This window comes from Cryptomeria japonica, chromosome 11 (assembly GCF_030272615.1).
Source record: "Cryptomeria japonica chromosome 11, Sugi_1.0, whole genome shotgun sequence".
NCBI lineage: Eukaryota > Viridiplantae > Streptophyta > Pinopsida > Cupressales > Cupressaceae > Cryptomeria > Cryptomeria japonica.
This window is the reverse complement of record NC_081415.1, coordinates 661578798-661722976: the sequence shown is the minus strand read 5'-3', so window position 1 is coordinate 661722976 and position 144179 is coordinate 661578798. Positions and strand designations below refer to the sequence as shown.

Genomic DNA, 144179 nt, shown 5'->3' with positions numbered 1-144179 from the left:
ATCATGAGTTTACCATTAATACACCGAGCACCATGTGTAAGTGTCTTAAATGCATTGGGCGCAATTTAGGACACTACATTTTGCCCCCACTTTAGTGGACTGATCGACTTAAAGGATTAGGTGCACTAAAGTAGTTTTAGAAAGATACATTCATTAAGCTCATGCAGTGCAATAAATACTTAGCCCAAAAGGATACTGTAGAGGTCATAGAGGTTGAGTCGGCGATCACAAACGATGCCCCCAAGTCTTCACTAGAAACCACACTGTTAAGCATGATGAATTCCATAATACTGCAAAAGTCAAAAAATTATCAGCATGAAAAACAGAGGAAGCTACTTCGACGAGAAGAACGCTTAAGAGGCGTTAGTACGAATAGAAGAGAAAAATATGATATAGGTGAGTATATGCCCCCTCATGTTTTTCCCCTAGTGAGATGGGGGAAAACGGGAAGGAAAATGAGCCAAAGTTGTTCCAAAATGGTCAAGAAAAAGTTTGGGCAAAAGTTAGGCTATATACTCGATAGTGGGCCTCGTGAAGGGTCATTTTCACTATTCACTGTGGGTATTGGAGTTGAGATTTGAATAGAGTCCGATTGAAAATGCCACGTAGATGAGAGAAAAGGGCCAGTAGGATCAAGGAGTTGTGTACTGCAATAGAGCAGGGCGATGAGCCCGAGTAGGTACAACTCGAATAATATGCTAGTTGTTTGTTTTATGCATTTTTTTGATATTTTAATTTTTTGAGGTGCACAAGCGTCTAGGAGGTGTGTTGGTGTATGGACATCGCGCTGTTGTCCAAACTCCATGTTGAATTTGACTCTGGACGCTGGCGTCCATAAGGCACGTTGATGTCCTATGGACACACTATAGTCTTGGACATAAAATTGATGGGGACTGACTGAAAATTTATTTTGCGTGCAGACGTTGCCCAATATTGCGAGAGCATACATTGGGACATTTATTGTAGATGTTGTGTGATTGAACGAAGGAGCTATTGGTGGTAGACATGCAGTTACTTTGGAGAGTAGGCCTATGGTGGACATTATGTCTACTAGAGTTCCAGTTTCACGCTCTGATGTTGTGAGCGCTTATGGAGAGGTGGGATGCGAACCCTATGTCGTTTCATCTACCCACGAGGGAGATGACAGTGTAAAGCGGAAAATGATCGAACCCTAGTCGTTCTCCCCTCCCCAACTCCGAGGAGAGAGAAGGGAGAGTCACTAGGGTTGATGGTTTTCACTTGGGAGACTTTACATTCAAAAGAGGGGTTGAAACCCACAAGATCCAATCCCACACAATGCAAGATTGGATGCTAAATGAGTTTCAAGGGTTAAGAAAGCAAGGCTACCCTCTTTTGTAAAGAATGTTGATAGAAGAATTAAGCTAGGAATGGACAGAAAGTGAGAAAGATTCGCTTATAAACTGAGTTAGGGATATAGGATGAAGCTGCGGACCTGGAATTAGCTGTAAAATGTCGATACGGCGCTGTCCTGCAAATTTGAGCAAAAGTTGTCAGGACGATGGTGCCCGGCGCCACGGTCCTCCGAAAAATCCGCGAAACGAAGGGGGATCTGTTCGTCTCTGCACAAGGATTCCAGATCTTCAATTTCAGCCGCGTACCTGCAACCTACACACAGAAAAGCGAAGACGATTGGGGGGTTAGGGATTAGGGGTTTGCCTTTAGGTCAAACCCCGGTTTTGGAATTAACCAAGAAATGAGAAATGCTGTAAATGTATGTAATGTAAAACAAGTACTAATACCTTGTTGTAAGGATGTTTGTATCCTTATGTGCGAAGGTATAGATGTTGTTGTTTGTTGTATGTTGTATGCTGTAGCATGTAATGTGTTGTAAGTGATCTCCTCTTCAATGGTTGAATCCTTGTCTTGAATGCAACACTTAGCCTTGAATGGAGACTTAGAATGATCAATTGCTTGAAGGAATGCTTGAATGCTTGAATGCTTGAATGTTTGAATATCGTTTTCACCTTTTTTTCTATCCCCCTCAAATGAGAGAGGAAAAGTAGTTTATATACTTGCTAATTAGGGTTAAAAGACTGATTTTCCCGACCTTAGGCCGACCAGGAAAGATAATTTTCCAATTTGCAAACAAAAAGGCCCGAAGTCCCATAGGAGACCGGGCCCAAAATAGGGCCAGGGACCAGGGCGCTAGGCGCCATGGTCCTGGAAGGACCAGGGCGCTGGGCGCTCTGGTCCCACCTCCCGGGACAGCAGGGTGCAAAGGAGGTTCAGGCTAGGGTACAAGAAAATGCAGTTTTTGGTGTCGTGAGCAAGTTTCGGGGTCTCCATTCAGGTTGCGTGTTGTGTCGCCATCGTGAAGACCCAAATGCGGTCGAAATTGCAAGTGTCGCAATTTTAGGACGCTACATTTAGCCCCCACTTTAGCGGGAGTATAAGCGTACGCTCATACTTCCGGTAAAGTACAAGGAAACAACATTGAAAGACTTTCACCACGTCAAGGAGGCAAGATACACCAAGCCCCCAGTGGACTAACGATCTTACGACTTCGATTGACAAAGTAAAAGGGAAGATCACGAGGGAGAACCATGACTGTCAGTAGTAAGGTTCTCTCACTATGAGTCATGCAAGAAAGATATCAAAAATTTTCAAGGCAAGGCTAAATTTGCCAAGAAATTTTCAAGTATCTTGAAAAGATATGAACGGGATGTATGCCCCCCTACGTTAAAGCGATCGCACATGCCTCATCGGGGGTGATTGCTTTAAGGTAGTGATACATATAAGAAATGAGAAAGGAAAGGAGCACATTATCGCAAGGATTTAGCCCCCAAGTGTGAGATAAGCCCAAGGATAATAGATACAAAACACAAAGCACAAGGTGACTTCGCTTTCCTCGGGGTCAGTATGCTATATGATTATTCATGTATATCATATGTATGCATAATTGTTCTTCATTCCCTAATCAAGGAAGGTCACCTAGAAGAAGGGAACACATGTGTCTTTTGAGTCAACATGAGAGAGATCGAGAGATCTCAATGCTTTGCATCGTCCTCAAGTAGACAACACTAAGGACAACAAATAGAAGAATGAGAATAACATATAGAAGAAGTAACAAAAGAAATAGAGGAGGAGAGAATCTGCTATGCTAATGAAACTAGTCTAGCACGTCATCTACCCCCCGATCTTGCTGATCAATGTTTCGGGAAGGTAGGGAACACGCTAGAGGAGGAACATCCAACATAGCAGATGGAGCTATCACAAGATCCAAACAAGGGCTATGTTCATGTTCCAATCCACGTTGTTCTTGTCTAGGAGCTAGGGTAAGTGCTTTAGAAAATTCGTTAGATAAATGGTTATCAACATCAACATATTCATATTCACTATCAGAATGAACAGGAGTAACATTTTCATCATGAATAACATTTTCATCTATATCATCATCAAGATTTATAAAAATAGGATCTTTAACTCGCACAGGATCAAGACCATCATGCATCTTATGTTTAGGAGATTTCGGCTCAATCGTCGGCTGAGGAGAAAATGGAATAATGCTTGTTGAAGGTGTTTTTGGGGATTGCAAAGTTTGAGCTCTAAGACGACGCTTTCGCCGACGTTCACGTGCAGAACGATTTCGTCTAGTCTTAGTAGGAAGTTGAGAAGATTGAGGAGGAGGAATGTTCTCATCCTTATCACTTGGGTGTTTAGGTTGTGGTCCCTTAGGTTGAACAATAGAAGAAGAGGAAGGTCTCTTCTCTCCATAAGAGGAAGGAGGAGGAACTGCTCCATATAAGGGAGGAATATTTGGTTTAGGAAGGAGACCAAGTCCATCATGATGAGGAGGTATAGGTCTACTTTTAGGAAGTTTATTAGATATAGACATAGTCACATCCATAGGGATGGGTTGGGAATCTTCTTGAGGAAAGACATTAGTTTTATCTTTCAAAGGAAGAACTTCCTTCTCAAGAATGATAGGAATATCAAGTTTGGGTGTTCTAGGTTCACTTAGAGATAAGATCACATCTTTTTTCCACTTTTGATAAGATTTGAAAAGATGATCACTTCGCGGAGGAAGAGATTGGAATTGTTTAGGCCAAAAATAATCAATAGGAATGCTAGAAGTTCTTTCAGCTGGTTTAAAGAGACTATGATTGACAGTAACAACTTCACCATTATGGGGAAATTTCAAACACTTGTGAATAGGAGAAGCAATAGCTTTCATGGAAGATAGCCAAGGATAGCCAAGCTTCACACGAAATTGTTCGGAAGATGGAATAATAGCAAAGTTCACATCAAGGGATTTGTTACGGACCTCAATAGGTAATGTAATAGAACCAATTGCAGGAGAAGAAAATGCATCAAATAATTTCACAATCACATCTGTTTTGTCATAGATAACTTGATTCAATTGCAAAGTAAAAAGAAATTCTTCAGTAATGACATTAACCGTACAAGAAGGATCAATAAGCACTCCACGGCAAGGTGTGTTCTTGACTTTTGCAACTATATATAAAGGACCATCAGGTGCCCTGATAGTTTCACTAGAATCAAATGTGATGGAAGGTTCTTTAGGGATTTTCTGTTGCTCCACAAAGTTAATCACATTCGGAGTCATAGACATGAGATCATCAGGTGAGACAGAGGAATCAGTAGTATCAATCGCATTAGAGGTATGAGAAGGCAATGGATCAATAAAAATCTGAAGATTTTGGTTTGGAGGAGCTACAGATGTGTTGCCTTTATCATTCACACCAGAAACAAAGATAGTATTATTATCAATCAAATCTTGAATTTTCCCCTTTAAAGCAAAACATTTTTCAGTATCATGCCCAGGATGACGATGAAATTGACAAAAAGATTTGTTATCAAAATAGGGTGAATTAATCTTTGCAGGATCAATTTGCTTTATAGGAGGAAGAGTAAGCACATTTTGTTCCAATAACTTATTCATAATACTATGCAATGATTCATTCAAAGGAGTAAACTTTCTTTCTCTCTTGAAAAACTTAGAAATAGGAGACACACTTGATGCTGTATTCACATTGTTGTTGATGATGTTTTCATTGAATTTAATGGACTCTCTGTTCGGTTTAAACTTCCCAAATGGTTGTTGACTACTATCACCCTTATCACTCGGAGCCATAGGATGTGATTGTTCCATTTGACTCACAGTCAGTTGATAATTGTGAAGAGTTGCGCACAACTGTTGGAAAGAAGTAAACTCAGAAAACAGGAGTTTTTCTCTAATGTCTTTTTGTAAATTAGAAATGAAGATTCTTTGAATATCATTGTCAGGCACTGGAAAGGAAATTTGAGCATACAAATGCTTATATCTACCAATGAAATCAGTCACTTTTTCTTTAACACCTTGTTTACAATGCATTAAATCAATCAAAGTAACTTTAGGACTTATATTGTTTTGAAATTGTTGAATGAAAGCATTTGCAAGTTGTTCGAAAGAAGTAATAGAATAGGAAGGCAACGAGCAATACCATTGTAGGGCTTTGTCTCTTAATGTTCTAGTAAACAATTTTGCAAGCAATCTTTGGTCATAAGCAAAATCAGTACATATTGTTTGAAAGGTCTTAACATGTGTTAGAGGATCACCCTTACCATTATAAAGCTCCAAATGCGGAATTTCAACATGTTTAGGGGGAATAGCTTGGACAATGTCAAGAGAAAGTGGGCTCGCAACATCAAATGTGGGCACACTAAACTTAGATTGATTCATAGAGGCAATTTGTTGCTGTAAAGAAGAGACAGTTTGTGCAAGATTGTTAAGGGTCGCTTCAGTCGAAGAATTCATATTAAACGTGTTAGATTGTGATGGAGGTGTTATGTTATTGAAAGAAGGTAGAGAGTAAGGTGGCGGGACACTATGATAGTTAGTCATAGGAGATGATTGGACAGGAGGAACACTACAAGGAGGGATGGAATGGTTAAATGAATTGCCCCCTTGCATCATGTTCATTTGTGGAGATATAATAGGAACACTCATTGAAGGAATGAATGAAGAAGTTGGATTGAATGAAGGAAGAGGGTTAATTGAAGAAGAAGGATTGCCCCCATGATTAGTGATCGTAGGAGGAATGTCTTGTATTGAAGTAGTCATTATGTTTGATGTAAAAGTAGGTATACTAGCAATAGGAGTCGTCAAAGGAATAGAATGATTGTCTTGAGTAGGAGGTTGCGTATAACCTAAGGTTTCGGCACAACTCTTCATAGGCATCACATTTGAATCCACAATGTGTGCAATACCATGCAAAATATCAATTTCATTCTTATCACTTTGAAGCATACGTTTTAGACCCTCAATTAAAGGAAGAGCTTGACTATCAGGGTATTCTTGAGACATCCATTGTCGAAAATCATCAAATTGGTTATCCAATTTTGAAAGTTGTTCTACAGAAACCTCATGGAGAGCTTCTTCATCATTAAGAGGATTAGAGGAATTACCCATGTCCTTGTTAAAAAGACCATTCAAATTAAGTTCCATCTCCTCAGTAATCAAACCTTGGAAAGACTTAATTCTAAGGCTTCGTCTAACGGGAATAGTGTAAGTAGGGCTTATTGTTGTAAAACTCATGCACTAAAGAGAGAGAGAAGATTTTGAATTTTAGAGGTAGCAAATTTCTGTAAAACCAGCCAATCTTCTAGATTTAAGCTGTTAAATACAATCAGGACAATCTCCCGAAATTTCGGAAAAAATGTTCGGGACCGTGGCGCTCGGGGTGCACACGGTCCTCGCAAATTTTTTCGAAATTTGCAGGGATGAAAGTTATGATGATTTTACAGCTAACCTGAAAAAATTGAGTGACTTTACGATCTGTAGATAGGCCAAATTAAAGTTGCAATCTCAAAATTGAACCTTACCAAGATTGTCGAAAAATGCCAAAATTTGAATTTTGAAAAAGAGAGGGAAACTGAAATTTTGAATTTTATGATTTTAGAGGGAATACCAACAACAATGCAAGTTTTGAAATTTGAAAGTTGACTCAATTTCACGCAAAATTCAATTTTGAAAACGGAAATCAAAGTTGTTGTAATTAAGCACTTAATTTCAAAAGTCACAAATTGCAAAAATTTGGATAAATCACTGAAATTTCGAATGAATGATAACACACTTTTCAGATTTAGGACTGTAAGAAACACAATTTTGATACAGATTTCAATTTCAACAATTTTTGAATGATTAGAAGCCTCAATCAAAGCAATCGCTAGACCAACTTTGACTGTAATTTTGAAGGTGTTAAAATTGATAAAATCAGCCAAAATTCTGGATTTTAGCAGAAAAATACAGTAAGATCTAGCTCCCGAAATTTCGGAAAAAATGTCGGGGACGATGGCGCTCGGAGTGCACACGGTCCTCGCAACTTTTTTCCAAATTTTCAGGGATGAAAGATATTATGATTTTATTGCAGAATCCAAAGTTACAGCTGATTTGGAGATGTTTTGATCAGTGAAATTATCGGACAAAGGTTGAATCAAGAGGGTTTTAAAAATTAGGGTTTTGACACTTAACCACTTAATTTTCAAAATTAAAGCACAAATATGAATTGATAATTTGTAATAGAAGGGCAGATCTGAAACAAGCATTAACAATTAAACATTTCACAAGTTTAATTACTTAAAAAGAAAATTTAGGGTTTTTATGCAATTAACCTCTAAAATTTTGCAAAAGATCAAACATGGAAATGTAATCAAGGAATCAATTTTCAGATCTAACTATGAATAATCAGAAAGGATGTTCACGTCGGGTTCACCAAAATGTAAAGCGGAAAATGATCGAACCCTAGTCGTTCTCCCCTCCCCAACTCCGAGGAGAGAGAAGGGAGAGTCACTAGGGTTGATGGTTTTCACTTGGGAGACTTTACATTCAAAAGAGGGGTTGAAACCCACAAGATCCAATCCCACACAATGCAAGATTGGATTCTAAATGAGTTTCAAGGGTTAAGAAAGCAAGGCTACCCTTTTTTGTAAAGAATGTTGATAGAAGAATTAAGCTAGGAATGGACAGAAAGTGAGAAAGATTCGCTTATAAACTGAGTTAGGGATATAGGATGAAGCTGCGGACCTGGAATTAGCTGTAAAATGTCGATACGGCGCTGTCCTACAAATTTGAGCAAAATTTGTCGGGACGATGGCGCCCGGCACCACGGTCCTCCGAAAAATCCGCGAAACGAAGGGGGATCTGTTCGTCTCTGCACAAGGATTCCAGATCTTCAATTTCAGCCGCGTACCTGCAACCTACACACAGAAAAGTGAAGACGATTGGGGGGTTAGGGATTAGGGGTTTGCCTTTAGGTCAAACCCCGGTTTTGGAATTAACCAAGAAATGAGAAATGCTGTAAATGTATGTAATGTAAAACAAGTACTAATACCTTGTTGTAAGGATGTTTGTATCCTTATGTGCAAAGGTATAGATGTTGTTGTTTGTTGTATGTTGTATGTTGTAGCATGTAATGTGTTGTAAGTGATCTCCTCTTCAATGGTTGAATCCTTGTCTTGAATGCAACACTTAGCCTTGAATGGAGACTTAGAATGATCAATTGCTTGAAGGAATGCTTGAATGCTTGAATGCTTGAATGTTTGAATATCGTTTTCACCTTTTTTTCTATCCCCCTCAAATGAGAGAGGAAAAGTAGTTTATATACTTGCCAATTAGGGTTAAAAGACTGATTTTCCCAACCTTAGGCCGACCAGGAAAGATAATTTTCCAATTTGCAAACAAAAAGGCCCGAAGTCCCATAGGAGACCGGGCCCAAAATAGGGCCAGGGACCAGGGCACTGGGCGCCCTGGTCCTGAAGGACCAGGGCGCTGGGCGCTCTGGTCCCACCTCCCGGGACAGCAGGGTGCAAAGGAGGTTCAGGCCAGGGTGCAAGAAAATGCAGTTTTTGGTGTCGTGAGCAAGTTTTGGGGTCTCCATTCAGGTTGCGTGTTGCGTCGCCATCGTGAAGACCCAAATGCGGTCGAAATTGCAAGTGTCACAATTTTAGGACGCTACAAACAATGATATTGATCAACATCTACCGCATCCTCCGGCTACCCATTTGCGGGGAGAGAGTATCACCAGCCATATTGTTCGTCGTGGAGCTGGGCAGGCAGTAGGAGTGGGCCCTGGGGTGGAGGATCAATGTTACAGGGCATGTACACCTATGAGCGTTGGGCCAGGGACGAGTGTCGATTCTCCTAGTATGATGTATTATGATAGCAACCATCGCACGATTGGTGTTGACAGACAACCGAGGATTAGAGTTGACTGCAAAGTTTGTACCCCTGATTCGAGAGATGGAGGAGAGGTAGATGGTCTATGTGTGGGGACACAACATGCTTGCTCACCTTTACTACGAGTTGTCCTAGTACATCCATCATGAGTACTAGAGTTTGACAATATTCACATTACTACAAGTCTAGGCCTTTGAGCACATCACCTACATGCAACCAATCTGGTTCCCAGTGCCCATGGCCTTAGACATGCCACTAGCACATGGGTATCCGCTATGATGTGGTGAGTGGTGCATGGGGGACTTGATGTATTGGAGGGTCACCCTAGACTAGCTCAGGATCAGAGACATTGTCTGGCAGCAGTTTTGGGACATGGGGGTCTGGACCACTAACCACACACACCTTCCATCTATGCAGTGCAACTGATTTCTACTCGATCGATATGATCACATGGTCATGTCGTACTACTAGCGATGATGCATTCGACAGTTCAGACAGGTGTAGACCATTCCACCGGTTGTGCCTACCTACATGTGATCGATCAGGAGTGCAGTGAGGCCACAAGATTTGCCTCACTCCACCCTAGGAGACGTGCATGACAACTCTAAGGGTAGTGATGATGATAATATTGCCCCACAATTGGATATTGACAATGTCAGAGTCAGCCCAAACTTTGCAGGCCGGTGGGGTAGGTCCTACATCGATCTTCCCGCTAGATGTAGGAGGAGGAGATATCAGAGCTGTAAGGGGGGGTAGTGAGGACCATAACTCCTCAAGCAATGAGGGGGAGAGGCCAGAACAGAGACAACAGGTGGGGAGCTTGAGCCCAAAGAGACTTGTAGTTGCTATGAGGGGGCTCCCACCATCATCTATTGCACCACCATGTATGCCACCAACATGACTATTAGCACCAATGGCGGTTGCAAAGGGATCCACCAGCAAGGTGCCTCCGTGGGATCCAGATTGGTAGAGGGGCAATCTTGGTATGCGTTCTGATTTTAGTTAGTGTATTTCAGTTGTTCTCATATATGCATTTACATACTTGAATAGATGTAGATATTTTGATGCCATGGATACTAATATAGAATTGTTTTGTGTTTGCAGAGGGCATCGTCAAGTGGCTAAGATTCATTCATCAGGCACTCGTGAAGATAGTCCTTGTTGTACAGACTTGGGCTATGTTGGACACCTATCAACCCCTCTAGACTGCAAGGAGACACGTACAATTGTTCGAGCCTGTAGCATGGCTACAAACAAAATATGAGGGCAAAGTGGAGCTGGTACAGGGAGTAGCATAACTGGCCACTATGATGGGGGCAGCGAGACCAAGCCTTGTTGGAGGTTCGTGTTGTCCTCGGAGAGAGAGAGAGAGAGAGCAACTAGTGACGCGAGTTGAGAGTGTCAAACATGCACGTGATGCTTTGCAGAGCCAGGTCAATGACCTTCATCGACAGGTAAATGCCGCTTAGCAGGGTGTCGCGGGTCATCTTAACCACCCTCGAGTGCGTCAGCTGATGGCAGACTTGGAGGCGACAGTTCAGGAGGAGCTGATGACACAACGAGAGACCATGGAAGAGCTACAAGGGGAGCTAGGGGGGTGCGGTCATGGAGTGCCATTGCTACGAGATCGCATTCCACCTCAGTGAGGCAACCTTGTCACTAAGATTAGGATCCCCTAGCGCTTGCGACCTCAGGGACCCGCCCACCATAGGGGTCATGAGGCATTTTTGATCTACCACATGTATAGCATTACTTTGATGTATATACAGATGTATTCATGTATTTAAAAGACACATATGCCAACATCACATGTTTTTATAGTGATGCGATACATTGACATTGACATTATACACACACACACAGATGCATACACACACACACATGCGACTTGTCATTTTGATCTTCTTTTATGTTACCATGGATGGATGCTCTTGTTATTCTACATGCTTATTATGTATGCTCATGTGATGAATGGTTTAGATTAGACGTTCACCATGATTCAATTTATATATTTTTGTATATATGCATGATTAAAATTCTATGATGATCCTTATGTATATATGATGAGTTATAGATAGAACATGTGTACACGCGCGCACACACAGATATATAAATGCACAATCACTTCATAACACTGAAATGAATGTCGTGTTGATGAAGGTATACATATATATCATGATGCAACCACTATAGGGATTTAGGTGTCATATGTATGATATAAATATAGCCCATTTTCTATGCATAGTACCTACATAGGTGTGTTGCATTGATAGGTTCTTTAAGAGGAGTATCATCCATGTAGGATAAACCACAGGCTCCCTAACCATAAACAAAAGTGATGATGTACGAACCTAACCAATTTGGGCTAAAATTTCCTCTTTGATCAGGTGGCACGTTGACATTTCTATGATCCTCACAAAGAACTAGATCACCTATCTTAAAGGCTCGAGGTAGAACACTTTAGTTATATTGTCTGGATAAAGATTTTTGGTAAGCCTGAAGGTGTTGAAGGGCCTTCAAACGACGCTCATCTAACAACTCTAGCTAAGAAGAGTACGTTAATATTTTTCATCAATAACCCCTTTTAGGGAAACACACAATGATGGAATCTCCAACTCAAGGGGCATGATAGCATTAACACCATACACAAGGTTGTAGGGTGTTGTTTGAGTAGCTGTATGAACACTCGTGCGATGGGCCCATAACGTATATACTAACTGAACATGCTAATCTTTGTCGTGTTTTGTAACAGTCTTACATAAGATTTGCTCAAAAATCTTGTTAGATGTTTTTGTTTGACCGTTAGATTGAGGATAATAAGGTGTAGAGAAATGATGTTGAATATGGATCTTTTCAAGAAACTGCTTAACCTCTTTGTTTTTAAATGGAATTCCATTATTAGAAACAAGGGTAGTAGGTAGGCCAAAGTGAGAGATAATGTTATCCATAATAAAACCACAAATAATATCGATGGAGGTGGATCTTAGTGGTATGGCTTCGACCCACTTTGTGAAATAATCTGTAGCTATGGTGACGAAGACATGACCCTTAGATGAAGGGGGAGATATCTTACCAATGATATCCAACCCCCATGTCTGAAAAGGCCATGGAGAAACTTGAGTTTAGTGTTCCTGTGCAGGAGCTCGAATCAAGTTGTTGTGTTGTTGACATTAGTGGCACTTCTTGACAAAAGCAAAGGAATCCCGCTCCATTGTTTGCCAGTAATATCCCATGTGAATCAATTTATGGATTAAAGACTTTTCCCTAAAATGCCCACCTCCAGAGCCAAAATGGGTCTCCTAAAGGGCAATGGGTATTTCAGCTTTCATCAAACAATGCAAAAGAAGACCATTATACAATCTTCGATAAAGGACATTAGATAATAGGATATAGCGAGCGACTAGCTCCCGAATTTGCACACATGAACTTTTGTTGGCGTCATCGAGAAAACTTCTGATTTTTAGATAATCAAAGATGTGTGTGAACCATTCTCCTGAATCGATGTGAGCACACATGAAAATATCAAATCGAGTTTGATCAGACACAGCCGAAGAGCGGAGGACTTGCACCAAAAAGCGATATTCATCCTGACCAAAGTTAGGGCCTACAAGGGAAGCAGTGCTTGCCATTGCATCCTCATGATGATTTTCTCTCTATGAAATATTGTTGATCATGTAAGTAGTGAAATGCTTTAGTTTAGTTAATACTAAATCCTTGTACTGAGATAGTTTCAGCTGCTTGACACGATATGCACCTGTAACCTGATTTATGATAAGTTCTAAATCTCCATGGATGCAGACGTTTTCCACACCCATGGCAATTGCGACATGTAGCCCTACAATCAAGGCTTCGTACTCAACAATGTTATTTGTATAATGAAATTCTAAAAAGAATGAGAGAGGGATTGGCTTTCCCTCAAGTGAAACTAAGACCACATCTGCTCTTGAACTAGTTTAACATCTCGATTCGTCAAAATACATGTACCATACAGAATCATGATCAGAAATTAATACATCCTCATCAAGAAAAAGATCTAGGGTAGGAAAGGATTTTTTTGAAGGGGTTTCAGCCAACTAATTGACAATGACCTGCCCTTTAATCGACTTCTAAGTTACGAACTTCAGGTCAAACTCAGAGAGCAACATCACCCACTTGGCCAGCTATCCTGAAAGATCAGAATTTGAAAAGAGATGCTTAAGGATATCATTCGTAGCGATAACTCATGTTTCTGCATGAAGGGTGTAATGCCTTAGCTTCCGAGTCGCAAAGACAAGAGTTAGGCATTGATTTTACACAATATAATATTGGGTTTCATACTCTATCAAAGTGAAACTAATGTAATAGACTACTCTTTCTCGGCCTTCATCATCGCGCTGGGCTAACAAGGCTACTAGAGCATGAGATGAGGCAGAGATGTACAAGAAGAAAGTTCTATCAGACATATCTGACATCAGAATAGGAGGATTAGCCAAGTAATCCTTGATGGAATTGAAAGCCTCATAGAATTCCTCATTCCATTTGAAATGAGTATCTTTCTTCAACAGTCGCGTGAAAGGAAGAGTACAATTAGCCAGTTGTGCAACGAACCTGTGAATGGCTTGAATCTTCCCTTGCAAATTATGAAGCCAAGAGATATTATTAGGTGGAGACATGTTCAAAATTGTGTGATGTGGGGAAAAGTGAATGATGGAGAGATCAAGAGGAAAGCTTTTCTTCCCTCCGAGGAGAGATGAAAGTTTCACTACAGATTTCCCTTCAAACACTTTATCCACATTACATTAAAAGAGGGGGGGAATTCACTAGATCTAATCCCTTAGGAAAGAGATTGAATACTAAATGAATGAGATAGAAAATAGCAAGATAACCCCTCTTTTAGAATGAAAGGTTGTTGAATTATGTGTTGTGAGACTAAGTGCAAAAGTAGCAAAGAACTGATTATAACTTAAAATAGAAGCATGAGATGAAGCTGTGCACCTGGATCTGGCTATAATATGTCGAGACGAAGCTGCCCTATGAATTTGAGGAAAAGTTGTCGGGACCGTGCTGAAAGTGCACACCGTCCTCCAAAAAATACACGAAACGAAAAGGGTTTTTTTGCCTCTGCAAAAGGAGTTTGAATCTGCAAACACAATTGCGCACTTGCAACCTACACATAGAAAAGAGAGGAAAAGGGGTTGGGATTAGGGGTTTGCCTTTAGGTTAAACCTCAATTTTGGAATTAACCAAATGATGAAAGAAAGTACTTGCAAGTAAATGTAAATGAAATACTGAAACGTAATTCACCTCAAGGGAGGTTGTAAATAGAATGTAGGTAGATTTTCTTGTATGGAATTGAATGTTGAAAGGGGTCTCCTCTTCAACGGTTGAATCCTTGACTTGAATGCAACACCTAGCCTTGAAGGGAGACTTGAGAATTCTCAATGCTGGAAAGGAATGCTTGAATGCTTGAATGCTTGAACTCATGTAAAATTCCAACTTCTCAGTTATGCAAATGGTAAGGACAAATGTGACTTATATACTTGTCAATTAGGGTTAGCTGATTGATTTTTCGTCACAGGCTGACACATGGAAAGTTTTCCCGCTTTATGCAAAGTCCAATGCAAAGATAGGATAGAGGGGGCCCTGAAATAGGGCAGGGACAAGGGTGCCACACCCTATCCTAGGGGTCTCAGGACAGGAAGCAGGTTCAAGAAGTGTGGAGCGCAGAAAAGTGCAGTTTTCAGGGATGAGAAAGTCTCGGGTCTCCAATCAGGCTTGGGGATTCGAATCAGAAACATGAAGACCCTAATGTGGTCGCAAATTGCAGGGGTCACAATTTTATGACACTACAAATTGCATCAATTTTATCTCTGTATCTCGATTCCTCGACGAGAGACAATGAATCCCAGAAGTTTTCCAACATCAACATTGAATACACACTTGAGGGGATTTAGTCTCATCTTATACAATCAAATCCTTTCAAAGACCAAATGAAGGTTTGTAACATGCATTTGACAAGCTATAGATTTTACTAGGATATCATCAACATAATCCTCTAATATCTTATGGATGAAATCATGGAATATTAAGGTCATGGCTCGTTGATAGGTTGCTCCTGCATTTTTCAACCCAAACGACATGACAACATAGAAAAATTCCCCTAGGGAGCTGTAAAGGCAGTCTTATATTGATCTTTCAGATTAATATGAATTTGATTGTAACCCAAGAATCCGTCCATGAAGGAGAGCAAAGCATAAGTCGCGGTTGAATCCAAAATCATGTTAATGTTCGGGAGTGGAAAGTCATCCTTGAGGGAAGCTTTATTTACATCTTGAAAGTCAATGCATATGTGAATTCGACCATCAGGCTTACTTACTGGGACAATATTTGAGATCCAAGTGTTGGTAGTGGGCTAGCATCCCTCGCGGGGATTCACGATATGGTTTGATAGCCTCTTGTGGATTCTATAAGTCTAGTGGTTGTATCGGGCATTGGTAGGTCGATCTTTTGGTGCAATGACAACCCTAGCTTGTAACAAGTGGTGTCAGAGCTTGGTCACAACTTAAAATCACACAGGCCACGATGAGTGATGCTTGGAGGGGGATTGTTGGCAGTGGGCTAGCATCCCTCGCGGGGATTCACGACATGGTCTAACAGCCTCCTGTGGATTCTATAAGTCTAGTGGTTGTATTGGGCATTGACAGGTTGATCTTTTGGTGCAATGACAACCCTAGCTTGTAACACCAAGGTGAGTAGTCGATGGGATGGATAAAACCAGCTTTCAAGAGCTTTTCTATCTTAGTATTGACTAATAAGGCCACCTTAGGATTCATCTTTTGAATCTTTTGCTTCAATGGATTAACGTCAAGACTAAGCACTATGTTGTGCACAACAATTGACTCATCAATGCAAGACATCTCTTCATAACACCAAGCGAAGATGTCAGGGAATTGATGTAAGAGATCAAAATATTCTATAAATTCTTTAGAAGATAGGCATTTCCAGACCTTGATAGTTTTGTCAAGGTTCTTATCACTCATAATTACATCAATAGTTTCTCTGCTAAGGAGTGCACTACGGTCCTCTAAATGAGATGTAAGTATTTGTTCTTCATTGTGAGATAAAGGTGCCCCCTGCTCGACAAATTCCCCAAAATATGTCTGGGTATTCAAACAATAAGGGAATCAACGCTTATGATGATAAGAGGGCAACTCATCGTATGTGCCCAGTAATTCCTTCAAGGATTTCTTTGAGGGAAAAAGATCCAAGGGGATTTCATTAAGCGACACATTACTATTAATGAGTTTTAGATGAATAAGCTTGAGAGGAAGAGGGTCAACCGAAATCATATTAATGGTCAACCACGGTTTAGATTTTCAACCCATATGATGATATCCTAGTCCAGTGTTGTGGTGATGAGGTACGACTTCCAAAGGAATTCAAATACCTTGTTCGTTAGGTCCACAACCTCTCTCGTCATAGCCAAGTTGAGACACAAGCTTATACCCAGGATCATAAATATCTTGCAGTTCTTTGAATGATAGTGGTTTCATATAGAAAAGGTGGTCAACATGATAAGCATCACTGGCTTTATGGATGCATAATCATTTTTTGTAGCCAAGGTGAATGAAATCTTGGGAAAGTTTAGATGGATGGGGTGGACCTTATATTCACCAACATGAGAGTCAGTAAAATACAAAGAACCCTAATCATCACCCAAACACGCATTTGCCCCTGATGGAGAAGGTGCTTTAACTAGAGAAGATTTAATAGAAGTAGATTCCAATGTTTGTACCTCAGGGAGATCCACCTCTGGAGAGTCTTCTTTTGAGGAACTATGCTCCTTGAGTGATTTCTCCTTCACAACATCTTGTGTTCTAGTAACTTCTTCCTTCTTCCGTTCTTCCTTTCTAGGGGACGAGACAGAGGTAGTAGTCGCCACTGAAGAAGACAAGGTAGGTACATAATTTTTAAATGAAGGCGTAACCAAGGTTTGACCAACTGCTACTATTTGACACAAACGCATAGCCTCAGGGTCATCCTTGATTGTAACCACTTGATTGTTTGCAACAAACTTCACATACCCATGAAGCATAGATGACATGGCTCCCAAGGCATGAAGCCATGGTTTGCCGAAAAGGAGATTGTATGATAAAGGGCTTGGAATCACATGTACAAGGGTTGAAATAGTGATTGACCTGACCTTCAAGGATAATATGGCTGTTGTCGAATCCTCTAATGAACAAGGAAGAGGCTACCAAAGAGTTTGGGTCCATCTTGATTTTTGGTAATAAATCTAAGTCATAGACATTTAATGTAGAACCTATATCGACAAGCGTTTGTCTAATACCAACACCATTCACATGAACAATTATTTTAAAGGATCTGCTAAAATTCTTACCTCGGGAGGCAGAAGTTTGTGCGGATAGAAAGTAATGTTCAATGAATCCACAAGAATATGATCCATCAACGCATTTACGTCCAACAGTCTCGTCGAAGAGGGTAGCAAGATATTTTGCAAGTCTTCCTGCAACATACCTTGATACACCAGAGCAATTTGAAGCAAATCCCATAGTGAGATCTTAGCGGGAGTAACCTTAAGTTGCTTGATAAGATTGTAATCACTAGCTCGCTTATCGGCTGACAAAGGTGTCTTAGGAAGGCTAGGTTGAGAAGGTGGTAAAGAAATTTGTGGTTGTTCAAGAGTTTATTTATTCTTCTGAGTATCGTATGTATGAGCAATGGTATTATGAGATGATTGCTTGGATTTTATAAATCCAGCGTACAAGTCAGAGGTTTCTCCTTTAGAAGGCTTCCCATTAATGGTCTTAACTTTCTTAGGAGAAGGACTTGCCTTGGTCACATGAATGTAAGGTCTCTTAGGCCTTTGAGGTGTCGTGGAAACAACAATGGCATTCATGGACCTTTCATCTTCGAATGAGGATGTCGTAGAGGATGAATCCCTTTTTACATCTCTTTTGGAAAGAGGCGCTTCTAAGAAATCATTTAAAACTTCATCCAACACATCAAAGTCATCCTAAAAGAATGCTTTATCAAAAGCATTGAACTCTAAGAGGAAGAGATCCGAGATTAGGCATTCACACCGGGTTCACCAAAATGTAGAGGAGGAGATTTGTCACCCCCAAGATGATGAATTTCAAAGGAGAAAACAATTCGCCGCTACCTCACTCAAATTGGTGCTAAGATGAGCCAAGGGATAAAAAAACTAAAACTAGTACTTAAGTGGAAGTTATTGATGAATCAAAATACATAGATAGAAAAATACAAGAAAATCAATTAACAAAATAGTACAAAATTAAAAGCAAATTATACCACAGAGGTAAAGACCTCCCAGGTTTTGGACGCCAGCATGGGGCATGGACTACAACGTGGTGCCTTGTCGTCTGTACGACCTGAGAATACAAAAACTTCTAGAAAATCCATTGTAGCATCTTTCTAGAGCGTGAAAACCTATCGTCACCTACACACATGGGGATAAGAAAAATGTTGGGGGTTGTATAGGGGCATGCCTTAGTTAGACCCACACTTAGGTGTTTCCACCACCACAAACAAATAGATTGAAAATAAATGATAAATTGGTAAAATGGAAATAGAAACTATACTCCGCTTGATGGAAGTAAACCCCTATTGCAAATGAGATAAAATTCATAAATTGGTAAGATGAATGCACCTAGACAATAAATACACTCAAAATGTAATAAGATGTATTGCATGCAATGATAAAATAGAGATTCAAGATGAAGAGAAGACAAGGCATGTAGCCAAACCCCCCCTTTTTTGAGATGCAAGCGTGATGAAGCTCGAGATTCATACTTGTTGGTAAGATGATTGCAAGATAGTTGCAACTTGGTAGTGTTGGTAGAGCGCCCAAGAGAGCAAGAGAGAAAGAGAGAGCAATGAGAACCAAGAGAGTCCAAAAATGAGAGCCAAGAGCCTAGAACACAAAAAAGGGAACCCCTCCAAATGAGAAAGGAAAGGTTTTTAAACCCGAAAGAGGCACCAAGAACCGTTACAATCGAAGGCAAGCCAAAGGACATGCGTCGACCAACGTCCGACTCACCGCAAAATTCTACATTCTGTGAGTTTATCAGGACGTTCCTTTGTCCTTCCAAAGATAAGCCCAAAGAGGGTTTTAAGGCATACACAGACACTTTGTCTTGACAACTCATGATGCCAAAACAATAAAATTTTTGATCATGAGTTTACCATTAATACATCGGGCACCATGTGTAAGTATCATAAATGCACTAGGCACGATTTAGGACACTACACCTTGAAAAGTAAAAGTAAATAACAAAAGGGTAAGAAATATTCTTCATTTAATAAAATATAATAAAAACTCTAACTATACAAAAATGTAAAGGCTTTGCCCAATCAAGTAAAATGCCAATAAAATATAATATATATCAATAGCCACCAAACATTAAATAAATATTATATCGAGGATCTTGGTGATAAAAAGAAAAAATAGATTTGAAAGATACAAAATGTTAAATGAAATCTAAAAACCCTAATAATGTTGAGAGTTTTTTTGTGGAAACTAGTTCATGAAAGAGTGATTAGATTGACCAAAATGTATAGAAAAATAATCCTTTCACAAGCTTACTGATGTTCACTAATGAAATGAAATTCTTAGAACTTATCACAAATGAACTAAGACTAAATGTAGGTTGCTTTATATTCTAATGTTAATTTCAATAAAATGATAATTGAGAAAAGAATTGTGAAAGGTAGGAGTACATAGGACTCAATTAGGGTTTAATTATAGTTAAGGTTTAGTCAAACTTAGGTTTACAATGAGGGTTATATGAAAAAGAATTGGGTTTGGTTAGATTTACGATTAGGATTCTATTATAGTTAGGATTTAGTTAAACTTGAAGGATAGTTAAGGTTCAATAGGATTTGAAATAGGTTAAGATTGGGATTAAGGTCAAATTTTAGTTAATGTTCAATTCAAGTAAGGGTTCGATTAGAGTTACAGTCAAGTTAGGGTAAGGCTTAAGGTTCAAATTTTAGTTAATGTTCAATTCAAGTAAGGGTTTGATTAGAGTTATATTCAAGTTAGGGTAAGGCTTAAGGTTAAATTTGGGTCAGGGTTCAATTAAGGTTAGGATTTAATTATTATTTGGTTTATTTTATTGTTCAATTAGGGTTAGGTTTATGGTTAGGTTAGCGATTGGGTTCACTTAGGGTTATAGTTAGGTTTAGGGTTCAATTAGACTCAGTATTGGGTTTTAATATAATTTATTTAGGGTTTGGGTTAAGGTTAGGTTTAGGATTGACATACAATTATAACTAGGGTTGAGCTTACATTTCAAAAATGATTAGCTTCAGGGTATGCTTCAATTAGGCTTATGATTGATTTAGGATTAGGGTTAGGTTTACAATTCAATTTGGTTTTATTTGGGGTTAAGGTTCTATAATAAAGCTAATTATGAATATGAATAACTAACTATGAACCACTCTAGAAAGACTTATTATAGCCAAATTATTATAATATTTATAGCTAGATATTTCAATATATTATTATCATATTGACAATATTAAATTACATAACCATGTATCATAAAGATAAAAAAAATGATTAAATATAAATGATAAATATGAACTAAAAAGTCTCAAATGTTAATTTTCACTTTTTAAATCATAACCACAATCCTATCTTGAAGGTAACCATAACCCTATATAAATTGTAACCCGCACTTAACCCAAACCATGACCATAATTAAACTATAACACTAATTAAACTATAAATTATAACTAACAAATTTAAAATTAATTATAGACCAAATTATACTTATAACTATATTATAAAAAATTACTCCCTGGGGATGTGCTTCTTATGGTTGGGGACCGGCCATGGACTCAATCATTGGACTATGAGGGCCTTCCCTTTCCCTGTTGAAGGTGCTTCTCTATGGGTCACTTGGCTTTGGATTGTTCTCTCTCTCTCGACACAAAGGCTCTGCTACTTGGTGGAAGGACGCTATTGCTAATCACTTGACGAACAATGTTGCTAATACTGATGACTCCTCTCAGGTGGATGATGACTTCTCCTAGGTTGAGGTTGTGCCTCTTACTACTAATGAAGCTCTTGTTGAACCCCTCAATGCTACTGACTTGGCCTCCTCTGGCCCTATGACTGTTTCTCCTATTCTACATCATCGATCCACTCCTACCGAATTTGCTCCTAATGTTGTTCTATTACAACAACCTAGTGATGTTGTGCTGCAACAGCCTGCTGCCGATGTTGACTGTAACTCTACGGGGCCCTCCCCTCCCAATCCTTCTTTTGATGGTAATAATAGTATTGCCTGGACCGTGGTTCGTCGCAGGTGGAAGGTAAAATATTTCCCCCTCCCCCAAATTTTTCTTGGCTCGGATGATTCTCCCCATCCATGAGTTGGGTTTTGGGTTGTTGCAGGTTTGATAGGTTCTTTGAACTTGTCTAACCTTGGTTCCTTCGAGGTTCGTACCCCTGTTTTGTTGTTTCTTACTACCTTTGGGTTGTGTTTTTAAGGGTAGGGTTAACACCCTTGTGTGCTTATTTTGTAATGTTGATAGTCTCTAGCTATGTTAAGGGTCAATGCCCTAGTTAACACTACTTTACTAATAAAAAGCAATCAATTTTCCACTTCAAAATTTATTTTTTATGATTTATCATCAAAATAATATTGATCCATTTCTTTTACATGTTCCAACTCCCAATCCTACTAGCACATATATATATTTAATATTAAAATATAAAATATGTCAAGAGATATCCTTCTCGAGACACTTTTTTTCTATTGTTCCAATTAAATTAAAAAATATAATTTCTTAAAATATAAGATGATTATTCTCTTGATTATTTAATGTGGTTTATTGAATTCTACAATTTTCTTTATTGTGAATGGAAAGGGATCAATAAATAAAATAGAATAAATGCTTTTAATATCTACATGATCAAATAAGGCTTATGGGACGTCAAATTCTCTTATTTGTAAAGTGTGACAATGAACTTTTCCATTTTCTCTATCTTATTTTCATTAATCATGAAAAGATATTGTTGCTAAATTAATTGTGTACTTGATGTATATATCTTCATACCCATTGCACTCTGAAACAAAGGCTTTTTTATTTACATCGACCTTGTTATGCAAATACATAAACCCTCTCTTTGCAAACCTCTTTTGGTCTTTTCCACTTGCTTATTTCACACCAAAGACAATGCAATTTAATACTCAATTGGACCACTCTTTGACCTCTAGCGAATCACAAAACTCTAATCTAATCAAACCAACTCCTAAATGAAAATAAAATACATCAAATAAATTGAATATCAAATATAACATAACGAAAACCCCTCAATTGATCCAAATAGGCTTCCATTGCTCTTCTCCAAATTGTGTGATAGGTGGCTCTCAAGTGTTGCACTGGGATTCTTGCATATGATAGACACAATTATTTTCAAGATCGTGATTCTAGCTTGAAATTGAGAAATAAGCCTTGTTTTTATAGATTTTCGAGTGAGATGGGATGAGATTTAGAACTGAAGTGTTGATTGATAGTTCATTGATTTTGATTGATCAGTTAAGTGGATTGATTGATCTGTTAACAAAATTGATTGGATAGTTGACTCAATTGATTGACTAGTAGATTGAATTGATTAGGGAGATGACTGATTTGATTGATTAGTCAGAAAAGGTGATTGAAAGTGAAAAAGGGAGATTGGAGAGTTAACTGATTTGATCAATCAGTTAGGATTTTCAACATGTGCTATAGGAATTTGAATTGAAATTCATTTTCATTTCGATTTGAATTTGAATTTTGATTTTTGAATGTTGAAATGCACATGAGATTTATCTGAAATTGGATGAAATTGAAATTTGGGAAATTGGAATTAGATGGAATTAGGTGAAATTCAAATGTAGGGAATTGGAGTTAGACGAAGTTAGGTGAAATTCGAATTTGGGGAATTGGAGGAATAAGTTAATTAATTAAATAATTTAAATGAAATTATTTAATCATTATAAATGGGATTAATCAAATAATAAAGATTATTTAATTAAGAGAATTAACCATAATTAATTAAATAATTAATATTTAATTAATATTTGAGAAAGGGTTAAATGATGAATTGATTAAAGGATAGAAATTGAATGATTCGTAATGTGAAAGGTGATGATTAAATTATTTTAAAAGAGTAAGATTAATTAGATTAATTAAATAATTAAAGAATTACTTAATTAATAAGATGAATAATTAGTGTGCGATTAATGAGACATTTTTAGGTGTCTACACAAGTTAATACTCAATTGGACCACTCTCTTTATTACTAGGGAGAGCATTCAAGTGAATGTGTCATTTGTGTTGGAGTATGCCAAGAATTTGAAAGCATGAAGATAGCCTTCCCCCAGTGAAATGATAAATATGTAGGATAAGTTACCATATATAAACGAAGAGTGTATAATACATACATAGGATCCTTGTATATATAGGCAAGACAAATGAGGTAGGAAGGTATGAATGAAACTTTGACTACCCCTCCAAATGTGTAACACATGTGAGCTCACCTAACAAGTGTGTGAGCAAGTGGAAAGTATGCATGCAATAGGTGTCTCAATTGAATTTGAGAACACATGTATCAATTCTATGAAGTGAGACAAAAACATAAAATAGCCTAAACAAATTTAATCTAAATATGAATAGGTCACTCACTAGAAAGGTGATTGGCTACCTATGTTGGCATTTGACTGAACCGGTAAAGACTATTGGTGATTTGCAATCGGTAAATGATTGATTGATGGATGTGATGAAGAGATTGAGATTCATGTTTGATGAATAAGTCTTGTGTTGTCGTTGATGGAAACAATGTTTTTGTGGTCATCTAAGTCTTGGAAGCCAACCGGTAAGGTCTAATCGGTATAGAAGTCAGTTTAGTAGAGAATCGGTAATTAGGATCTCAACTGGTAAATAGAGACATAGTTGCATTCCGACAACTGGTACAGGCGATTCATGAAGAGTTGGATGATGTGGTTTTACAACGATGATGGAGACAGGTATTTGGAGCTATGTTCATAACCGCATTGGCAGATTCAACTGGACAAGCGAGATTTGATGTACAGAGTAGGTATTTTGATGAACACTTAACCGGTAGTGATATAGTCACTTAAATCGGTAAAACAACACAGGTTTTTTATTTCTTATGTCGGTGGCCGACATAAGTAAAGCATATATTGCATGAATGTCTACATTCATTGAACCTAGGAAATTGTTCCAAGGTTGTAGCCGCCTAAGTTGATGTCTATATAAAGTGTGATGAGTCATGAGATAGACATGAGTATGTGTGTGAGATCAAAGGCAAATTAGGCAAAGTTGATTGTGCGGTGTTTTGTGAAGCTCTATATTTATGTGTTATTGATGTTTTGAGGATTTGAAGAGGATCTTATCAGACATAGAGGTGTTATATGAAGATCATTTGAACTGTTATTTCCCTAACAGTTTGCAGCAGTAAAATCCCCTAACCAAGTAGGTCCTAACATGTCTTAACTTGTAAATCCCCTAGCAAGGTAGCTCTTTATCAGAGTAAAAAATCCTCTTGTGAGGTTGATCCTAACATGGCTTATCATTTAAATCCCTTAACCGGGTGACTCCTAATCGGGTTTGCTCCTAACAACACATATTTGTAAGACCTTAACCAGTCAAGATTTCTATTCTGCAGATAGTGAATCTTGTGGGTATTAACTCCCACCGTGGTTTTTCCCTTTTGGGTTTCCACATATAATCTCTTGTGTTATGTGGAATTTGTTTTATTGGGCATTAGATTATGTGGTGATATTCCTCTTATGCTTGTTAAGTTTTAAAGTGTTTAAGTTGGTGATCAGACTCATATTGTTTTTGCTTGCACTGATTCACCCTCCCTCTCAGTGCCTTATAAGTTTATCAACCTAGTTCGACAATGACTCTATTTACACAAACACCCCACGTTAAGTGCAACTTAGGGATTACTATAAAAAATGACGACGAGTCTTAGCTACTAGGCCATATTAGGTACTCATGTACTGATTTCTCATAAATTAAAGAAAAGGAGAAAACCTAGGGGGAATAAAAATCCTCTCCAAAAGAGGAATGATGCATGAAATGAAACGTGCAATTGTAAAGAAGATAATTCATAGGAGTCATGATGACTCTCCAAGGACTAGTACTATGCCAATATACAAGAATATCCCTCCCATAGGATATAAAAGAGAGAAACTATGGATCCTCCATAAGATTTTAGAACTTACAATATTGAGTGATGATAAAAAAGAATGCAAAATGTGATCCTTGAATTATGAATAATGTTGATCCCAATCAACTATAGTAAAATTGTAATTGTGAACTATTGCTCTGAATAATGAGAAACCAGGAACACTCAATACCGAATAAGAAGTAACTAAAGGAGACATGATATCAGTGAAAGGTGCAAGAACCAACAAGTAGGATAAAAATACAAGGTTAAAATAACCAAACTATATCTCATTCTGCATGCTAAACGTATCAATGTCATTTATACTCAAACCATCATCAAAGTTGGAAGAACCAAAAGAGAAAAGGATTGCAATCTGAAATCATGATCAACATGACCTATGACAATTATGTCTCTACTTTGCAAATATATGATGATCACAAAATGTGGTGTGAACTCAATTGTTTTTCATGTGCCACCATGTGTATTTTGATAATTGGAAAGGAGATTATTAGATAAGGAAGATACATAAAGTACACCGTTGAATGTTTCCTTTTTCAATAGCTAGCATATAAGTGTTATTTTCCATCAATATTGGTAGGAATGGATAAGGATCAAATGTAGAAAATAGTTCCCTAGATGCAACCATATGGTGCGATGCCCTAAAATCTAGAAGCCATTTATGTAACGTGTTATTTGTAGAAGCAAAGAGTGCCATGCCCTTATCCTTAACTTTGTTTGAATATGTGGATGATGAAGATGCAAAAGAAGAAGAACCACCTACCTTGGATGTAGGAAACTAAATGTGATGTTGTTGAAGAAGATGTTGCATTTCATCAATTTTCTTTTTAAAAAATAGGTGTTCGTCATGCCTTCATTTCTTACAATAAGTACACTTTGGTCTCTCCTTAATATTTTTCCCTTTTGATAAGGGAGATGAATTAGATGGAGACTTTGATTTTGGTCCCTTAGCTTGATCTTAGTTTGTTTCTCTCTCTTAGATTTGGAAGACTCTTATCAATTGTGACAAGAGCTTGCAACGACTTTAAGGCTTCATGGTACCCATTTGAATTAGCTTGTCTATCTCCTTAGTGAGATTAGTTGTAAATTCTAAAAGGGAAGGCATAGTGTAGTGTGCACCAAAAACATTCTTTGTTGAATGAAAAGTAGAAACAAACATATTGAGGAACTAACTTTGATAAGACACTTAGGATCGATTGTTCATCTTGTTTTTATATTCCACATTGCTTGAACTGGAAACTTAGCGAATATGATTTTGTGAAGAACTCTTCAATTGTATTAAAGTTTTGTGGATTAAGAGATATTAGTTCATTCTCTAGTTGATGTCCCCTCATTACATCTTGCATACCAAATAAATTCTCTAAATTTGTCCATACACCTTTAAGTGTTGTGGGAAAATTGACATGAAAGAGAAGTCAAGAGAAATAAACCTACACAATGTTTCATAGGATTCATCACAGTAATTATACCATTTATATTTTTAGGTGTTCCTATAGGTTTTGGTTTCAAACAGAGAGCTGATGTAATACTAGTGTCTTGAGATTTATCTCCATTAATATCTCTCATTCATAAAAGTTAAATGGATTGAGGACTAGGTCCATGTTGTAGAAAAAGAAACAAGATAACCCCCCCAATTTGTTAATTACTGATTTTAGATCCTCCTTAAAAGATATGCAATAAAATTTTACAAGATGTGAGATCGAATGCCAAAATCTTTAGTTTATAGCTCACAGATATTTTTACAATATTATGAAAATGGGAAATTTGTATCTTAATTTTACATTGAAAATCAAATTCCTTGTAAAATCCTGATATGAATTAAAAAATAAGTAATTTTTTGACAAATGGGTTGAAAGATATGCCTTGTCAAAATTTGCTTACATTTTTAGACACGAGAGGCCAAAAAAATAATTAAAATAGTATAATTTTCTAAACATCTTGTATATGGTGAAAATGGATAGAATGATAATACCAATATTGAAAGGCTAAATGAATTCAACCACAAAACCCTAGCCTAACAACAACAAAGATCCACCATAACATATGAAGATTACCTAAGACAATGCAAATCAAACAAAATCACAAAGATTATACCATCACATGTCCAATAGGGTTTTGATCTCCATTCTTCCTATCTCCATTGATCTTGCTTGATATATTTGCTCTCAGATTTTATGTGCACAAGAGCTCAACAAAGAACGAAATGTGGTTGCAAGTAGGATCGTAGTGTAGTCAAGTCCTTAAGATCCATGATTAGGGTTTGATAATGAAGGAAGCATCTCCTTATATAGAAGACACAATATGAAATGGAGGGATAAGATTGAGAGGTGTAAAAAGGAGGTCGGCTATGATTAGAGGGTAGGTAGAGGAAATAATAAAATAATGAAAGGGGTAGGTAGTGTATGAATTAAGAGATGAATGACATGTGTCATGGGTAGAAAAGGTTAATGAATTAATTAAATAAATAAAGATTTATTTAATTAATAGAAGAATGGGATAATTAAATAAATAAAATATTGATTTAATTAGGAAAAGGATAATTTAAATAAATAAATGTATTTATTTAAATGAGAAATAAGGCTAGAAGAGGATAAATGAATTAATTAAATAAATAAAGATTTATTTAATTAATAGAAGAATTAAGCTTAGATAATTAAATAAATAAAATATTTATTTAATTAGACATGACTATTTTAGGTGTCTACATTTTGCCCCTCTTTGAGACAATGCGGCTTGTCGCGTTGTTTCAAAGAAGATAATATGAACTGATATAGAGTTGCCCCAAGATGGGAATGATATGCCCCCTCGAGAGATTGGATGAAAATGTCTGAAAAGATTGCAGACAATCTCGCAATAAGAAAGAAAGGCTAGAAAGGACTGACCGAAGAAAGTGACAAAGGCACGGGATAATGAAGACTGACTCGAAAACGAGGGCTAGGGCGAGGGTAGGCTATAAGATAGACCACAGGGGAAAATACATCCTCATTGTCATCCACACATCCACGAGAGTAGAGTGCAGAGCGAAAATAGAGCAGTAGCAGTCAGCAGTGATGGCCTTTGTTCACAGATTCGACCGTGTTCGTCGATTTCAGAGGCCAGTAGAGGCAGGAGAGCCGGTAAGTACCATAAAACTGCCTCATACTTTGTTGCATTTATTGTTGTCATTAATGCATAGTAGATAGGGCAATAAATGCGCTTAGAATAGGGTCAAAAAATGTTAAAAAATGCTTAGGCGCATCTGCGTTGGTGCCAGGCGCGTCTATGTCCGCTAGGCGCGTCTGGGTTTGTGCCAGGCGCGTCTGTGTCGAAAAATGCCTCTGCGTCGAATGCGGCCGCATTTGTGATGTGTAGGGGCGTCTATGCCAAGAAGGCACGTCTGTATCGCCTAGGCGCGTCTGTGCAGAGCATAGGCACATCTGTGTCTTTCAAGCGCGTCTGTGTTTTTCAGGTGCGTCTGTGCAGTCTTTAAGCGCGTTTATGTCAGGAAAGCGTGTTTATGTCCAAAAAATGTGAATTTGTGTCTTCTAGGTCAAATCGATAGTTCTGTGATGAACATACGCTGTCGATTGGATAAGCTGCTGAGAGGATACACTCAAGAAGGTCCTCTAGGGAAGACTAGAATAGATCAAGGCATTTTGTGATGAACAGTGAGTACCAAGATATAGTACTTTGTGATGAACAGGGAGTATCAAAATGTGAGCAACACTTTGTGATGAACAGGGAGTGCAAAACATGTAGTACTTTGTGATGAATAGGGAGTACCACGAGGATAGAAGCAACACTTTGTGATGAACAGTGAGTGTCACTAGGATAGAATGTCATATGTACTTAGATAAAAAGTAGCATTTTGTGATGAACAGTGAATGCCACTATGACTGACATGATTGATTTGTTTGACTGCAAGACTATTTGCTTATGTTGGAGTCACGAGAGAGATTCCCGTCGACACAGAGATTGCGACCTGAGTTGACACTGGAGGACCGAGCTGCAATCGAGGCTATGGGATTGACACATGTTCTGTATGTGCTTGAGTTTCGGGTGAACATTGGACTGCTGACTGCACTGGCGGAGAGGTGGCACTCCGAGACATGTACTTTTCATTTGCTGAGGGGTGAGATGACAGTCACCCTCGAGGATGTATACAGGATTCTCAAGATTCTGATTGATGGGGAGTTGATTCCCTACGATTGAGATGGAGACAAAGAGGCCCTGAGACGAGTGTTCCGGGACCCAGGACTGGAGATGAGGGTTGGACATGTGGCTTGGGATACTATGATTGCTATAGGATTGGCGCTGCCAGCATTGATAGGAGGAGTGATCAGTGGGTTCTTGTGTCCTGATAGAGCGACACGAGGGTTGGCTGTGGGCTGGGGAGGACCACTGGAGACACTGGTGACACAACACACCAGATATGCCTGGGGACCGTGTGTGCTAGCACACCTGTACTATGAGTTACATCAGTTTGTGTACCACGGGTCAGTGGGATTGGGCTGCGGGGTGACATTGTTGCAGGTGTGGGCTTATGAGCATCTGCTAGTGACGAGACCGATACATTTCAGAGGTAGAGGTCACGAGCGCAGTTTTGTTCACTTATATGATATGATCACGTCGTAGCCACGGATTGGCAGGTTAGAGCACTGGCGGCGAGTGATAGATGATATTGATGTGGTCATTTGGAGGCCATACCTGGGATGCGAGGAGTGGGAGGATGATGCGGTAGAGCTTCCCTACACCTTTCAGAGTAGGTACCTAATTAGGTGGATGCCCTATGTACTAGAGAGACAGCTTGTGGACAGGGTTGGCAGGATCCAGAGGATGCCACGGGGCTCAGGTATGTATGCACGGACAGTCAGGGATCAGGCACAGTTTGGACCCTTGCTATCATATGATCAGCCTGTGACGCAGCTAGTAGAGATGGTGCCCCTACCCTGGGACATGTGGCCAGAGATTGAGGATGCCGACATGGATGCCGAGTACACAGCCTACTTGGCCGAGCATCCATTCCCACGCCTGACGGATCCAGGAGAGTTATTTGAGGGAGATGTGGGTGGGGATGATGATGATGATGGAGCCGATGGGGGCAGAGGCCGATGGAGGAGGAGGGGGGTAGTGGGAGAGAGGAGGGTTGCACCGCGGAGGGAGGGTGGAGAGGAGAGGAAGGCTCGGGTGGTGAGAGGTCGTGGTGGATTGTCGCTACAGGTGCCAGCAGCACAGGATCCTAGATAGGTGCAGGTACAGGGACGGGGACAGGGATAGGTACCAGTGCAGGCACCCGTACAGGGGGAGCCATAGGCAGAGTCATAGGGGGTCGAGGTAGAGGAGGATGAGTTGACAGAGCTGAGGGAGATCTGCTAGGGACAGGCAGATGAGATCCAGGACCTAGAGAGGGAGAGGGATAGGCTCAGGGATACTGAGCGAGAGCGAGACCAGGCCATTCAACGCTACACAGAGGCTGAGACAACACTAAGGGCTGGGAGATAGGCAACAGAAGATACAGGGGTCGAATATGCCTATGTCCTACGGGTAGGGGAGGAGATTGACTACTGGTGGGACCTCTATTATGGTGCTGTGCCAGCGGATCAGCGGGCGAGGAGCTTCCATAGACCATCGCGGACAGCCACAGCTATGGGAGGGAGCTGGAGGAGACATGCATCTAGTGGTGGGGTTATGGGTCCTCCACCACCACCAGAGAGAGGGGATGATCCTGGGGCAGGTCCGTGAGGGGCTCAGATTTCATCGAGGCCAGGCGGCTCCGAGGGAGGGAGTTCATCATAGCCGTAGAGGGCTCCCTATGTATCAGTATTGTACCATTTTTGTATGATGATGTAGACACCTTCGAGTGATTGTAGCCATATGATTTTTGACATCATTGTATCATGACACTTTTGATTATATATATATGAGATGATTCATTTTTGCGGCAGCTATATGCATGTGTACCTATGTGATGAGGTGTTCTTATGATGTATGTTTTATGTGATGCTTATGACATGGATGTAAATATGTATATGATGCAATGCCATATATTTTTGTTCTTTTATGTTTTATATGTGTATGCATGATGCAAATGTGAATGTATGTAATGCAGATGGATATGATAATGCAAATGTAAACTGTGCTAACAGGTATTGTGTGCAGGATTTGATGCAGTTGTGATATCTATATGTATGTATGAAATGCTTATATGTGGTAATGCAGGTGAAACTACATGAGATGCAAATATTTTTGGTGTGTCATTATACTCAGTCATGTGATAGCAGGCTACGCGGACTCGAGAAGGATGATGGAAGTCAAATCAAGAAAGGGGGATGAAATATAGAAGATATGAAAGTGAAAGAGCTTCTTGTGCGTTATCATCATTGAGCGTTATTATGGTAAGCAGGTTATGACAATCGAGGCATATGTTCGACCTAGAAAGTCATTGTACCTGTTTGCATGGAGATAAGACAGTCACAAACAGGGAATGCCCCAGTTCACACTAGACTTACAGTGTCCTCATATCCTTGGACAAGTCATAACATTACTAAGAGACAATCCACAGAGAGCAAATACATATAGGTGACGATATCCCATCCTCGCCTTTCTAGTCAAAGACATCTTGGAGATAGAATCTCTAGTCAAAGACATCCCGAAAAAGCTAAAAGACATGTCACCAAAAAGATAAAATCAAAAGAAAACCAAGACTTGACACCAACATCCACTGTAGTCTTCAAATTTAGTGTCTCTTGTCACTTGTATAAGTCTTATTTGATTGTGGTCACAATGTTTACTTTCACAAAAAGGATAGATAACACTGAACCATAATGTTGTCTGAGTCTGTTGAAAGATTTGATTTGTTGAAGCCCATTGTTGCTGCTGTGTCTCATCTGAAACTGACTGAATCCATGAAACTGATACTTTATTGCAGAGAAAATGAAACTTTATTTTGGATTGGCGATGCAAATGTTGCTTTATTGCGGATTGTGTGTGGATAGACGGAAGGAAGCTAAAAGAAACTGTACTCCTCAGAACATGTGATGTTCTCAGTTCCACACCTATCACTAGACGTAGGATTTGCCTTAGCCACAGATAGGATCTGATTTATTATGGATGGAAAGGGAGGTGAAAAGGGAGGTTTATTATGAATGGCTAACCAATCTTGGGTAGATCAATAACAAGCCATGATGGGAATGTGTAAGTTTATTATGGATGAATAGGTAGTGAGTGTGTGCAAAGTGAAAGGATGAAAGTGAATCCTGAAGGAGGGAGGAGCAATGTCTCTACACATGGCGCTGGTGACCCAGTTTTCACCATGGTACTTGCCCAAGGCGCCACCGAAGTGGTTTTCACCATTGGACGAAATTATTTCTCTTTACTTTTTTCAATTTTTCAATGTTTTTTGTGTCACAAGGCGCCTGTTTGCCAGGTTTTCACCAAGTAACGATTTTTTTGTTTTATGATTTTTTTGTATTTTTGAATTTTTTTGAATTTTTTTTGTATTTTCGAATTAGGATACTCTGAAGAGCTATGTGTAGAACCTGCGAAGGTGCATGCTATTGATAGGATCCTCCAAAGGTTCACCTTCTGTAGTTGAGAGCTGATATGCCCCAGATCCATATGCTACTCTAATGATGTAAGGACCAAACCAATTTGGTTCGAACTTGCCCTTCTTCTCTCTGTCTTGCTGATTTTTGGGGTTTTCTCTGAGGACCAAGTCACCTACCTCAAACGTGCGAGGCTTGACTTTGTGGTTGTAGCTGCGACTCATTCGTTGTTGATAAGCCTTGAGATGATTAAAAGCAGTTTGTCTTCGTTCATCCAGTAGTTCCAATTCTTGTAAGCGAGAGACCCTATAGTCTTCATCATTGATGATGTTTTGCAAAGAGACCCGTAAAGAGGGTAACTCGACCTCAATAGGCAAGATGGCTTCAGTACCATAGACGAGTGAATAAGGTGTAGCTCCTGTAGGTGTGCGGACACTTGTGCGGTAGGCCCAAAGTGCAGGATTAAGTTGGATATGCCAATTATGGCCAGCGTCGTCAACTATCTTCTTTAGGATTTTAAGGATTGTTTTATTAGATGCCTCAGCTTGGCCATTACCTTGGGGGTAATATGGCGTGGAGAAACGATGGGAAATATGGAAGCGGTCACAGAGTTCACGAACATCTTGATTTTTGAAAGGACGCTCGTTATCAGTGATAATAGAAACAAGAATACCATATCGGCAAATGATATAGTTGAGGATGAACGTAGCAATCTGTTTTCCAGTGACTTGTGTGAGAGGCACGACTTCAATCCATTTTGTGAAATACTCTATGGTGGTGATAATGAATTTATGACCATTGGAAGAAGGAGGGTGAATCTTGCCTATGAGATCGAGTCCCCACTGACAAAAGGGCCAAGGAGACGCAATTGTTTGAAGTTCTTGTGCTGGCGCATGTATGAGGTCTCCATGAATTTGACATTGCTTACATTTCTTGACAAACTGATATGAGTCCTTTTCCATATTGGGCCAGTAATATCCAGTCCTGATGAGTTTCTTGGCCAAGGTAGGACCACTAGCATGTGGACCACATATCCCTTCATGTACTTCACATAACGCAATCTGAGCTTCATTGCTTTCTAAACATCTAAGAAGAGTACCATCTAGACCTCGCTGGTATAGGATATCAGCTAAAATAACATAACAAGAGGATTGGCGAATGAAAGTGTGACTTTGGTTATTTGATAGATCAGGAGGTAAAATATTGTCACGAAGGTATGTGAAAATGGAACCATATAACTGGGACTCAGGACCGACAACACATATCGTCTTAGTAGGAATGATCTCATATGAAGGCACTAAAAGGTTATCCACCAAGAACTCATAGTGGGTCTCATTTGGAGGTAGATCGATCAGTGAAGCAATTGTAGCCATGGCATCTACGGCGCGATTCTGCTCTCTTGGTATCTGCTCAAAATCTATCTTTGTGAAATGTTGTTTCAGGTCATCCACCATTTGTTTGTAAGGCATTAATTTTTCATCTTTTGTTTGGTAATCATCAGTTGCTTGACGGATTACAAGTTGAGAGTCCCCAAAGACACGAAGTTCCTGGATCTTCCACTGAACTGCGAACCGTAATCCAGTTGTTAATGCCTCATATTCCGCTATATTGTTAGTGCAAGGAAATGATAAGCGGTATGACTTTGGTATAGAATCCCCTTGAGGAGTTATAAAGAGGATGCCAGCTCCTGCCCCATGTTGTGTGTATGAGCCGTCGAGGTACAATTGCCATGGCTTCGCATGTGACATTGTTAAAATGGATTCATCTGGAAATTATGAACTTAGAGGAACATCATCAATCATGGGGGCATCTGCTAATTGATCTGCGATGGCTTGTCTTTTTATTGCTTTCCTATCCACATACTCGATGTCGAATTCACTCAGGATCATTACCCATTTGGCTAGTCTCCCAGTAAGTGTTGCTTTATTGAGAAGGTATTTCAATGGATCTATCCTTGCAATCAACTTAGTCTTATGAGTGAGCATGTAATGTTGCAATTTCTGTGAAGCAAAGACCACAGCGAGACATGCACGCTCGATTGGTGTGTAGTTCAACTCATATCCCACCAATGTGCGACTGATATAGTATACTGCTTTTTCCTTGCCCTTAGCAATTTGTTGTGCTAAGAGTGCCCCCAGTGCTGTTGGAGTAGCTGATATGTATAGTAACAGAGGCTGATCTGGAACTGGTGGCATCAGAATTGGCGGATTCAGAAGATAATCTTTGAGCGTCTGGAAAGCCTGTTGACAGTTATCATCCCATTTGAATTTGATATTTTTATGTAGTAGGTGCTGAAAAGGATTACACTTATCTGCAAGTTGCACTATGAATCTTCATATGGACTGGAGTCTTCCTTGTAAGGATCAGAGTTGACTGATATTTCTTGGTGGTGGCATTTCCAAAATGGCCTTGACTTTTGCTGGATCAACTTCGATTCCTCTTTTGGATACAATGAATCCTAGGAGTTTTCTGGAGGTTACTCCAAAGACACATTTCTTGGGGTTTAATCTTACTTTGTATTTTTCCAACCGATCAAAGACGACTGAAAGTATGTCCAAATGTGTATTTATGTCTATTGATTTGCCCAAGAGGTCGTCGACATAATCTTCCACGGTTACGTGCATGAGATCATGAAAGATAGTAGTCATGGCTCTTTGATATGTAGCATCTGCATTTTTTAGCCCGAAGTGCATGACATTCCAGCAAAAAGTTCCCCAAGGACAAGTGAATGATGTTTTGTGTTGATCTTCGGGTGCGATCCTTATTTGATTATAACCAGAAAATCCATCCATCAAGGATAACATTTCATGACATGCTGTGAGATCAACAATCAAGTCAATATTTGGTAATGGGAAGTCGTCCTTTGGACAAGCTTTGTTGATGTCTCTGAAATCTATACATATTTTGATGCTACGATCTGGTTTACTGACAGGCACTAAATTAGAGATCCATTCAGGATAATCAATTGGGCGTATGAATCCGACATCCAGTAATTTCTCAAGTTCCGCTTTGACTAGTAATGCCACTTGTGGATGCATTTTTCTTAATTTTTGTTTCACTGGCTTTGCCCCCGGTTTGACTGTCAAATGATGCATTACCAAATCTAGATCTAATCTAGGCATATCAGCGTATGACCATGCAAAGTTGACTTGTCGTTCTTTGAAGAAACTTATGAATTTTGACCTTTCTGACTTTGTCAATGATTGAGCCAGGAATATGTTGTGTGGAACCTCTTCTGTACCAATATTTGTTTTTATAGTCTCCTCTACCAACATGGATGACTTTTCCTCATATGATGCTGGGAGAATGTCGAGCCTTCCATCTTCGGGTGCCTCAGAGAGGTTTTCGCCCTCAGACATGTCCTTTCTTTTTACTTTTTTGGGGTCAGATAGCGCCACAGTGTGGTTTTCGCCATAAGACCATTGGTTTGTTCTTATTTTCACATTTTTGCGACTGGAAGGTCCGACACCCTCACCAAAATATGCCATGTTGTTGAGTTCTATAGTGTATCCTGCTTTATGGTCCCCAGGGGGAAGATCATCTCGTATGCCAAGATAGTCAATAACAACTTCATCATTTTGGAATGTGTCAAACTGTGTAGGTCCTTCATGATCCCAGTCAATGAGTTGATGGTGAACAAGGGGAAGGCCTTTAATGTCTTCGAAGTTAGCAGGGCTAAGAGTGAAGATGCAGTTATACTCGGGTATGTCAATGTAATTGTCGAAGTCATCGATGGCACTCTCCTCATCAGTCTCGGTCACGAGAAAATCCAAATTACCATCACTAGTAGCGCATTCTGGGACAGGTGTTCTCATCCTATGTGATTTCAACCTAGAACCTTGAGACAAGGACTGTGTGGAATTTTCGTGGGTTGTTTCTTGACCAACTCTGAACTTTTTATAAAATTCCTCTTCTTCTGTGGGTTCATTTGGCTCTTTGAATGTCTCGGTGAGCTCGTAGTCATTGGAGGATTTATCTGAACCCCATTTCCATTCGTTGGAGTCCGTGGAATAGCGATCCTCTTGTTGTATTTTGGCAGCTTTGATTTGTAAGGCTCCTTCTGTCCTTTTAGTGTGGACCTTGGAAGTTAGGAAACCAAGTCCCTTCGTGCGTTCCTTTTTGAAAGTCAATTCAGGTTGTAAAGGTTCAATAATGCCTTCCTTTCATAACCCAAGAGGGCTTTTTCCATCATACCCGAATTTTTGTAGAATCTTGAAGCCTTTGCCATATTTCTCACATGGTAGACTAATGCGATCTTGTGTGTCATCTTCAATGTCTTTGTAGAGCATTTTGTATAAGTCTTCCTCTTCCAGTTCACCCCATCTTTGAAAGGTAGTAGGGTCCCATTTGAGTACCACGATGGATACTTGCTTGTTCGGATGTGGTCTTCCATATTGTTTTGGGGAACTCATGACTTGTCATAAGTACATGGTCTGATTTAAAGTGTATTCTCCCATGCCTTTGTCCTGAAATTTGCCTTTAAGCTCACCTTGCTTTGATGTCGAAGGTTTCAATGACTCAGGATCAATGTATGCTGAAGAAGGAACAACTTCACGATTACTGGGAATGATGGTCTCAGTTTTTGATCTCAGGTTATTTCAATATATGAACGGATTAGGGTCACCGTTAACTATTACCTCGACTCCATTGTGAGGAAACTTAATGCATTGGTGATATGTCGATGGAACTGCCCTCATTTCATGAATCCAAGGACGTCCTAGCAATATATTATAAGTGAGATCTAGATCCAGGACTTGACAAACCACATCCTTTGTAACTGGCCCAACTCTGAGAGGTAAGGTGACTGTGCCCTTGGACGAACGTTCTTCATCATCATATGCCTTGATGGTGATTTGATTTGTAGAATTCACAGCTTTATCAGAATATCCCAATTGTTTAATTGTGCTCAATGTACAAATGTTTAGACCAGCTCCTCCATCTATCAGGACTCACTTTATTCGATGTTTGTGTATGAAGGCTTCAACATGTAGTGGTGCATTATGTGGCTGACTTACGGAGGCGTCATCGGCTTCTGTGAAGGTAAGGGAATGTGGAATGGAAAGGTATCCCACCATGGCTTGAAACTGGTCCACGTTCAGATCAGTAGGAACGACGGTGTCTCTCTTTATGAGCGGGGGATATGCGTAAGAGCTCAAGGATGGAGATGAGCACGGGTGTCTTCCCTAACTGTTCCACAAGGTCATACTCAGGTTTGGTTGATGAAGAAGTGGTGTTTTTATTTGAAGCACCTGGCAAAGTGATTTTACCTCGATGACTTGTAACATGACATTCAGAGGTAGGTTCGGAAGAAGATCCAACACCTTTTAGGACAATCTTGGGTCTCTGAGTAGGATTCTCAGGGTTTTTGTCCTTGATGATAATAGTAGAGACATAATTGTCCATCGAGATGTGATTGATGGTTGAATCATAGTTGTAAGATGCTCTGGTATAGTTGGTTTGATCATCTGTGGCTTTAGCTTTTCCCTTATCATGTTTTGGGAATGGTTCCTTAAACATCTCATGTTCTTGGTTGGATGAGTGTCCCTCTATCTCAATGTCACCTCTATCAATGAGATCTTGTACGATGTTCTTTAGTCAATGACAATTTCCTGTCTTATGGTCCTTTCTCTTATGAAATTCACAATACTCATCATCATTCCACCAATTTGGTTTAACCTTTGGTTCATATGGAGGAAAATCTGGAACTGTGATTACCTTGCTAGCTTTTTGAAAACTGACTCAAGTGGTTCTCCCAAGGGAGTGTACTTCCTTCGTGATCTGGAAGTTGTTTGAGTATTCACTTGATTGTTTGTAGAACTTGATCCTGAAAAGATGAATTTGGGTCGCATTGTATTGGCATCAACAACACCATCATTGACTGTGTTCTTGTTTTTATTCCAAAATCTTGGCTTGTCTTTTCCTTTAAAGTCATTTTTGTTTTCCTTGAATATCTTAATGATTCCTTGTTCAATTAGGACCTTTTCTGTTGCTAAGCCTTTTTCAATGACGTCCTTGAAGGTAGACAAACAAGCTTTCCTTAGATCATAGCCAATATCTTTATTAACATTTTGGGTGAACATTTCTACCATTTGTTTTTGTGGAATTTCACAAGAGCATCTGCTAGCTAGATTTCTCCATCTTTGTAAAAATGATGCAAAAGATTCTCCATCCCTTTGCTTGGTGTTGCACAAAGTAGTGACTGATATGTCTGTCTCTATATTGTAGGAAAAATGTTGAATAAATGCCTCTGCTGAGTCACCCCATGACTTAATACCAAGTGGGAGTTGGGAGAACCATTCCATAGCTTGATCGCCTAAGCTTTGTGGGAATAATCTCATCAAATATGTCTCTTCTGCTGCTACTTCAATGCAAGCTGTGAAAAACTGTCTTATGTGTGCCTTAGGATCCCCTTTTCCTCTATACTTATCAAACTTAGGCGTCACAAAATGTGTAGGAAATGGAGGCATTGGAATGCTCTTGTCAAATGGATAAGGACATATGTCTCTCATTGTGTAAGTTGGCTTTGGTGTATTTATGTCCTCCATTTTCTTTTGTAAGTCCCTGATTTGTTGCTCCAAATTGCTCTTAGGTGGAGATCGACTTCTTGAAGCATACCCCATGTTTGAGGCACCAATTGGAGGAGGAGCATATTGCATATATGGATGATATTGATCATACACATGTTCATATGGAGGAGGTCTATAGTGATGCCATGTATATGGACCACTTGGTATAGATTCATGTTGAGGAACACCATATCTATTTTGTGCATGTATACCATACTCTACAGGCATGTCATGTTCTATTGTGTTGCCCCCAAATTTGACACGAGGTTTCCTTGTGTCCAAATTTTGAGCATGCCTTTGAATATCCAATTGCTTTGGTGGTTGATCCTTAGCATTGGTATGTGATTGAGCATATCTTTCTGCATAAGACTTCCATAATGGTCTGCGAAGGTGAGTATCATATGCTTGACCATGTGTATGTGGGACCTCTAGTTTTTGAAGCAAAGATGATGGCGATTCAGGTACCATATATGGTCCTCTATTTCCTCCACTATTGGGCCTCCTTTGATCCATGTTGGAGTGAGTTTGTTGCAAAGGTCGATTTTCCATTATTTGAGACATATCAAAATCATGAGGTATTTTGGCTCCACTTTGTGCCATCATTTGTAAGAAGTATTGTCTATCCCTCCTCATTATTTCCTCAACCAATCGATTGAAATGGGGATTCATAATGGATTCTTCTACATCTGCTGAATGTACTGAAAATTTGTCCATATTGTCATTGTGGGTATCATTGTTGTTTGTAGTGCCCATGTTCTCAACATTTGGAATGTTTCTATAGACATCCATGTCAGGTAATGTGTTATGATCAGTATTGAAAAAGACATCATTGTCATACTCATAAACACTCATGTTTGCGGACTCTTGAGCCTCTTTAGTTTCTCTCCTAGATTTTTGAAGACGGGTTTCAACCATGAACTAGGTATTAACTAAGATGTGTGAGACTAGATGAAAATGGAAAAAGTACGGAAGACCAAGAGTTGGATGGAATGTAAATGAATCTAAGGTGTACTTGCAATGTCCAAAGTGTAAGACCAAGTATGTATGTAGTAGAGTAGGTGTGACTTCCAAAGAGAGGATAGTTTCTCTTGATGAGGTAAGTTGACCTTGACTCTAAGTAAGACCAAATGAGACCCAAAGGTAAGAAACCTTGATGAGGGACCACTTAGCAAAGTATTGTTGTATGTAGTGTGTTGACAAAGTATAATGAGGACAAGCAAGTGACCTTTTGACTCAAGTTTAGACAATTGTGAATATAAAGTGAGATATGAAGCAATGATGGACTGTGTGAGACCCAAAGACAGGTTGAATGCTAGATGAAACCTGGAGAAATGACCTAGGAAGCTCAAGAATTCTGAAACTGACTATGTTTGCTTGCTGGACTATAACAATTTTTTTTTTCAATTCTGAACACAGAACACAGAAGCGCCTGTATACTTCACAGACGCGGTTTCCTGACACAGATGTGTCTCTGTTCAACACATACGCGCTTCTGAGTTTTTTGCAAAATGCATTGTTGATTCCAGGAACACAAACATGTTTTTTCTCTTCACAGACGCGGTTAGACAGCACGGACGCGATTATGACAGACACATACGCGTTTCTATAAAATTTGTGCAATTTTTTTCAATCTGTGAAGTCGTTTTGTTGTGACCAAATCTGACTGTTTGACTATTTTTCGTGACAAGAGGACACAGTGTTGATGAAGACCCAATGTTTGTAATTGTCTAGACTCCAAAATGACTCCAATAAAAAGTGTGTTGTTTGATGTAAAAATGTTTTGCATACACTTGAAGACACAAAAGACACAATGTTTTGCTGTTTGGTCTTGAATGTTTTGAATGTTTAATACAAGTCAAGCACAATTCTTATGGCTGGCCAAGACAATAGTTGTTGATCCCACATGGGGTTTTACCCCCGAGGCTACGCTATTCAGAGCGGATACTTAGATGCTTGACCTCACTAGCTCCACCCTCGGCACTCACTTCTTGGGTCAACCAAGCATCAGCCCCCACGAAAACTCCCCTGTGACGAACTTTGTATCTCTACTAAGAACCATATGTGTGTGGGCCGCTACCAGAGGTCCGACCTCCTGCCCCAACAACTAGAAAGATTTGGGCTTCTAAAACAAAAAGGTGCTAGTAAGGGCATCCGCTCGTGTGGCCATACATGCGGTACTTTCAGCTCTGTAAATACAGAAGGCTCCCAGCCGGTAGGGGTTACGCCCTACAACTGATCAAATAAATTTGATCAAACGGGTTTATGGGGAGACATAGTGTCGGTATGAACTAATCAACACACGTTATCCATAGTTTTCACCATGAATACATTTATTTATAGTGGTTCGAAAGAGGTGGGTTTTCCTCGCTACCACTTGGGTCATTCTCTTCTCACTAGTAGTCCTAATGATCACACGGGAAGACAGGCCCTCTAAAGATTAAACAAAAAGAGCCTATTGCTCAAGACACAAAAGACAATGATTCAATTTTAGTGCACCAATGGAAGTGTTTACTAATCTATGAAAACAAGACACACAATAAAAATCCAAAAAACCTTGCCAAGGACCTGCAACAAAGAGTTGTTAGTAGTTTGGATTGTTTCAAATAATCACCCCTTCCTGCAAGCACACAAGTTAGGTAAATTTTAAACCCAAAAGACTTTGTGAAAATAGGGGCCTTCAACAAAACAATTTTGCTTTCAAGACAAGTTGCACCAATTTCATTAGCTAGATCTGAAAATGTTAGCGCAAAATAAACTAGATCTGAAACCCTAAATGCAAAACTTGAAACTGAATCAATAAATTTCAAAATTGGTGAACACAGACGCGGTTACCCTCGACACAGACGCGGTTTTCTGACGCAAACGTGGTTCTGTGAGGCACAGACGCGACACGAAAACACAGATGTAGCTAGTTAACACAGACGCGGCTAAAACCACCACAGACGCGATTTTAGGACATAAACGCGATTTCCAAAACCTGCAAAATAAAATATTGTTTATAGCACAGACGTGATTTTAGGTGTCGCAGATTCGCCAGAAAAACAAAAACGCGATCCGAAGGTACGCGGACGCGAGAATATCAAAATGCTGTCGAAATCATCAGATCTGCAACTTCAAAAACACAAAATATAAAACAAGGAGGTTAAATGCAAAAAGGGACAAGAGTCCCACCGGGCATGCCAAAATGTATATGGTGAAAATGGATAGAATGATAATAACAATATTGAAAGGCTAAATGAATTCAACCACAAAACCCTAGCCTAACAACAACAAAGATCCACCATAACATATGAAGATTACCTAAGACAATGCAAATCAAACAAAATCAAAAAGATTATACCATCACATGTCCAATAGGGTTTTGATCTCCATTCTTCCTATCTCCATTGATCTTGCTTGATATATTTGCTCTCAGATTTTATGTGCACAAGAGCTCAACAAAGAACGGAATGTGGTTGCAAGTAGGATCGTAGTGTAGTCAAGTCCTTAAGATCCATGATTAGGGTTTGATAATGAAGGAAGCATCTCCTTATATAGAAGACACAATATGAAATGGAGTGATAAGATTGAGAGGTGTAAAAAGGAGGTCGACTATGATTAGAGGGTAGGTAGAGGAAATAATAAAATAATGAAAGGAGTAGGTAGTGTATGAATTAAGAGATGAATGACATGTGTCATGGGTAGAAAAGGTTAATGAATTAATTAAATAAATAAAGATTTCTTTAATTAATAGAAGAATGGGATAATTAAATAAATAAAATATTTATTTAATTAGGAAAAGGATAATTTAAATAAATAAATGTATTTATTTAAATGAGAAATAAGGCTAGAAGAGGATCAATGAATTAATTAAATAAATAAAGATTTATTTAATTAATAGAAGAATCAAGCTTAGATAATTAAATAAATAAAATATTTATTTAATTAGACATGACAATTTTAGGTGTCTACACATCTCAATGCTAGAATTTATGTCATGGAGAGGGATTTCCATCAACTATCTACACTTCAAATTTTGAATCCTCATTTGCAAGCTATGCAAAAAATTAAAATTGACTCCTTGTTTGCAAGCTATGCAAAAAAAAAAAAATCCCCCTATATAAGCTTTTTGAATAAATTTATAAGGAGAAAAAAAAAACACTAATGGTTTGAACAAAGGGTTAATATGAAATTACAATTATAAATAATGTGATGATAAACATCAACATGCAACACTAGATGATATGGTTGCAATAATTATTTTAAACAATGTTTAACCAAACATTTAATTTGAAAGGGGCTAGTGGGAGTTGTTGACTTGGTGACACTATCAAAGAAACCTCTTGAACACTTCTTCTACCATAGGAGGAGACTATGTGGTATTGAATGAATATTATATAGGACAAATGGGAGTGAAAAGCCACATGAAATGTTAGAAGGGTGTTGGGATACTTCTTTAAGCTGAGTTAAAGGCCACTTGTTAGAGTCACCAAAGAAGTCGATGGCTAGGTCTTTGGAGGTGATGTGTCAAGCATGTAGATGGTCATTGAATTTTTGTTGGAGTGGGAAACCACATAAAGGAGAATTTGTTATTTCAAAACATTGAAGGATTTGATGGGGTTGAATTGTAAATGTGTAGTTTGTGTTGATAAATGTTGGGCAAAATTTTGTTGCAGATAAAAACAAAACACACAAAATGTCATTGCTAAAGAGTTGATAAATCCTTCATAGAGAAAATAAACTAGCACTGGAGCCTTTGGCACATATGCATTATAATTCAATGTGAAAAAATAAAACTTATGGAACCTCCATTGATGCTAATTGTAGAAAGAGCCAAAGTGTTTGCACTCTAGTATGTGTAGGCTAAAAGCCCAAGGAAATGTTTCTAGTCCGTGTGTGGGGTGTAGCTTCACATAAAATATAAAAAACCAATGTCTATAGAAGCACAACAATAAGTAGAGCCCAAGAAAAGGTTGTGAGGAGTCAAAATGCCTCAATTCACCCTTTGTTTCTAAAAAAAGAGCAAATCCTTAGTGGGCATTATGTCTACGCAAGAAATGGTCTACAAAACATGCCAAAAAATTGAGACCAAAATTTTCAAATCTTTGAATGTTTACAACACCGATGTAAAGTGGAGGCTACAAATAGAACAAAACTATATGGATTCACTATGAAACCCTACAACAAAATGACCTCCAAAATACCTACAAAAAATAATGGAAACCCTCCAAACATGCTAGATAGGCAAAAAATTCCTTGTAAATACAATTGTCTACCAAAAGTTGTAGATGGGAAGAGGGCAATTCAACCCTCTTTTAATTTTTTTTAATTTTTACAACTTTTTTCATACAACAAAAAATTTGCAAAAATTGAAAATTATCAAAATTGACAAGCCTCCAAAACATAGTGGTAGTGTCCATTTGGCTCTATGAAAATTTGTTGATATAGCTATGTGTGGGGGACACTTTGATGTGGGATTGAATGCGAAGTCATTGCTTTAATACCATGTTGTAGTAAGACAAGACTTTGAAAGCATAAGAACAACCTTCCATTAATGAAACAATAAGCACAATATGCTAATCTATCATATAAATGAAGAGTGTATAAAATGTACATGGAAGCCTTGCATATATAGGAAAGGTAGATGAGGTAGGAATGTAGGGCTACAACTTTGACTACCCCTCTAAAGGTGCAACACTTATGAGTTCACTTGACAAGTGTGTGAGACAGTGGCAAGAATGCATGCAATAGGTGTCTCAAGTGATGAGGATACGTGTCTCAATGCTATGAAGTGAGACAAAAGAATAAAACACCTTAAGTAAGATTAAGCTAAGTGTGAATAGGTCACTCACTAGAAAGGTGATTAGCTAACTGATTGACAATTTATATCGCCATTTTTCCATCCACCTACAATTTTGCTTTATTTGACTTCTTCTTTCATTCATGACATATTTAAAGACAACATTAACCCAAGATTTATTTCCATCTCATTTTTTTCAAATATCTTAAAAGTCACACCATATAAAAGGCTTCAATATGATTTGTCCTTGTTTTAGCTAGAAGAATCTCGTAGGGGATTAACACTTTTAACTTGAATTTACCTGTGATCATACATTTTTGAATTCTCCGTCTCTACATATATTTGTTGTTGAAGGTATTGTTAGCCCAAATTTGACTTCTATAAAGCACCATTGGAATTAATAATAGCCCAAATAGTGTTTAAAAAGTTTTTCAATCCCATGACGTTGCCTCTCTGCATCTATTTATTTTGTTTGAACTAAGCTTGTTGTTGAAGTCAATCTCAAGGCATTTACACTATGTTATTTCCTATAGGATACTTTCTTCAAAATAAAAGTTGGGATGGATCTTTTTCTTTCTATTGGAGAAGATAATGATCTTGGTCTTGCTAGTATTAACTTGCATTCCCACCTCTTTACAAAAGTGCTCAGACCTAGTAATCAAAATAAGAATATCAATATATAAGAGGAAATTGACAACATTGTTGGAATTATGCCTCTAATTCACTTGACCATTGCTCATACTGATTGGATTAACTCTGGCTGATGAAACAATGTGAAGAAAATTTGTGAACTCTATAGGTATAACCTTTGCCGATGAACTCGACATATCGGAGCTCGGAGTAGCAGGTTTGAAGTCATCCTGATGACCCGACAAAGTCGTCTTCGGTCATCGAGGTAGCATCGGTTATGGGATGGATGAAAGCATAAAAGACTTATAGTTTAGATCCAGATCCAACGATCATTGCTTTACAGCTATGGAAAGATGCACGTATGTTATTTTCTGTGACTTGGCGACCATGGTGGGGACCTACATAAGTGAGTGGTCCAGGCAAGATAAGGGTCGTGCAGATCGAAGATGACTGAATGACGATCAAGGTTGATCCAACGATGGTCGTTATGTCGCGATGGGAAACTGCTCGTTAGTATATTCCTCGCGACATGGTGACCAAGTAGTGGGACCTGACAGGAGAGTGACTAAGGCGAATTTAAAGGCCGAATAGATCGAGATGATCAGACGATGACCACAGAAGATCCGACGGTGGTCACTAGGTTGTGATGGGAAATTGCTTGTGAGACTTTCCATCGTGACCCAGCGACAAAGAAGAATTTTGGGCGGATAGTGAGGTTGTGCTAAGATGTCAAAGCAAGGACCTCGAAACCAATCAGGGGGTGCCACGTGGTGGAGCGCAGAGAGAAAGATCGGGCATTCGAGATAGCTGATTGTTTGTTTTGCCGATACCCGATGGAATCGCCTTTGGCGATCGGGTCTGTCATTGGCCATCGGAGATGTATTTTTTGAAGCTACTCTGATACTTGATGGAGTCGACTTGTTTGAGCTGGTGTATTTGAATACGAACCGGTTCGATTCCTGGATGCATGTGGGATAGTTGTTTTCTCACGAATGCAGACCGACGCAAACAGTTAGATGTCTAACCGATTGGTGCAAACTAACAGTTGAACGGTCGACATGAAAATGTATATGAAGACAAGAGGAAACTCGAACAAGGCGGTTGTTTTGATGATAAGCCGTATACTGTGGTGTGTACCCCGAAGTAATTAGAGTGAACATCTGTGCTGTGATAATAAACTTTATTGTAAAGATTCTTTGCTGTGAATAAAGTGTTCTTGTTGTCGGTGGTGGGTTTTTTCCCGAAAGGGTTTTCACACGTAAACTCATGGTGTTTATCTATGTGTGTTTGATTTCTGATATTGTCTCTGTTTCGTATATGCTAATCTTAGTATTCTATAAAGTTTTAAAACACACTAGTCTTGTTTCCCTTGCAAATTGACATTAGGGAAGCGTTTTTCCGCATTGTGCTTTCCTTACAAGTGGTATCATAGCCCGACCAGTTGTGTTATCCTTGTGGATAGGGCTGGTTTTTTGTATTAATTTGTTTTAGTGGGAGTCTGTTAGTGTGTCTACTTGTTTACAAATTAAGATGGCAAGCACTTTTGGAAGAATGGATATTGAGAAGTTCAATGGCTCCAATTTTGAGTTATGGAAACTTAAAATTGAGGACCTGCTGGTTGACCGAGATTTTTGGATTGTAGTGAGTGGATAGAAACCTTCAGGCATGAGGCAAGAAGATTGGGATTTAGCAGACCAGAAAGCCAGAGGACTCATAAGACTAAGCCTTGCAGACTTAGTTCTGTTGAACGTACATGAGGAGAAGACTACAAGTGATTTGTGGAAGAAGTTAGGAGACATCTATCAGGGCAAAACCTTGGTGAATAAACTCTCCCTTAGGAAGAAGTTACATTATCTGAAAATGGATGCAGGAACACCCTTGGCAGATCATTTGAATGCATTTAACATGGTTCTCACTCAATTGACATCAATCGGTGTGGCTATTCAAGAAGAAGAACGTTGCATGTTGCTGCTATGCTCATTGCCAGATTCTTGGAAACATTTGGTGATGGCCATTGGTAGTACGACCCAGTTCAAGATGGATACTATGGTCAATACTCTTTTGTTAGAAGAAATGAGAAAGAAGTCTTCTGAGAGGATAAAAGAAGCACTCTTTGTTCGAGGCAGACCAAATGACAAAGACAAGAAGAAAGGGAAGAAGTCCAAGTCTAAGTCTCAAGAGAGGTCCAAGTCTCCTGGAAAGAAGTCTAAGGTGAAATGCTGGAACTGTGGACAAAAGGGTCATTCGAAAAGACTGCAAAGAGGAGAAGAAGAGAAAGAACTCTTCTGATAATGAATCTTCTCACAATGATGCAGACGCCTTTGTAGCAGCTCTGGCAGTGCCTGCTTCTGACAATGTGTGGTTGATTGACTCAGGGGCATCTTTCCATATGAAATCTCACAAGGAGTGGTTCTCAAAGTATGCATCGTATGCTAGTGGTAAGGTGTACTTAGCAAGTGACTCAACACTGGAGATTGTTGGCAGAGGAAGAATTAAAATCCAATTTCCTGATGGGAGAATAAAGGGAATCAATGGAGTTCTGCACATACCAGGTCTGGCAACAAACCTACTTTCTGTAAGCAAGCTAAATGATGCTAGAGTCTAGGTAACATTTGTGTCTTGTGGTTGTAAGATGACTAGAGGGTCTATTAGTTTGGCTAAGGGTGAATGCGTTGGTACATTGTACAAGTTAAATGCTGAACAAGTGTGCTGTAATATAGTCACTAAGAAATCTAATAGAACTATCGAGTTGACATATGATGTAAATTCTATGGAAGCTAAAGTTCCTGCAGAAAAGACAATGCTCTGGAATTATAGGCTTGGTCACATTGGTGAAAAAGGTTTGAAAACTTTAAAGAGTAAAAAATTGGTAGAAGGACTTATTGATTGTAACCTTGAGTTTGATTTCTGTGAACATTGCATATACAGAAAGCAAAACCGTTTTCAATTTTATTCAAGTCCTCAAAAATCTTCTGAGATTATGGACTATGTGCATTCTGATGTGTTTGGTCCAGTGGATGTACCCTCTTTGTCTAAATCAAAGTACTATGTATCCTTTGTTGATGATTATTCAAGGACATTTGTTTATTTTATGAATAGTAAGTCAGGAGTGTTCAGTCGGTTTAAGGAATTTAAAAACTTGGTTGAAAATCAGACTAGAAGGAGAATAAAATGTTTAAAAACTGATAGCGGTGGTGAGTATTGCAATACAGATTTTGACAAGTACTGTCTAGACCATGGAATCAAAAGACACAGAACAATGCCTTATACTCCACAACAAAATGGAGTTGCTGAAAGGTTGAATCGGTCTCTGATGAAGAAAGAAAGAAGCATGTTGAGTAGTGCTGGGCTGGAACAAAAGTTTTGGGCAGAAGCAATTGCTACAACATGTTACCTGTTGAACCGGTCACCTACATCAGCGTTAGTAGACAAGACACCTAGGGAAGCATGGTCTGGTAAGAAACCTTCTCTAAGACACATACATGTGTTTGGTTCAGAGGCATATGCACATGTGCCTGATGTTAAAAGATCTAAATTGGATAACAAAGCAGTCAAATGTATTTTCATTGGATATGGAGTTGGAGTTAAAGGCTACAAGCTTTGGAATCTTGAGACTGGAAAGGTTGTGTACAACAAAAGTGTCATCTTCCGAGAGCTGAAAGCTATGTCTATAGATAAACCAACAGAGAAGGAAAAAGAGAAGGATGTGGTTGAATTTCCACTATGAGAAGAAGTGACAACTCCAGCTGTACCTGAAGATGAGAATGAAGAGAGTTCAAGTAGCTCTGAAAGTTCAGAAGAAGAAGAAAATGAAGCCTCACCACAAGTGTTAAAAAGGTCCATACGAGAGAGGCGACAACCTGATAGGTTTACCCCAGATAGGTATAATTTTTCGATGTTGAATGTAAATAGTGTCTATGCTTTACTTGCTGATGTTGATGAGCCTAGGACTGTAAAAGAAGCCATGGATATGTCAGATTCAGATTCTTGGTTTGGAAGCCATGAATGATGAAATGAAATCATTGGACAAGAATGGAACACGAAATCTGATATCCTTGCCTAAAGGCAGAAAGCCGGTGAACTGTAAATGGATTTTCAAAAGGAAGTATGGTCTAGATGGCAGCATTGACAAGTACATGACTAGATTGGTTGCAAAGGGGTATTCTCAAAAGGAAGGTATTGACTATGGAGAAATCTTCTCTCCTGTAGCTAAGCTGACATCTATTAGATTTGTTTTGTCACTTTCAGTTGCATATGATTGGGGAATCGAGCAAATGGATGTGAAAACAACATTTCTTCATGGGGACCTTGGAGAAGAAATTTATATGTCCCAGCCTGAGCATTTTGCGAAAAAGGGTAAAGAACATTTGGTATATAAACTAAAGAAGTCTCTTTATGGTTTGAAACAGTCTCTTAGAATGTGGTATCAAAAATATGATACGTTTGTGTTGTCTTTGGGATTTGTGAGATCAAAAGCCGATCATTGTGTGTACTACAAGGTTGAAGATGATAAGATCCTTATTATTGCTTTGTATGTTGACGACATGTTGTTCCTTGGAAATAACAAAGGTATGATCTCAGACTTGAAGTCCCAATTATCCTTGAAGTTCAAAATGAAAGATTTGGGGTCAACAAACTACATTCTGGGAATGGAAATCAAGAGGGACAGGTCTAAGAGAAAACTCTGGCTCAGCCAGAGAAAGTACATCACTAGTGTTCTTGATAAGTTTAATATGTCTAACTGTAAACAACAAGTTGTTCCTATTTTGCAGGGAACCAAACTGTCTGTGCATGACAATTCGAAATATCCAGAGGAGATAGATGACATGAAGAGTATACCTTATGGAAGTGCTATTGGTAGCTTGATGTATGCAATGGTTTGTACAAGGCCAAACATTGCCCAACTAGTGGGAGTATTAAGCAGATTTATGTCAAACCCAGGAAGATCGCATTGGGATGTTGTAAAGAGAGTTTTTAGATATCTGAAGGGTACTTCAGACTTTGCATTATGTTATCATGGTAATCTGAATGATTCAAAGAGAACTCTTAGCATTTGTGGTTATGCAGATTCTGATTGGGCAGGGGACATTGACAGCAGAAGATCCAACAATGGATACGTTTTTGTTCTGAATGGTGGAGCAATAAGTGGGATGAGCAAGCAATAGTCTGTAGTCGCTTTGTCCACTATAGAGGCAGAATACATGGCAGCCACACATGCTTGTAAAGAAGTTGTTTGGCTGAAGCCCTTGAGTACAAATATTGGCTTTGATGCAAGGCAGGTTGAATTGCGAAGTGACAGTCAGAGTGCTATATGTTTAGCAAATAATCCTACATACCATGCTAGGTCTAAACACATAGACGTGCAATTCCATTTTATGCGTGACATGGTAGAAGATGGAAATGTTATTTTGAACAAGGTAGACACTCAGGAAAATGTTGTGGACGCATTAACAAAACCGGTGAGCACTCACAAGTTCAGGTGGTGTTCTAACTCGATGGGTCTCAATACCCATCCCTCTATAATGTTTGGAAAGTGCCCAAACAGTCCAATGAATTCCTCATCAAGTGGGAGTTTGTTGGAATTATGCCTCTAATTCACTTGACCTTTGCTCATACTGATCGGGTTAACTCTGGCCAATGAAACAGTGTGAAGAAAATCTGTGAACTCTATCAGTATAACCTTTGCCGATGAACTCGACATATTGAAGCTCGGAGTAGCAGGTTTGAAGTCATCCCGATGACTCGACGAAGTCGTCTTTAGTCATCGGGGTAGCATCGGTTATCAGATGGATGAAAGGATAAAAGACTTATAGTTTAGATCCAGATCCAACGGTCATCGCTTTACCGCTATGGAAAGATGCACGTATGTTATTTCCTGCGACTTGGCGACCATGGTGGGGCTTGACATAAGTGAGCGATCCAAGCTAGATAAGGGTCGTGTAGATCAAAGATGATCAAATGACGATCAAGGTTGATCCAACGGTGGTTGTTATGTCGTGATGGGAAACTGCTCGTTGGTATATTCCTCGCGACATGGCGACCAAGTGGTGGGACCTGACAGGAGAGCGACTAAGGAGAATTAAAGGCCAAACAGATCGAGATGATCAGACAGTGATCGCAGAAGATCCGATCGTGGTCGCTAGGTTGCGATGGGAAATTGCTCGTGAGACTTTCCATCGCGACCCAACGACAAAGAAGAATTTCGGGCAGATAGTGAGGTCGTGCTAAGATGTCAGAGTAGGGACCCCGAAACCAATCAGGGGGTGCCACATGGTGGAGCGTAGAGAGAAAGATCGGACGCTCAGGATAGCTGATTGTTTGTTTTGTCGATACCCAATGGAATCGCCTTCGGCGATCGGGTCTGTCATCAGCCATCGAAGATGTATTTTTTGAAGCTACTCCGATACTCGATGGAGTCGACTTGTCTGAGCCGATGTATTTGAATACGAACCGGTTCGATTCCTGGATGCATGTGGGATAGTTGTTTTCTCACGAATGCAGACCGACGTAGATAGTTAGATGTCTAATTGATTGGTGCAAACTGACAGTTGAACGATCGACATGAAAATGTATATGAAGCCAAGAGGAAACTCGAACAAGGCGGTTGTTCTGATGATAAGCCATATACTGTGGTGTGTACCCGAAGTAATCAGAGTGAACATATGTGCTGTGATAACAGACTTTATTGTAAAGATTCTTTGTTGTGAATAAAGTGTTCTTGTTGTTAGTGGTGGGTTTTTTCCCGAATGGGTTTTCCCACATAAATTCATGGTGTTTATCTATGTGTGTGTTTGATTTCTGATATTGTCTTTGTTTCGTATATGCTAATCTTAGTATTCTGTAAATTTTTAAAACACACTGGTCTTGTTTCCCCTGCAAATTGACATTAGGGAAGTGTTTTTCCGCACTGTGCTTTCCTTTAAAACATACTCTTCCAGGAGACTACCTTCCCAACCCTTCATATTCAACTATTCTTCACATAGAGAGTAAAGAGAGTAGGACCTAAAGGGAAAGCTTGCTTAACTCCAATGCCACTCTTTCTCATTTTATTTTAGAATTTCTTAATGATATGCTTCAAAGTGATATTATGATCAATTGCCGAGTGCTTTTTCCTAAAATATGATTGCCCTTTTGCTCTCTTTTCATTCTCTTCTACCCACTTATTGATTCCATGTTCAACCATACTACTAGATAACTTCGTAGACAAATGGTTGATCATGATAGTTTGATAATTGGAAGGATTATTAACAAAGCTCAAATTTTAAAGGGGTATTGCTAAGATAGTAACCCAATCTCTTGGAAACCCATGTTGGATGATGTTGTTCTATTAAATTTTAATATGACTCTTGTGGTAAGTGTTGAGAATGGGTGTCTCAAACTTACTGGTTGAAATCTCATAATATGACTAAGTCATGTAATTAGGCATTTGGTTTCGTTGCAGTTTTTTGTAGTGATCTGTTTAGTGTCGGAAGAAAGTGTTATCGACATAACTTGAGTTTTTGGAAAAGCTATTTTAATGCCAATTTCCAACTCTATGCCAATAAGCAATAGTCTTGGTGGGGACCACAACTAAGTCACTTTTCTCTCTGATGAGATCTTTGTGATAAGACTGTTCAGCGTCGGAAGAAAGTATTATCGGTAGAACTTCAGTTTTTGGAAAAGCTATTTTAATGCCGATTTTTGATTCTATGCCGATAAGTGATAGTCTTGGTGGGGATCACAGTCGACTCATGTTGTCATGCTAAGTTGGAAGCTGATGATTGGTCTGAATGGGAATGTTGGCCAATAGGTTTTAGGATTCAGTGGGGGCCCCGTCCGACTGGTTTTTCTTGCTGAATTGGATGCCGATAATTGGTCCAAGTTGGAGCCATGGGAAACTAAAACGAACCATTTTTCCTGAGAGAGATATAAAACATTTGAGGAAACAGTTGCAAGGTTGTTTTTTTTACATTAACGATTGGATCAATTAGTTGGTGAAGTTAGTTTGTTGGTTGGTTGATGTTTCTGTTGGGAGTCGAATTGTAGAATTCGTTGTGCTTGTAGTCTGTGTGATCTAATTTGATTTGATGTTGTATGTTACCTAAATAGAGACTAATTTAGAGTGATTAATCTGTAACTTGTATGCAAAGTTGATTTTTTGTAATACAAGAGATATTGCTTGGTGTGTGGGTTTTTCACCCATAAGGGTTTTCCCATGTGAAATCTGGTGTTCTTTGTGTTTGCAAATCTTTCGTGTTTGCTTTATTTTTTTGTTATGTGCATCTTAATGATTGTAATTGGAATTAAAAGACACCCCTGCTTCTCTCCCCTTTGAATTTAACATTTTGGAAGGCGTTTTCTACACTCTGCTTTCCTTACAGTAAGGCTATTGCTTTGAGTTTTGGTACTTAACTAGCAATTGTAATTATGATATATTTCCGTGGCACCAACAACCATTGTAAAAGACCATCCATCTTCTAATCAAATATTTCCCATGGCTCACTACACACTACAACCACAACTTGGAACCAAAATTTGGAAACAACGAAGATAAAGCACATTATATAATTGCATAAAGCTCCCACTGAAAGTGATACCGAGTTATACATAGCATCATGAAAAATATCATTACCAAAACTCCACTGAAAGTGAACAAATCTTCTCATTTACCATAAACCACTGCTAAGATTCAAATGAATAACTATATCACGTACTCCCCAAAAATCATTTTTTCATTGCAATCAACATACCAATGCAATGACGGTGACCAACAACAAGGCCTATCAAACCAAATCCTCATCATACAATTTACAAGATCAACACATATGCAACATCTCAAAGGATAAATACATAGATAACGCTCCAATCTCAAATAAATAGAAGATTCAAACCACATCAATACCATACAAAACAAAGATAATTGTGTGCAATATGTGGATTTCCAAGATTTAAACACCAGAATGAACGCTATATTTGACCTACTAATCAAACCCACATAGGAGTAACCATAGATCAATAAGAACCTTCCAAGCAGTCATGCAAACCTGTAACTATCTTCATCCATAATACCCTAAAAATAGTCTTATCACAGGTTTACGTACCACATATTTTAGTTAACACGTAAAACCTGCAAAACTATCTTTGTAAATCTGAAATCCACTTAAACATCCAAACATTCATATCAAACATGTCATCAACTTAAAAGAAGAATTCACTACAACCCAACAAGAAAATCAAGTTGTTCAGGAGCTTAAAACATATCAACTCCACGACTCACAAAGAGGTCACTGGCTTATCCTCTAGTGCTTTCATGTAACTATGGGCTAAAACCATGAACCCAACATAAGCACTCCAATTTGTAGACCAAATAGTTAGTGTTTCTCTATTTAACAAGGATGTTAATACCCACCTAACATGAAAACCTTCTCATTGCACATGATCACAAACTAAAGGAACACAACCACCAAGTAAGAGGATACATGCATATAATCAAACAAGAGATCCAAGTTATCAAACCATAACCAACTCCATAGAAATCCACAATCATGAGCTTCCAATGCCTAACATCTATCACATTGACAATATCCATGGTTTCCAATCTCACAAATCTTCAAAACAAAGTTAACTCACATAACATTCATCGCAACCCCAAAAGCCTTCCGACAACCTTTGATACCTTCTAACATATTCCCACAAGCTTGTCAAGCTGAGAAATAAAAATAGAGGAATATCCTGAACCAATTAACCATCAACTCTGATAATGTAATGCCTCCTACGTTTGCATTCGGCTATCATTTTTTTGACCCACTATTGATATTATATATGTTATATTAGATTGTGCGTATGATCATTCTTTTGGATTGACATCCACATAGTGCATATATCATTTTGATCGTGTGAATATTGCATGCTTATCATTACAGTGGTTTATACATGTTAGACTTAGTGATTGCATATGCTTATGATGGTATGATGATGTTATGATGTACTAACTATGTTTATGATGACCCCAATTGGGGAATATTTATATGTACTTTGACTGTGATGTATATGCAAAGGCACCCATGACATTTGTTGAGTGGTGTAGGTATTGAGTATCGACTCCACCTAGCTTCATAAGTATGAGTGTACCCTTCCCCGATGGTGGTTAAAAGAGATAGCCTTACCCATCGTACCTCGGTGAGAATAATTTCCTTGTATTTATGTGTATATGCCCCGACAACCACAATGGTAATGTGGAATAACCTATTGTCCTCTTGTGATCGACTAGTAAAGATTGTTTGTGCATATTTTCTTATTTGCAATTTATCTTCAATTTTAACTATGAAAATGAGTTTTAATGTCAATTTAATTACAATTTAATAAAATTAGTATTAAAAGAGTGTCTTATGTGTATTCAACGTGTTGGAAATTGTATAATTATCATAATGGGGTCATTCGTAAAATTAGAAATGTGATTTAAATATTATGATTTTATTTTATTTCAAAAAGGGAATGGTAGTGGGTTTTATATTGTGAAATTTAGTCATTTTCAACACAATTTATTTTGTAATTTCTTGCTCCAAATCCCTCCTATAATGGGAATTTGATTTGTGGATTGGAGGAGATTGAGAAGAATTTTGTGGGTACGAGCTCATTGGACTTGTCTTCGGGAATTTCTCTTGCTACTGAAAGGAATCATTCATCAAATTGGCGTGTGCAAAAAGACTCAAGTTTGAAGTTTTTATGAGATTTTTGGGTAGGAGATTGATTTCTCCTTTATTTCTCATTCTTATTGCTTCTAATGGTTACATTTGATTTATAGTATGATTTAGAACACTTTTTTAGTTGAAACCAAAACCTTTTATTAATTCAACAATTATATTTGAACAAAAATTGAAAACCATGTCTTAAGAAATGTTATGTTGTCCATTTTTTTATTGAATGACCCAAATGTGAATTTGATTGTGGAATTGTGTTGTTGGGCTCATGTGTTCCAAAAGGGTATTCTTGGATTTTTGATATTTGCACTTTGATATTTGGGTGTGCTTGAAGGTCCATTCATGATGGAAATACCTTATCCCTGGTTTTGGGAATTTTTATATTATGAATCAAAAGTGGAATTTGGCGATTTTGAGTTGATATTATGATAGGAGATAATGGAAAATACATATGAGTTTTCGTTCTTGGTTCGAATTGGATCCATTTTTCAGATGGATATGGTCAACTGAGCATTTGTGTATAAAATGTGAATAGTGGGATTACATTATATTGCATTGAGTTTCATTTTGATTCTTTGTTCATGTAGAAAGAGATGAACCATAGGTTTAGGTACTAGAGTAGGTCTAGGGAGTGACTCCCAATGTGTCTCCAACCCGAAGTGGCTTGTTGGCAATCACGGTGTGAGAAGTCCCTTAATCAAATGATAACTAAATAAAAAATTAGGGTAAAAAATTAATAAGATAATTGGTGCTCCTTGCATGCCTTGAGCACTCATATAGGCCAAGGATGTCTTGGGAAGACATGCCCACACATGGAGCGTCGATTCTTCTCCTGGAGAGAAATGCTTGCTCATGTAGCACCAGATTGTGTATGACTACACATTCTCGTCAATGTTAGAGGATGTTCGATTCCATGTGGTGCCATCCCTTTGAGCACACATAATGACACTCCCTATACTTAGCACTCTAGCATCTAAGGCCTATTGTAGATATGAGTAGATCCCCGATGTGGATAGATGGATATTGCACTCCCTTTATTGTTGATGAAATTGTATGATATTGCATGTTGTGTATGCTCCATGTATGGCATGCGTGTAATCCTAACTACCCACGTGTATTCATGTATGAGTGCTTGGGCCGTGTGACTATCTCAACGAGAATGGTAGGGTGGACCTAAGGGTTCCACATGGTCGAGTGACATTGCAAACCACCGTTGTTTACTAGTGGACTTGGATTTGAGGATCAACACCAAAGGCACTCTCTCTCTCTCTCTCTCATGCTTTCACATTCTTCTTTTCAAGAAAATGTAACTCATGTATATTGATTCAAAGCATTGCAACAACAATGTAATTATGTATTGGACACTCTTTATGGAGATTGAAGTAATCAAATGATATAGAAATGGATTAGAATAGTTTACATGTGCTGGTGTTGGTATCAGACACGACTTGGTATGCTTTCTTTCATTATGCTCAATGTGGCATTTTGGAAATGTGAATAAGAACACTTCAATTGGTGCTTAAAATGAACTTAGTGGTGTCTTGGAGGTTGTTGTTATCCCCTCACATTGTAGTGGATTTGAATCAATCTGGGCTTATTTGGTTTACTTCGAAAGTGTCTTGTAGAGTGTTGTAAAGCGTTCAAGTAGTCTAATTTGTGGTTCTTGTTGTGTTTTGGATTATGAAAGGAGTTTAGGGTGTTTTGGAGGTGATTGACTCTCTCTACACCCTCTCCTTATATGTGTCTTAGGTGCCTAGTGTCTAGGGGAGATTTGTCTATTATGTCCCCGTCTTTCTTGGTGTTTTTGCATTGTTGCATGTCAACAAGTTGTCGTAAGTTTGAGGTTTCGGCTAATGTTATTTTATGTATTGCATATGTTTAACTCAAATGTTTGAAAAAAAAATTCCATGTATTATTTTGTCTTTTAGCTCATATCCTCAAGGGTTCCTTGGTAGGGTTGGGAAATAAATAGGTTCAATAACAAAGATTGTGAATATCAATCTCTATTTAATAAACCGATCAAAGGATTAGATACAAGGCTTGGACATTTACAACATGAAAATTTGAAATTTATTTGCCTTAATGTAGAAAACCATGCTTAGATCCTAATCCATTTAATCCTATTGGAATTTTTGGGAGAAAAATCCTAATCCATTTAATCCATTTGCAAATGTTGGGAAATAAATAGGTTCAATAACAAAGATTGTGAATATCAATCTCTATCCAATAAACCAATCAAAGGATTAGATACAAGGCTTGGACATTTACAACGTGAAAATTTTAAATTTATTTGCAAATTTCAGAAATTTATTTGTCTTAATGTAGAAAGCCATGCTTAAGATCATATCATGCTTAATAACCCTATCCAATTAATAGTGGACCTAATCCTAAATCCAATCCATTTAATTATTATCAATGGAAACATAAAATGGAGATTCATCCCAAGAAATTAGGATTATATAGGATCACAAGGGGTTTAGAACTTGAACTTGCAATGGCTATAGAAAAGTGCAAATTGTATAATCACAATGATGAAGCCTATGGAACATTGTATATGTTTATTTCTCTAGATGTACTCTTCCACCTTGAATCCGTCATAACACCTAATGGTGTATAAATAGTATTAGACAATATGTTTAGCAAACAAGATGTAATGAGAGCATCAATTGGAAAATGAACTAATATATATAAATCCACAAGACTTCAACACAATACAAGATTTCTTCATCAAATTGTATTTGATCATGTTTTAACTCAAACAATGTGGAGTTTAAAAGGAAGATGAACAATTGTTTTTTAGTGTCTTATCCAAGTTAGGTCTTCACTATTTAGTTTTTGTTTCTACTTTTCATGCAACAAAAAGTGTTTTTGGTGCATGCTTCTATATGCATGCACTTGTAATTTTTTTTGCTTCTCTCACAAAGGAACAAGACAAACTAATTCAATTGGGTACTTTGAAGTCTTCAAAACCACAAGTTATGGTTGCAACATAACAAAAGGCTACAAGATCTAAGGTAAGGAAACAAAACAAGGATTAAGCTAAGGACAAAAAATTAGAGAATCCATTTGATTCATCCCCCTCATCAAAAAGGGGAAATTATATGGGCCCACTTGTAGTTATTGCAAGAAACATGGGCATGAAGAATTTCAATACTATAAATATGATATTGATGAGTAAAAGAATCTTTTTCAACAAAATAAAATTTAGTTTCCTACATCAAGGATAAACGGTTCTTCCTCTTCTCCATCCACATCATCTATAAATTTAGACAAACATAAGAAAACGGGTATAACACTCTTTACTTCTACAAACACCACATGACACAAGCCGCTTCTTGATTTCAAAGCATAACACCACATGGCTATATCCAAGGAACTATTTTCTACATTTAAGCTTTGTTCATTCCCATCAATTCTAATGGCAAATAACATCTATATATCAACAAATGAAAAAAGGATCTATTGTTGGTGAAGGAAGATTCAATAATGTACTTTATATTCCTTATCTAATAATCGTCTTTCCGATTATCAGCTCACACACAGTGGCATAAGGAAAAAAGTTGAGTACACACCTAATATAGTGATCACCTGATATTTGCATAGTAGAGACATTATTACTATAAGACATGTTGATCACGATTCCAAATTGTATTAATTTTCTTCCTTTGTTTATGTTGACTTCGATAATAGTTTGAGTAAATGACACTAATACTTTCATCATACAAAGGGAGATACAATTTGATTATTTAAACATTGGATTTCTATCATCCTCGTTAGTTTCTACACATTGTACTAATACTATACTCCACCTCCTTCGAGATCGTGTGTTCATACATCTTTGGTTTCTAGTGATTCAAGATAGCGAAATATTCATCTTTGTGTTTTTGGTACAATTGACTGGGACGATTACTTGAAAAGCATATCAAATTTGTTTAGTGAATCTCCTTCACAAAGTTGGCATGCACTATTGATGATAGCCACATCAATGTTGCTGTCACCACATCTACATCTTTGGATCATGTTTCACATCAACCTTCACATGAAGCATTTGAGTAGATTTCAAAGATTTCATCGTTATCTTTGGACTTTGTGCATCATTCAAAGTTTTATGTTCTACAATTCACTTTCTTCCATAAGAGAGGAATGATATTCAACATCCAAGGATCACATTCTGCATTCTTCTTCAAACATCACTTAACATTGCAAGATCTATCATCTTATGAGAGCTCCATAATCTGTCTTTATCTCTCCTATGGTGGTAATATTTCTTATGTGATTCAAAGACATTTATGATATGATTATTTTGTTTTATACATGATATGCAGAATATGAATACCAAATTTGATTATGTTGGATGCAATTGATATGATCTTTAAATGTGGATAATATATTACTATTACGATTTTTGTTTAATTGAATGTTTACATGATATTATGATTGACAAACTAACTATATTGTCAGCAAATAAGGGGGATGCGGAACAACTGATTCCCCCTCCCAAAAAAGGAGTATCTCCGGAAAAAGTACAACAGATCGCATAAATTTGGTAGAATATCATGTCCCAGGAATGCACACACGAACATCGCATGTAGGTAGGTAGTTATATGTATGTGTTGTTGAAAAATTTCTTTGGGTCGTAAGTCTCTAGATCCTCGTCTTAGGTCGTCACTTAGATGTCATCATAATTATCCTTCGATTTATCGTTACACTACCATTTGAGTGTATTGGTGTCCATCTCTTATCTTGCATTTTCATCGTTAATCTTGCTAATGAATTGGTAGAGTATCTTTTGTAAATTGTATGCATGGATAATACTTATATAATGAAAATTATGTATATATACATAACTATATAATTTACATTAGAGATTTTGAATTGATTGTTTTTCAAATTCAAAATATTGTGGAACTAAACTCCACAAAGTGGAGATATCTGCGTTTAAAACATGAGGCGAAGTTAAAACTCCATCACACTACACCGTAGTGTGTACTCACTTGGTTAGACATTAATTCTTAGTGGAGTGGAAATTAACTCCACAAGAATCCTTGGCATTCTAGGAGAAAATTTAGGGATTTCACCGCCCAAAAAAGAAGAAAAAAAAAATGAAGAGGGGGAATGGGAGAAGAGAGTGTGATGAGAAAGGAAGGGATCACAACTCTGCAACTCTACAAAGGGATCAAGCAAGATAATCAGTTCAAACTAGTTTTATGAACTTCCATTCAAACTCATTTTGTTTTGTACGTAAAATATTGTCTTACATGAAGGAACAAATTAGAATTAATTATAAAAGATGGCATATGCAATCAAAGGGAAAATTTGTCATTTTTTTACCCACAAATCTAAGAATCATAGAAGATATACAAATTTCACAATGCCTTAATGAAATGGTCGGTGTTCATATGCACATCAAAATCAATGGTTTGATTGATAATTAGACTGCAAGCATACTATTGTACAGAGGATTCAAACTATGTTATACTTGCATGCATATCAAGCTTGAGAAGATCAAAATCGTATGTCAGAAAAATTTGGTAGAAGAAAGGTTCACAAAATTTCTCACTAAAAATATTCTTAGCATTGGTTATGGATGATGATTTGAACAAATACTTTTCAACACAAAAAAAAAACTAAAAAGATTTATTTCCCTTCAATATGGTGTGCTTTTATACCCCTATCTATGCCATCAATTATGAAAGAGAATCACAAGTTTAAATTTTCTTAATCATTGACCTAATTATACACATCAAAATTAATTATTTTGAAATTTCAAATTTGAATACTCCTAGTACATCTTCAAGTCACGAGAACTGATTATGGGCCTTGCTCAGTCCAAAATGTTATTGAATAGTGTTTCCTGTTAGGGATTATGCTATCTCAAATAATAACATACTAAATTTTAAGAAGTTCTCCTATATAGGCATACATTAAAGAGGAACTTTTCCCTGTAAAAGAAAAAAATTATGGACATATATTCCATATTTGTTCAGTTTGACAATATTATCATTTTGCACACTAATATAATATCATAAGAACCATCATCCACACATCTTATCTTGTGCAATGAAAACAACTTGTGAGAAGGATCTTATGAAATTCTTATATTCTCATATAACGGTTGATCCTGTACCTAAATGAGGAGCAAAGAACCTAAAAACCTGCTCATAGACGGGTCTCTTGAAATCCACAGCCTGATCAAATATCTCAATGATGTTAGTATGTGTTTAGATGAAACAAAAATCTCACATATTATTCTTGGTAAGAATATATTAAAAATATGATTATAGCTTTACCTGTTCGATAACTTGCTGTGGTGGCATCCATGTCCACTCTGAAAATTCAGCTGCTTCAGTCCCGTCACCTGCTAGGTTAATCTCTTTTTCATCTCCAGTAAATTTTAGAAGAAACCTGAAAATATCTAAGAGTATTAGAAACCGGAAGACAAGAATTCTCCACCAAAATGAAACTAAGTAGCAATAAAATCCAATATCAAGACTGTTCTTTCTTTTTGAATAGCAGTTGCTACCACTAGTAATTTTATACTTCAAAGAGATTAGCACTAAAATAAATTAAACCGTTGGTACCTGTTGTGACGTTTTCACACATCGCCCCCATTGCAAATGGGGACCCCTACTTTTTTGCTTTTTAGGGTTTGTTCTTTAGGTTTTTTAGGGTTTTGTCAGTTGGCCTTTGCATTTTTGAGTGCTGTCGGGGAGATCAATAGGATAGCAGGTCCTGCTTGAGTGATGTCCTGATCCTGAAATTTGGCTAAGTCTGGAATGCCCTGATCCTGAAATTTGACTAAGTCTGAAAACTGAAAATCCTCCAAAAACTAGATTTTGCAATATAGCTCCTAGAGGTCTGAAACCACTCTCAAACATCTTGAAAGTATATATGGAATATAACTTAAAGTATAAGAAAGAAGAAAGATTTTCTTCTTTCTTATACTTAAATGTTATATTCCATAAAAATTATCCTGATAGAGAGTTCAAAAAGTCAAATTTCGCTCCTGTCCTTCACTGAGGATCCAGAGCGAATTTCGCTCCTGACCCTCTCAGGAGGTCCAAGGCGAATCGCTCCTATCCCTCACCAAGGGTCCAGGGCGAAAAAGCTTATTGGAGTCATTCTTGACCTTGTTTGGTCAAATTGAGACATCAAAGGCATGGTGGAAGACGAAATGAACGTGATAAATGCATCCAGACTTGATTAAAGACAATGAAATGATGGAGTTTTGCCTAGAAGGGTAATTTCGCTCCTATCCTTCACTGGAGGTCCAGGGCGAAATTCTTCATATACACATTTTTAGACCTTCTTTGGACTGGAACTCTTATTCATGGCGTGTAACAAGATGAAATCTTCCCTAGCCAAGACATTTCATGATGATAGGTGAAGCATTTTGACCTAGAGGGCAAAGTTCGCTCCTGTCCCTCACTGAAGGACCGGAGCTTGATTTTCAAATTTGCACTATTTTTGTAAGATCAAAGTGATTTTATGATTGGAAGAGATCAAGGAAAGCATGTTTTGTCCATTGAATATAATTTGAGTGGTCCACAAAGGAGGAAATCAACCCAAAAAACAAAAGGCACTCCTGTCCCTTGCTGAAGGTCCAGAGTGATTTTCTAAAAAGTGCAATTTTCTTGCAAGGACGAAGCAAGTTTTGTGATTGAAATGAATGGAAGAAGGCGTGTTTTGCCCGTTGAAGATAATTTGGAGGGCTAACAAAGGACAGATAAACTTGAATTTGCAAATTCGCTCCTATCCCTCTCTGAGGGACCAGGGCGAAAAACCTAATATCCAGCCTTTCTTTCCAAGTTTGGACAAATCTAAGCCATGACACAAGTTTGAAGCAATGTTTAAAATGCCTTGAGGTGGAATTGAGATGCAAGGATTACAAATTTTGATGACAATTTGCAAATTCGCTCCTGTCCCTCACCAAGGGTCCAGGGCGAAATTTCCAAGTATGCCCATTTACCTTACATTTCAAGATGATATTTTTGTTTCCAAGACTCAAAAGGGAGTGGAGAATGATGTTCTACACCTTAGAGTAATTTGAAGATTGAAGCGATCAAGAATTTGTACAAAGGACTCAAAAGCGCTCCTGTCCCTCACTGAAGGACCAGGGCGATTTTTACAAAAACAATAACTTCCCTCCAAGATTACGCTAAGGCAAGGTTGTGCAAGGATGGAAAAGGTCTTCTAAAGCATGGTGAACAAAGATTTGACTTCAAAACCTGGAGGTCCAGGGCGAAAATCTTTGGAGCAACCATTTTGCCTTGCAAAAGGCAAATTAAACGTGTATGGAACAAGTGAAAGAGATCATCGCTTATCCCACAAGGAGAGTTGACAAATAAAGGATGAAGGATTGAGAGCAAAAGTGAAAAATCGCTCCTGTCCCTCTCTGAGGGTCCAGGGCGAAAAAGGAATAAATACACTTTCCTCCTAAATATCAAGTGGAATTAAACTCAAAACTCCAATTAAAAATGCCATTTAAATGTCTAGATGAGGTTTTGGGCGGAAAAAAGGAGGTATGCAAGGTCTAGATTGAAAAATCGCTCCTGGCCTTCACCAAGGGTCCGGGGCGAAATTGGTAATATCCTTCATTTTTTGTATTAATTGAATGTTGACATTCCTTGAAATTCACCAAAATTTGCTAACTTTGGGGCATTTGAAAAAATTAAAATTAAATTGGCATTAAATAAAGACATTTTGACATTTAATAAATTGATTTTAGGCCTTTAAAAATCGAACTTTTATTGTGAAGGCATCTAAAATTAATTTTGGAATTAAAAAAATTAAAAGTTGAGCACACAAGGCATTATTTTGCCTTTATTTGACAAGTCGGCCTACTCCTTTTGAGGTTTTATTTATTATTTCACCTTTTATTTGCTAGGTCGGCCTCATGGGTAAGTGGAAGGTGAGCGCTCTATATATTGGAGGTGTTTTTTTTTTCACAATTCAAATCATTCAATCATCCTTTCAAGTGCGAATTTGGAGAGCTAATTGAAGGTGCGAAATCTAGCTGGAGTGGAGCAAATTTCTACTAAGTGTGGAGACTAAGGAGGGTGAAATTCATTTTGAAGGCTATTGGAGAGGCGAATTTCTTGCTAGATTGGAGGATTATTTCCAGATTTTTGAATAGGCTAGTGGAGTTTGTTCTTTTCCAAGCCAGAGGAGGCGCAATTTGTTCAAGAGAAGGCTTTGATCTACACTTTGCCTAGCGAAATCTATTTTTTTACATCATTTCTTAGAGTTTAAAACTCAAGAGGTATGGCGAAATCATCTTGACACCCTTGTTCAAGGTTTGATTTTTTAGACATTTTTTGGAAAAATCTAAGTATTACATGGTTAATTAGGAAATGATAACTCAAGATTTATCATGAAGTTTCCTAATTAAAATCTTGAATCTTCCTTTTAAGTTTAATTTTTAGACTTCAAGATATATTACTAATTTTGAAATGTTGTGTAGGTATCAAGATGGCGACTCCAAAGCCCGGAGGATCTACAAGTCGGCAGGTTCTCATCAAGGACGATCAAGCAAGGATAAGGACGACCTCCTCCAGTCAAGCATCGACAAGGACGGCCTTCTTCGGACTAACATCATCAAGGGCGACCTCTTCTAATCCAGCATTCCAAGGCGAGGTACATCAATCATCCTGCACATCAAAGACAAAAGGAGTTAGAGCAAGGGTTCGTTGAAGAAGCAGATAGTTTCAGAAGAGTTAATTAAAGCTAGCTTCTCAGCAAAATCAAATTAGCATCAACCAAGTGTCAGGCGAGGTGGCATCCTAGTCATCACTCATCCAGTCGGATTGTTCTACCTCCGCATGTCCAGATTCAATGTACCTAACTCATGGAAGGTGGCACAAACTTCGATGTACCTACCCCAGCTATCCATTGGTCGAATTTTCCAGAGAAGACATGTGTCCTTAAAATGTAATTTTATCATTGGTCAAACATTAAATGTTATGTAATGGTTGTAACAAACCCTAATTAGGGTTTTCATTGTTGAATCTTGGCCATTGATCTCAAATTGATCTCAGCCATTGAATTGTATTAAGGACACTATATAAGCCCCGACTCTTCATTTTGTAAAGGCAGTTGGAAGCAGTTAGAGAGTAGTTAGAGAGTGAGTAGTCAGTTGATAGAATAACAATTAGAGTAGAATAGGAGGACAAGGCAAGAAATTGTTGCCATTGATTGTAAACAAACTCCATTTTCATTGAAGTAATGGTGAAGTGTGTCGTTTCTTGCAATATGCATGGTTTCTTGTTGAATCTTCAATCCTAGATGGTAGATGATTAGATGAATGGAAGAAATGTGCTTGATTGATGGTGAAATTCGTATATCCATACTACTAGCAGTTTGTTGATTGCAGACTTGCCTTGCGTAGTCAACTGGAATCGTTCAGCTTAAGCCTAATTTCAATTATCGCTTCTTCATTGATATGCATCAGCCTGATGGTGTCTATGCCTGCAGTGATGATTTGAACATCATAAAGCTTTCCTTCGAAGATCGCACTAGCCTTGTGGAGATGGTCCTGCGATGTCAAAACAAGACTTAGTTAGAATTTCATCAAAGATCATTCATTGCTCCTACATTCTTAGTATTAAAATTAGATCCTTTCCTCACCCTCATCTTTTTTCCTTTTTTTTTCAAAGCTAGTAAGAGCCTGTGTTCCAGCAATATTCAAAGCAGATCAGACGTTCAATCATCAAATGTAAGTCCCCTTGTGATTCCAGCAAATCACATCATACCACTGGTGCTTGTCCACAAGTAGAGATCCTATAGTAAAGAACCTTGAAGTCATCCCGATTGATCCTTTTTGCGACATCTTCAGCATTCGGAGGCTTTACTCAAGAGAGGATAAGGTACCCTTTAGGTATTTTATTCCGTGTTTGGCTGTGTATAAAAAACACGTCAATAGTACCATAATTGAAAGGGTAAACCATTATTTGAATTAGGTTATGAATTTTGTGTAATAATTGAATTGTTTGAGATAATTTAAATATCTCCATAGTTTTTAATGACTAGTGAAGTGCTTCACAACATGTTTCCACTCACCAAACAACACAGCACTGGACAAACAGACATTGTCGTAGATGATTAGAGGCAATACATAGGCAAAAGGGATAAAGGATGAACCAGATGCCCTAAGGCCAACAGAGTATGAGCAAACCATTTATAATGACATCTTCAACATGTTAATTAAGGAATGTCTTGAAGATGCAGACATATTGGGCGTGTACAAAGAATATGGGTACATTTAGCATAGGGTACGTAGACAGATTCAGCACAAGTTGAAATTCCCTATACAAAACTTTGAATCCCATAATGGAAGCTGAAACGTTTCCTCTTTCGTCCTTTTTAAGGAAATTGTCGTTTCGAATCTTTATGCAACAGAATTGCTCGTTTCGTTAAGTATAAATATAGCCTCGAGGTCATGCATAGCAATCAAGAGCTAAATCTGTACCATTTCAATGTCACTGAATGATTTAACAACTAGGTGAATTAGTGCATCATGGTGTTTGAGAAATTTTTCCAAGCAAGGTAAGCTCGTGGAGCATTGTCGCAGTGCTACAAAAGTCTCATTGTGTACTTGGAGGGTTAACTGAGTAACTGGCTTGTAAATCTTGCATGATGATAGTGGAGAAAGGAAGCACAGCCCTTCTCCTCAAGTTTTCTCGGTGTCAATGCTGTCATTCTACATTTGTTTCAATTTTTTACTAGTTTAATGTCATTCCATAAGACTACTTTACAAAATTTAGCACTTAAGCAAGCATTAAAAATAGTTCTTTTTACGACTAGAAGAAGAAGCAATCACATGTAACTTTAGTGTACTTCTTTGTTGGACCATTAATTTTGTGGATTGAAATTCATATTTTGATAGCAGCAATATAGAAACATATTTAAGTATATACAAACTGCAAATTGAATTAAGGATGTAGATGGCAATCAAAAGCTGTAAGTTGTAACAAACATTAATTTTCCACTTGGAATTCATATTTGATAGTAGCAATATAGAAACATATTTAAGTATATACACATTGCAAATTGAATCAAGGATGTAGATGGCAATCAAAAGCTGTAAGTTGTAACAAACATTAATTTTCCACCTTATCCAAATCGGTTTCATTAGAGCATACTTCACTGAACCAACTAGTAACTAAATGCAAATATTTGTTGAGGAATTGCATTTTGATATATCCAAGTCTATTACAGATTACATGGTATACAAGCAAGATTCCTTCTCACCTGTTCAAGGGTGTTACTGCCACTGATATATACAAGTCTATTACAGCTTACATGGTATACAAGCAAGATTTCCTTGTCACTTCTTCAAGGGTGTTACTACAACTGTTTTTATCATATGTGTATTTGCTCCCACATTTGAGAATTGACAAGGAACTGTAGGCTATTTGGTTGAAGTCAAGACATGATCTGATTAAATGGTCATCCAATAATGCAACACCTCAAGCAATCATTATAATTAAGATATTGTCTTCATGACAGGAATCAATCCTAAATCTTTCAACTCAATAGTAACTTATGAAGCCAAGCCAAGCAGCACAATCTCAAAAGATCAAAGAATCAAACTGTAGAATAGCACTCGCTGTCACACCACCACTGAATACTATGATTCTCTTCCAATTTTATTATAATGGAACTTGTTGCTCATGAGGCAAAAGATTCATTTAGGCATAAAAGAATGGAATTACTTAAAGTTATGAAAAATATAATTTATTTTAAATAACTATAACAGCAAAGAGTATAATGACTTGACGAGGTATGAAGATAGTAACAATCCTTGAATCACCACTATAACATGCAAAGGAGTTTGAATGTATGATATTGTCTATTAATATTCGATATGGAATTCTCACGATCATTCAACAATGGCATACATCCACCCTTGTGAGTGGTGTTCCCTTTATTTCTCAGAGCAAACCATTCTGGCTCCTTATACATCATATTAGAGTCAAGGAACTTACCCAGTCTTCCTTGTATATTTATTTTAAAATTGCATCTATCTCAAAGTCAATTTTGATAAACAAGGCCTTCTATGAGGATGTGTGAGCCCATTTATGTTGCACAAGATAAACCATCTTCAAAGAAACCTTGTCAATTCAAGCCCCATAATCAAAGGTAGCAAGTACCTCAAGCAGGATGAGAGGCATTCAAAAGAGTTGTCGACCTCTAATTGGTAATAAGCCTCAGGTATCCAGACCTTGGAATGAATTTTATGTTGCCTAAATCAATAAGTTGACCTAAAGAATTGGTCTTCTTATCATCAAAGCAAAAATAAAAAATGTCTGCCAAAATTCACCATCAATACATGGGGCTTTGTCTCTACCTATGCTTCATTTTGGCTGCTCATTCTAGCTATGTTTTAGGTCCTTGGCTTGGATCCTAACTTTGTCAAGTCTATACATATGCTTTTTCAGTATGCCTCTGCTTGCATTTCTGTCACTGGGAATCAATTTAAAATGTTTGGCGTTTTAGGCCTATCAGACAAGGCTATCCTCTTGCACCTTCCCTTTATGTGTTTGCTTCTTAAGGTTTGGTTCTCTCCTTGCAAACTACACTTCTAGGGAACTTGTCAAATATACCACTCTACCTGGTAACCTGCCAAGGCAATCAGCTAAGAAAACTTTGCTGACAATTCTTGCTTAATATTTTTGGAAGAAGAGTCCTCACTATGTAAGGTGATCAAATGTTCAAATTATTTTTGTCTAGCTTCAGGTTCCAACATTTAGTGGCAAAATACTTGACGCTACAAAAAATTTGTGACTGGCTGGCCCAGTGTAATTGAAATTGAACTCATCATGGAAAAATGTTCCAACTTTTTGGGTATCCCTTTTGCTGGTGGTTAGGATGCCGTTAGGCATCACTATCAGAATACAAATTTCCTAAGTTGGTTATAGCCATTTTCCCCACCCACAAGGCAAAAGAAGAGAACCAAGAAGATTAAATTTGGTATGGATGGGAACAATTACATAATAAGGCCGATCCACAATTGGTGGCTAAGAATCTACCTGCAAATCTTGAAAGAGATAAGCTAAATTTCAGTTTATTTTGAGCCCAAGTGAATTTTGCCAAAATAGATACCCTTTGAATTTGGCTACAAGTATTCTACTCTAGATAGTGCGATGCCTCCCATACCATAGTCAAGAGGTGGAAGTATAGTAATTGGTACAAGGTGTCGCCATTCAAATTAGGTACTTGAGTAAATGAATATAGGTAGAATTATTGCATATGGAATATGGAAATGGAAATATGAATCACTAGAAAACACTAGATGTGGAGATGGGAACATTTTTCTCGTTTCTATGGCATAGTTTTTACATGATTATGTAGGCCCGTGCAATAAAAAGACCAATGTTTCTCTGATTATCCAAGGCAAAGGAACATGGGGACAATCAAAAAAAATTCATAGCTTTGGGAAGAAACGGAAGGGCTATTAAAATAATTTAAACAAAAAGAAGCTGTAATTTTAAAAAGTAAATACAATATGCTGAATTTGCAATAACATCCTCTTTCTTTTAACATTGTTTCCCTGCAAAAAAATATTTTTTATACACCAAACAGAGTAGGCTATCCAGTCTTAAAAAAGACGATGCCACCTCCAAGTCCTTGAGACATCCAAGACATCCGGGATGTCACTTGGAAGTCCAAGAATCTATCCAATGAAATATTGAAAAATGATAGTGTAAGATAAATATCACGACCCTTCCTTCAAGGACTATAAAAACTTTTAATTAATATTCTAAATAATTATTAAGTATTGATTAATTAATCAATTATATAATAAATAGATATTAAATAATGATAAATAATGATGATAATAATTAAATAAATAATGCCCGTTAATGGGCATTCATGGGCTCATCCATCTGGTGAAAAAGATAAAAAAACAGAATGGATCATACTGAGAGGGGTGGATTAAAGTCAATTTTGATGGGGCTTCTAAGGAAATCCAGGTCCATCGGGGGTGGGGGCTGTAGCTCGTGATTTGAAGGGTATTATTGTGGCAATAGGAGCTCAGAGATTAAAAAATGGGACCAACAACAAGACAGAGGCTCAAACAGCATTTCTACCAGTAAACTTAGCCAACAAGCTTTCAATATCAAATCTCCACCTTGAGGGAGACTCCCAAATCATCATAAATGCAATTATGAATGGTCAGTCTCAGGTGTGGAGGCTCAAATGGATTAAAATTAATAATGTCCAAAATCGAAAATTTTAAATTTTATGAAATTACTGTAATGTCCCGTTTTTGACAATTTGCTATTATGAGACAATTACTTCAAATCCTTGTACTTACTATAGATTATAATATCAGATTGAGATTATGAATTATATAATCAATAGCACAAATACAATTATATAGATATATTTACACTTTCAATATCACTTGCTCTTCCTAATTGATGCAATATGTAAATGCTAAGTGAATGAGATCTCTATAAATTTTTCCTTTCACCAATATTATTGAGGGATGCTGATTGGATAGGATGCTATTTCTGATCTGACTTTATGAAATATGCTGCTTTTGATTTTCTAATCTGCAACTAGATTCGATTGCTCCTTCAAATATGGTGATAGAATTGTGCAATGATCTTTGATATCTCTGCTGCTATGTCTGATATAATCAACAAGATATGCAGATGTTGATATTAGTATCACTCTGTGGTGATACATTGCTGTTCCTGATGTTTACTCATGTGCTTGCAACAATAGATGATAATGCTGTTTCAGATATGACTATGAATTCATGCAAAACTGGTGCCCTCTCTGATTGGCAATTTGTTCTTCATGCAACCAATATTATGCCTTCGGCAATTGCTCTAAAAGAGTCGATCCAAAACTAGATAGATAAGAGATAAAGTTTTTCCAAATTCCTGCCTGATTGAGAGAGTTTGACTGCCTTCTTATATCTTACTTGATGAGGGGTTTGCAACTTGTGGATACCGAAGAGACATATCCCTTCCAAACCACTCCTCTTCATAACACAAAAATCTTAACCTAATGGCACCCTTATGTGGTTAACGATTATGATGATTGCAATCAGTTTCTTTAAGCGCACCTTTTCCTTGTATGCTGTTCGTTGGCAATGAGATGGTTCACATCACTCTTTTCATAGGATATTGATCTTGTCTTCATCAATATTAAATAAGTCACTGACTACTGTTTGCATTCATAGTCGATATTCTTTCATATTACCTCTCCTTATCGACTCTAATTGCATTTCCTTCTCAACTGACACATTATTTTCTTCATAAAGGTAATTGCTGATGTGTCACATAGCCCGCTTCCCTTTGGCTGATTTCTGTGATTACAACTTGTGTATTCACTATGGTTAGCCATCGCATTTGGAGACATTGACCTCAAGTACATCCCGTAAAACATATATGATATATAGACTTCTTTATGAAGTATTAATAATTTATCCTCTTCCGTGACTATGGTGTTTATTTGTATCTGACAACTTCTTCAGACTTAGTCAATCTGTGGTTTTCACTATTATCGTATCAATATGTTGACACCATATGAGTAATTACTACATACTGTGTATTGCTTCCTTTTTGTATACATTGCATTTCTTGCTATTATGTTATACGGGTCACTAGTCTCTTGGAAGTGTTCTATTACAACTGCTTAGCTCAAGTCCCCTTTGTTGAAATATTCTTGTAGTCTCCTTGATAAGCTCCACATCATATAGATTTATGAATATTTGGAATTATCATCCGATATCAATTGTGCTCTTTGTGTCATAATAATGAATTATCGATCATTAGTGAATCACTGGCTCTGTTTCTATCGCTGCATGGTATCCATTGATCAATTGTACCTTTAAACTAAACTTGATTCGTTAGTCATTAGAGAATGTGCATCGATAGTATTTGGTCGATCGGATTCTATTTGTCGACCCTATGTGTTTAAGTTGCCTTTCAAAGAAGGATACTTGGAGTGCTACGTATGTCTAACTGCTTAATACAAATTGGTATCTGTAAGGCAATACTTATCAAGAGGCTTCCTTCTTTCATCGTATGTGCCTTAGTCAATTGGTTACTAACCAACGATCAGCATTGCTATTCAACAAATAATATTTTGGGCTTCCTCATGTATGATCTTTTGATACATTTTTACAATTTTGTCTCTCCTGGAGACTACACAAAATTGAAGATACTTGGTTGACAAGATGTGAAAAGGATGGGGACATTACAATTACCCACACTTTGCATGGAGGCAATGAAGTGGCAGATGCTATTTCAAAATGGGCGGTGACATTTAAGGATAGTAATCATGATTTTGCTTGGGAAGATTTTTGAGGGGTGACAGTGGAGGAGTTCAAGCATGATCATCATTGGCCAACGAAATAAAGTCCAAATCATTAATGTGAGTTAGAGTTTTGAGTGTGTTAAAGCATGTAGAATGTTTTATCTAGCGATAGTAAATAAATTGTCACCACCATTTTCAATCCCATGGAGTGTTGCCTACAAAGGGATAGCAAGGTGTAGAATGGAGGCAAATTTTAGCGTCAGGTCGAGGAAGTGTCAGATCTCCTTTATGGGAGAAATCTTGGATAATCATATGAAAAATGTCTTTAAGTATGACGACCACATGTTCTATCAAGTGGTGAGGATGCTGTTGGGGGAAGAATTCATGACAACGGAGTATAAATATTGCTCCAATGGTGTTTGGAGCTGGGTAGTAAGGACAATGCATGGTGGATTATGGAGGCCTGCGTGAAGAGTGAATGGTGCCTTGGCCTCAGTGCATTTATCACTATCATAAAGCCGGGAGAGGGATTCATTGCTAATGGAGGGGAATGGGTTCATGTGGCCAAGTTCTCTCCTCCACCGAGACCATTCTGTATCTGGATCATGAAGCCAGACACAGAAGATCGATGAGCAAAAGATCAAATTGGATTTCGATTCCTAAAGGAATACATTCAAGGTAGGGAAGCGGACAAATGAGCGGAGGATGAATGAGGACAACAGCCAAAAAGTAAACATTTGAAATTTAGCAAGGGGGATTTCTGGGTCTCAACTGCAAATAAGGAAAACAATGATTAATTGTCTGGTTTGAGAAGCTCTGTAAATTTTTGTTAAAACTCTTGATATGTTGATATGTAGATAGTCGATGCTTGTATACAGTCAATATGGTATGCATTTTTTGGAGGGTTGATGGTTTTTTGATTGCCTGTTGAGTAGTCATTTTGTTGTGGTAGGTGAAAGGCAAATAAGGCAAATAGAAATTCTGATATGAACTATGGAAAAGCCACTTTATATTTGTATATTTTTTGAGTGCTACTATAATATAATCAAACTTTATCATAAAAAAAAAAAAATTTCGTGGCATTGCAGGATGTGGCAAGGGGCTTTCAGCGAGCCCATTGGGTCTACGAGTGGTTTGGGGATGTTGTGGGATCACTCCAAGGTGTAGATCTGTGACATTGAGATATATCAATTCTGGATTGCGGGTAAGGTCCATCTTTTATTGTCTAATATGGTAATCTTTCTATCCAATGTTTATGGGCCAACCAAGACAAAAGACAAGCATATGTTGTGGGGAGAGATTGGTCCTTGCCGATTTCAAAATAATTTTGGGGGGCGACTTCAACGCCATTATAAATTTATCAGAAAAAGCAACGGTTTCAGATCGGAGAGTGTAACCATGATTGATTTTAGGGAATTTGTGGATAGGAACAATCTCTGTGACCTCCCCCCAAGGAATGGGTCCTCCACGAGGACCAATAAAAGGGTTGGCTTTACAAATATAGTAAAAAGATTAGATCGTTGTCTTTGCACAATGAAGTGGTTTGATGAGGAGATTGGCCTAAAGTCAAGCATTCTACCTATTTTGTTGTCCGATCACTTCCATGTTGTAATGTCCCCTTTTCCGCTCTAGTTTGTTTTGGGGTCTGTTGGCCAATTCTGAGACCCGTTGGTCAATCAAAGAAAGAATTAGGGTTTCCTATTTTCTAGGAGGATGTTTCGGCATTTTTGGTGGCCTGCATGTTGGAGTTTGTTAGTTTGGGTTTTGGTTTCCTTTTGGGTTTTTGGAAAGCTTCGCAATGATGGTACATGCATAACAAGCAACAAAGTTTGGCAAACTTACTATTTTTAGTAAGTGGAGGCGAGAGCAACTTATTTCTCTAGGGTTTTATGGGTTTTCAGAGAGCTTCGTGATAGTGTAACATGCAAATGAATCTGAAGACTTTTTCCGGATTTACTATTTTTAGTAAGTTGCGATGACTGCTCAGAATGTGGTAAAAAATCACTTTGGAAACACTTACTATTTTTAGCAGTGTGTTATTTATAGTAAACACTATTTTTGGCAGTGCCATTTTTGGCAAATTGCTGTGTTCCAGTTCAAAAGTTATGGCAGGCAGTGCAGTTTTCAAGATTCCAGCCTTCAGATTATTTTAAGCAGTATTCGATATATGACAATTAAAGTATTTTTTTTAATACTTTATTATTTTCCCTTGGCCTAGGTGTAAATGGTGTATGACATAAAGGGGGTTGATTAGGTGTAAGTTTGGACGCCCATGGAGGTGTTTTTCATTAAAAGGGAATATGACTTTACAGTATATTTGATATTTGCTCAAGGGAGAAATACATTGTTGCTAAATAAAACATTTAAAAGTCATTTCCCTAAGTTTATGTTGAGCGCTCACTTATTATATTATTGGCAATTTTAATAAAGTGACTCATCTATGCACTTGGGCGATTTGGAAAGGAGATGGAATGAAATGAAATGAAAGGCAAATTAAAAGAAATTTGAATGTCAGTGTTTAATCCCATATTGGAGGGAAAGGAAGTTCGATTTGGATAGAAGATTATAAATAAAGGCCTCGGGCTCTCATTTTGAGTATCCAAGAATTTTATAACGAAGTACTGTTGAAATGTTTTTGGAATGCTTCGAGGGATGCTTACCTCCTAGACTATTTGCTTAGCTTCTCGCTTGAAAGATAGCGACTAGTTGAGTTTGGGGACTGTTCTTCACTCAGAAGAATGGATGGATTCATTGCTAGTGTGTGTGTTCAAGTTTTCTGATTTGGAGTGTTGTGTGTGGATTTTCAAGTTGCTGGTTTTGGTGTGGCTGTAGCATGTTTTTGTTCATAACTCTTTGTTCGAGTGTCAGCTCATTCTGAGTAGTGGCTCATTCTCTTCCTATGTCCCAGGCGATCATTCTTGTAAGTTGGTAGAGCTTAATTTGATGTATTCATTTTTTAAATGCAAGTCGTACTTCTGCCCTAGCCGTACCATGCTGGGCTGTCTGGGAATGCGTGCAAGAATTCATTTGGGGGTATTTGATGCAGTTTGTTGGGTCTAGCTTAATCGCCTATCTCATATCTTTCATTTGCAACTGTTTTGGGGTCATTATGTCGAGTGTGGGCAAAGTTGTGAGCTTTTTGGTGAGTTTTTAGGTTGCTGGTCTGCGTTTTTCCAGCATGTGGTTTGCATTTTCAGAGTGTGAAGTTGTTAGTGTGGAGTGCATTCTTGTTGTGGTTGGTCTATGTTGGTTGGGAGTGAATATCTTAGTATTTGCAGCTGTTGGACTTGTTATTAGCACTTGATTTACCATTCTTATTTATTTTGTAATATTGGTTAGTAGTACTAACAGCAAGTTTCTTGATTACTCTTAGTCCCACTGCATAAGTGGAAGAGGGTGGCTTTGCCGCCTATCTTTGGACAGTGATATCTCATAATCAGAAAATCCGTATTAAGCATTGTAAAGATGATTAGTAGTACTAACAGCTATCTATTTCTGGATTGTTGCTCAGGACCCACTGAATAAGTGGAAGAGGCTGGTTTGTTGTCTTTCTTTATTATTGTAACATTGTCCTCTCGCTGAATAAGCGGTTGAGTAGATTGCAATTCCATTTTCAGTCCTCCCACTAGATAAGTGGTCGAGTGATTGTTGCTATTTTTCAATTCCCTGTAATTGGTTGGTTGCACCGCCAAACTGCTGTGGAAGTTCTATCACTCGCTAGATAAGCAGAATGGGCTGGCTTGTTGCCCAGTTTTGTACTTTGCATTGTAATTTCCAGCAGATCATTGATCTAACGATCCCCTTAGCACTGTATGCTCTCACCTTCCCACATTGGGATCTTGGTGATCAGAAAGTGGAAAGGTTACTTTCAACAGTGTTTCTGATTTTCATTTACTAATCCTAACGGGTGCTTGTGGTGCTGTAACAGGAAAAATTTAAAAAAATTAAGGGGAATATTTCACCTATTCTATTGAACATCAATTCTTTTGATCGACCATCCATAAGCTATTTTAAATTCAAAAGGATGTGGTTGTGCAGTCTCAATCTCATTGGATTGATAGAAAAGTGGTGGGTGGAGATTCCATTATCTAGCAGTACCATCAATTATATCTTCTGCAAAAGGCTCAACCATATAAAGAAAAAGATAAAGGAATGGAATGTTCAATCCTTCAAAAACATTTTAAAAGAGAAGGATCAAGTTGAGGAGAAATTGTCAACCTTAAATGAACATCTACATGGAAAACAAATAAAGATGAAATATTTGTAAAAGGGTAAGGAAAAAAATGACAGCTATACATATAAGAAGATTCTTTTATTCAATAACCTGATGATAAATCACAAATTATTCCCCAATTAATGATTAATTGATAAGCTATTCATCAATTACAGAATAACTCAAGTAATTTGAGTTATTTGTGAAAAATAAACTTTGCAATTTGTTTTTAAGTAATCGATCAAAATATTTTTTTTGTTTTGACACATTGGTCACACTTTTCCTATTTTCTTGTAAGGTTAGAGGTGACCACAAATTTTATTTTATTTCATGTTTTACAAATAGTTAATTAAAGTTTTAAAGTATTCCATGCGCTATTGACTTATGTATTTCAATTTTGGTAGGTTCCAAGTTTTTCTCGAAATGTCATTTCTAATCCCCACCGTGTCGAGTAAAAAAACTACAGTTGAAAGTAGAACTTCTGATATACTTACCCCCTTATACTGCTAGTCATTAAAACTTTTCATTTTTCTTGAATTCAGCGAAAAAACTGCCTTTGTATTCCCTAGAATATATTCAGTCTGGTTAATAAATTTTACACTTTTTGAGCTCTTCATTTTGTCATGCTCACATTACTTGATAATTGCACAAGATATTACATGGGCATATCAGAAAGCAATGAAATATTTGAAAAATGTAGTGCAACTTATAAGGTACACAGAGCAACAAGTTGAAAGCGCACCATTTCTGAGCTTGACCTTTCCAGTCTCCTCCCCACAACCGGTCAATTTTTTCTTTTACTGTTGGAGGAAAATCATAGGTCAACCAATGGGGTACCTGCTCACCAAATTAAAGAACAAAACAACCAATTAAACCTAACCAAACACACCATGAAAAACATATTGTAACTATGTAACTTGCCATCTAAATTTATCAATTGAATTGAAATTACTATAGCCTCAAATATCCAAGCAGCTGGTCCGCTGTTTTGACTTCTACAATATATTATGAAAGCCACCAAAAGGTATAAAAATAAACCTAAGGGAACATTTCTCAATTTGAGCAGATTTGTTGAAGGCAATATTAGTTCTTTAAAACCCATTAAACAAATTTTATTTTTTGACAAGCAACCTATCTCTAAAACATAAATGTATTAAATCATGCATATTTTCTTAGAGAAAAGGATATGCTAATATTTAAGCCATGGAAAGAAAAATAACATTGAGAGATAATGGCCACAGACAGATTCTGCTGCTTACTACTTTGTAGTCATGCCAAAGTAGAGAAGTTCTTACTACAAGTTGTTGTGATGTTTTCACAGATCGCCCCATTGCAAATGAGGACCCCCCACTTTTTTCTTTTTAGGTTGGTCGTTTTGTTAGTTTGCTTAGCTTGGCAGTGGTTCCTTTGGCGTCATTAACCTTTGCGTATGGGATGAGGTAAGTTTTGTCAGGACAAGATAAAGGGTGTGTGTGTTGTCAATTAGTCAAATATTGTCAATGAAGCTAGGTTGCTCAATATTGCAAAGTTGTTGAAGTGGTCGTCAAAATTGTACAAAGATGCAAGGAAGTTGCAAAAATGTTGTCACGACAATATTGTAAAGTTTTCACACATCGCCCCATTGCAAATGGGGACCCCTTACTTTTTAGGTCCTCTTGGTCTTTTGGTTTTGATTTGTTGGGTCTTTTCGTGGCAATCTCTTCGGTTTCCTCGGTTTGCAATTGGTTTGGGTGAATTTGATCAAGTCTGCAAGTCGTTTGAGCGAATTTGGCTAAGTCTAGAACTCGTTTTGCCTATTTTAGGGTTTTGGCCTTCAAACTTAGGTTTGAGGTCTTTTCCTTAGGGTTTTGAAAAAACTGAACGTTGCAATGAAATTAGAGCCCTTCAAGGAAGCCATCAGTGAAATTTGAGTGAATTCTGAGCAACTTTCTTTTTTTAGAAAGTTCCTATTTTTTAGGGAATTTCACTGCTTGGGAGATTGTCTTTATTTTGCCAAAAATCAAACTTACTATTTCTAGTAGTTTCTATTTTTAGTGTCATCCTGTCTCGGTTTTCCCTAATTTTGACAGTTTGAAGTACTTACTATTTTTAGTAAGCCTATTTTTGGCAGGTTCTTCACAGGTAGGGGTCCCGACACTGAAGATTGAACATTACTGAAAAATCCATGGCTAAATCCGAAAAGTCAAAAAAGCGGGCAGTTGATCAAAAAAATGATAAGTGTGGAATTCTTTCCTGAAGTGGAAAGCATTGAAAATCTCCTAAGGCAAAGAGGAATTCACTTCAATCCTAAAATGGCATCCAAATCTGGAAAATGAGAAAAAATTGGCTAAGTCTTGTGAAGAATCAATGAAAAACCCTTACATTGGCAAAATGGGTTCCAAAATGGATGGACGCCAAATGGAGTTCTTGGAGGAATTTTCCTCCAAGACAAGGAATCCTTCCACCCATCGAAAATTCATTCCAAGAGATAGAGCACTAAATGAGGGTAGTGGATGGAATTTTCCTCCCAACCCAAAATTCCTTCACTATGTGGTTTCGGCGCTCATGACTAGGTATTGAGCGCTAGATTGGAGTTGTGGAGGATTTTTCCTCCCAACCCAAAATTCCTGCAGCATGAAGTTTTGACGCCCAGTTGTAATGTCCCCTTTTTGGGATGATATGGTTTATGATTGGATTAGCCTATTATTGGCCCTTGTAGGCTAAGACAGACAATTAGAGGATTCCGGTTGGCAATGCAAGAGGCTTATTTCCATTTCGGAGGTCATAAGTGTTCAAGATTGCTCTTCGTTTGGTTCAATTTGGCCTTCATTTGATTCTGTTTCACACACTTACTATTTATAGTAAGTTAGTATTTGATCGAGAATGACCCTTACTATTTTTAGTAAGGAAGTTGGATGCGTAGTGGGAACAATGGTTGACCTAAAGGTTTAGACGGGACAGAGAGATAATGAGTAATCAATGAGATATTAAAATTATAATGGCATTTAATGATATTATTTGTTAATGATTATATTATAAAGTTATTATTTAACTTTATAAAATGTCATTAAGAGTGGAGTCATTATAACATTAAGTGACTTTATAAGTACTGTAAAATCCCTTGGCTAATCTGACCCTGTTTTGCTTATTTGAACTTCAAGGAATATTGTCAAATAATTTGTATGCGAAGTTGTAGCTTGCTGATAGGAATTTCAGTTTGCTATGTATGCTCTTGAAATCAAGTAGAAATGATGCAAATGTTTTGAAATGAATGTCAAAAGATCCAACAATGAGCTGAGAATGAAATGCACTTGTTTTTACTCTTTTCAAATGCAAATACATGAGTTCCAGAGGTAAAATGCATACCTACAACAAAGGAGCATTTTTACAAACACTTGGCATGTAAAATAATGTGCATCTACAACAAGCTATTATGACTGATATGACAATGTAAACTACATCTAAAAATCATGAGGAATCTGGTGTAAATAAGCGCCCCTATTCGATGAAGAGGTGGCAGCATTAACTCATGCAATGAACTTTCCTTGATGCCAAAGTACTGTAGCGTTTTACTGTTCACGTGTTACTGTAGCAGCAACAAGAAAAACTTGAAATTTGATTAACAATGGCTGCCAATGAAGAATACAGGTCTGCTTGTTAAGGAGTCTTCAACCTGCAATGTTTGCCTTTTAATTTGCTCTCAAACCCTGCTGTAACATTCTGGGATTAATATGCAGCTGATAATATGAATTTGTTTGCAGACCCTAGCTGCCATTATGCTAAAAACATGAATTAAGAACTTGCAATAAACTCCATAGTGATTCCTGAGTGAAACCACCTCACAATGGTGCTTGGGTTTCCGTCCAACACCAAGAAATCCAAGGGACTGTTGGCATTCTACACTAATGAGAATGGTTGATGTTTTCATTGATGGCAACCAACCGGTAACGGGTTGTACAGGTTCACCGGCAACACAGACATCATCTACCGGCACCGGCAGGCACATTCACCGGCATTCAGATTACACCGGAAATGAAGTATACTGGCTCTCAGGCCGACATGAGCAAAGTTTTGTTTATGTGAGTTATATTGTAAATGTAATTAATTATTTGTAAGCCGACATGGTGTATTGTAAAGACTCATATATGTATGAGATCCTATAGATCATTTTTGTATGTAGATAGGAAGATTATTATTGGTATATGTAAGACAGCGAAAGGTTTTTGTTAAGGTATCTGACTGAGCTTAAACCAGTACTGAACCAAGCATTGGAGATGCTATTTTGAGCAGTACATTTTCTTGGATTTAATTATCCATTTTGTAGTCAGTGAGACTCTTCTATTGAGCAGTGAGCTCTAGGCTGTTGGCCTTCTTGCATGTGCAGGCCCCTGTTGTAAGTAATATTTATTCATATTGGCTAGTGAGTAAATGTTGTGGGTCACAAATCCCACTGAGGTTTTTCCCTTACCGGGTTTCCTCGCCAAAATATCTTGTGTTATGGTGTGCATTTATGTTGTACTGCATTATTTCTTGTTTACTGGTACATTAATTTGGGTTACAAAGTTATAAATAAGTTCAAATATTCCATTAACCGGTTAGACACTTATTCACACCCCCACCCCCCCCCCCTCTCAGTGTCTTTGGGACTGTCATTGCATCTAACAATTGGTATCAGAGCCTGGTCCTCTATTTGCAAAAGCCTAACAGCTTGAGGAAGATTTTGAAACCGGTGTCGATGGAGAATTTGAGAAAACAGTTGGAAGGAGCTCTTGAAGATTTTGATGCAGAAAAATTGAAGAATATCAAACTTGAAGATGATCTGAGGACTGCTAAGGAATTCATTAAAGGACTTCAGGAGAACCTGGTTATAGCACAAAACAAGAGGAAGGAACTTCATGAGCAAATGCAGAAACATGATGATGAAAAAGAAACTCTTAGTGATATTGCAGAAAAGTTGAGACAAGAGAACACTAACATGAGAAATGAAATGCAAGATTTAACCATGAGGCTATGTAAGGATATTGAAGACAGAAAGAAGAATGAAGAAGACTTAATGATGGAGCAAATGAAAATCTGAGACTTTGTCATGAGAATGATATTCTAAAGACAGATCTGATTCACATGCAACATGATAAAGAGGAGCTTAGGAGGCAAATTGGCATTCTAGAAAATAAGTTGATCACTGCAAATGAACACCAAGACAAATTCAAGAAAAGTTCAGAAAGACTTGATGACATGCTGAAAAGACAAAAACCTGATGGAGATACAATTGGACTTGGATTCGAACATGGAGAAAGTTCCGGGACTGCAAACAATCAAGATCACAATAAACCGGTAAGACAACCTAATGCTAAGAAATTTAATGGGAAATGTTTCAATAGCAACAAATTTGGTCATAGAGCAAATCAATGCAGATTTAGAAACAATCAAAATACAAATTTACCCACTAGTCAATGTTCCTAATGCAATAAAGTTGGTCACAATTCAGAAAATTGTAGAATGAATGTGAAATGCTATGTTTGTGGTAGATTTGGACATTTATCTAATCAATGTAGAACACAAACCGGTCAAGGATATGGAAAAGCTATTCAGAGGAATAATGTAACTTGTTATGCATGTAACAAGATTGGGTATATTGCAAAATTTTGTCGAAGCAAGACTATACCGGCGTACAATAAAGGATCTAATGAGAAAGGAAAGGAAAAAGTAAACGAAATAAAGCAAGAATTTTCAAAACAATGGATTAAGAAGAGAGATTAGAGAGTTGATGAATCTGTCTCTGCACCGGTTGAACAGAGTAATCCTCCATCTGTAGGAGATTCTTCATCTAAGTAAGGAATAATCCTTAGGGGGTATGGCAGCAAGTTGAAAATCATGCATTCTACCCTCGGTTGATGGTAAGAAGACAAATTTCTTCTTTACTGGTAGATGTGTTAAGATTTCACTTAACCGGCAAGCATTTAATGCGGTTTTTGAAGAACTTTTTGGTTATAAAGCACCGGAAAACCCTCATTTCAATCCACCAAGCATTCAAGCATTTAGAGAGCGCGAAATTGAGCAAAGGCATCCTGAGGCGAAGCAGCAAGGTGTTTTTCAGGCATTCAAAGATTTCAAGTAAGAGGTATTTATCTTTCGAAATGGCATCTTCATCTTCTGTACTTGAGTTTATTGCAAACCCTATTGTGGTAGAAAACATTAAGCGCCCTAGACCCATATTTAAAATCATCCCTGAAATTGCCAAGCAAGATGATTCTATCGAAGCTTTTTTGAGAATTCCGAAAGGAGTCGCTTTTGCCGAAGACCTGAGAATTTATATTCACTACAGCATAGAAAATTTAGGGACTGATGACTTAAAGAACATGTACAATGATGTTATTACTGATGAACAAGGTTTGGTTAAACCGGAGCATAAGATAGTAGAAGACTTAGGATTTGTTGACATTCTGAACATACTTGAATTTCCGAAGGAGGTCGTTCGTCTTGTACTGAGCAGAGTTCATGAAGAGTTTATGTGGCTTGACTCTGTTTTTAAAATCTCAAAGGAAGCAATCAAGGCAGTTACTGGTTTACCCTCAATCGGTAGTAGGCTCGACAAAACCAAGAAGATACCTAACAAGGGTGTTATGGATTTAACTGGAGCTACATATGACAACAGATCTCTTAGGGTTAATGACATTACTAATGCTAATGTGAGATATGTGAGTATGGTACTTGGCTATAGAGTAACTCATGCAAATAGATTAAATTTTGTTTCTAGCTTATGTATTCATAGTGCATATGAGATGGTTAAGAACAATGCTAGGATTGATATCTGTGAATGGCTTAAGGATGAACCGATAGATAACCTGAAAAAAATTAAGGGTGACAAGAAGGGGACATTCAGTTTTGGCAACCTACTTGTGTGTTTGATGCTTTACTTCACCAAAGAGATACCTATTGTGATGTATTCACACAACGCCCCATTGCAAATGGGGACCCCTACTTTTTGCTTTCTAGGGTTTGTTTTCTAGGTCTTTTGGAGTTTTGTTTGTTCGCCTTTGCTTTTCGAGTGTCGCCAGGGGGATCACCTGGATAGCAGGCTCTGCTTGAGCTAGGTTGAGTCTTTGGGGCCCCAGAATCAGGGTTTCTTTGAAAGTCTTCCTTAGGGCCTGGTTTTGATCTTGTTGCTAATTGTGTCTTGCTTGGTGAGTGAGTATCATTCTTGAAGGTCCAAGCTAGGTCAAGTTGGTGAGTGATGAAGTCTGGAATGTCATCTTGATCTTCAAATGCCTTGAAATTTGGCTGTCTGGAATGTCCTGATCCTGAAATTTGGCTGTCTGGAATGTCCTGATCCTAAAATTTGACTGTCTAGAAAACTGAAGAATCCTCCAAAAACTAGATTTTGCAATTTAGCTCCTAAAGGTCCGAAACCACTCTCAAACATCCTGACAGTATATATGGAATATAACTTAAAGTCGCTTCGAACCCTTCCAAAGGGTCCAAAGTGAATTTCGCTCCTGACCCTTCCAAAGGGTCTAGAGCGAAATTCTTGAAAACACTCATTTTTTCTTTTAGCAAGAGTCAGGACCAAGGTGGAGATGCATGAGGAAGGATCTATGTTTGCCTCCCAAAGAGGAAGAGAGTTGGAAAAGTCAAGGATCAAACCCAAAAGGTGAATTTCGCTCCTGACCCTTCCAAAGGGTCCATAGTGAAAATCTTTGTAGCTCTCATTTCTTTTCTAATTTTGACTATGTGTTGGTCTCTAAGGCACATTGGAATATAAATTAGTATGTTTTTGCCTTGAGATGGAGATGGATGGTTTTGAAGATCAAGATTTTAGCCTAAAAGAGAATTTCGCTCCTGACCCTTCCAAAGGGTCCAGAGCGAAATTCATTATATACTTCATTTGCTCCCTTGTTTTAGCTTGAAACCTTGCTCCTTTGATGAAGAATGATCTATATTTGCCTCCAGGAGAAAATTGAAGTTTGAAAAATGAACAATCAAGCCCAAATTGTGATTTTCGCTCCTGACCCTTCCAAAGGGTCCAGAGCGAAAATCCTCCTCAGGCTCATTTCCTCCCTAGTTTGACCAAATTTTGATTTGTAAGGCATCTTGTGGGGAAGAGTGGACATGTTTGGACGTTGGAAATGTTTGGAAGCTTTGAAAAGATGAAGGATCAAGTCAAGAATGAGATTTTCGCTCCTAACCCTTCCAAAGGGTCCAGAGCGAAAATCCTCCCAGACCTCATTTCTTTCCTTATTTGGCCAAATTTTGATGTCCAAGGTATGTTGAAAGAGAGAATGGGCATATTGAAACCCTTAAGGACGTTTGAAAAAGTTGAGGAATGAGTGCTTTAGCCAAGGAAAGAAATTTCGCTCCTGACCCTTCCAAAGGGTCCAGAGCGAAATTCCTTACAAGCCTATATTTTTTACCTTGCTTGAGCTTAAAACCTTGTTCCTAGGGTGAAGAGAGATGAGATTTTACCTTGCAATGAAGATTGGGTTTGAAAGAACGATGATTTTGGTCTAAAAAGTGAATTTCGCTCCTGACCCTTCCAAAGGGTCCAGAGCGAAATTCCTAAAAACCCTTATTTTCTTAGCAAAATCAACTCAAACTTGGGTTTCTATAACTTGGATGTGAGAGGAGAAGTGTTTTCTTGCCTTTTAAGGTGGATTCAAGTTGAAATGATGGAGGAGTGAGCCTAAAACAATATTTTCGCTCTTGACCCTTCCAAAGGGTCCAGAGCGAAAATCCTAAAACCCATCATTTTCTCCAAAATTTGTGCCAAGCCATGCCTAGACTAAGGTGAGGGATGCCCTTGACATTGCCCTTGAATTGATTGTTGTCTCCAAAAATGATTTTGGGCTAGAGGAAGAAATTCGCTCTTGACCCTTCCAAAGGGTCCAGAGCGAAATCCTCCAAGACTCTCTTTTATCTCAAGTTTATGCTAAGTCAAGTGTGGATCGGAGTAAGTTGAGATTGGAGATGTCCTCAGGAATGACTTTGAGTTGCTAGTAATCAATGAATTGGAAGGAATTTAGCAAAAACAAGAATTTCGCTCCTGACCCTTCCAAAGGGTCTAGAGCGAATTTTCTCAAAACCACCTTTTTTCCCAATTTTGTGCCAAGCCTAGTGCTGACTAAGGTGAGTTTTGATGGGAGAGGTCCTTAGATATAACTTTGACTTCTCAATGATTATCAAATGTGAAGGAATTGAGCCTAAAAAGTGATTTTCACTCCTGACCCTTCCAAAAGGTCCAGAGCGAAAATCTTAAAAACCATCTTTTCTTCCAAAATTTGAGCAGAGTCAAACCTGGACAAGGGTGAGAGAAGTAATTTGGATTGCCTTAGAGTGGATTTTGGTCACCAAGAATGCAAATTTTGAAGCCAAAATGAGAATTTCGCTCCTGACCCTTCCAAAGGGTCCAGAGCGAAATTCCTAGGATCACCCTTTTTTCCTTGCAAATCAAGTCAAGTTTTTGGTTTTTATGGCCTAGATAGGAGTGAGGCGATGTGTCCTTGGTCTTGGAGGTGGATTGGAGTTGAAAAGATAAGGAAATAAGCCTAAAATAAGATTTTCGCTCTTGACCCTTCCAAAGGGTCCAGAGCAAAAATCCTAAAAACCATCTTATCCTCCAAATTTTGTGCTAAGTCAGGCCTAGACTAGGGTGAGAGAAGCTATTTGGAATGCCTTGGAAAGATGTTTGACCTTCAAAAGTGTGAATTTTGAGCTAAAAGGTGAATTTCGCTCCTGACCCTTCCACAGGGTCCAGAGCAAAATTCTTCATCTACCTATTTACTCCTTGTGTCAAGTCAAGACTAGGAGTCCTAAGGCGTAGTTGAGGTTGAAATGATGTTACTTTGCCCTGTAAGATGAATTGAAGTGAAGAAAATGAAGAGTTGTGACCTAAAAGGTGAATTTCGCTCCTGACCCTTCTAGAGGGTCCAGAGCAAAATTCCCAATTTCACTCAAATTGCTCATGATAGAGGTCAAGGCGTGGATCCTTGGGCTCTGAAGGAAGGAAAACTAGTGTGTGCTCACCTTGGAAGGTATTTTGGAGAGGAAACATGATAGATTTTGTCCTAAAAAGTGAATTTCGCTCCTGACCCTTCCAAAGGGTCCAGAGCGAAATTCTTAAAAACCTCTCTTTTGCCCCAAATTTGCATCAAGATTGGTGTTGGTTGAGAATGAGGGCGTCCTTGGGCATGTATCTAAGCAAGTATGGTTGCAAAGTGAGAACAATTTGAGCCAGGAATGCTAATTTCGCTCCTGACCCTTCCAGAGGGTCTAGGGCAAAATTCTTATAGAGCCTGTCCCTGGAATGAATCTTGAACAAACTTCATTTTGATGTCTTCTTGTTGATGATTTAAGGTGTAAAATACTATGTTGAAATGAATTTATTATGTGTCCTTAATCATCTTTTGGTTTGTCTTGCAGTTGAAAGAAGACCAGGCCAAGACAAGGACGACCTTCTCCAGTCCAGCATCAACAAGGACGACCTTCTCCAGTCCAGCATCATCAGGGACGACCTTCTCCAATCTAGCATCATCAAGGACGACATCTTCTAGTCCAGCGTTCCAAGGAAAGGTACAGCATCCATCCTGCACATTGAAGACAAAGGAGGTTAAAGCAAGGGTTCGTTGAAGAGGCAGACAGTTTCAGAAGAGTTAATTAAAGTTAGCTTCTCAGCATCATCAAATTGAATATCTACCAAGTTGCAAGTGTCAGACAAGGTGGCATCCCAGTCATCACTCCTCCAGTCAGATTGGTCCACCTCAACGTGTCCAGATTCAATGTACCTGATTCATCAAAGATAGCACAAACTTCGATGTACCTACCCCGGTTATCCATTGGTCGAATATTCCAAAGAAGACGTGTCCAAATAATGCAATTATTTCATTGGCCAGAATTGAGTTGGTTGTAACAAACCCTAATTAGGGTTTTCATTGTAAAATCTTAGCCATTGATCTCAAATTGATCTGAGCCATTGAATTGTATTGAGAGCGCTATATAAGCCCTGGCTCCTCATTTGTAAAGGCTAATAGTTAGTCAATAGTCAGTAGTGGGGTGAATAGTTAGAAATAGTGAATAGTCAACTGATAGAGTAGCAAATAGAGTAAATTAGGAAGAGAAGGCAAGAAATTGTTGCCTTAATTGTAAATGAACCCCTTTTTTATTGAAGATATGGTGAAAAATGTCGTTTCTTTACAATATGCATGGTCTCTTGTTGAATCTTCATTGTAGATGGTAAATAATTAGATTGAATGAAGAAAATTGTTGAATGCACCTGTGTGGGATCCGTCTAGTCCATACCACTAGCCTCTTACTGATTGTAAGTGCGCCTTGCGTGGTCAACTAGCATAAAATGAGCTTAATCTTAAGTCATTACACGTCTATTGTTCATGCATTATCTTGAATGGTGATCAGTCTGATGGTGTACGATTTGAACGTATTGGAAGCATCCCTTAGAAGATTGCACTGAGTTGATGTCGGATTGTTCAAGCCTGATGGTGAGACTCAACCCAGTAGAACTCCACCTAGTCGTTCATCCATCTTCTCGCATTCTAGGTAGTAGAATAGACTTCCTGAACCCTGCATCTTTTGTCATTTGTTTATCTTCTAGTTAGTTAATAGGACCTGTGATTCCAGCAAATCAGACATTTAGGTCGTCAAGTGTAAGTCCCCTTGTGATTCCAGCCAAATCACATCATACCACAGAGAGCTTATCCACACATAGAGATCCTACATAACAGAACCTTGGAGTTACTCTGACTGATCATTTGGCGAGATCTTCCGTAGTTGGGAAACTTTACTCAAGAGAGGATAAGATACCTCTGGGTATTTTATTCTGTGTTTGGTCGTGTACAAAATATACATCAACAATACCCAACATTGGTCATAAGGACTTTGGATATGACATCCCGGTAGGCAAACAAATCATGGAAGCAATCACCGGTATGGGCTCTAACAGTGACAACATTATAGTAGACTACTTCAAAAATTTCCAAACTAAGATGAAGGCTAGAGAAAGGTTACCACAGAGCATTATAGATAAATATGACAAGCAAATATGTTTTGTAATCAAACGTGATGAAACATGGATGGAAGTTGTTACTCCTAGAACTATTTGGATAACAGAAATGGGATATGAAGTTGACCTAAATATTCTTGAAGCATATGCTAAGACACTTCTTGATGCACCTAAGGAACCATCTGAAGAAATTTTTGGTAGTGCTGAGACCATTGAGAGTGTTGTTTCAATGCAGAAGCTGAGAAAAAGAAGAGAGAAATTCATCCAAGATGGCTAAGAAGGTTAAGGAAAATGTAATGAACTTGAGAGGTATATCTGCTAGTGAACTGGAAGGATTGAAACCGGAAGCTCATGTTTCACCAGTTGTCACTTCTTCAGATACAGACAGTGGAAAAGCAACAGAGTTCAAAAGAGTTGAAAGGAGGAAGAGGAAACCCTCATTGGTACCTTCTCCTTCTCCCAAAAGGACTAGGACATTAAGGAAGAAGTAGCAGGCTGTAAAGGAGCCTAAGAAGAAGCTAACTCCAAAGAAGAAACAACCTAAGACACCGGATACCCTTACACTGAAGGAACTGGTAAATGAGATAACTCAAGAAGGTAATCTCAGTAATGTGAGCAAATTGTATCATTCTTACAAAGATTCTGACAAGGAAACAATAGAGGCTAGTATAATTTTGCATCTAGACATCTATAAGAAGGTTTTGATTGAAGTTGTAGATGATCTGCCGAATGACTTGTATCTAAGATTAGAAGCTAAAAGGATGTCAGTAATGGAATTAGATAAAAAGTTAAAAGTTGAAGCATTATTGGTAGTGCACCCTGTAAGTTCTAAAGAGGAAATTGATGAACTAATTTCTAAAGCAAACCGGTCAGTTTTTGTGAGTGGACACTGGCAAGTCAGCCTAATGGCTGGGAGAGTAAAAGAAATTGCTGATGAAACTGCAGACAAATGGGACATATTTTTTGTTGAAAAAGAAAAGAAAGAGTAAAGGGAGAGACAGAAAATGGATAATCTTTTGCGAAGGTATACCAAAAGGACAAAGGTAAAAGAAAAATTGGTAGTATACCTGTTATAAAGGTCACAGATAACATTCCTCCACCAACACAGGATACTCCGCCAATAACTTCAGATACACCGGTACATACAAACAATCAACTGGATAAGGCAACTGAAGAAGTAACACATGATGACACTAACCCGGATTTTGAAATACTTTTCACTATGAATGTAGATACACAAAATATTAACATTGTTGTGGATAAAGAGACTGCAGAGGTTAAGGCAGCCGATGTTAAGAAGAGTGAGATCTCTGAGTCACCAGCACACACTGCTGACTCTCAGAAGATTGAAATACCGGCACAAGCTAAGCAACCGGAGACTGAGATACCGACAGAGGCTAAGATAACTAACATTGAGAAACCGGACACAGAGAAATCGACAGATGCAGAGGTAATAACACAAACTGAAAAACCAGCAAAAGCAGAAGTAATAACATAGAATGAGAAACCGGTAGAAAATGTAAATAAAGAGGAAGCAATTGATGGAAACAAGGAAGAAATAGTTAAAGCAATTGGGCAAGTATCCGTTGAAAGGAAATCTATTGCAAAAATAAGCACATCCACTGGAGAATTCAGACCTACTAATGTAACAGATGTTCTGTTGGATTCAATCAAGAGGATAACAGATTGCAATGCCTTAGCATTTAAGGCTATTGATGACACATTACCTATTTTGAAGATGATTGCACCAACTTGTAAGATAGATCATATTGAGGATTCTTTAGGTAAATTGGACGCATTGTCCAAATTTATTGCTGAAAATGTTCTAACCATAGATAAGGTAAACGAGGAAATTGTAAAGGAAAGAGTAGATAAAGAGAAAGGTGAATTCTTTGAGAAAACTATCAAAGACTATACTGAGCACATGGATTCACTATTACCGGTACTTAAGTCAACAATTTTAGATAAGGAGCTGTATAGAGAAGCTTGCAAGCCTCACCACCTGACTGAAGATATTGATGAGGAAATTAAGCAAACACAAAAGGAGATAGATGATATTGCGGATAATATGATAGGTTCTTCGGGACTTACCTCAGTTTTTGAACAGGAGATGGCAGTTTATGAGGAAAAGATTCAAAATTTGGAAAAAGAGAAAGCAAGGATAAGGTTAATGGCTCGGGAATTGAAAAGCAAACTTGGTCCAATATTGGACAGTTTTATTACTCAGCGGGTTGAGCTATCAAAGGCAACAACTCAAGGAGAACGGTCACCGGAGCAGCAGATGCACTATCTGACCGACATGATCCAGCAGACGGAGACCATCATTTCTGACAATAACAAATTCATGCAGAGCCTGAATCTAATTTTGGCGGACATTTTTCAACTTGTACAGAACCAGTTACAGGCTATGAGGCAGCATTTTTGTAATTTTTGATTCTTTGATGTCAAAGGGGGATTAGTATGGAGAAAAATAAATGCACAGAGGAGAGCACTTGCTCAGGGGGAACACACTTCTTTTGAATTTCATTTTTGAATAACAGTTTTGGATTTTTCTCATGAGTGTTGCCATCAATGCCAAAGGGGGAGATTGTTAGCATTCTACACTCTAATGAGAATGGTTGATGTTGTCATTGATGGCAACCAACCCGTATCAGGTTGTACAGGTTCACCGGCAACACAGACATCATCTACCGACACCGGCAGGCACATTCACCGGCATCCAGATTACACCGGTAATGAAGTATACCGGCTCTCAAGCCGACATGAGCAAAGTTTTGTTTATGTGAATTATATTGTAAATGTAATTAATTATTTGTAAGCCGACATGGTGTATTGTAAAGACTCATATATGTATGAGATACTATAGATCATTTTTGTATGTAGATAGGAAGATTATTATTGGTATATGTAAGACAACGAAAGGTTTTTGTTAAGGTATCTGACTAAGCTTAAACCGGTACTGAACCAAGCATTGGAGATGCTATTTTGAGCAGTACATTTTCTTAGATTTAATTATCCATTTTGTAGTCAGTGAGACTCTTCTATTGAGCAGTGAGCTCTAAGCTGTTGGCCTTCCTGCATGTGCAGGCCCCTATTGTAAGTAATATTTATTCATATTGGCCAGTGAGTAAATATTGTGGGTCACAAATCCCACCGAGGTTTTTCCCTTACCAGGTTTCCTCGCCAAAATATCTTGTGTTATGGTGTGCATTTATGTTGTACTGCATTATTTCTTGTTTACCGGTACATTAATTTGGGTTACAAAGTTATAAATAAGTTCAAATATTCCATTAACCGGTTAGACACTGATTCACCCCCCCCTCTCAGTATCTTTAGGACTGTCATTGCATCTAACAGGTATTAGAATAATACTTTATTATTTTATTATTAATGCTCAATATTGTAAACTTTGTGTAAATATCTTAATAAGATCTTGCTCGATCTTATTGGCAGTTTTCTTTTTAGAAACTTGCCCTCTTGTAATTCTTTGTAATCCTATTTATTGAGCGTTTGCTCATTGTTAATATTCATTCAATTTTTTACCAATTACTTGTGTAATATGGTATCAGAGCCTCGGATCAATTTTAGGGAAAAATTTTCAATAAAATTTTCGAAGGAAAATTTTTTTGTTTTTTGAAAATCTGAAGGTTTCTCGAAAGTTTTCAGGGAGTCATTTTTTTTTAACAGCTAACCCGAGATAAACCCTGACTCGTTCTGCATCGTCTGCAACATCCCATGTCTGCATTTGTGCGATTTATTTTCACCGTGGTTGTGCCTGCAAAACGTGAAGTTTTTTTTTCACGCGATTTTGTTTTGGGCAGATTTTTTGTCTAAATATCGTGACTGGTGTTCACATGCTGTTTTTTTTCTGAGACTTTTGCCTCCCGTGACCCGTCTCTCTTGCATTTCGCACGACCACGCGACGCGTTTTTTTTCCCACCTGCAAATTTTTTTTCTGCCATTTTTTGGACGGAAATCTGCATTTTCGATTAGGGTTTTGTTGACGTGTATTTTGTACACCATCATACACAGAATAAAATACCTAAGGGTATCTTATCCTCTCTTGAATAAAGTCGCTAACTGCTGAAGATTCGCATGAAGGATCAGTTAGGATGACTTCAAGGTTCCTTTTGGTAGGGTCTCTACATGTGGATAAGCTCGCCGTGGTATGATGTGATTTGCTGGAATCACAAGGGGACTTACATTGAATTTCCGATCTGCTTTGCTAGAACACAAGCTCTTACTAACTTAGATTAATAAAAAATGGAAAAAGGATAAGGGCGAAAAGAGGATCTAATCCTAATACTAAGAATGTAGGAGCAATGACTTGATTTTTGATGAAACTCTAACTAGGTCTTGTTTTGACATCAATGGAACATCTACACAAGGCTAGTGCGATCTTCTATGGGAAGCTTTATGATGTTCAAACCATCACCGCAGGCATAGATACCATCCAAGTTGATGCATATCAATGAAGAGGCGACAAATTGAAATTGAGCTTGAGCTGAACGATTCCAGTTGACTACACAAGGCAAGTCTGCAATCAACAAACTGCTAGTAGTATGGATATACGAATTCCACCATCAATCAATCACATTTCCTCCATTCATCTAATCATCTACCATCTAAGATTGAAAACTCAACAAGAAACCATGCAAATTGCAAGAAAACGACATATTTCACCATTACTTCAATGAAAATGGAGTTTGTTTACAATCAATGGCAACAATTTCTTGCCTTGTCCTCCTATTCTACTCTAATTGCTATTCTATCAATTTCTAAATGCTCTCTACCTACTAAATGCCTTCAACTATTTACAACTCTCTCTAATCATCCTTTACAAATGAAATGTTTGGGCTTATATAGTGCCCACAATACAATTTGATGGCTTAGATCAATTCAAGATCAATGGCCAAGATTTTACAATGAAAAACCCTAATTAGGGTTTGTTACAACCATTACATAACATTTAATGTTTGACCAATGATAAAATTGTATTGCTTGGACACATGTCCCTTTTAGAAAAATTGACCAATGGATAGCCAGGGTAGGTACATTGGAGTTTGTGCCACCTTCCATGAGTTAAGTACATTGAATCTGGTCATGCTGAGGTGGAACACACTGACTGGAGAAATGATGACTAGGACGCCACCTCATCTGACACTTGTAACTTGGTAGATATTCATCTTGATGTTGTTGAGAAACTTGCTTTAATTAATTCATCTGGATCTATTTTGCTTCTTCAACGAGCCCTTGTTCTAACTCCTTGCGTCCTTGATGTGCAGGAAGATGATGTACCTCGCCTTGGAACGCTGGATTTAAAGAGGTCGCCCATGTCCTGGCTAAGACCGTCCTGGCGAAGACCGTCCTGGATCCGGCTTGATTTTCCTTGAAGAGACCTCCATTTGATGCCTACACAACATTTCAAAATTAGTACCATGATTTTGCAATACATAACATAAATTAGAGAGCAATTTTTTAGGAAACTTAATGATAAGTCCTTTATTAATCATTTCCTAAAAACGATTGAGCTACTGGAATTCAAAATTTCAAAACTCAAAATTTAAGCTATGACGATCTAAAATTCAAAATTAAAACAATAAAACCAAATCGCCATACCTCAATAGAGAGCTAACTCTAAAATGCAAAATGAAGAAAATCGCCTAGGCAAAATTTGAAATTAGATAGTCTTGATGTGATCTTCAAAAGAACGTTCCTCTTATCAACTTTGCCACCCTTCAAGTCTTGGACGTGATCTCTAATGCCTTGGCAAATTCGCTCAAATGTTCACACCTCCTTGGATAGTACTTCACGCCACCTTGCTTTGAAATGAAAGTTCGCACCTCTCAAACACAATTCGCACTATTCCCTTTGTCTTCCTTAAATCGCACTTGAGATGATAAAATGACAATGTGAAAATAATGATCTTCACCACCCTCTTTTATAAGCGCTTACCACCAATTTGCTTAGGCCGACTTTGGTAAAAAAAAATAAGGCAATTTAAATGATTTTTTAAACAAATAACAAAGGCCGACCTCTAAAATACCAAGCGCTCTACTCAAAAAATAATTAATTAATTATTTGCCAACGTTTTTAATTTAACAATTTCGATTTTTTACAAGGCAAAAAATAATTAATTAATAAATATCAAATGCAAATTTTAAATGCTTTCAATTTAAATATCGTTTTTTCTAGCATTTAAATAAATTCAAAAATATGCTTGAACGCCAAAATTTGAAAATGGAAAATACGTACCTCATCGCCCTGGTCCCTGACTGAGGGACAGGAGCGATCCATCATGTTGGTCTCGATTCTTGCATTTTCGACGTCCAAAGTCTCCATCCTTACGTCCAAATTGGTATTTTTGTTGGGTCCTTTGAGCTTGAGTGACTTATCCTTGCGATTGAATGTCCTTTTGTGGTGATATCGCCTTGGTCCCTTGAAGAGGGACAGGAGCGATCCTTATGTCCTGGCTCAAATTGGCAAGTTTTTTATCTTCGTTTTTCGTTCATTGCCTTCCAAAGGACGTCCCCGACCTAGGCGATCTTTGCATTGTCTTGATTTTGCCGGAACATGAGTGTTTTAGTAAAAATCGCCTTGGTCCTTGTCCAAAGGACAGGAGCGATATGAGTCCCTTAACTTAATTGATAACACTTTTACGTTCAAAACTCTTGCATATCATCTTCAAAAGACATTTTATACCTTGTATGACCTTGCAAAACATTGACTCAACGTGATTTTTGCATGAATTAGCCAATATATTCAACATCGCTCTGGTCCCTTCCTGAGGGACAGGAGTGAACTTCAAGTTTTTGAGCTTGTCATTGCCTCGTTCAACTTGTCATCGCTATCATTGCGCAAAATAAAGTTCCTTGATCCTTCGTGATCACTTGATGCTTGATAAACTTTCAAATTTTATGCCTTTATGCAAATTTCGCTCTGGTCCCTTCCTGAGGGACAGGAGCGAATTAGGATATTTGGTGCAAATCCTTCATCTTTGGCAATTTTTGATGCTTTGTGCTTGATGGAGATGCTTTGAAACGCCTTTGGTACCTTGTTCTTCGCCTTGGAGTGATTTGAATTTGAAGAAGGGGCAATATAATCATCATATCGCCCTGGTCCCTTGGAGAGGGACAGGAGCGATTTTGCTCTTGTGGGCTTCATCACACTTTATCATCTTCGCAAATTATCTTCAACGGATCCGTTGTACCCCCTTTCATTCATCTATGCCTTGGAATTCACTGTAACTTGGCAAGAAATTTGTCTAAGACAAAAATCGCTCTGGTCCCTTCCTGAGGGACAGGAGCGAACTTGGACATTTTGGTCCCTTGTTGGCGTTTCATAATCTTCAATTTGTCTTAAACACGTTCATCTCGCCTCCTTTCTTGCCTTCAAACATAAAACTTGCTTGGTCTTTGCCTAGATCGTACCTTATGAAGAATTTCGCTCTGGTCCTTCAGTGAGGGACAGGAGCGAATTTGACCCTCTAGGCAAAAAACTTCATCATTTCGTTGTTTTTGATCAAGTCTGGATGCTCTATCATGCTCATTTCGTCCTTCACCATGCCTTTGATGTCTCGATTCGTCCAAACAAGGTCAGGAATGGCTCAACTAAGCATTTTCGGTCTGGTCCCTTGGTGAGGGACACGAGCGATTCGCCTTGGTCCCTTGGAGAGGGACAAGAGCGCCTTTCGCTCTGGACCCTTGGAGAAGGACACGAGCGAAATTTGACTTTTCGCACTCTCTATCAGGATAATTTTTATGGAATATAACATTTAAGTATAAGTTCTTATACTTTAAGTTATATTCCATATATACTTTCAGGATGTTTGAGAGTGGTTTCAGACCTCCAGGAGTTATATTGCAAAATCTAGTTTTTGGAGGTTTTTTCAGTTTCCAGACTTAGTCAAATTTCAGGGTCAGGACATTCCAGACTTAGCCAAATTTCAGGATCAGGACCTCACTCAAGCCGGACTTGCTACCCTGTTGATCTCCCCGACAGTACTTCAAGTTATATTCATTTGATAAAATATACCTCTTTGGACCTTTTCACATCGTCAAGACGTTAAAATCTTGCAAGGACAAAGCAATATTTGATTTTAAGCTCCGGTCCTTCACTGAGGGACAGGAGCGATTTTGCTCCTACAGGCCAAAATAACATGATTTTTCACATTTTAACACTTCACAAGGCGAAAACAAATCATTTCCAATGCCTAGGATCAAAATCAAAAAAGTCAAAATTTGGTCAAAAATATTCAATCGGACAAAAATTCACATTTCACTTTAATACTTAGACAAATTTAAGCTCTGCATCAACATTCCAATTGAAAATTAGACCATTCTGGCGAATTCATTGCATTCAAAATTTGCATTCTAGAAAAGGAAATTCAAAAAGCTCCCAAAACCGACTGGATTCAAACCAAAACCCTAAAAAGCAAAGCGAAAACGAGCAAAAATGAGCAAAAAACATGGGTCCCCATTTGCAATGGGGCGATGTGTGAAAACGTCACAACAGGTTTTTACCCTTTAGATCAAGTCGATTTTTTTTTCTGATTGTAGATTCTTGGTGGGTTTTCCGAAAGCTCAACTGGGTTGTTTTCATAATTTTGTGGGTGCATCGTTTTCCATGCCTCGAATTTCATGCTAGCAGATTTTAATTCTGATTTCAGATTCTTTCTAGGTTTTTCGCAAGGATTTTTGGGTTGTCTTTGAATTTTTCTGGGTCAGCCGAATTTTTTTTCGAAATTTGTGCCATTAGTACTTCATTTTTTGAAGTCTGTACCTGCATCTACCTCTGTTTCTGCATTGGGATTCAAATTTTTTGAATTCAGTGTCAGTGCCTCTTCTCAATTTTTTCGTTTTCCGTGCATCGGGAAACGTGCAAGATGGCGTCATTGACCAACTTGATGTTGGAAGGCAGTCAACGATTTAATGGGAAAAATTATAACACCTGGAAGCAGCGCATGCTGACTATTTTTGAATATCGCCGCCTAGATAATCTTGTTTTGAACACGGAATCTCGTCCTCAAACACATGGAGCTGACCAGGACAAGTTTGATGACCGCAATTGAGAATCTGTTATGCTTCTCAAGCTCTCTGTTATAGATGACCAGCTACCTCAGATTCCTTCTGGCAAGTCAGCTGCAGAAATTTGGAAGCATCTGAAGGAGTTGCATGAGACATCTGACAAGAGTCTAGCCTTTTTTCTGAAGAATCAGATGTTCTCCATTATGATGGATGAACGCATGTCTTTACAGGTGCATCTTACAAAGATTAAGGACATTCGAGATCAGCTCGAAGCTATTGGTCGGAAAATGGAGGAAGAGGATATGGTAGTCATCACTCTGAAAAGTCTACCAAAACCATATGAGCACTTTATAGAGATTCTCAACATTACTTCTACTAATGTTGATCTGAAATTTCTAGAGTTATGCACCAAACTTCTGCAGCAGGATCGTTGGAAACAACAGTTTGGTAGCGATGTTACTTCAGCCTCTTCAAAACATGCCTTTGCTGCCAAATCCTTTCACAAGGATAAAGGCAAATCCCAACCATCCCAGTCCTTTCAGCAGAAGGGCTCTTCTCAGTCTCAGGATGGTTTCAAGAAAAATGTGCAATGCAATTACTATCACAAATTTGGTCATATGATCAAAGATTGTTGTACCAGATTGGCTTCCGAGCAACGGAAGCAGGGAGGGTCTCAGCCTAAAGCTAATGTTGCTGAGCACATAGAGTAGAAAGAGTCTGCCTTTTATGCCTTCATGGCTAAAAGACCTGCAGATCATGTGAAGTCTTCTGCCTGGTACATTGATTCTAGTGCTTCTCGTCACTTCACTCACAAGCGTGACTGGTTTGTTGAGTTCTCCCACTACACTAATTCAGTTATTTTTTGGAGGTGGTGAAGAGTACACTGTTGTCGGCAAGGGTAGCGTTCAGATACAGTCTGGAGGGAGGAATTTCATATTCCTCAATGTGTACTACGTTCCTGGTATGGAACTTAACCTCCTTTCTGTCAGTTAGATTATGCGGCATTCTCCTCAGTTGGATGTCATTTTCAGTACACATAAGTGCTCGATTGTTGATCGTGCTTCTAGCACTACTGTAGCTGTTGGCATTGAGGATCATGGTCTATATAGACTTGTGAATACAGGCGATTCTCTTGAGCATGCCTTCGCAGCTAAATCTTCATCTATCAGCAGTCTCTGGCATCAACGATATGGTCACCTGAACATTCATTATCTTGCACAGCTTGTTCGGGAAGACTTAGTACATGGTCTATCTGATATTCAAACTCAGAATCATTGCGTTTGTGAAGCTTGCCAGGCTAGGAAGCAGCACCGGACACCATTCAAGGATGGTGACTCATGGCGAGCCTCTAAGGTATTGCAGCTGGTCCACGCTGATGTATGTGGTCCTATGAATACTACTTTTGTTACTGGGTGCAGGTATTTCTTGCTTTTTGTTGATGATTTCAGTCGTAAAATGTGGGTGTATTTCCTTAAGCACAAATCAAATGTGTTTACTGTATTTCAGAAATTTAAGGCCTTAGTAGAAAAAGAGTCTAGTTCTTCTATTATTACTCTTAGGTCTGATAATGGGGGGGAGTTTTGTTCTTCTGCTTTCTCTACTTTCTGTGATACACATGGCATAAAACGCCAGTTAACCACACCATACACCCCTCAGCAAAACGATGTTGTAGAACGTCGTAACCGCACCATTACAGAAATGGCTAGGTCTATGATGGAACATAGAAACGTTCCTAAGAAATATTGGGCAAAAGCAGTGTTCACAGCAGTCTATCTTCTTAATAGGTCACCCACTCATGCTGTTAAAAATAAGATTCCCGAGGAAGCATGGTCTGGTTGCAAACCTAGGATCAGCCATTTGAAAGTTTTTGGCTCTTTAGCTTATGTGTGGATTCTTGATGCCAAGCGCACTAAGTTGGATTCCAAGAGTCAGAAGCTCATGTTTACAGGGTACAGTGACAACCATAAGGCTTACCGACTGATCGATGTAGACTGTGATCGTCTTATCTTCAGTCGTGATGTTGTCTTTGATGAAGAACGAGGACCATTTCAGCTTTCTTTGTCTCAGCAGCATTCTGAGGATCAGCCTTTGAAGGCTTCGAACTAAGGTATTTGTCTTCCATTTGGTTCACTTGATGGGAGGGATGATGCAGATTCTGTATTTGATGATGCACTACCTGAGTTTCCTCCGGAAGATGCTAATCTTCCTCCTACTCCTAATCCTGATCCGCTTCCTCTTCCAGTTATTCCTCCTCCTCCTGATGTTGGCACATCTACTCTTCGGCCTAAATGGTGGGATAAGACCATCAGTGATTTTCGTCCTGATGAGCTCATTGAGGGTAGAGCTTCCAGAAATAAGGGCAAACAACAAAACACAATTAATTTTGCTCTTATGGCTAACATCCACAGTATCTATGAACCTCAAACATATGCAAAGGCCAAAGGGATTCCAGAGTGGGAACAGGCAATGGATGCTGAGTTCCAAAGTCTTAAGAAGAATCACACCTGGGTTCTTTCAGATCTTCCTCCAGGGAAGAAACCCATTAGCTGTAAATGGGTATATAAGGTCAAGTATCATGCAGATGGTACCCTAGATAAATATAAGGCCAAATTAGTTGCTCGAGGATTCACACAGCGAGTAGGCATTGACTATGAGGAGACTTTTGCTCCTACTGCCAAGATGAGTACTATTCGTCTTCTTCTCGCCATTGCAGCTTAGTATGATTGGAAAGTCCATCAGATGGACGTGAAGAGTGCCTTCCTCAATGGTGAATTGCAGGAAGAAGTCTACATGACGCAGCCTCTTGGTTTCAAGGTTGCCGGTTCAAAACTGCAAGTGTGTAGACTCTGGAAAGCACTCTATGGACTTAAACAGGCTCCTCAAGCATGGTACATAAAAATTGATCAGTACTTGGTTGCTCATGGCTTTCAGCGTAGTCCTTTAGACAATAATCTGTATATCAAACACTCTGGTAATCATATTCTCTTTCTTGTTGTCTATGTGGATGACTTGATCATTACTGGGAATTCAGCACATTTGATTTCAGAAATCAAACAAGATTTGTGCAACACTTTTGATATGACAAATTTAGGACTTCTTCATTATTGTTTGGGTGTTGAGGTTTGGCAGACTGATAGCAACATCTTCCTTTCTTAGTCTAAGTATGCCAGAAGCTTGCTTGATAGGTTTCGAATGCAGGATTGCAAACCTGCTTCCACACTGTTGACGTGTATTTTGTACACAATCATACACAGAATAAAATACCCAAAGGCATCTTATCCTCTCTTGAATAAAGTCGCTAACTGCTGAAGATATCGCAAGAAGGATCAGTTAGGATGACTCCAATGTTCTTTTTAGTAGGGTCTCTACGTGTGGATAAGCACCAGTGGTCGTTGTGATTGCTGTGTCATCAAGGGGCCTTACGTCGCCGAAGATTTTTCTAAACTAAACAAGCTTTTAAAAAAAATATATCAAAAGGATTGGGTTTGCAAGAGGTCTAATCTAGTCTAACCCTAAGAATGACTCAATGCGGACAAGACTTGGTGAGATTCTACCAACTTCAATATTGCCATAAATTAACAACTCAATTGAAATTGATGCGATCTTCTAAGGTAACAAATGATTTTTTCAATACATCAAAGATCAAGAACACTACCACAAAGGTACATATCCAAGATACAATAACGATTGAAGATTTAAGCGATTCAAATATCTCCAGTCGACCACGCAAGGCGTTCCTACAATCAGCAAGAAGCTAGTGGTTTGGAAAGCGAATCCTACCAAAGATCAAGTCCAACATTTTGTCCTTCGAATTAACACACTACTTCGATTGAGAATGATTCAAGGAAAATGAACAACCATGAAGATAACCAAGAGAATTGCAACAAAACACCATAACTTCAATATTTCATTGATCTCAAAGCCATCATGTACAACAATTGCTTGAATTCCTTTCTCAAAGCTCAATCTTGCTACAAAAGTAAATTGCTTCTAAACTCTAATCTCTCTAATACATCAATAATTTCTAACTCTCTGATTTTCTAGTTACAAAATGAAATGAAATGAGGGTATAAATAGCATCCTCAATTACAATGAACGGTCCAGATCAAAAGCAGATCAATGGTCAAGATTATGACACCTAAACCCTAATTAGGGTTTGTTACAACCATTACATAACATTTAATGCTCGACCAATGAAATAATTGTACTGCTTGGACACATGTCCTCTCTGAAAAAAATCGACCAATGGATAGCCGAGGTAGGTACATCGGAGTTTGTGCCACCTTCCATGAGTTAGGTACATTGAATCTGGACATGCTGAGGTGGACCACACTGATTGGATGAGCGATGACTAGGATGCCACCTCATTTGACACTTGGAACTTGGTAGATATTCGACTTGATGTTGTTGAGAAGCAAGCTTTAATTAATTCATCTGGAACTATCTGCTTCTTCAACGAACCCTTGTTCTAACTTCTTGTGTCCTTGATGTGCAGGATGATTGATGTACCTCGCCTTGGAATACTGGATTGGAAGAGGTCGCCCTTATCTTGATGATGCCGGATCGAAGAAGGCCGTCCTTGATCTGGCTAGGTTGGAGGAGGTCGCCCTTGATGAGAGCCTTCCGACTTGTAGATCTTTCGAGCTTGGAGTCGCCATCTTGATACCTACACAACATTTCAAAATAAGTAATAGATTTTGCAATATAAAAATATAGATTAGAGATTAAATTTAGGAAACTTCATGATAAGTCCTTGAGTTATCATTTCCTAAATACGATCGAGCTACTGAAATTCAAAATTTCAAAATTCAAAATTTAAGGCTATGACGATCAACATTCAAAATTCAAGACAAGGGATCACATCGCCATACCTCCCTTGAGAGCTAACTCTAAAATGCAAAACAAGGAAATTCGCCTAGGCAAAAATCAAAATTTGAAGCTTTCCCACGTGATCTTCCTCAAGCGAATGTCCTCCCTAGCAATTCGCCACCTTTGGGGGGGTCTTCAATCGAGATCTTGGCAAGTTCGCTCAACTCCAACCAAGGTTCGCACTCCCCTTTTGATGATGCTCGCACCACTTCCTTTGCTAAATTCGCACTTCTCCTTATTCTCCAAAATCGCATATGAATGAAGGTTCAAATGATGATTTGAAAATGAAATTTTCACCCTTCCTTTATAGGCGCTTACCCCCCATTTACCTTTAGGCCGACTTTGGCAATTAAAACAAATTTTAAATAAAAAATTAAGGCCGACTTTGTAAATAATTGAGAATTAAAACCCAAGCGCCCCAATTCATTATTTAAAATAATAATTAATTAATTAAATGCCTTCGTTTTTTATTAATTCGATTTTTTTAAAGGCAAAAATAATTAATTAAATACTTTGCGCTATTTTTTAAATGCTATTTAATTGAATATTCAAATTTATCGATTTTTAGCATTTAATAAAATCCAAAAAATGTTTTAGCGCCAAAATTTGGAGAGGTGGAAAGATACAAACCATATCGCTCTGGTCCCTGGGAGAGGGACAGGAGCGAATTATCATCTTAGCCTTGATTCTCGCTTTTGACGTTCAAAACCACCATCTCCACGTTGAAACTGGCATTTTCGCTGGGAAACTCGAGCTTGATTACTTGATTTGTGGATGAATGCCTCCTAAGGTTAATATCGCCCTGGTCCCTTGGTGAGGGACAGGAGCGAACCTTGTGTTTTTTCCTTGTTCCTAGCTTCTTCGATCACCAATTTTCATTATGAGGCAAGTAACAACGTCATCCCTCCATTCCATGCCTACTTTGTTCGTCCTTAACAAGGCATATTGATGTTTGAATGGTTTTCGCCCTGGTCCCTTGGTGAGGGACAGGAGCGAACCTTGTGCTCTAGCCTAAATTTGTCGCTTTTACACCTTGGCTTCTTGTTCATCGCCTTCCAAATGATATCTTCGATCTTGTGTACCTTGGCTTGACGTGATCTTGGAAGGAAAATGAGTGTTTTAATGAAAATCGCCCTGGTCCTTGCCTGAAGGACAGGAGCGAATTTGCCTCTTGGCTCAACTTGATCACCTTTTGATGTTTGATTTCTTTGCATATCATCCTCTTAAGAACACCTTAACCCTTTGCAACCTTGTACGTCCTTGACTTGGCGTAGTTTTCGAAAGAAATGGCCAATATAGTGAATATCACCCTGGTCCTTGCCTGAAGGACAGGAGCGATTCTTGGTATCCTGGGCTCATCTTTGTTTCCATCAATTTGCAATCGCCTTCACAATGTAGAATGAGGTCCTTTGATCCCTCTTGAACGCTTAAAACATGATTAACATTCAAAATTTAAGCCTTTATAGAGATTTCGCTCTGGTCCCTGACTGAGGGACAGGAGCGAACTTGAGCATATAGTGCAATTCCTTCATCATATTGACTTGCAATTGTCTTCAAGGCGCAAAATGATGTTCTTTACTCCCTTTCGAACATTTGAAATGTGAGCGGCAACCTAAATTTGGACACATTTGAATATTTCGCTCTGGTCCCTTGGAGAGGGACAGGAGCGAACTTGGGCATTTAGTGCAAATCCTTCATCCTTGGCAGTCTTTGCATCTTTGTTCTTCGTTGAGACACTTCAAACATCATTGCCTCCTTGTATTTTTGACTTGGAGTGATTTAAACTTGGGAGGAAGGCAACATAACCAATATTTCGCCCTGGTCCCTGGCTGAAGGACAGGAGCGAACTTTCATTTGCAAGTTCAATCACACTTTGCCAACTTCCAAATTTATCTTCAACGGTCTCGTTGTGCATCCTTTCATTCATCCTTGGCCTGGAGTTCGTTCTAACTTGGTGAGAAATTGGCCTAAGGAAGAAATCGCTCTGGTCCCTGACTGAGGGACAGGAGCGCCTAGGCCAATATGGAGTTCATCAGGCGTCTTGCAATCTTCAACTTGTCTTCAACAGGTTCATTACACTTTCTTTGTTTGCCTCAAACTCAAAACTTGCTTGCTCTTCACCCAAATTTTGCCCTATGAGGAATTTCGCTCTGGTCCCTGGGAGAGGGACGGGAGCTATCATTAAGTTTGCCCTGGTCCCTGGCTGAGGGACAGGAGCGATTTAGCTTCTAGGTCAAGTTTTCCTCATGTTTGCACTTTCAAATTATATTCAACTGATAAAACATATCTCCTTTGATCTCCTCAAATCGTCAAATCGTTCAAATCCTGCAAGGACAAGGTAATTTTAGGTTTTAAGCTCCGGTCCTTCAGTGAGGGACAGGAGCGATTTTTACTCTGGTACATTTCCATGCTTGTGAAATTCTTCAAATTATATTCAACGGAAAGAACATGCCTCCCTTTATCACTTTCAATCAAAAATTCGCCTTGATCCTGCAGAGATAGTAAAATTTTGAAAAACAAGCTCCGGTCCTTTACTGAGGGACAGGAGCGATTTTGCTCCTACAAGCCAAAATATCATGATTTCAAGGGTCTAATCACTTCACAAGGCAAAAACAAGTCATTTCCAATGCCCGGGATCAATTATCAAAATTCTCAAAATTTGGTCAAAATTACTCAATCGGACAAAAATCAAAATCTCATCATCAACACTTAGACAAATTTTCAGAGCTGCACTCAAAATTCCGACTAAAACTAGACAAATTTACTGGACCTCTGGCGAATTCACTTCATTCAAAAATTGCATCCTGCGAGAGGAAGCTCAAAAAGCTCTCAAGACTGACTGGACTCTGGCCTGAAAACGTCAAAATGGAAACCCTAAGGCTTGACCCTAATCCAGACAACTGACATACTAAACCAAAACCCTAAAAAAGCGGAGAGAAAGGCAAGCAAAATGAGCAAAAAGAGGGGGTCCCCATTTAAATGGGGCGATGTGTGAAATGGTCACAACACACACCTATAGAGGCTGGTTTGAAATTGTCAGCCAAGTCTGATTCTCCTCTTGTAGATGAAACACAATTCGGGCAACTAGTGGGCAGTCTCATCTATCTCACTACCACTAGACCTGACCTCAGTTTTGCAGTGAGCTACATCTCACGCTTCATGACGGCCCCCAGGGTTGATCATTGGGTAGCAGCGAAGCGTGTCCTGCGCTATGTGAAAGGCACCTCGGATTATGGACTTCTTTACACTAGGAGTGATGATCCTAGACTTAGTGGGTTCACAGATTCAGATTGGGCAGGCTCAGTTGATGACAGGAAATCAACCTCTGGATATGTGTTCAGTTTGGGATCTGGTGTAGTCATCTGGACTAGTAAGAAGCAGCAGGCAATGGCTCTCTCTTCGACAGAAGCAGAGTATAGAGGAACTGTTAAGGCAGCTTGTGAGGCAGTTTGGTTCTGCCAGATGCTTGGAGATATGCAAATATCTCAAGCAGGCCCGACTCCCTTGTTTTCAGACAATCAGGGAGTTCTCAAACTTGCCAAGAATCCAGTCTTCCATGAGAAAACCAAACATATAGAACTTCATTGTCACTACATTCGGCAGTTGGTTGAAGACGGATCCATTCAGTTGCTGTATGTTCCTACCTCGGAGCAGTCAGTAGATATTTTCACCAAACCCCTCAATATAGATAAGTTTGTAAAATTCAGGGGGTCTATTGGTGTAGTTGATAGATTGAGCATTATGGGAAGGGTATTAGAATAGTACTTTATTATTTTATTATTAATGCTCAATATTGTAAACTTAGTGTAAATATCTTAATAAGATCTTGCTCGATCTTATTGGCAGTTTCTTTTTAGAAACTTGCCCTCTTGTAATTCTTTATAATCCTATTTATTGAGCATTTGCTCATTGTTAATATTCATTCAATTTTTTACCAATTACTTGCGTAATAACAGGGACTTCATCCTTAGAACAGTCCAGTCACTGAATATCAGCAACAATAGAGGAATAACTCAATATAATATTCTCATAACATGCTCTTGAAGGAAGACAAGGTTTGTTTATAAAGACTCCTCAAACTCCAAATCAATCTCCACGCTCAATGTGGGATAAATCCTCCTTTACTTTTAATTCCTCCTTATGAAGTAGCTTCTCGTACAAGGTGGAGAGCTTTATTAATTAGAATGTCTTTATATTGTCATTTTATAAAGTCGCTTAATATTATAATGACCCCACTCTTAATGACAAGTTAAATAATAGCTTCATAATATAATCATTAACAAATAATATCATTAAATGCCATTATAATTTTAATAGCTCATTGATTACTCATTATCTCTCCGTCCTGTCTGAACCTGGAAGTCAACCATTGTTCCCACTACGCATCCAACTGCCTTACTAAAAATAGTAAGGGTCCCTCTCGATCAAATACTAACTTACTATAAATAGTAAGTGTGTGAAATAGAGTCAAATGAAGGGCAAATTGAACCAAACAAAGAGCAATCTTGAACACTTATGACCTATGGAATGGAAATAAGCCTCCTGCACTGCCAACTAGGATCCTCCAACCGTCTGTCTTAGCCTACCGGGGTCAATAATAGGCTAATCCAATCATAAACCATATCATCCCAAAAAGGGGACATTACACCAGTTAGGGAGGTTGAGCACTGAAGTGAGGTTGTGGAGGAAGTTTCCTCAAAACAAAACTCTTGAAGCATATGATTTTAGCGCCCAAGACTGGGAAAGAGCGCTAGGCAGGGGTAAGGAAGGAATTTCCTTACTGGTGATGAATTCCTCCACATGATGAAATTGGCATTGAAAGATCGGCATGGAAATTAAGTCAAGGAAGAATTCAAAATTCCTTAGGAACAAAATTCATGAAGAAATTTCAAGGCAAAGGTAAAAATTGGTCAAGGAAGAGAATTTTCTCACCTGAATTTCGGAGCTAAAAATGGAAAATTTCCTAAAATATAGGAAAAGTGAAAAATTGATCAAAAATCTCCCTTAGGACATGATGAATTCAAAAAGCACATAACAAATATTCCCGAATAAATTTTTTCTCTCTATAGGGATTTTCTCTCTCCTCGAATTTTGGACGTATAGGAATCCTTCAAAAGTGGAAAAGATTGTTAAAATTCTTCCAAAATATCTTTTGTGAGCCTGGAATGGAAAGATTCTTGTAAAGGATGAGTAGGTGACATGCAAAGAGAATATTTTATATTAGTGAAGCACAACTCGAAAAATTATAAAAGCTCCTATGATGGCATGGCCCATTTGCATGACGAAAATCTATTGAGTGCATGGCAGCATGATGGCGCATTTATTGCTAGTGGACATCTTGACTGAGTAGTGGCATATTTAATGCATGGCAACTACCATATTCCTGGAAGTGATGGTGCATTCTGTAAAGTCCCCATTTTTGGAGTGAGAATAATTAATTAATTTAATTAGTTAAGTTGTCCAGATTATTATTATTTTTCATGAATAGCTTAATTAATTATTTTAATTAATAACATTAAGTTAATTATTTATAAAGTTATCAAATAAATTAAAAATTAAAAGATTACTTTATATTTAATTAATTTAATAAAGTGACTTAATTAAATATTATATCATAAAGTCACTTAAGTGAAATAATATTAAGAGTTAAGTTGTCCAAATTATTATTATTTTTCATGGATAGCTTAATTAATTATTTTAATTAATAATATTAAGTTAATTATTTATAAAGTTATCAAATAAATTAAAAATTAAAAGATAACTTTATATTTAATTAATTTAATAAAGTGACTTAATTAAATATGATATCATAAAGTCCCTTAAGTGAAATTATATCTAGAAGCTTCTAGAAATGGACTAAAAAAAGTATAAAGGGAGATCTAATTGAACTTCAAGGCAGCCAGGAATTGATATTTGAATTGATTGGGTTTTGTGGAACCAAGGGGTTTCTGCAGATCTTTGTCTTTAGGAACGAAAACTCCCATTGATAGCATAACTGAGGGAGTGAAAGATCTCTCGAGGGGTTGCATTGAGGAGGTGATACTTCAGTCATCTCATTTGAGATTCATTGGTGGCCAGGGGATCAGTTTCGTATGGGTTCATATTGAAGACATTTTGCCATCAGGTGTCTTCAACGATTTTGGGAAGAAGACTTCAGCTTATGATCTATTGATGCCATTTTTATATCTACTCTTTTTGGAGAAGATAGGCGAACTCTTGAGGAGCTATTAGAGGTGATTTTGAGAAGATTTGGAGGAGATTTCAGTCACATACAGGTCTGCCATGAAGGTTGATTAGACCACATGAGACTCACATTTATGTTCATGGCATTTGATAGAAGGGGCAAATTGTTCTGGGTATTTGACCAATCATTTTCCTCAGACTAGACCATCATTTCCAGCATGTTTTGAAGGCTTTCCCAGGTTTGAAGGTGACATGAATAGTGGTCGTGAACAGTGTCATCGCTATAGTGGTCGTGAACAGTACCGCTACAATATCTGGGCATTCGTATTGGGTATTGCTTGCTTCTTCACTTTCAGCATTGGGTGATCTCCTACCAGGTTCTTTTTATGTATTTGAAGTGCAGTGATGGTATATCAGCCATAGGGAAAATTGCTGTTGCAGATGTCTTTAATCAGACCTATTTATGCAATTGAATTATAATTAGTCAAGGCATCTTTATGTTCCATTGTATTTGATGAGTGCATACAATAAAGAGGAAATAAGTTGTAGATCATTTTTGATGGTATGTCTCTAATAATAACAGTGTGCATGCCAAGTGTTTGTCTTTGTCTATTGGCTGTAACTGTACATTTCACCTTTGAAAGGCATGTATATGCATTGGATGGGTTAAATAGAAGTTATTCATACATTATACTTCAAGCCTAGACATCGCGGGGATCATTTGCAGTTAATTTTGATGCTGTCACCAAACCAATATTACATGAGACTAAAACTCAGACCAACAAACTGAGTGTTTGTATGTGCAGTGTTTGACATTATTTCTTGAGTTGGATTCCATCATTTTCACACCTATATTAGCGAGGAATAATACAAGTTAATACTCTTAAAGAAATCTGAAGTTTTTTATGAGCCATATGTCAAGTAAAAACTGCATAACACACGAGTTATACTAGCTGTCTAGACTACATAACATGCAGGTTATACAGACAGAAAACCAGAACAATAGGTTGTCAGCCAATTGTTTGACAATATTCCTTGCATTTCTAGTCCTATATATGCAGGGGATATTACACATTCAATGCACATTTGACGAATTTGGAGGTGATGGTGCATTTATTGCACAATGGGTGATCTTTTGCATGAGGGTGCATTTATTGCATAGTGGGCACTTTTTGAATGTAATGGTTAATTAATGCTTTATGGGTGCCATTTTTGGTAGGAATGTAATTAGTTGATAATGGGCATAATTGGTCATTAATGTTTATGCCCACCTTGTTGCATCATGTGTGTGGAATCTTTTGGGTCAAACCCTAATTAGGGTTTGCATGTAATCAAGGCTAGAGGCCTATATAAGGGGGTGGCCTCTTCATTTGTAAAGCAAGGAGATTTGTATGAAATCGTTGTGATAAGTTATTGAGATAATAACAGTGATGCATTGTTCTTTGATGGTGTTCACTTAAGTTTATTTTCAAAACTTGCATGGTTTCACCTTCCTCACCTAAAGTAGAATTTTATTTTCCAAGCAGTTAGATGAACAAAGTTGATTGCAATGTTTTAAGGTGAAGATCGCTTGTTCATTCCTTTTGTTAATAGATGATTTCTATTGGCACTGCAAGGTTGGACTGATATTTTGTATGTGGGCGCTTAATATAAATTATTAGATGAACATTGTTCTTTGATGGTGTTCATCTATGGTTTAAAAATCCTTCCAACACAACCTCTGAAGATTGCACTTGCTTCATGTAGTTGTCTTCTAGTGGCGAAGAGAAGTGTGGTTGATCTCATGCGAAGAATTGCTATCTATTGAGTTCTTAGATTTAGCTTAGTCTTCTTGAGCCCTTTCCCCTTTAATTTCAGTTCATTCCAATTTAGTTCATTCGAAGCAAAAGCATCACAAAATTGCTATACTCGATGATGAAGTTCCAGCCATAGCGAAGAAGTGAAAGAATGATCCAAATGTAAGTCCCCTTGGATTACCAACAAACATCAAAGCCAAACGAGCCTATATCCACATAAAGTCGCTAGTATGCAGTGAGAACCTTGGAGTCATTGTATGATCTTCCTACAATCTTAGCATACATTTGACTTTGCTCAAGAGAGGATAAGGTAGCCATTGGGAAACTTTAATTTGTGTTGGTGTGATCACAAAACGCACATCAATAGACAAATTGTTGAAATACAAGTTGCAAAATGTTGGAGTAGATTTTCTTGCAATTTTGTTAGGAATTGCAAGTATTTCATGTAGGTTTTGTTCTACAATGTCGAGAATGGTCCCTATAAATTGTTAAGAGCAGCAAGTGAAATGGTCAAGCCACTAAGTGTCGGTATGGTGTCAAAGTTGTCAAGAGTTTTGAATGTTGCGTTTGTGTCTAAGTGATTGAGAACTAAGATTTTAGCACTAGAGGGAATGAGGATCATTGCAAAACCTTCTTAAAATCCAACCTTGGTGTATAAATTGCAAAATTGACCCAAAGTCCGATCTTGCACAAGATAGGGAAAATGCAGAAGTCTTGTAAACTCTGATCAGCATTAGTGCTGATCCTCATTGAAAGTCCGACCTTGTAAATGCTGATCTTCAGCTGGGTCCACTCTTGTAGTTGAATGCAAGACTCCTAAAAAACTCCGACCTCGTGGAATGCAAATCTTGTTGAAAGTCCAACATGGAGTGGATCAATACAAAACTTGCTAGAAGTCTGACCTGAGTGTGCATCAATGCATAAAACTTCCTAAAGTCTGACCTTGTCAATGCAAGAATGCCTAAAACTCGGACTTGGGATTACATAAATGTTTAAAACTCCAACCAGCCTTGTCCATTATTGCAAAACCTTGTTGAAGTCCAAGCTCATGTAGGTGTGAAATGCATAACTTTTTCAAAGTCCAACCTAGGTGCAACACATTGCAAAACTCATTAGAACTCTGACCTAGAGCAAAGAACAATCAAGGATTGTAAAATCTTTCTAAACTCCGACCTTGCATTGCCTAAATAGAAAATTGTTGATTCACATCAAACTCCACCAAGGATAGGGTGAGAAAATCCCAAAGGGATTCAAGTTTGCTGGTGAAAATGCAGAATCTTAACAAACTCTGACCAGTCCAACTTGAAAAATGTAAAATCTAATGAAAGTCCGACTTTGGTGACAACAAAATGCATTAACTTCTCAAAATTCCGACCTTGTTAAGTCACAATGCACAATCTCAATAAACTCCGATCTGCCTTGAGATAGTGCAAAACTTCCTAAAAGTCCAACCTATGAATGTAAACATTCAACAATTCCGCCCTTCACTTAGTGCACAAATGATGTGAAATCCGACCTTAGACTTAATGCACAAGTTTTGTGAAGTTCGACAACCTTCTTGCCTCATTGCAAATCTGTCCACAAGTCCAACCTCTTCATTGATCATGCAAACCATTTTAGAAGTCCAATCTGGCTTAATTGCAAAATCAATTAAAACTCCAACATGATTTCATTGCAAAAACTTGAGAAACTCCAACCTGAAGTGAGGGCAAGTTGAATGCAAAAGGGCCGACTTGGATGATTAGGCCCTCATGAAATGTGTGAAACACCAAAAGAGACCGACCTTGTGCAAACAAATGTAAAATGCGCTCAGGTTTACTGCAAGCAAGCTTTAAAATCCCGCTCTTTCTTTGTGCACTTAAACAATTAAAACCTGCCAATAAGTAATTCTTAAGCCCTAGGTCGGCTATGAAATTTTTGATGACCCATATGATATTTGATCAATGATGGCTGATTGTTGTAGCTTGACATTATTATTTTTGAACTAAAACATTAATATGGTGGTGTACTCACTGTTTTGCTATGTTATTTGAACTAAAACTTCAATATATGATGGTGTATTTTGCTACGTTATTTGACTATTAGCATAGTGGTGTATTTTGAACTTAACTACTGCTGCATATATGTATGTATTTTTTATTTTTATATGTTTTTGTACTAACGAACCCAGAACCCCAAAATAAATTTTCCCGAACTTGCGAACCTGAACCCGAGTCCGAATCGGAACCGGCAACTTAGTATAAAAGCGCCTCTTTCAGAACCTAGACAAATCTACTATATAAAAGTAATTTAGTTTGAAGGAAAGGCAATTTATTCTACTTACAAAATTTGTACATCACCACTTAAAACTTTATAAGTACATAATTTTACAAAACAATATATATATATATTTTTATTTTGGAGCACTTGGCGAATCGCTCTGCTTTTCCTGAGTAATTTGATTCCAAATTTCGATAACTAAGCATTGACGAATAAAGGATTTATCAAGGATGCAATTGTTTCTATAATTCAGGGACAAAAAGGCGATATTCCAGTATCACGGATTTGTCTCTTTTCTGCATTTCTTTAGCTTAATTCCTTTTCTTTTACTAGGGTTTACGTTTCTTGCAGAATACTAACACAATAAAGTCGAGCACAGTTCATGCCAAGGAGGAGTCTCTCTGTTGCTCCTTTAGAATCCATTTAAATCTGATTTTTTAGTTTTTATGTTTTAGTAGAATTCATAGGTTTAGAAAGCCCTAATTCATTCTTTTGCAGGTTTCTACTAAACCTCTTTGCGAACGGATTATTTTAATTTTAACTATTTCATTTCATCATGAGGAATGGAGCAAAACAATAACGGAAGAAGCGAAAATCACTGCTATGAAAAAGAACAATCACATGAAGGCCGCAAACTATATCACAACAGATTCGAATCAAGCGACAATTATGGCCCGAGGAACTTTCAAGCAATTGATGTTTCTGAGGAAATCAGTGTAGATGTTGAATTAATGTCTGATCTGGCAATAGTATGCTGTTTCATGGGCCCTAAATCAGACAGATGTACAATCAAGAAATGGATTTTGGATAATTGGAAGACAAAAGTTATTACCAAATTTCTTCCTAAAGGGTTTTTTGTGGTCACATTTGCAACAAGGAAGTGAAAGATCGAATATTGCAGGGCGGATTATGGAAAATGGAAAATTAACCTCTGTCATTCAACATTGGCAACGAAATTTTAACCCTACGAAACTACAACCTTATGAGAAGCCAATTTGGATAAGATTGTACAACCTCCTGTTGGAGTACTGGGCAAGCGAATGTCTAGAGAAAATAGGGAGATCATTGGGAACACTCATGGACAAAGATATGGATATTATTGAAGGAGATTCTTGTCTTTATGCTAGACTACAGATTGTGGCAATTAGGCAAATTCCAGAGAACCTAGTGCTCAAGGCCGAGGATGATCAATGGATACAGCCAGTGGAAATAGAGGATAGGAAATATTGTTTGTAACTAGGAATGGGGGTTCGGATTCCCTAAGGCAACATCCGAACCCCTAAAGGGCTGGGCCTCCCCTTTCCCAAGGTTAACGTGTAGGGCTGGACCCTTCACGCCAAAGAGGGTAGCGTGCCCCTAAACAGGGCCAGCCCTATAATGACACGCCACACCAAAACCCATTTTGGCGCCAAACTTAACTATCTAATTAAGGCCGACTTGAAGATTATCTGCCCATATAAATAAAGATCATTTGCCAAGATCAAATCAATCATTCATCTTCATGCAATCAGTGAAATTCTTCTGCTCCTTGGTGTGCGAAATTAAGAAGTGAACTGGGTGAACTTATTCAAGGAAGACAAAGCTATTTTGGTGTTCCTAATTTTTGTTAGAGAGTGCATTAAAGAGCAGACTTGGTGAAATTAGAAGTGCAGATCTGATATGACAAAAGGGGCAGATTTGATAAGAGGTTGAAGATTCCAGCTAAGTATTGTATTGTTACAATTCAAGATTGAATACATAATCTGGCCTGTGGGTCTTTAGTGCTGGGTTTTTCCTCCTTGGAGGTTTTCCCAGGGTAATTGTGTTGGTCTCTTGTACACTTGCTTTCTCTCTTTCATTTACTTGTTTATAATTTACTTAATGTTAACAAATAATTAAATACTGAAAGTCTGATTGGTGGTCTGAGTCTCAAAATTAACATGGTATCAGAGCTAAGGTTTTCCTAGCTTCAGATTTCAGTAAATTATTTGTTGCATCTAGTTGTTGTTTGTTTTCAGATTAAAATTTCAGGTTTGAGGGCTGAAGATAGACTTGATGGAGCCCTTGACTTTGCTGCTTGGAAAGTCCATATTTTATTGATTCTTGAAGAGAATGAACTGCTTAAATTTGTAGAAGAAGAAAGGTTGTCCCCTCCTGAAGATGTTGAAGAACTGAAGCAGTTCAAGAAAGACTCTCTCAAGGCTAGGAAGATCATAATTGAATCAGTCAAGAATCATCTTGTCACCGTCATATCAAAATTTGCTTCTGCCAAGGAAATGATCAAACACTTGGAAGGGATGTATGAAGTCAACAACCTCAGCAGGGCTCTTGCTCTAAGGCAACATCTACTTCACATCAAAATGAAAGAAGAAGACTCAATCATGGCCTACTTCATGAAGATCAATGAACTAAAGGACAAGCTAAGTACTCTTGATTGCCAAATTTCAGATAAAGATCTTGTCATGATTGCATTAAATGGCCTACCTGATGAATGGGAACCATTCATTCGTAGTATTGGTGGAAGAGCTGAACGTCCCAACTTTGAGCGTCTTCAATCTGATTGCATTGAAGAGGAATCTCGAATTGAGGTAAGAGGAAAACTCAAGAACTCTCATAAAGATGATAATCATGTTCTCACAGCTAAGTCTAGGAAAGGTGGGCATTTGAAGAAAGAAAAGAGAAGCAAAGATTTTAGATCCTCTTCCTACGATCCAAGGAAGAAGTCAAGAGATTCCGCCCATATTCGTTGTTTCAGATGTGATAAGTATGGTCACTATGCTAGATATTGTCAGAATGATCCTAAGGAAAGGGAAGCCAATTTAAATGAAGTCGCTGAACAAAATGAGGACTATCTTCTTATCTCTGTTCTATCAAGCAACGTTCCTACGGACAATGATACTTGGATAATTGACAGTGGAGCCTCCAGACACATCTCAGGTTATTGTGAGCATCTTTCAGATCTGATAGAAAAGGATACCAACCTTCATGTGGTAATTGGTGATGATGCTCGATACTCGGTAAAAGGTTCTGGTACTACCTCTTTAAAACTAGATTCTGGTATTTCCTTACAACTCAGTGATATTCTTTTTGTACCTGGAATTAAAAGAAATCTTATTTCCATTTCTGCTTTAGAAGATAAGGGTTTGCAAATAGCATTTTCTGAAGGGAAAGTACTTGCTTGCTCTAAGAAATCTAGTTTCAAATCTGCTCGTGTTATTGGAAATAGATGTGATAGTTTGTATAAGCTTGCAGCTAACCCAATTCAAGCTCTCATTCATGAGGCTCCTGAATCATGCGAGATATGGCATAGAAGACTTGGACATTTGCACTTTCAAGCTCTTCCTACTCTTGGTAAAATGGTTAAAGGTATGCCTAAACTTAGTTTATCTCATGATGATGTTTGTAAAGGTTGTGCAATGGGTAAGAATGTGAAGAGCCCATTTCATAAAAGTGATAGTAGGGCTAAAGAAAAGTTAGAGCTTATTCATTCAGATTTATGTGGTCCTATGTCTGTAGCATCTCCTAGTGGTTTCCTTTATTATGTTATCTTCATAGATGATTTTTCTAGGAAAACATGGATTTACTTTCTTAAATCTAAATAGTCTGAAGAAGTCTTAAATAGATTTAAAGAATTCAATGCCTTGGTTGAAAATACTACTGGAAAACGAATTAAATGTTTAAGGTCTGACAATGGAGGTGAGTACACCTCAGGTAGTTTTCATGATTTCTGTATTGAGACGGGAATTAAGAGGGAGTTTTGTGTTCCCTACAATCCTCAGCAAAATGAAGTTGCTGAAAGAAAGAACAGGACCATTGTTGAAGCTGCAAGAGCCATCATTCATGATCAAGACCTACAACCCTTCCTATGGGCGGAGGCATCCAAAACAACAGTTTACATTCAGAATAGATGTCCTCATCGTGCTCTAAAGAATGTAACCCCTGAAGAAGCCTTTACAAGAATCAAACCTGACATTAGCCACTTAAGGATCTTCAGGAGCCCTGTGTATGTTCATGTGCCTAAAGAAAAACGAACCAAGTTGGATACCTCTGGAAAGAAAGGCATCTTAGTAGGATACAGTGAATCTTCCAAAGCCTTTAGGATCTACATTTCAGGTCAAAGGTATGTTGAGGTAAGTAGAGATGTAACTTTTGAAGAAGATATTGCACTCAAAAGATCTAAGGTTTATTATCTGATAATGATGATATTGAGATTGAAATCAAGAATCAAATGTTGATACTAACCCTGAGATACAGAAGGAGTTCATTGACCTCCCGGATCAGGAAGTCCAGGATGATCCAGCAGAACCCATGGACTCTACAGATATACCTAAGGATATTGTGGTCAGCAAGAAGAGGCCACTTTGGGTTAGAAACACCATTCAAGATGCTGAAGGATTTGCTGTTCCCAGAGGAACCTTCAGAGATAGCAAGAGACCTCAAAATCATGCCAACTACATTTCTGTAATGTGTAAAATCATTGAGTTTGAACCCCACGATATCGAAGAAGCTATGACTCATCATGCTTGGAAATTAGCCATGGATGAAGAGTATGAGTCTATCATCAAGAATGATGTTTGGGACATTGTACCCAGACCCAAAGGTAAGTCTGTTGTTTCTTCTAAATGGTTATTTAAAATTAAGCATAACGCTGATGGTAGTATTGAAAAATATAAAGCTAGATTTGTAGCTCGTGGTTTTTTTCAAAAGGAAGGAATAGATTATGAGGAAACATTCGCTCCTGTTGCTAGATATACTTCTATTAGATCTATAATAGCTATTGCTGCAGCTAAAGGTTGGGAGCTGCATCAAATGGACGTTAAGACAACCTTCCTCAATGGTGTTATTGAGGAAGAAGTCTATATTGAGCAACCAAAAGGTTATGTAATCCATAAAAGAGATTCTCATGTTTGCAGGTTGAAGAAAGCCTTATATGGGTTCAAACAGGCTCCTTGTGCTTGGTATGAAAGAATTGATAAGTACTTACTAAGCTTAGGATTTCGTAAGAATGATGCTGATGCTAACCTTTACTTGAAGATATGTAATGATGATATGCTTATTCTGGTTTTGTATGTGGATGATTTATTTCTCACTGGTGAAAATAAACTGATCATGAGATGTAAGAAAGAATTAGCCTCAAAATTTGAAATGAAGGATTTAGGTCTAATGCATTACTTCCTAGGGTTAGAAGTATGGCAAAAATTCAATGAAATTTTTCTAAGTCAAGGAAAGTACACTATTGATATTCTGAAAAGATTTAGAATGATGGACTTTAAACCTATGTCTACTCCTATGGAATCTAACTTAAAGAAGTTGAGTGTTTCTGCAGCTAACTCTGATTTTGCAGATCCATCTGAGTACAAGCAGTTGATTGGATCCTTGATATATCTAGTCAATACTAGACCAGATATCTGTTATGTTGTGAATGCCCTCAGTCAGTTCATGAGCTTGCCTAAACTTGTTCACCTAGTTGCAGCCAAGCACATTCTGAGATACCTGCGAGGCACTATTGGTTATGGGTTGAAGTATTCACTTAATACCTCAATCTTCTTGGAAGGCTATTCAGATTCAGATTGGGCAGGAAGTGTCAAGGACAGGAAAAGTACTTCGGGTATCTGCTTCAACTTGGGTTATGCAGTAATCTCTTGGGCACGAAGAAAGCAATCTTCGGTAGCATTGAGTATTGCAGAAGCTGAGTACATTGCAACATCTGTTGCATCTAGAGAAGCAGTGTGGCTTCGCAAACTTCTTGTTGGATTATTTGGTCAACCTAGTGGTCCTACCACTATTCATTGTGATAATCAAAGTTGTATAAAGATGTCGGTAAATCCCGTGTTCCATGACAAGTCCAAACATGTGGAAACTCATTATCACTTCATTCGAGATATGGTGCGAAGAGGCACCATTCAGCTAAAGTATATTAGCACAGATGAACAGGTTGCAGATATTCTTACCAACCCCTCATCCAGAGTGAAGTTTGAATACTTCAAAGACAAACTTGGTATTGTGGAAAATGAAACCCTGGTTGAGAGGGAGTTTCAATCTTAGTGATTCTCTACTGCAGAATTTTGGTCCATTCTTCGCTTGTGTGCAAGAATGGAAGGATCCATTCTATGCTTGTGTGCTAGATGGAAAATTGTAATTATGTAAAAGACCCACTTGTGTATTACACTTTCTATGCTTGTGTGCTAGAACCATCCTATGCTCGTGTGCTAGGTGGAAGATGTAATTCTATGCTTGTGTGCTAGATGGAACTCTAAAGGTTCAAATTATGTATTCTCTTCTTCCCTAGTTAAGAGGGAGTATTGTTTGTAACTAGGAAAGGGGGTTTGGATTGCCTAAGGCAACATCCGAACCCCTAAAGGGCTGGGCCTCCCCTTTCCCAAGGTTAACGTGTAGGGTTGGACCCTTCACGCCAAAGAGGGTAGCATGCCTCTAAACAGGGCCAGTTCTATAATGACACGCCACACCAAAACCCATTTTGGCACCAAACTTAATTATCTAATTAAGGCCGACTTGAAGGTTATCTGCCCATATAAATAAAGATCATTTGCCAAGATCAAATCAATCATTCATCTTCATGCAATCAACGAAATTCTTCTGCTCCTTGGTGTGCGAAATTAAGAAGTGAACTAGGCAAACTTATTCAAGGAAGACAAAGCTATTTTGGTGTTCCTAATTTCTGTTAGAGAGTGCATTAAAGAGCAGACTTGGTGAATTTAGAAGTGCAGATCTGATATGACCGAAGGGGCAGATCTGATAAGAGGTTAAAGATTCCAGCTAAGTATTGTATTGTTACAATTCAAGATTGAATACATAATCTGACCCGTGGGTCTTTAGTGCTGGGTTTTTCCTCCTTGGAGGTTTTCCCAGGGTAATTGTGTTGGTCTCTTGTACACTTGCTTTCTCTCTTTCATTTACTTGTTTATAATTTACTTAATGTTAACAAATAATTAAATACTGAAAATCTGATTGCTCGTCTGAGTCTCAAAATTAACAGCAAATTCTATCTGAATTGCAAAAGAAGGCTTCATAAAGAGGAGGATTGCAAAAAGCAAGCAAAAACAAAGAAGGTTTGGAGGGTGAAAAACCTTAAATCTAAATCTGATAGGGAGATGCATTCAGGCCCTCTTCAACCAATGGCTAACAAAGAAAGGTCAGTAGAATCAAAAATTCAAAAGGAAATCCCAGAAAACAAAAATTTGGTACAGAAAGAATCAGTTATTCCCCAAGCAAAGGAGGAATACTAACTGGGAAGCAATAAAACAGATGCACAAATCAAGGAAAAGGAAACAAATGAGTTCAATGTCTCCAAGAATAAGAATTATGAAGAGATAGATCTTGCAAAAGAAGAGATGTTCTCAACAGAGGAAGATTCAGATAGGGATGAGTTGGATATTATTGACCAAAGATGCGTATCACAATGTGCAGCAAAAGCATTAGAAAAAGCTAAATGGGGGAAAGACAGAGGAAGAAAATCAGAAAAACAGAAAAGGGAAGAGGAGGCGGAGGAGACAAGTACCAAGGGAGCAAGAGCCTCCCTTGGGAAACAATGAAGATCGTTACATGGAATGTCACGGGCTTAAATGCCCCTGACAAAAGATGCTTAATCAAGCGTCATCTCCAATTGCTCTCTATAGATATCATCCTCATGCAATAAACAAAATTGTGAAGGAAGAAGCCACAAAATTCCTAAACTATTGCAAACCATGGTCTGGTGAATTTCAGGATGCAAATGGAACAGCAGGCAGACTGGGAATTCTCTAGAAGGAGTGAACTGTCTCTTTAGAAGTCATGGAAAGAAATCAGAATTGGATGATTGGGAAGGTTTTTAGCATCAGACTTAACAAACAGTTCACATTATTCAATATTTATGGGCCCATTAAAACTGAAGATAAGTTGGGTACTTGGATACATGTAAAGAATTTTCTTGACAACAATGATAGAGCATACACCATTTTAGGTAGTGATTTTAACACCATCTCAGATCCAAGTGAAAATGTGGAGGTTAAAAGAATACCAACAGAAATATGCTTGATTTCAGGGATTTCATCTCAGAGTCAAGTTTGGTGGATTGTGTCACGGCTAAAGGGGTCTTCACATGGACAAATAGAAGAAGTGGTTTTACCAATATTTCAGAAAGGCTTGATAGATTTTTAATAACACCAGATTGGTTGAATGACAGAGAACAAATTGAAGCCTACATCCTCCCTATTTCAATCTCAGATCACATTCTGGTAGAATTGGAGATCAGAGAAATAGTGCACTCCAACAAAACAACATTCAGATCTGAAAGCATGTGGTGGAGGGAGGAGAAATTGTTGCAGAATTTAGAAGGATAGTGGAAGGAAATACATGTAAATGGGACAGTTAGCTTTAGCTTCATGAAAAAATTACAGCATTTGAAGAAAAGATTAAAGGATTGGAACAAACAAGTCTTTAAGAATATATTCAAAGAAAAAATCAGAATTGAACAAGACACGGAAGCTCTTGATAATAAAGTTATTAAAAATGGTATGTTCAGGAATGATTTCGAAAAAGAAAAGTGGTTGAAAAATGAACATAAGGACGTTTTAGCCATAGAGGAATTATACTGGAGGGATAAATCAAGGGAAGCATGGCTCAGATCGGGAGATCACAATTCCAATTTTTTTCATATATCTACAAAAACCTGAGGACAGAGCAATAAAATTCAGAAAATCACAAATGCATTGGGCAATTTGGTTAGTGGGAGTAAGGATGTGGAGCGGGCGGCAATAGAATTTTTCCAGTATACTCTTGGTGAGATTAATAACAGAGATATAAGACAATTTGATCTAAACTATATTCAGCAATCATGATAGAGGCAGATAGTAAAATGTTGTGCAGCCCTATTTCAATGGAAGAAGTTTGTGCAGCAGTATTCCAGTTGAATCCAGACAAATCACCAAAGCCTTATGGTCAAACATTTGGATAATTGACCCTTCTATGATTGTCTGACAAATTTGGAAAGAAAGGAACCACAAAATTTTCAAATCTTTACACAAACAGGTTGAAGCAGTGATACAGACAATCAAAGATGGAATTATTGAGGTTGCCAATACTAAGGTCAGATTCAAGTCTGGGACTAAATTTTCATGCTGGGATGAAGAGATTCAGAAGTCTTGGACAGAGCTAAAAAGACCAACAAATATAATGATTGTCAACAAACAAAATAGAAATGAAGTTGCATGGGTTGCCCCTAAAATGGACAGATGGAAAATGAACTTCGATGAGGCGTCAAAAGGAAACCCTGGTAAATCTGGTATGGGATGCATCATCAGGGACGAGAAAGGAGAATATGTATGGGCAGCATCAAAACATCTTGAAAAAACCACAAAAAATGAGGCAGAAATGGAGGCGTTGATTCTTGGACTCAAGTTATGCATAGCAATAAATATAAAGATTATTGATATTGAAGGAGACTCCTAGCTATGCATACAGGTTATAATAAAAAAAACTACGCCAAACTGGAAAATACAGAAATGGGTTAATGTAGTGTGGGATCTAATAATAAGATGGATGATTTCTCTATTAACTCACATCTGTCGTGAGGCCAACAGGGCAGTGGACCTACTTGCAAACCATGGAGTTAAACAAGTAGAGCAGGAGATGGTAGGATCAGATATGTCAATATGGACAGGGCTAAAGGAAACAATCTCAAAAGAACAAGATATTCATGATGGACAAAGACTATGCCATTTCTAAAAATAAGAGGACTTGACTATGAGGGAATTACTCAGGTATGAGTGAGAAGCATCTCCAAGACAGACTAATCATGAAGATAATTGAAAAATGGAGTCGGATATGAGAGTAAGAATAGGGAATGAGGAGTCATTAGAAAAAGAAAAAGCACAAGGACTGAATCATATGACATACCTAAAATTATGCAGACTTTTTGGATGAATAACTAAAAGTGGATCTTAATGTGATCTTCCTGGCACGTATGATCAATGAGCTGTCAAAAAGCTAGAATATAATCCAATCAAGATGGGCACAAGGAAGATTACAAACAGGATATGTTACAGCTTTATCAGAGTAAGGAAAGCTTCGAACTCAATGCAAACATGGCTCATGGGGAAAGGAATAAATCATTGGGTGGTGAGCTATTATGAGGAAGATCTGGAAGGTTATGAAAGCACGGCTTTTTCGATCAAGGGATCTTAGCATTGGGATCAGTTGCTGGCTTGGTAACCATTCAAAGCAGGGTTCAAAATCTAGATAGAGATTTGCTTGATTAGTAACATCAAAATGGATAAGGCCTTTGTACAAGATGGTTACTATTTAAGACTTTGGATTGCCTTTTTGAAGGTGGTTTAGAAGGTAAAATCAGTAAACTCCAGCTAAGAATAGTATGAGGGAGAAACAAACAGGATGTGTCTTGGAACGTGCAGAGGAAGGAGCATATGGTGAAAATGAAAACATCCATACTCTATCGGAATTGGATAAAAAGGTGAGAAGAAAGGAATCCCATCTGTAGTCTGTGAACATATCAACGATGGGATACACTCGATGAAAAAATCTTTTTAGGATTACAAGGTGTGAGCATAAATAGGAAGCTTGGCTTCGAATTAAAGGCATTAAGGAGCAAAGACTGTTCTGATAACATTTCAGTTTTAAGAATGGTTTTCATTTTTGGAGCTAACTCCAATTGTGAGGAGGAAGCAAATGAGGAACAATCCAGGAGAGTATACCGGTGTGAAAATGATGAGGTTAAACAGGACATTTGTCAACTGCAATTGGCCCACAGTCTCCAGAGATTTGGATGAGATTAAGGTGGGCACCTTTTCAGGCTTTTTAGCTGCAATATTCAATAAGGACAAGAGGCAAGAAAGGTAAAACGAAGACAGCATGGGCCACCTTCAAAAACTTTGAGAAAAATGATGATTTTACCCCTATGAATGTGTTTTTTGCAACAAATGCTGATCTATTCTCTGAGGCAGAGAAGATGAAGATCTTTGACTATGGTGCTGGAATCTGTTTCTTCCTGCACAAGTTCATCTAATGTAATCTGTTTTTACTTTTAATCTAAGGGAGCTACCCCCATACTGGTAGTTCTTACCTATCACAAAAAAAAAAAAAAAAAAGCAATTAATTTTTTTTCCCCCAAATCCTCTTTCTCCATTGTGTCCTGAAATTTGTTTAACAAAAATCCTAAAGCACAAGCAGTAACCAGTTAGTTAATATTAAGGGCAAAGGCTGTCACCCGGAGAAGTTTTTACGTAATGGCTTCATCTACTTCTTAGTTGCAGTTATCTTGTCTTTATAAATTCAATTCATGGTGCTGATGTAACTACTACCATGCAATATCTCAAACTGTAGCATTTCACATTGATCTAAGGATCACTTCAGCACTTACAAAGTTACAACAATGCAAATCATTATATTCACCAAATAGTTAGCCTCATATGTCTGTGGTCTTCAATTTTGTCAAATACAGTTTGGACCATGTTTTGAATATGATATATTTAATAGCTTTAGATGTTCAAAAATTTCTGAGAACTAATATGCAGCTCTAACCTTGAATCTTAAAAGTTTTAAGAACTAAGCATTTCCAAACGCAGTTCCGATTCAGGCTTTCCAATTGCTTCCTTTTCATCACTGGTTAGAGAAACATAATCGGCAAGGTTTTGTAATAACTCACTTAATTCTACCCTGTCAGTACAAAGTGCCTATTACCTCGCAAAATTGCTATAGAAACAGCCTATTTGATATTAGAGGATAGAACTTAGATAAAATTGCCAATTCATTTAGTCATATTTTGCAACAAAAACATGTAGTTCTAAATGTTTGCAAAATGGTACAGCAGGCCATGGTCTAGTCCAAAAGTGTTTCGAGGGCCATGATGATGACAAGGTTTTAAGCCCTGCTAGCATGCTCTAATGCAGCTGCGATAATGCAGGTCACATTTGCACATTGGTTAGTGCAAGTCCAAGCCACATTTATGTGGGATAGATTCCCCTCAGATGTGACTTCAACTCCAGATGTCAAAATCTATGATTGATTTTGTAATCATTGTGCGGTGAAATGATGGCAGGTGAGTGGTTGCAGATATTAATAAGAACAAGTTGCAGAATGATTACCTCTGCAATAATCTCTGCCGAGGTGACTCCGGTTTCTTCACGTAATTCTCGGATGGCTGCATCTCTTGGAACTTCCTGCTCATCAACTCCACCCTGCAACCAAAATCATAAGCCATCCATTACAATAAGAAAATATTAGGGAACAGTTTTTTGCCATAAATTTCAGAAACTAATTTTTAAAAAGTCAAATTTCCCATGAAAAAACAATAATATATAAAAATCCTTCCCCTCCTATTTTTATATTTCTATTTTATTATTGTGTGCTATTTTTCTTTTTCTTGCACTTACTTATCTACCACTTGGCTTTACTTGCACTTTTTATTGATCTAAATTTGCAATCTACCATCATTTTTCTTCATCCTGATGACAGATTACAGAGTGTGATCCAAATCACTGATACTAACAAAACTCTCACAATTGCTTCCCAGAAATATTTCATTATTTCTCATTAACTGTGAGAACCCCATGTCTACTAACATTAATTAGTTTTTATATGAAATTTAGGTTAGTGTACTTTTCTAGAGATTTCAGAACCTAATAATAAATATCCAACACAGTCCCAGTCTCTTTCCATGCAAGATATGCAAGTACAGATGGCAAAACACATGTTCATGGAAGGACTATCCGAGAGAAAAAAATACTTCGATTGCAGAATGAAGTTGAATTTACTGATATTGTAATTGGTACCAAGCATCAACTTTAGGAAAGTTGTCTTGCTGTAATAAATATAAAAGGATAAGGATGAACATACTGATATTGTGAAGGTATGCCTTTATATCATTCACCTTCTTTTGTGAATAAATATATTATTACCATTTTAGTTAATAAAAAGTGGTATACGACCTATTCATCAAAATAGGCTTCCTATAGATGACAAAGTTTTCAGTAACAAATATTAAATTCTATACTTCTGTAATTAATCATAGTCATGTAAAATTAATGTTAACTTTCTTCTTAAATTGAAGAGATTCCCTTATACTTACAGAAACGACTGCCACACAACTCACTATTCCCAACATAAATGTTTCAAAATTATTAAACAAATTTCGTATAAAATTAGCTCTGTATATCAAAATTACAGAAATTACTGTTAATTGTCATTAATATAAAGATTTGCATATTTTTTGTTCAGAAAATGGAAACGTTTACCATTCTTTACAAAGAAAACCAGCCAAACAACTCTTATATGAGATTTTAAATCACCCTAATAATCTTAGAACATTCAAATTCGTGAATAAAATTAGATCAAAGTTTACAGTACTTAATATTGAATTATACATTTCTGCTCTTTAATATTGTGATGGAATTTTTATTTCTAGTCACAGAATGAAAAAATTACCCCGAACAATACTTAATTTTTTCTTAAATGATTTTCCATAAATAGTTCTGATAAAAAAAATAAAATATTAGTACTATTTTTATTTAATTATTTTTCGAGTAACTTTCCCACAGTATATAAATTTCTTATTTTTGAACTGCAAAGATTCATAAAAACAAATTCAATTCCTTACCTCCCTGCAAATTCAAACCCACATCAAGATATCGGAAAAGTATTAAAAAAAATGAGAATTTAAAACCCTATGCTCCCGCAGGAAAATTAAAAAATAACGATAATAATACCTGTGGCATTTGCCATGCCCCTGGCACGTCCAATCTCGATGCCACAAATACCTGATAAGGAAAGCAGTAACCTATACAATTAACAATAAAATTAAAACTGATAACACTGTTTCTTTTCTAAAGGCTTTTTTTTTTTAACACAAAGACTGAGGAAGCATTAAATCTTTTGTTGAGAATCTCAAACTTAAAGCAATAGAATACCTGATTACTGGAATTTATAAGGCAAATTCCTACATTAGACCTGTAACCAGACGGAGGTCCATCCATGGATGACGCTGTTACCTTCACAGGACCAAGATGGCCTTCATAATAATGAGATTTCTTTAATTTTTCAGCAGCAAAGCTTCTCTTTACAGCGTGTGCACGATAATGCTTCAAATTAATGTTATTATAGACGATTGTGGAGTAGAATTTAAAGCTGGGTGATAGGTGGGAGATAGTAGTGGGAAGTGGAGGGGCCAAAGCTACGGAAAACAACGTGCTTGTGCAGCGAGACACCATTGCCGCACTAGTAACAGCATTTTTATTAAATTAGTGGGAGAATAATTTATTTCGGCTTTATAAGATGTTTCGAACTTGTGATTCGTTTATCCCCAGATGGGGATTTTCTCACCTTTTTGTTCTAAATTTTATTGGGAAATTTTCTTTGACAGCTGTCTCGTACCTGGTTTTGGCTGTCGTGTTTCAAATTCTGCCTATCCAAATCCAGAATACAACGGACAAAAGTTGAGCAAAGTTTCCTGTCGAAAATATTGTGCAGGACATTCTAGGTGCACTCCGAGCTCTATGGATTGAATCTGTACCTTACAGCACTAATTGGATGTGATTGGCCGCCGCATTTGTACCCGAAACCGATAAATATGTTATGGTTGGATTTGAGAGTTCCTTTAACATTTTAAACATGTAACATGTTTCCTAAATTTGAGTACGAATTTTAACTTTAACCACTTCAATGATTTGCCATTTAATTTATCTCATTTGACATAACGATGATTTGTCCTTTTACATCTAGTTTAAGTAATTTATTATTGTAGTTTCTCATGTTGGGCTTTCTAAAATAAAATTTAAATTTTTCTGATCGATGAATGGTTCTTTATATTATGAAATAAAAAGTAATTAAAGCCCCTGTTCTTCCTAATCTCATGCCAAGTAATTATAAAAGGAAGCGGTTATTCTCCACATAAAATAGCATGTTGTACTTATCATGGGCATCAGGGCATACATAGGTGGTGTTTCGTGGGTCCCATGCAGGAGCCCTTCGTGTTCCAACGTGGACATTTGTGACGGCGAAGACGCTACCAAGAAAAACAAACGTCGAGCTATTGCGAGGATGCAAACGACAAGCTTCAACGGTGCCGAGAAAATCAAGCGGCGACCAAGAAAAGTGAAGTCGTTGCGCGGGTGTTTTTGGCGGTAAACGCATGGTCGGTAGCTAGTGACCATAGTTATTGTACAGTCAATGAGAGGTTTATGCTGGCGACCCGCTGTGTGGCAAACACAACGTTTTCATTAAGACTGCAGGTGGAATATTTGGACGTCGTAAAAGAGAGGGGATGTAGAGAGCTGTTGTAGATACAGGATTGGGACTAAGACGCAAGCTGCGAAGATTTTTTTACGCAGGATAACAACGGTTTTTTGCACTGGGCGCAAGTAGGTTGGAGAGGGTGAAGGAAGAATTTAAGAGAAAAAACTAGTAAGGTACGCGTCATTTTAATGTTTCAATTTTCAGTTATTCGTGGAGTTTCTTTAAGGTTTTACGTCTTTGAAAGGGCATTTTTATGGTGTTTCAAGTATGGATTTGTAATTTCGGCTAACAAACGCAGGGTTTTATATAGCCACTTCCAAAAGAGAGGGGAGGTAGAGAGGCTGTTGTAGATACAGGATTGGGACTAAGACGCGGGCTGCGAAGATTTTTGGACGTGGGATAATAGCGGTTTTTTGCACTGGGTGAAAGTGGGTTGGAGAGGGTGAAGGAAGAATTAAAGAGAAAAAACCAGTAAGGTACACATCATTTTAATGTTTCAATTTTCAGTTATTCGTGGAGTTTCTTTAATGTTTTAGGTCTTTGAAAGGGCTTTTTTTTATGGTGTTTCAAGTATGGATTTGTAATTTTGGCCAACAAACGTAGGGTTTTGTGCATTCGACATTGGTGGAAATGAGGGTTTTTGTCACCACGGGAAAGGGGGTTGGATTCAGTGAGGGTTAGCGAAGATTTCGACACCAAAAAAAACGGTGAGTAAGGAACCCATCTCTTGAATGTTGCAATTTGAGTTATTCATGGGAATTTTTTGGGTTTTCGGCCTCTCAAGTTGCATTTTTTCGGTGAAATAAAGTATGCATTTTTTATTTTGGCCAAAAACATGCCTTCGGACTATGCTCGCCTAATATACTAGCAAACCCTCGTGTTGTCTACAAAAAATATTGTGTGGAAAATCGTCATTGTGTTTACTGTGTTTTGAATTTACATTGTGTATCGTGGCATTTATCACTACTTCAGTGTGTTCATCCTTACTCTCGTTATTTTGGGTTCTATGCTGCTTGGCTTATATGTTTGTTTTTTTAATTTTTAGCAATGTTTCCTAATACCTTTTGTTTCAATATGATTTCCATATATCTATAATTATTAGTGGTATACTTATAAGCTATAAATATTTGCCTACCAAACAGTACCATGGAATTTTTGCATAAAGTTGTAATTGATCTTTTGTGAAATACAAGTATATATAGGTTTATGCCTTATATATATATATATATATATATATATATATATATATATATATATATATATATATATATATATATATATATATATATATATATATATATATATATATATATATATATATATATATATATATATATATATATATATATATATATATAACATTGAAACAGTAGAATCATATAATATAAATGAGCTCAACATATGCACCCCATAATTCATAGTCAAAAAACTAATGCCAAAATAAAACCTAGTTGGAAATACCTCAATGGTCATACAAGCATCTCTATAATAGCATCTAGAATACACTATCAAAACACCTCGATGGCATAATAAATCTCATAATTTTTTTAGTTGAATGGATTGCATCACATGAATCATATAATAAACTGATGAAACACTCAATATAACATATATCATCAGAAAGCACACAAGAAAAAAATGAGAGTGGACATTACATTGATTCTCTTATACATGTGTATAATTAAAATTCCTTTCTATTTTAACTACGTATTCAATGTACCCATTTTTCATTAAAATTGTATACCCTTTTATTGTTTCCACTCTATCTACTAAGGGCAATACCCACACTTACATCTAACTCAAAACTATTTTTGGTTGTATCTCATACATTAAATCCTTGACACAAATGCATATGAGCTATGAAAAATATGTCATCTAATAAAATATTTGATTTAGGAGGGTTTATAGATTTGAACCCTAAAACTTTTGCTACAACTCTAATAGTGAATCCTCTTAATAACTATATCTTGATTATAAAATACATATTAATTAAATTGTAATGAAAGTATTTAAGAGATACATAGCGATTCTTCTAGGTTGTGGTATTACCAAAAGGTGTCCAATAACTAGTTTTAGAAAAAAAATGATATAATTGGACAAACATTGTATGAGAATTGTTTCCTTTATGAACTCTACCAGTGTTGGTATTAAGTAGGCACACCTAGGACTGCGAGGCTTTGATACAATACACGTCTATGAATTGTAGAAAAATGACAATTTCATGACCCTTGCAAGACCCTCATAATTAATGTTCTTTCCACTGATTGACCAATACAATGTGACTTATAGAGTTTTAGAATTCCACTTATAAGCACCATGTCTCTCTTTTATACATGCTTCCCAAGCTCCAAGACCTAACCATATCATATTGATTGAAGTATGATCCCCTTTGTCCTTGATACTAAAGTGACATATTAAAGATAATATTTTGGTTAATTTTTAAAAACTCCATTATATATGCACATAATAAGGTATTGCTTAAGAGATGAATCACCTATGATATAGACAATTTGTTGTAGAGGATGCATGCACATGCATCACTTGTATACTAACACATATGTCAAGATATCTCTTAAGCCACAAGTAGGATAAATTGTAGATTAGACCTAAAACTTGATTATCTTTATAACATTTAAATATTCACAACACCTAATAATCCCTTCTTTAATAACTAATCTCATTTTGATCTTGTTGTTAATTTGCTACTGATAACCTTTTGTCTATGTTAAGAGTCACCTTTTGACTATGTTAAGAATCAACACCCTCGTTAATGTTGCTTTCATTATAAAAAACTTAAGTGTATTTAAGAGACCTAGAATATCTAACCCTAAATAACAATTACACAAGTTTGCATGACTTTATAAAATTTGAAAAAACCATATGTTTGTTACTTTCTCATATAAATTTTCACTGTATTACTTTATCATGACAAAAGCAAAAAGTTGTATCCGATCATGATTACAGCAACACACTGAAAATTCAATGGCTCGTTGCAAAAGAGATGTCCATGAAACACGCTAATTGAAAGTGCACCTGACTATGCTCCCCTAATTTACCAGACAAACATCATGTTTTCTACAAAGATTACTGTTTGTGGAAAACCACAGTTTTGTTTATTGTGTTTTGAATTTACATTGTGTGTCGTGGCATTTATGATAGTTTAATTTAGATTAAAAATGGGAGTGTTTTAAAAATTTGCATGTAAGATTTTGACAAGTGCAAACTTATGGTGCTTAATTAGTACATCCTCTATCATAAATAGATGCCAATTTGATAATAGAAATCCTTGAATTGTGATCACAGTCTTTAGATAAAAGAAAAGATATGTGCATTCAGTGCAACATATAGAGGCCTTACATATAGCTAGTCACATTGCATTTTGAGGCATTACATATAGTTGATGATGTTGCATATGTGCAATTTTTTAATGTTGCATTGAATTCAACAATTATAGGCATCTTCCCAAACATTAATCAAGTGCTAAACAAAAACAATTAAGGAGCACATCTCATTAAGTTTTAGTGTTATTCTCAGTTGCATAGTTGAACTCGGATCAATTCTCTTCATTTTTAAATTGTGTAGTTATTTAATTGAGTCAATATTAATTTAGTAAAGTGATTTAATTTAAGTGTGGACAACCTTTCTGTTTTGACAAGAAATGCAATGAAATTTAAAATGAAACGCAAAGTAGAGATACAAACTGAGCAAATTTGAAAAGTTCCAAAAAATTTCCAGTTGTTTGAAAACCCCAATCGGCTCCCTTTAGAGCGTGTGCATTTCTTTTCAATAGTCAGGTTATGTTTTAAGTTGAATATGATTCGAATGTTGCAGGTAGGATAACCACTCGTGTTTTCCAACCCCCAGAAACAAAGTTTTTGGTTTGTATGATGTGCAAGCACAGTTTCAGTGCCCAACAGGAGAGATGGGCTTAAGCTATTTTTTATTAAAGTTAGGCCAAACACAGAAACAATATTTGGTAGTTAATGAAAATGCATTTTCTACAGTTGCATTTCTTGAGAGGCTCTGAATTCTCATTTCTAGAACTCCTATCTAAAATACCATTTGTTTTTGGTGGTGCTGGAATCTTTAGTTGTGCAGTGCGGTATTGGATCATTGTTTTGAAAAATGATTCTTGTATTCTTTGTATACCATGATCATCTCTTTCCGTTCACTACACAAAATAAAATACATAACCAATGAGAGAGGTGATGATTGATCATTGAATGCTCTTCATTACATGCACAACTTCTAGTCACCATTCGTAGGATGCATCATATTTTTAAGATTTCCCTCCTTTCCATTATTGATTGTGCTTCATGTCTACAAATGAAAACAATGAGCTTTATGATTGAGGTTGGTGGCAATAATGGACATATGTGGGTTTTGGAGGTTACCACATCGTTTTTGGTGTACATGCCTTTCATCCTTTCCATGTAACATTTTTAAATGCAAAACACAATGTCATTCTCTTGTTATATGCTCTTCGATTTTGTTAGTCATCTACATGGTATGTCGACTCATATTGGAGGTTCTTGAACGAATTCACAATAGAGGCTTGCAAGTTGTATATCACATTGTTTTTTACAATATGACTAAGTTAAGTTCATGGATGATATGATGTGTACTTGATGTCATATGATGCACATTTCTTGAAACCATTCATTTAATTTGTGAAAATCTCTCCTCAGGTAAACGAGGTTTGTACACCCCTCAAACAAAAATTACCTCTATGCAATTAGCTATATGATTATTGATGGCAATTGACACTCATTGGATTCATATGTTGTCATTGATGGCAACAAGATTCTGTAGAAAGCATACACCAGAAGATACCGACACCGACACCAACACCGACATTCAATACTTTAGTGAAGCCAACATCAGTTTGGGATCCGAGAAAATGTTTTATTTGTAAAATCATTTTGTAATTATTGTATAGAGATGACATTGAATATCTTTTATAACGTGTTGTAAGCCGACATAAGGCATATTGTTTGTAAAGGGTATATAAGTTAGTTTATTAGGTCATTTTGATATAGCAGAATGGAATAACGAATGTGGAGAAGAAAAGTGATGTGAAGGATATGTATGTAGATCATTTGTATGCGAAAGTAATATCATGCAATGGTCAATAGATAGTTTGTAAAGCTTTCTTAGAGTAAAGGAGATACCAGTAAAAGTGTTTAGGGTTTATGAACTGGTACAGAATAGAGCTATAACCGAAACTCTTTTTGGCATTGTAGATGCATTTTGTGAGTTCACCATTATTGTTTTATCTCAGCAGAAGCCTGTAGTCAGTGAGACTCTTTTGTGTTGAGCAGTGTGCCTTCCTGCATGTGCAGGCCCCCATGCTATGTAATATCTTTCATATGGCTAGTGAATTGATATTGTGGGTCACAAATCCCACCATGGTTTTTCCTCTTTGAGGTTTTCCACGTATAAAATTCAGTGTGTTATGGTGTTCATTCATGTGGCTGGTTTATTTACTTCATGTTATATGTTTCTTCATTTACCAATTTATATGTGTATGTTATAATAAGGTAAAATCTTATATAATCGGTCCAGAACACTAATTCACCCCTTCCCTCTCAGTGTTCTTGGATTCCTTCTATTCCAACAATTGGTATCAGAGCCTGGTGCCTCAGAGGAAGTTTAATAGCTTGAGGAAGATCCTGAAATTGGAATCATTGAATATGGCTATGGAGAAGCAACTTGAGATGGTACTTGAGGATTATGATGCTAAAAGGTTGAAGAACTTAAAGCTGCAAGATGAATTGAATTCTGCTAATGAATTCATTCTTGTTCTGCAAGAAAGGTTATCATTTGCTCAAGCTAGGAGGAAGGAACTTTTGCAAAACCAGGATGATGAAGAGAAAAATGCACTTAAGGAACAATGTCAGAAGTTGAGTCAACAAAACATGCTCATGAAGAATGAAATTCAAGACCTGGCTATGAGGATGTCAAAATAAATTGAGGATAGAAAGAAGAAGGAAGAAAATCTTGCTATATCTCTAAAGAACAAATTTGAAGAATGTGGCAGATTGGCTCATGAGAATGATATGTTGAGAACTAATTTGGTACAATCCCAGAGTAATGAACAAGAGCTTGAAAGACAAATAATGACTCTGAGAAATTATCTGACTACTGCAAGTGAGTGTAAAGAAAAATTCAGGATTAGTGTTGCACAACTGGATGATCTATTGAAAAGACAAAGGAAGAATGAAGATTCTAGAGGACTTGGATTTGAACAAGGTGAAAGCTCCGGTACTGCAAATAAAGATCAAACAATCAGTATGCAAAACTCATCAGACCAGAGGAAATTGGTAAGGCAATATAATTCTTACAAATTCAATGGTAGATGCTTTGTTTGTAAGAAATTTGGGCATATGGCTAAACAATGTAGAAATAGAGCAAATCGAAACTACAATTTAGTTCCTGAACAATGCACAAATTGTAAGAAATATGGTCATAAGTCAAAAGATTGCAGAATGAATGTTAAGTGTCATGCATGTGGAAAGTTTGGACATTTGGCCAACCAATGCAAATCAAGGAATGACATCGGGTATGTCAAAGCAATTCAAAATAACAATGTTACATGTTATACATGCAACAAAATAGGTCATATTGCTAAGTATTGCAGAAGCAAGACTAAACCGATTAGTAATGACAAAGCAAATGAGAAAGGAAAGAAGAAGGTAGATGAATTACATCAAGATCACACTAAGAGATGGGTTAGAAAGTCTGAAGAACCAAGTGGAGATGCAACTACACCAGTAACTCCATCGATAGAACAGAGCATTCCTGCACCGACAAGAAATTCAACTAGTAACTGAGGCAGACGCCTTAGGGGTTGGCAAATTCATTGCAAATCTTGCATATTCCCCGGAAGAGATCTGGAAAGAGATTTGGAGAGTGGTATTGATCATTGATGGAGGTTTATCCGGCATAAAACTATGAAACCAACATCTGGTAATATGACTTGTGCAAAATTAATTGATGAGGTAACTAAAGATGAAATTTTGAAGAATGTGTCAAATTTTTATGAGCATTTAGATGACAATGAGAAAAATGAAACAGAAGAAGCAATTTTGTTATATTTAGACATATATAAGAAGTCTTTGGTAGATATTTTGAGGGAAATTCCTTTATCTTTGTATAATAAGCTGGATGCAAGGAGATTAGATGCAATCAAGAGGGACAAAGAGATTAAAGAAGTTGAACTTTTAGGCATTTGTGGTTTTATAAATAATGAGGAAATGAAAAGATGTATAGAAGTTGCAAATAGAATAATCTTTAGCAGCAAACCCCAGTAAATAAGCTTAGTGATGGGTAGAGTTAATGAAATAATAAATGAGACCAGAGAAGGATGGGCTAAATTTTTCCAAAAGAATCCTAATTTCCTTACTTCCCAAGAAGAATTTGCTAAGGTAACTGCTCCCACTATTCCTGATAGATCCAAAGGAAAAGAAATTTTGGAGAACTCAGATCAAATTTTGAATGAACCAGTAGATAATTCTCAATCAGATAAGTGTGTACAGACTCCACTAGCAGATCAACCTAAAATTAATAAGAGTGTACAGGCTAAACCGACAGAGACATCATATGTACAGTCTAAGCAAGGTAATGTACAAGATACAGGTAATATTGTGGATAATAATCCACCGGCAGTGACAGATACTGCACCAAGTGGCGAAGCCACTGGTGCAAAAGAGGATGAGAAAAGGGATACACCGGGAGAGGATAAGGGAAATGAAGAAAAGGAAAAGGAGACTGATAAGAGTAAAGCTGCACAAATATCCAGTACCAAACCGACAGATGATTCCTCATCAAAACTTTTGGCAATTGATACTTCTCAAGTTGAGAAGAAATCCATCACTGAGATGAGTCCCACATATCTAATGATGTTGGTTGCTCAAAAACTAATGAAGGGGTGATCTGCAAACATGGGAATAATGGATCAGTCAATAACAGTTTTGCACAGATTGATTCTGGAATGTATGATTGAAAATAAAGCGAGCCCTTCCGACAAGCTTAAGGCATTGACAGAGCACATCTCTAAAAACTTTCAATCATTACAATAGATTTCCGACCGACAAGCACTTGAAAGATTTACTTTGGCTAAGAAAACCGCTTTTGATCAAATCATTGAGACAAAAAAGAGGAAGATTGAAGAGAAACTTATACTTATTGAAAATTCTTTGAAACAATGTACTAACATTTTCAGGGTTTGTTGTAATATAGAGATTCTTACAATAAATGTAGATAAGAGGATAAAGGAGTTACAAGAAAATATTACTAATTATTTTGATGGACAAATTTTGACTTTGGAGAACCAAATTTTTGCTTTTGAAAAGGAAAGAGATAAGATCATTCAGAGAGCCAGAAGTCTCAAAGGTTTGGTGAGTCTAAGATTGGATTCACTTGGTGTACATAAGAGGGAATGCATGGATATGCTTGGGAAGCCCACACCGGCAGAAGTCATTGAGAAAGAATCACTTGCACATTTACTGAGTGGACTTGTATCCATATCCAGAACATTCAAAACTGGCTAGGATACTTATATACAATTACTAGAGAAAGCTTATCCGGAAATCTTGAAATTGGTCAAGCTCCAGTAAGTAATCTGTAATTATTCATTCTTTTGCACAGATTCATAACAATTGTTTCAATTCTTTCACCGGTCTTTGGCATTGATGCCAAAGGGGGAGTATATGTATGTGAAAAATGAAATGAAAAGGAAAGTATGCATATAATCCTAGGGGGAGGATATCAGACAGAGAGTATATGAATCAAAGTGGTCAATCAGCTTAGGGGGAGCATGTTTCAGCTCGGTTGAACTGATAGGGAATCCATTTTTCACATGAGTGTTGCCATCAATGCCAAAGGGGGAGATTGTTGGCAATTGACACTCATTGGATTCATATATTGTCATTGATGGCAACAAGATTCTGCAGAAAGCATACACCGACACCGACATCGGCACCGACACCGGCATTCAACACTTCAGTGAATCCGACATCAGTCTAGGATCCGGGAAAAGATTTTATTTGTAAAACCATTTTGTAATTATTGTATAGAGCCAACATTGAATATATTTTGTAACGTGTTGTAAGCCGACATAAGGCATATTGTTTGTAAAGGGTATATAAGTCAATTTATTAGGTCATTTTGATATAGCAGAATGGAAGAACGAATGTGGAGAAGAAAAGTGATGTGAAGGATATGTATGTAGATCATTTGTATGCGAAAGTAATATCATGCAATGCAGTAGACAATTTGTAAATATTTTTTAGAGTAAAGGAGATATCGGTAAAAGGGTTTAGGGTTTATGAACTGGTACAGAACAGAGCTATAACCGAAACTCCTATTGACATTGCAGATGCATTTTGTGAGTTCACCATTATTGTTTTATCTCAGCAGAAGCCTGTAGTCAGTGAGACTCTTTTGTGTTGAGCAGTGTACTCTAGGCAGTGTGCCTTCCTGCATGTGCATGCCCCCATGCTATGTAATATCTTTCATATGGCCAGTGAATTGATATTGTGGGTCACAAATCCCACCATGGTTTTTCCTCTTTGAGGTTTTCCACGTATAAAATTCAATGTGTTATGGTGTTCATTCACGTGGCTGGTTTATTTACTTCATGTTATATGTTTCTTTGTTTACCATTTTATATATAATAAGGTAAAATCTTATATCACCGACAGAACACTGATTCACCCCTCCCCCCCCTCTTAGTTTTCTTGGATTCCTTCTATTCCAACAATTACAATGTTGGATTGACGAAATGTGTAAACAAGAAGTTAGTGTTTGCTGGGAAACCAGTATTTGATAGCCTCGTTAGAAGAATGTATCATTTAATTTATGTTGTTGGCCATATTCTATGCACAAATTGTAGGATGTCATTCTTTTTTATGCTTTGTTTGTTTCTGTGAATTGTTAATTTCATTTTTTTTAAGAGATGTCAATGATTTCTTTTATACCTGAGTTTGCTTGCAACAATGTTACTTGTTTCACATTACTGGAAATGATTCACATGGTTTCCCAACATCTTTTATGTGGGAAAGTTGGTCATAGGGCTAGGATGTTGCATTCATTGTAAATGTGTTTTTAAGGTATTTAGTCCTTGCCAAATTCAAGGTCGTCAATCCCAAGAGACAATGTATTTTTCAGAATATGTCGATGTTGGGTGGCCAATATCCCCAGACTGCAAATGCCATTATGCACTGTGTAGAATAGTAAGTGTTCTTTCACCTGCACGCCTCCCACCCACACTTGCTAGGGTGTCGTTCGGTGACACACTTGCTTTATTTCTCTGTATCACTGATTCAACATTTTTGTATAGAATGCAACAATTTCTCTTTTTTCTGATGTTATTTTTAGGGAACCAATGGAACGACATACATAGGAGACATCTTCATAACACATATACACATTGATATTGTTATGTAAGGTTAACTGCACGAGTGAATCACTTCAGCGATGGAGGATATGAGTACATTTACGACCATAATAATACATTATTAAAATAACTCTGAACAACTATTTGAATGTGTTAATAATGAATTGTTATAGACAAAGAACCAACGTAGTTTTTAATTTATTATTATTATTATTATATGTTAGCTTTCACCTATGGGAAGCAATAACATCTAGCATTCATGAGAAGATTGTCCTCTAGCTTATGTTATTAGGATGGGGAGACAACACAAATGGTATTTGTTAATGGACTTACAAGTTCAAGATGTTGGGAATGGAGATGGTCATTTTTCAGACAACAATCTCCATTGGAGTCCAATTGTTGTTGAAGCTGATGGTCATACTGACCATTGTGCAACAATTCCTCTTCATAGATTGGATGATTTTCTTATAGGAGAAGCCTTTTTTGAAAGTGTGGAAGCCACATTTATCCGTACACATCATAATGAGAAGCACAGTGGAAACTTAAAAGAGCATTCGACGATGGTGTATTCATGGTGAGTACATTGCATCATTCATATAATATGTACATAATATTTTCTCTGTCTTCAGATTGGTTGTTGACAACATGACAATATGCATTTCAGTTATTGGTGTGCGTATGATCCAGATGACCATAGGAATGATCCTCCCATGAAGGAACAAGCAAGGCACTTTACAAAGAAATGAGACTGCCAGTGCCACATTATCGTTAAGGTGATGAAAGGTAGACCAGATGTAGCTATACTGATATTCAATCAAAGGCTTCATGTGGATGAAAATGGTTAATTTTGTCATGGTGTTGATGATATAATGAACAAGCCATGTTCTCGATTTGCTCCAAACCTTTCAACCGAATGTAGAAGTTATGTTGAGAGATTGTTGTTAATGGATGTTAGTGTTGATGCTATCATGGATAGACACCTATATGATCATCATTTTTGTACCTTATTGAGGAAGAGAGATGAATTCTGAACACATAAGGATGTCTTGAATGCATGGAAGAGAGTGAAGTCCAAGTGCTCATAGAAGCATGGCAATGATTCCAATAGTATAATGCTATGGCAATTAGAGGATGCAGCTAATTTTTTTAATTTCCAACCACCTCAAGGTGTTGACCAACCTTTCATCATGGGGATCCAAACTCCATGGATGCCGAACATGATGGTCATACAGTCCCACAACTTCGTTATTTCCATGGATTCCACCTTTACAGCCAATAAATATGGGGTTACATCCTCTGAATCCTTTCTATGCATTTTTTTTTCTTTTTTCTTTTAAATATGGATGCATTAATGCAGTGACTAATCTCCACACAAAATAGCACGGAAAAAATAAAATTGAACTCCCAGATTTACAAAACATAGTGTTTTTTTCATGTCATTTTTATAGGGATGTCGATCATGAAGCTTTAGGTATTCAAAATTATGAAAAAAGCCATTGTGGTTGGAGGATTTATAGAAATTGTATGCAATGCTATTTGTGCAGAGATTAGTTGCCCATCGCCCTTATTTGAGCTAACGATTGTGTTTGATTGATTGCCAAACAGTACCAATTGTATTTGCTACTAGTTTTTGATGAACAACAATCTGGGGTGCATGTTGCATGGGCAGTGTTCTCATGGAACACGAGAGGGGACATTCAAGCTTGGTTGGTGGATTTGCAGTGACGAGGAAAGCAGGCTAGACATGATTGGAGGATCAATGCCTTTTTGACCGACGATTGCGCTATAGAGATAGAAGCCATACAGTATGTTGTGTTTTGGTAGTTGCATTTTTTCATCTTAATTATTATGACACGTCTCATTGTGCTTGGATGTCTTGCTGATGTCCTTTTGTTGTCTTTTTACAAGGGTTGTATTTGAGTGTCGCGTATTGCTTTGTATTTGGCACGTGCGCCGTGCATGGTTGAATAACGTGTAAAGGTACGCTTCGAAGGATAGGGTGATGGAAATATTTCACCACCTAGGGATGATCATGATGTAAATGGATGAAAGTGAAGAGAGCACTATCTGCCATTTGGATAATTTCTTTGATGAGTTTAGTGACCAACCTAATTTCCTTGACTACTTCTGTAGAACTTGGTGACAAGGAAATGGATGTATAGGTGAGCTATAGCTTTGTTTTGGTTTCTCGTAGACCATCTGATGTTGCATGACATACATTTGGATTCATAGTTGTTATCTTTATGGTTTGCAATGATTTGGGCAAAAAAATTCAGGCATTTCCCACATGCCAACCAAGACACAAATGCTGCCATCAAGTCATATCATTGTAAATTGAAGATGCACTACATGTGTGATCGTCAAGGAAAATGCACTAAGCGAATGGATCACATGTACTATACCCTTGCCCATAAAATGGAGCCATCTTATAGACATAAGCGAAGTTTGCAGCAAAATGGCTTTATCATCAACTATAGGGTGCGCCATTTACAGAGCAGTATTGAGAGGAAAAGGGAAATCCCCGATGCTGATGTTGTTGCTGATGACAGTCAACCTGGATGGTTTTGGGTGAAAATTTGGTCTTCATCAAATTGGTATTGTCGTAAGAATTTTTGGTTGTGACCTATACATTTGTGACTGTCCTTGGAGTTTGCAAGGAAACACTTGCAAGCACATGTTGAAGGTTGTTGCCATGCAAAAGGATGTAGACGATGGTGGTGAATTTGGCTCTTCTATGTGTATATTGTTATATTCTTTTTTCCACGGCCTACTCAATCTTGTATGTGTAGAATTACTCAATTGTAATATTATTTTTTCTTTTATTTTTATTTTTTATTTTTGGAAAGGTATTAAATGAGCGTCTGAAATTATTAATGAAGGTGACAATGTTCCACAAACTATTGAATCTATGACAAATCCAATACACACTGCCACTTCTGATGTGATCGAAGACAATAGATCTAATTTTGTTACTCCTCAATGGTCTCCTCCATCTCCCATGCATGGTGTTTTGCCAACACACACAATGATGTTGTGGAGTGAAGCACTTGATTTCTTGAAGAAGTTTTCAGAAACAAGGCCACAATCAACAACACAAATGCAATCCATCTATTCTTGTGTCCAGAAGTTAAGGACATATCAGCAGCAATTGAATGCATTACCTTTTGATTTCAGTCCTAATTTGGATCCAACTGTAACAAGCACTATTCGATTGTGTCCATGGTATAGTGCAAGCAGGGATTGTGTTCGTCTTCGTAGGTGTCACAGGTATGGTGGCAGGCAACACACTTTGGCTCCCGAAGTTCCTCAGTTAGAGTTTTTCATGTTCCCTTACAATGGTAAAAGGTGGAGAAAGGGCAACAACCAATCTCATCAAACTGACAGACCACACGTCGTAGGTATTGCCTCTTTTCCACGGAACACTGGTTTGTTAGGCACTCCCATTTTTAAAAATTAATGTGCATAATTTTAATATGACTTACACTTGCTCGATGTGTCCTCCATTTATGTCCAATGTTTACAAAGCATCCTCAACTTCTAGCCCAAGAAGTCCTTGTCGACGTCTATCTTTTGACAACAATATGGGTTCATAATGCATGGTTTATTGAGAATAGTGGCTAGTACGTACAATTTTTTGTTTTCCTTATTTCTTTAGCTTTACTTTTCCATTACTGATAACAATAATGGATGTGTGTAGGTAGTCGCATTCATTTATGCATGTATTATTTATTGCATATCCAAATCTGTAAATGTGCAATTGTCATGTAATTTAGAACAGGGTGTGTTTTGCAACTCTGTTTTTCAAATCGGTGTGTTTTTCACATGCATTATGCATTTTATAACACTATGTTTCTTGTCATGTAGGTTTACGTGGCATATTTTTTGTTTTCCATGAGGAGGTGACAAATGGAATTCTGAGCATTTGCACAAACATACAAGTTTTTAGATATATATTGGTCTATTTTGAATTTAATTTTGTGTTGACAACACTGAAATGTTATGCTTTTTTATTGCGACAAAACAATGTATTCACACCATCATTGTCTTCTTCTGCAGGTTGTGTGCCCTTCTCAGGAACAATTTTCCATCTTTGCAGATAAATATGGTAAATCTTGGCAAGAGACAGCGACGCCTTCAGTTTGACATCATTGTGTGTCAATGGTTTATCACGAGGAGGGAGGTGCAACTTTACATTGTCAAGATAAGATTGTGTACTTAGTTTTGGTGGGGACCGGTTACTATCGTTCTTGCTTGTATGATGACTTACACGAACACGGTAGGACAAGTCACAGAGATGCTACCGAATCACTGGATAGAGTCTGTCTCTCACCATTTTACA

The 144179-nt window shown here is 37.7% G+C and overlaps 1 protein-coding gene across 1 annotated transcript; it reads right to left on the bottom strand.

Annotated features, from left to right (window-relative positions):
- Window positions 1–62312: 62312 nt before the first annotated feature.
- Window positions 62313–128662, bottom strand: LOC131065113 (nudix hydrolase 25). Its single transcript, XM_057999526.2, has 6 exons — window positions 128118–128662; window positions 127917–127967; window positions 126297–126389; window positions 78840–78934; window positions 62898–63012; window positions 62313–62795 (listed from the first exon to the last, which is right to left on the bottom strand). Exons 1-6 carry the CDS (start codon window positions 128415–128417, stop codon window positions 62712–62714), a joined length of 738 nt encoding a protein of 245 aa, XP_057855509.1. The 5' UTR covers window positions 128418–128662; the 3' UTR covers window positions 62313–62711.
- Window positions 128663–144179: the final 15517 nt, after the last annotated feature.

Coding starts and splice junctions, on each gene's coding strand:
- LOC131065113 (XM_057999526.2), bottom strand. CDS start 128,417: ATGGTGTCTCGCTGCACAAGCACGTTGTTTTCCGTAGCTTTGGCCCCT. Junction 126,390..127,916: donor GGGCATGGCAAATGCCACAG/GTATTATTATCG, acceptor TTTTGGTTGCAG/GGTGGAGTTGATGAGCAGGA. Junction 78,935..126,296: donor CGGCAGAGATTATTGCAGAG/GTAATCATTCTG, acceptor TTTGGTGAGCAG/GTACCCCATTGGTTGACCTA.